This window comes from Dipodomys merriami, unplaced genomic scaffold, assembly GCF_024711535.1.
Source record: "Dipodomys merriami isolate MVZ:Mamm:240054 unplaced genomic scaffold, mDipMer1.0.p SCAF_12, whole genome shotgun sequence".
NCBI lineage: Eukaryota > Metazoa > Chordata > Mammalia > Rodentia > Heteromyidae > Dipodomys > Dipodomys merriami.
The window spans coordinates 14020331-14162321 of NW_027202493.1; the positions used below are offsets into that span (position 1 = coordinate 14020331).

The 141991-nt window shown below is 41.3% G+C and overlaps 1 protein-coding gene and 1 pseudogene across 4 annotated transcripts; both read left to right on the forward strand.

The window, feature by feature from the left end:
- Positions 1-15739: 15739 nt before the first annotated feature.
- On the forward strand, positions 15740-103543 carry Mfhas1 (multifunctional ROCO family signaling regulator 1). 4 transcript variants are annotated; one of them, XR_011370758.1, is made up of 4 exons: positions 15746-19372; positions 90565-90691; positions 97698-97807; positions 101879-103543. XR_011370758.1 is itself a non-coding variant. In XM_070016268.1 (3 exons), the coding sequence occupies exons 1-3, from the start codon at positions 16369-16371 to the stop codon at positions 97723-97725; spliced, it is 3159 nt and encodes a 1052-aa protein (XP_069872369.1). In that variant the 5' UTR covers positions 15740-16368; the 3' UTR covers positions 97726-97808. The 4 variants fall into 4 exon arrangements, 3 of the variants coding, with proteins under 3 accessions (XP_069872369.1, XP_069872370.1, XP_069872368.1); XM_070016268.1 differs by lacking the exon at positions 101879-103543 and having other exon boundaries at positions 15740-19372; positions 97698-97808; XM_070016267.1 differs by lacking the exon at positions 97698-97807.
- Positions 103544-105221: 1678 nt separating this feature from the next.
- Positions 105222-113501, forward strand: LOC138823113 (ubiquinol-cytochrome c reductase complex assembly factor 6 pseudogene; annotated as a pseudogene).
- The last annotated feature ends 28490 nt before the right edge of the window (positions 113502-141991 follow it).

A 141991-nucleotide genomic window follows, 5' to 3' on the forward strand; every position in this document is an offset into this window, starting at 1 on the left:
TTAGCTCCTCAGGAGGCTGAGATGTGGAGGATCAAGTCTGAGAAATTCCATTTCCAAAATGATCATTAACAAGCCAGGTTGAAAGCATAGTCCAAATGGTAAAGTTCCAACCCTAGTACCACAGCTCAAACCCTAGTACCACAGAAAAAAAAAAAAGAGGAACTCTTTTTCCTGTGTTTATAATTTTCTATAAATCTACAACAGTTGTATAATAAGCTTTCGTTTTTGAAAGACTGACATATGAAATGGACCCGGTACATTGTAAGTAACCAGCACTGGTATGATGGTCCAAAGTGGCTGTAATTATGGCACATATCCCCAATACAGCGAACAAATGGCTTCTTGCTTGGGAGTTCTACATAGCAGCCTAACATTATTGAAAAGATCCCAAATTCTTGTGCTACGAGTTCCACTTTAAAAGAAGGAAAACAGAATATTTGTAGAAAGAAAACAAAACAGAATTGTGAGAGAAGTCTAGAGCAAGGTGATACATACAGACTTGCACATCAGAGAGTTGGGAGGGATACCTATTGCACAGAGCCCAAGTTGAAGCTGACTCACTTCACGCCAAGTAACATAGATGCAGCAAACTGATGTATTAGTCACACACGCCTGCTCTGATGGCGATTACAAAGCCACACTGTTTTTTGTTTCATTTTGTTTTTTTGTTTTTATTTTATGGGCAACACCCAGTGGCCAGACTAAACAAGAGGAATTAAAGGAGTATATAAGCCAGGGTGCTGAGCGATGACACCAGTCTGACTGCCTCTGAGTACTACATCAGATTCAAACATCTAGGCCTGGAGCAAAGCTAGGGGAGAAAGGCTCTATAATAGAGCTTAAGTAATCAAGTGACAAGAATGGAGGCCTATTGCCAATGAAGGGAGGGGAGGATTTGGAAACACCTAGAAGGATAAAAGTGCTGAGTGGTAGTTTTTCTAATTTTAACTCTTGCAGAGCTGAATTTATGTGCTTTTTTTTTTTTTCTTGCTTGCTGATAAAACAACAACTCCCCATTTCTGTTTCAGCAATTCTTTCTTCATTTGCATCTAATTTTCGGTTACCTTTGTGATTAAGCAAGCAAACCAAATACACACCAGGTGTGAGAACTTAATAGCAAACAAACTCCTATATGGTATGGTTCTGCATATAAAGAGGTGTGTACCATCAGAAGACCCAGGGTGTTTCAATGATGCTCTGAGGAAGAACTTTTATTTTACATTTGTTTTTTATTATCTGCAAATAGTGATCATTGTGATGCATTCCATCATTCTCTTCCTGTCTATCCCAACCCAATCTATCCCCTCAAGTTTCCTAGTTATTTTTTCATGTATGTACATTGAGTATTATAATTGCATTTGCCCACCATTCCTTTCTCCATTCTCTGCCCCTCCTCCTTGAGTACAACACTCCTCAGACAAGGTTATATTTTAGATATGGTTAAGCTTTAAGTTTATTGCTCAAAAGAGTTACACCATTAGAAATTTAGTCAGTTTGATCATGTGTATAGGCGTGTGGTCTTGTATATGTTTTCATGTATGGTTTATATTTTTAGATCTACCCTTCTGTAAAACTTGAAGGCATGAAAAATTATTTGTTTTCAAGCAAGAGTGGTTGATGATGAAATCACACCTCTGAAATATATGTAGACACCTTTTGTGTTTATTGCATTCAACATTATATCTGAGGTAGCTTGTATTATACATATAACCACATTTGTCCTGTGTGGCCCATGAGTCATGCCAAAGTTTCAATCAATAATAACCACATTTCACATTTTCATAGTAATATATATTTATAGCTTTATAGATATGCATCTATAGAGATATTGGTGTATGTGTGTGTGTGTGTGTGTGTGTGTGTGTGTGTGTGTGCCCACGCACTGATTTTAGAGCTTGAACTCAGGGCCTGGCACTGTCCCTGAGCTTTTTTGCTCAAGGCTAGTGCTGTGTTCTACCACTTGAGTCACAACTCTAGTTGCAGCTTTCTATGGTTAAGTGGAGATAAGAGCCTCATGGACATTTCTTGTTCCAGCTGGCTTTGAACCATGATCCTGAGTAGCTAGGATCACAGGCATGAGCCACCAGTGCCTGGCTTAGCATGTTTTATGTTAAGGACTAGATCACACACTTTATCTTGGCGTTTGTCACCTTGATAACCTTTCCAATTTAACCCAATTTAACTTTAATCTCAGTTTCTGAAGTGAAACCCTTCTGAGAAATCACCTTGGGGGTGAGAAGTTAGTATATGACATTGCTAATGACAGCTTTGAAATAATTCAAAGTAGACAGAACCACACAGAAATCCAGACACTATTCTATATTCATGGTACTGTAGATTTACCTCCTCTGGTGACTCCTCCAGTGTCAGGTCTTAGGATGGGACACCCATGAACTAAGCCTTTGTATGAGAACCTCTGATTTGGTAACAAAAATAAATAAATAAACAACCAACTAACCAAAAAAAAAACAAAAACAAAAAAAACTTCAAAGCTTCCCTGCTTCCCTCATCACAAAAGGGAATCAGTAATTGTAAAGTTTCCAGAGAACAGCAAAATACAGTTGAAGTTGAGAATTACTGTTGCTGTTAAAAAATAATTCCTGCCCAGCACCAGTGGTTCAAACCCATAATTCTGGCTATTTAGGAGGCTGAGATCTAAGGATCATGTTTCAAAACCAGCCTGGTCAGGAAAGTTTGTGACACTCTTATCACCAATTAACCGTCCAAAAGCTGGAAGTGGAGCTGTTACTCAAGTGGTAGAGTGCTAATCTTGAGCAAAACAGCCCCCAGGACAGCATATAGGCCTTGAGTTCAAGCCCTAGGATATTCTCCCTCCCTCCCTCCCTCCCTCTCTTTCTCTCTCTCTCACACACACACATTCTCGCTCTCACACACACACACATTCTCTCTCTCTCTCTCTCTCTCTCTCTCTCTCTCTCTCTCTCTCTCTCTCTCTCTCTCTCTCTCTCACACACACACACACACACACACACACACTCACACACACTATAATTCCTGAAAACTGGGACTATATGATACATTGAATTTGGTAAGGTAAATTACTTGCATTTCATATATTTCTGCTGAGACAGCAGCTTTCTTTGCAACCTACCTGACACAGACTGAGGAATGCAATCTTGAAACAGAATCTACAGTAACTGAGTCACCTGCTGTTATAAGGAAACATTGCTCACCTGCAAGACGTGTTTCAATGTAGAACTAATAAACATGTGCAAATGTATTTTTATAAGCACAAGATATAGCTAAACAAGTTTCTGTAGATACCTTCATGTTCTTGCTTATCTTTTTCGCTCAAGGCGTGTGCGCTTCCACTTAAGCCACATTTTCAGTTCCAGCTTTTTGCAGGGTAACTGGAGATGAGAGGCTCCCCAATTTGTCTTCCCAGGCTGGCTCCAAATTGCAATTCTCAGATCTCAGCCTCCTGAATAACTAGGATTATAGGTGTCAGCTATTGGCACTGGGCAAGACTAAATATTCTTACTTTCTCCTTTTCACTATTTACTTAATCATTCATGGCCAATATTAATTTTTCTCTGGTTTTTCCTCACCAGGTTATCCTGAAGCACATGACAGTTACCATTGTATCCACAAATATTTCATTGTGTACTACTAGAAATCTAAACCACTAGTAAATACTTCCTTTATGTTATTGTATATCCAGACTGTGTTCAAAATTCCTTCATTGCCTCATATTTCTTCCCATCTGGCACGTCTAGGCACCTTATATAACTGGAATCATATATTTGTTCTTCTGTGATGATTTCATTTCGCATAAGGTTTTCAAGGCCCACCCTTGTGCATTTATCATGGTGTCAATACAATTTTATATGTCCACTAACGTTAATTAAGTAAAAGACATTGATATCATTGAACCCCTTCCTTTTGTGCTGGATGGCACTGACAGGTATGATTGCAGTAGGGTTTGATCACAGACAGCCTCAGAGGGAGGTAGGGAAAAGAGTTCCATCCAGTTGTACAGTGATGCCGACAATCACTTGGTTATGAAACTTCCAGAGAGAGTTCCTCTAACTTACGTGGCTTGGTGTAAGAGGCCCATATGTTCCTCACCAGCCTGTCTCTGGTGCACATGTGGATTCTTCTGCTAACACATTGTCTTTAACTCAGACAATCTTCAGCAATGCCTTCCATTTGAGGGTCATACCAGAAATATGATCTGGATCACTGCCTAGAACCTTTCTCTCATGCTAATTCTTTCAGGTTCTTGGTCTTCTTACCCACTAAAAGCCTTGATGCACAGGTATTTGCTTCTAAACTCAAGGTGTGGTTCTGAAGAACAAGGGAGAAGTTTCTACAAAGGGGATGGGACAAAATGGCAGGCTTAAAGTTAGGAAAAGTAATATTTGATTTTCTTTCATCCTTCCTTTCTTCCTTCTTTCTCTCTTCCTCCTCCTTCTCCTTCCCTTTTACTTCCTTTCCTTCTCAGCTAGAAGCAGAGTTCTGAGATGTTTTGTATTGTAATACTAAGCAACCAGATTCCTGACATTGTTGAAATGTATTTAAAAACTCCCCAATTTTACGAGTCTCATGCAATTAAGTTGGAGAAACTGCACATGTTGGATAAGGGTTGTGCTAAGGCCAAGGAGGAAGTTTAGATTCCAGGAAAGAGGGGGGATTTCCTTATGTGATCTGTTCTCAAACAATCACAGATTGAAACAGAAATACAGCACTAAAAGTAACAAGGGCCTTTTATATCTGCTTAAAAATATTTATTTTACAGGCATTTCTTATGAGATATAATTTATTCAGATGATAAAGATAAATACTTCAGTAATTTAAGAGGACACAAAAGGAAGAAAATAAAATTCCTGTAATTCCAACCAACAGAAATCATAACTGCTGTCAATTTGAAACATATTTTCTGTTTTGTTCTATAAATGTACACATAATTATGTATATACCCACTTTGCATCTAAGGGCCATGTTTTATTTGAAAAACTGTATGTGGATTTTCCCCTGAGACAGTATTTTGCAATGTGTACTCAGCTTGGCCTTGAACTTGTTAGACAGCACAAACTGGTCTCAAACTCAGGATCCTTCTGCCTGAGCCTCCTAAGTGCTGGCATTATAGAGTTCTTTTTATGTTTGGCTTATATTATGATATTGTCAACAAGGAATAGTACAGCATAGATATTTTTAAGCTATTAAATTTTCTTGGAAATTATTTTCTTATTTAACATACTGCTGGATATAGAACTCTAGGCCTTGTGTAACTACAACTGAGCACATGCTCTTCCATTGATATACAGCCCCAGCTTGAGGAAAGCAGTTTGCAATACCTATCCAGTGGATTATACCATCCTTCTAACCTTTGTCTACCCATTACTCTAATATCAGAATTGCAGAGTATTATTACTTTCCCACCAAATGTCCTTATACATGCATCCTTCCTATATCTTCCAAATAATTTCCAGGAAAAGAGCTTTTTGTTTTTTCTAAAGGCTTTTCCTGTGTATTATTGTTTTGTATAGGCTGTATTAGTATGACGTACAAATAACCCAGAATATACAAAAGCACTGTTTCATCCTATTTTATTAATATTAGATGGTTATGGACCTATGGCAATTTGATAGACTAAATAAGGCATCTGCTCTGGTTTGGGTATGGTATGAGCATGCCCCCAAAGGGCTCATGTGTTGTGAGCTTGGGTCTAAGTGCAACCAGATTAAAAGGTTGTAGACCTTTAAGAGTTGGGCCTAGCGAAAGGTCATTAATTCTTTCTGAGGGCACTACATTTGAAAGAGATTAAGGTAGTTTTTATGGCATCCTGAATTCATTTTCAGGAGAGCTTTGTCAAGAAAGACCACCATGGCATTCCTCTGTAGATGTAGCTTTCTGTCTCCCTGTGTGTTTCCTCGGTCTCATATGTGTTCCCATCAGTGATGCTATCTACCATGTGGTCCTCACCAGAGATAAGTCAATGCCATTCAGAACTATGAGCTAAACAAATTTCTTTTCTTAGAAAATTCTCAGCTGATGTCTTACTACAGTAACAAGAATTGCTTTGATTAATTTTGAGATTAAACTCTTTTTTCATATAAATTAGCTATTTGCATGTCTTCCAATGTAAAGTGTTGCCTACTTCCCTATCACAGTAATTACCTTTTACAAAATGAGTTGTATGACCTCCTTATATATTCTGAATATAAACTGCCATACTTATGGAAAAATATTTTCTTTATCATATTTTTTAGCTCATGATAGTGCTTTTTCCTCTTCTATGTCATGAGCCACATAATCTGAATTGCTTTACAAAGGAACTAGCCTCTAACATGGATAAGATTATACAGTTTTCTCAGTAATGCATCCAATTTTAGTTTCAAAAAATGGTACAACACAGCATCTGGTTGCTGATAAGAGACATGATTGGTGTCCTGCTAAATGATCTGAGACTGACTTACAGCAATCTTAGATGTCTGGCTGAGATCAGAATGGCTTCTTGCACACAATTTGTGTTTTTATTCTATGTTCCCATCTATTTTTTGGTTTAATCCTTCTTCATCCCTCCCTCCCTCCCTCCTTCCTTCCTTTCCTCCTTGCTTCCTCCCTCCCCTCTCTTTCTTTTTAGTTATTTATTAAATAGGGTATTGAGTTTATGCCTGGGCCAGCCTGGACTTCTTTGATCTTCCTATATTTATGTTTCTCACATAGTTAGTGAGAGATGTGTACCATTGTATTCAGCCTTATTGATCAAGATGAAGTCTTGCTAAGTCTTTGCCTGGGTGTCAGAATTACAGACATGAACCACTGCACCTGGCCCCATCTCCTTTTGATAAGGCAATCTGGCTTGGAATCTCTCTTCTTACTCTTACTGTACGTCTTGAAAAGCTGTAAGAACTGAGCATGTTCCCACATGCTGTTCTTGGTTGGCGGACTCCACTCTCATGCCATCTGCTTTGGCATAACCATTTTCTCTGATGAACTGGAACTTGAAAACTCATTTCTGGATAAAATTTCCAATGATATAATAATGCTTTTAGCTTCACAGGAGGAAATAAAATAAGGGCAATCTAGCAAAGATAGAATATTGATTATAGTTCTCCAGGGCACAGAATATAGCTAAGATGCAAGAATACTAGTCAAGAAATCAAAATGTTGTTGGAAATGCAAGAAAGACCCTCAGTCTTATTCTATGTGTTGCCATTTCATATCTGCTATGGCTCCAGATTTACCATCCAGACTCACAGAAAGCCAGACTTTCCTTCTCTCCCAATCTCAAGTTCAACTGTTTAGGAGAAAGACTTTGGATGAGTTTCAATTAAGTGCTGACCTGAGGCCAAATGAACTGACCTCAGGCCTGTGAAGCCACATGGAATAATGGCTGCTGGGCAGACTGGAGACAATTGGAAGAACATTGTAAATTTATAGGTACTATAGTGTGGCGTCATGCCAATTGTCCCTATAAATATGTCCTAAAATCTCAGATATAATGTTGTGTACAATGAGATTCAAAAAAGGGAAGATAACTACCATATGCTACCATATGCAAGGGAGTGATCACTGAATTTTGAGAGCAAACCTGGCAGTTTGGTTGCAGGCAAATGCAGTTGTTCTATAGAAACAGGGTCTCAGCTATGACAAAGGCCAGCAGCAGGACATGTCACATATGGCCAGTTCAGGGAACCTTAAATGCCAGGGTAAGCCTCCTGTAATCTCTCCAGTTAGTCTGGAAGCATATTTTAATTTAATCTGAACATCATATTAGACTTTCTAAAAAGCTTAAGATAACCCCCACTAAAGAAAAATAGTAATAAATTCAATATTTCATCCTAGATCACAAGTCCCCAAAGCATCAATTTCATGTTCAAATTGTAGTTTTGAGAATGTTAAGTTAAACATTAGTATAATTGCATTTGAGAATTATCCAGACAATGGAAGGACAGTCCCTCCCAGAGGAAGGGCCAGGCTTCCTCAAATTGTTCCTTTAATACCTGAGCAGCCACTGTAGATGGGAACAAAAGAACCAAATCATCTGCTAGCTATTTTAGCAGGTCTGCTGCGAATTCTGGAATATGTAGTCTCTCCTCAACATAAATTACAGAGGACTGCGGCTTTTGGAAGACTGTCTTAATAACAGCAAATGAGTTGTTAAACCTCTGTGAAGGGAACAAAGACCAAAAGTCTTCTCAAGTTATCTTTCACTCAGCCACCTTACATGTGATCTTACCTACAGATTTGCTGGGCAAATGAAAAATATGGCAAACCATGTGGCTGCTGTGATGACATACCATCATTTATATTCACGTGGTAACTTTGGCTTCTTTGCCATTTAATAAATACATGGCTTTCACTATGGCTTAGATCAGGGATGTATCCCAAGGTCCTCAGGTAAAAGATTCAGTCCTCAATTTGGTGCTTCTGGGAGGTGGTGGAAGCTTTTAGAGGTAGAGCCTTGTGGGAGGTCTTAGGTCATTGGGGGGGGGTGTCCTTTAAGGAGACATTGAGACCCCAGGCTCTTGCTCTTGCTCTGTTTTCTTTCCTGGTCATGAAATAGTTTGTTCTACCATGTGCTGCCACCATGATGTTCCACCACAGGTCCAAAGGAACAGGGAGGATGGACTATAGACCGAGAACCCAAATAAACATTTCTTCTTTATGAGCTGATTATCTCAGCTATGTCTTACAGTAGCAGAAACAGGAATAGCTGTGGTCGACACAGTTTCATGATGGTGATGATACTATACTACTACTACTACTACTATTATTACTACTACTACTACTACCAACAATAATAATAACCCCAAATTACAGGTCTTTAGAAAGACTACATCTTTGATGTTATGCTTTACAATGTGTTATATTATGCCCTTGTAAATACATAAAAAATTTAGAATGACAGGGTTCAAAAAGGAAAGCCAAGCTGGAGGCATAGCTTAGTGGTAGAGTGCCTGCCTAGCTAATTCGAGCCCCTGAATTCAAATTTTAGTACCACCAAAAGAAAAAAAAAAAAGGAGGGCCCAATATCCCTGTGTTATATATTTAAGAGATAGGTGTTAAGTCCATTTATTTTTTAAAATGGGAAAATGTTTTCAAACTTGTACAGATAGAAGCAAGGAGTTGAACCATTTGTCTCGTCACCAAATCCATAAAAAATTTAAACTAGTCACTGTAACTGTGTTACAGGAATTCAGGTCTCATATATGGCACACAGGAGCCTGGGAGGGTACTGGTAGAAGCTGAAACCCATGGGCTTTGACCTCCACCCCGTGGAAGGCAGTAAGCTCTTGAGAGCCAGGCTTGAACTAGCCCTGAGGCACCTTCACAAAGCTTCGGTATGGAGTGGCTCCAGTCCACAGACGACCTGCAGCATTTGACATGAAGTAGAGGACATCCTTCATGCCACCCATCCCCTTTTCCCTCTTCTAGAATGTGCTTCCCAATGTGCTATGGTTAGCTTCCTTTGTCATAACTACTTTATGATGAATGTTTCCATTTATCATTCATTGGACTAATATTCGATCTTTTTTTTTCCTCCGAAAGAGTATACTTATCTAGGATTGGAACTGAGAATGGTAAGTGGTGGAATGGGAAAGTTCTAGAATATTAGGTGATATTGCAGCAACTCCTTTGGCCTTCGGTGAAAGAAACTGGCTCCTGTAGCATATCTTCAGCTGAAAGCACTTTCAATAAAGGCTAAAGATACTTTGCAGTTTATTTTGCTCAGTGGGGAACCTCTGTGTTCCCACTTGACCTGAAAACAGAGAGATCCAATGTGAAATTTAATACTGCCTACTCCAAGATAAATTTGCTTTCTGTAGGCCAAGGGAAAGAGAAAACAACAGACACATTGGTACAATCTGCCTTTGCTCTTTGCAGGAGTCAGTATCTTGAGCACACTTTTTATGTTCCCTGCTGATAGGTAACAGACTCACAGGTTTCTGACCTGTGCTGATAGGATCCTGGCTAGCATTCAAGTCAGAAGTGAAATTTGGAGGGGAAAGGGTTGAAACAGGTCTACTGTTTCAATTCTTAAAAAAATCAAACAAAAGATAAATCAGTCTTTCATCTATCTATCTATCTATCTATCTATCTATCTATCTATCTATCTATCTATCTATCTATCTATCTATCTATCTATCTATCTATCTATCTATCTGGTGCTCATACTGGACCTTGAACTCAGGGCCTAGCATTCCTTCTTGCTTAGCTTTTTCTGCTCAGTTCTACCACTTGAGACACACCTTCACTTCTGCCTTTTTGTTGTTTAATTGTATCTATAATCTCTCATATTTGTCTACCTGGTCTTGTTTTAAACTGAGATCTCAGATCTTAGTTTTGTGCTTTTTAATGTTCTTATCAAAATAGAGTCTGAAATGCCTTCTAATTGATGTACAGATTTTATACATACTGGTATTAAATCCTTTTGTCTAAAACAAATTAAAGAACAATTAGGACATAGATGTTGTTGGTGTCTTACAGTAATACTTAATAGAAGAGTGTAAACTCTGATCTGTGGTTTGGGAATACTTTTTGTTTAGAGCTTTGGAATACCCAACATTCTTTGGTTTTGTAATAGTGAAGTTCAATTCCCCCAACAGTCAGTGCCAGCTCTCTTTTCTGTCTGATATCACAGCTTGATTCCAGTCTGCTCTAGAATAATCTCATAGGATTGGTTCCTTATACCTTCTCAAACCCTCAACAAACAGCACAAGTACCAACTTCATGAGCTTTGCAATGAGCTGTGTTTTGAAGCTGGATTTTCCTACACATTATCTCTGCCTTCATTTTCTTCATCAGTAAATTGAGGATAATAATTGAGCCTACTATTTAAAGAGGGTTTGACATAAAATTATGCATAAAAAGTCTCCATTTGACACAATACCTGGGTGCACAGAGAACCCAGACAGTGTTAATCTTAGGTATCATGGTCAGTGACACCCAGTATTGGGAGTGTAGATGACAGAAACTGCAACATCCATTTGGGTAACCTCTTCTATGTCAAATTTTAAAACAATTTTATTATCCTTTATTACTACCTATTAGTTGTAAGTATTAGCAGTTTTCATTAGTATTTTAACACATGCACACTGTGCACTGATGGAGACCAGCCTTCCTTCTCCACTTCCTCCTCCTCCTCCATCTACCAATCACTAGTCTACATTCAAGTGGCTGTCTTTGTAACTCTCATATATGAGGGAGAACATCCAGTACATACCTTTCTTTCTGTGTCTGGCTTCTTTAACTTAATGCGGTATCCTCCATTTTCATCCATTTCCTGTTATCACCAATAGGATTTGATTCTTTATGGCTGAAAATCTCCCATTGTATACATGTACCATATTTTTTTTATCCATTCATCCTTTAATGGGCACCTATATTTATTCTATATCTTAGCTATTGTGAATAGTGCCATGTTGATGTCATAATTTTTTTAAGTACTGGGTTTGAACTCAGGGCCTTGTGCTTGCCAGGCTGCTATGATACCACTTGAGCCATGACCTCAGCCCTTTTTGTTTTAATTATTTTGGGGACTGAGTCTCCAGTTTATGCTGGTACCAGCCTAGACCACAATTCTTCTATTTTTGCTTCCCACATAGGTGGGATGATAAGCATGAACCATGATGTTCATGTACTATTTGAGATGGTATCTCTTGATTTTTTGACAGGGATGGCCTTGAACTATAATTCTCCACCTCCCAAGTAGCTGGAATTACAGTTGTGAGCTACTGCATGGGCCCAATGTTACCTTTTAAGACTTATTTCTAACCCTATTTTTTTGGAACAAAGAAAATCTTTTAGAGGGATGTCTACAAATCCTATAGAAGGATATCCCATCCTTCCCTTTTTTCTGTTTTTTTCCCTGAATCCCACCACTTTATATAGCTAAACCAAGGAGGGCATGGCCTAATCAAAATCACAGAGGTGAGAGTTTCTTAGTTGTCTTTAGCTGGATAGGAAGAAGCACAATTATTTTTGCTCATTCAAAGCAAATTATTGGCAGGATATAAAATTACAAGAGAGGAGAAATGTGGGCAACTTCACTCCACATGATGCTAAAAACAAAACATCTCCAAACTTGAGGGAGAGTTCAAGTTTATTTTCTCATGAAGCACTGTAACTCAACCCTTTGTGCTTGCAGGGTTAAGGGACTGCCAAATTTTCTTTCATGACCAGACAGGTAGTTTCCATATTACAAAATTGTTTAGAACCTCCAGCCCACAAATGTCTTCTCTAAGCAGCTAAATAAAGGAAGTCAGAGATAGAAAGTTTAAAGCTATTCAATCAAGTGAAAGTGTATTTCATGAAGATGAAAGAAGAACAAGGTAAAGGTCTCTGAAAAGACCCAGTAAGTGAACTAACTGTACTCATCTTCTAGTTTTTATTTTGTTTTGTTTTGCTTTTTGCCAGTTGTGGGGCCTGAATTCTGGGCCTGGGTGCTGTCTCTCAGCTCTTCAGCTCAAGGCTAGAGCTCTACCACTTCAGGCTTTATCTGCTTATGTGGTGCTGAGGAATCGAACCCAAGGATTCATTCATGCAAGGCAAGCACTCTACCACTAAGCCACCTTCCCAGCCCTCATTTTCTAGTTTTAAGGAAACCTGATTTTAAGCACACAGTGTCTTCCATCCTGGGAAATACCTGAGTCTTTTGCAAATGGGGATATTGGGTTGCCTGTGATTGACAAAATTAAAACTAAGTGGAAAAGAGTGCTTATATGATCTTCAGAATTATATATCTTTAATATAATAATAATGTAAGTAGAAACATGTAGTAGCTCAATGCTGTCATAAGAAGCTGTCCATATCTAGGCAAGCCATGGCCTATTTGCTTGTGTAGTTACAGGTGATCATTTGGTAGTATTTATTCTAGTTACAAACCTGATGCCTAAAATAATTAGCCTTTACAAGACTTTTTTTTTAAACCTACACATTAAAGCAACATTTAATGGAAGTGGTGCTATGGTTCAAGTGGTAGAGCATTAGCCTTGAGCAAAAGAAGCTCAGGGACAATGCCCAGTACCTGCACAAGAGAGAGAGAGAGAGAGAGAGAGAGAGAGAGAGAGAGAGAGAGAGAGAGAGAGAGAGAGAGAGAGAGAGAGAGAGAGAGAGAGAGAGAGAGAGAGAGCTCCTTAACATGTCACAGACCAAGAAAGGTAAACATTTCCAAAGGAAGACAACTTTTCCATAGAACATCCACTGTTGCTAATGATGGGAGGTTCCTGAGGAGAAAGGGGCTGACCTGAGAGAGCCAGGATGATGTCATGAAGGGTATGGAGGTATGGAAGCCAGACTCCTGGGTCTCAGGAAGGAACCAGAGAGAGGAGTCTGGCACATCTAGAGCACCTTTGTAAGCTATTTTACAAGGAAAGGAAATGAGACAATGTGGCCAAAGCCAGGATATTAACAGGAGAAATCTTTCAGGATGGAGGAAAGGTGAGTATGTTGAAGCCAGAGCAAAAGAAAATAGCAATGAAAGCTCAAATGGAGCTTGTTGCTAGTCTTAGCAAGAGATAAGATCAAAATACTCCTGCATACTTTCCTCCTGTTTCAGATTGATTTGAAGATGTGTAAATGGAGGACCCTCATCTACAATGTCCAGGATTTTCCTCTCTTAATCTCTTTCCAAGATGCTTAATTCCTGGCTCAAGGCACTGTCTCTTCATATACATTCTTCCTGACTCCTAAAGGAATGTGTGTACTGCAGAGGGCTGGACTGAAGGATGAAGCCACTATGTATGAGACATTATTACAGCAGCTTAAATGATAACAGTGTAAGAAGAACAAGATAAATTTAAAGGCTGGCCAGGTTTTGAAAAGTTTATAGATTAGGTTTTTGACATTGAGTCAATGTCTAAGTCAAGACATTTAATGACCAGAGTCCCTGTTCTCAAAACTGAGATGATTGCTTTGTTGTTGTTGCTGTGGCTATTGTTGTTTTAGGAAGAGCTTACCATTTTTTAGGGCCTGGGCAAGAGTACCAGTGGCGTCATGTGGACATCCAGCTACAGTCAAGCCCAGTGCATAATCCTCAGGCTTATGAGTAATTCCCTTTGAATTACTTTGAAATGTGGCCTCTTCTGCCTTGTGTTAGTCAGATTTCTGTACTGTAATGGAAAGTTGTTACTACTAATCTATAAAGAGAAAAAAGGTTTATTTTGGCTTATAGCCCATGACTTATTGGCAGTGTTGCTTTTGGGTCTTTGTTAAGTAGCATATTATGGTGGGGAATCTGTGTTAGAGCAAGTTGCTCACCTATGGCAGCCAGGAAAAGAGGGAGAGGAAGAGAAAGCCTCCCATTGTCATCTTGGAGGACACCAGTAACCTAATTTCCTCCCTAAAGTCCTACTTTTTAATGTTTCCACCAGCACCATGCTAGGCACTAAGCCTTTAACACATGGGCTGCTGGGGACAGCCCAGATTATAACACTCTCCAATCAAGCTTGAGGCTACTGCACCATCCCACCAAAAGAGCCAGCATACCTCTCTCCACCCTTATTTCCCCCACAGATTGCAAAGTCATTTACTGTCTTTGGACCCCTTTCTACCTCTGTGAAGAAAACAATGTCAGCCTTTGTATCTTAGAATTTTTCTTGTAAATAAATTCCGGACCGTGTCTGAGAGGATAGCAGGGAATCCTTATACAATTTAATTTCCCAAGAAGTTCTTTGGAGTAACTATAGATCAGCTGTGGCTGTGGAATTACTTACCTATGTTTCTCCTGAGGTGTCAAGTTGAAATCTGACCAGGGGAGCATCCTCCAGTTACAGGATGCAGGCCAAGGCTGATAACCATCACTAAGTTACTCTCTTTGAAGAGACAGACTATGCTACTCAAATAACTGTGCTGCAAATAGTCCTCAAATGACCACAGTGTGGGGTAGAGCTGCAATGTGTAAAGTGGTGTATATAACCAATTAAGTGTAGTTCTGCCTCCATGGGGGTGGGGGGCAGGAGGGAGGGAGAGGATGCCATTCATGAGGAACCACCAGGGAAGCAATGATGGGATGGAGATGAAAAAAGTCACAGGCTTTGGCAAATTCTGAAGAAATCAAAGAAAGGTAAACCTCCGAAGGGAGTAGCGTTTGCATGAAACCAGCTGTCATTTTCTTGAGCCTACAGAACAACAGGTACTACACTAAGAGGGCAGTGGTATTTGTTTCACACTGTGGCTGTGAAGATAAAGGGATACCCCAAGATCAAACACCTTGCATTGCCCCCCACCTCTGCCATCCACATTAGGCCAGGGAAGTGCCTCCTCAGAGCTTACGCTGGGGGTCGGGGACATAATAGGTGGGCAATAAACATTTACCAAACCAATGAATGGTGGTAGCCTGCTTCCCCCTCCCCCCCCCCGTCTTTGTTTAATCATCCTACCATCCTAAGCGTCTAGCAAGGAACCCAGTCCCCGAATCTTGCCTGTTCCATTACGGTGTGGATGAATGTAAGGTGTTTGGAAGGGAAAGCAGGTATAGAATAAGGGAAGCCAGTGAATCCCCTATGTTGGGGTGGGGATCCTTGGAGACAGGAGCGCCAACAAAGAGCCAGACGCCGGCGAACCCACCCGGGAGAGCCCTGGAAACCCCAGACCAGCCTCCGGGACGCCTCCCCCTCCCCGCGAGGGGCACGGCGCACTCCACCCGAGCGTCCCGGGTCTGGCGCCCCCAGCCCGGCACCCAGGCGCTCGCTCCGGGCTCCCGCCCTCCCCCTCCCGGGGCGGTGCCGGGAACACGCGGCGCCTCCGCCGGTCACGTGGCGGCGCTGCCGCTTCCCGATCGCGCCCTCTCCGCGCCGGGGACGCGGCGGTCGCGCTCCCGCCCGAGCTCCGGGGAGACGGAGACCGGGAGGTTCCGCCGCGGCGCCCCGGCCCTGCGCCCGCAGCATGCCCGCCGCGGAGCCCAGCGCCGCCCTCCTCCCGGAGCTCGCGGAGGTGACGACGCTGCCGGCCGCGGGGCCGCGGCTGCGAGGATAGCGGGGCCGGAGTGAGGCGAGCGAGGCGCCGCGCGAGGCGGGCGGAGCCGGAGGCGCAGCAGGCGGAGGAGCAGGCATCCTCCGCGGCGCGGCGGCGGGCGGCGGCCCCGCGGGCCCCCGGAGCGCCGCGCCCATGGCCCGGGAGGACGGAGCATGCGAGCCGCACCCCGCGCCGGCCGAAGCCCCCCTCCACGCCGCGTGCTGGGCGCCCCCCAGAGCTGCTCGCGACGCCGCCGCCCCCCAGCTGCGGGCGCCTGGCCGCTGGCTGCGCTAGGACCCACAGCTCCCCGCCGCCCAGGGGTGGGGGGCCCGGGAGCCGCGGGAACGAGAGGGCCGGGGAGAGACGGGCGCCGGCCGGTTCACAGCCCGGCATGCAGCTGCGGGCCCTCGCGCCCGCGTGAGGGTGTCGGGCCCGGGTCCCGCCATGGCCGGGAAGGACTGTGGCAACCTGAAGACGGCGAGGCTGTGGCGGGACGCCGCCCTGCGCGCCAGGAAGCTGCGGAGCAACCTGCGCCAGCTCACCCTCACCGTGGCCGGGGGCTGCCCGGGAGCCGGAGCCGCAGCCGATCAGCTCGACTCGCCCGACGCTCCCCAGCTCGTGCTGCCGGCCAACATCGGGGACATTGAGGTGCTGAACCTGGGGAACAACGGGCTGGAGGAGGTGCCTGACGGGTTGGGGTTGGCTCTGGGTAGCTTGCGCGTTCTGGTCCTGCGCCGGAACCGTTTCGTCCGGCTGCCCCCGGCGGTGGCCGAGCTGGGCCACCACCTCACCGAGCTGGACGTGAGCCACAACCGGCTGACCACCCTGGGCGCCGAGGTGGTGAGCGCCCTGAGGGAGCTGCGCAAGCTCAACCTGAGCCACAATCAGCTGCCCGCCCTGCCTGCCCCGCTGGGCGCCCTCGTCCACCTGGAGGAGCTAGATGTCAGCTTCAACCGGCTGGCGCACCTGCCGGACTCCTTCTCCTGCCTCTACCGCCTGCGCACCCTCGACGTGGACCACAATCAGCTCACTGCCTTCCCCCCGCAGCTGCTGCAGCTGGCCGCCCTGGAGGAGCTGGACGTGTCCAGCAACCGACTGCGAGGCCTACCTGAGGATATCAGTAACCTGCATGGCCTCAAGATCCTCTGGCTGAGCGGAGCCGAGCTTGGCACCTTGCCCAACGGCTTTTGCGAGCTGGCCAGTTTGGAAAGCCTCATGTTAGACAACAACGGGCTGCAGGCTCTGCCAGCCCAGTTCAGCCGCCTGCAAAGACTCAAAATGCTCAACCTCTCGTCCAACCTCTTTGAAGAGTTCCCTGCCGCGCTGCTGCCCCTGGCTGGTCTGGAGGAGCTCTACCTTAGTCGCAACCAGCTCACCTCAGTGCCATCCCTGATCTCCGGGCTGAGCCGGCTTCTCACCTTGTGGCTGGATAATAACCGCATCCGTTACCTGCCGGACTCCATTGTGGAGCTGACCGGCTTGGAGGAGCTGGTGTTGCAAGGGAACCAGATCGCTGTGCTGCCTGATAACTTTGGCCAGCTCTCTCGAGTGGGCTTGTGGAAGATTAAGGACAATCCACTGATCCAGCCCCCCTACGAGGTCTGCATGAAGGGGATCCCCTACATTGCAGCCTACCAGAAGGAGCTGGCTCATTCCCAGCCAGCCGTGCAGCCTCGCCTCAAGCTGCTCCTGATGGGCCAGAAGGCCGCAGGAAAGACCTTGCTCCGACACTGTCTCACAGAGGAGAGAATGGAGGGCAGCCAAGGAGGAGGGGACAAGGAGAAGAGCTACCCACCTTCTCCTCCCCCTGGGAACAAGGGCATCGAGGTGACCAGCTGGACAGCAGATGCCTCCCGCGGCCTGCGGTTCATCGTGTATGACCTAGCTGGGGATGAAAGCTATGAGGTGATCCAGCCCTTCTTCCTTTCCCCAGGGGCCCTGAATGTGCTGGTGGTCAATTTGGCCACGTACGAGCCACGCTGCTTTCCCACCACCGTGGGCTCCTTCTTGCATCGGGTAGGGGCCAGGGTGCCTCATGCGGTGGTGTGCATAGTGGGCACACACGCTGACCTGTGCGGAGAGCGGGAGCTGGAGGAGAAGTGCTTGGATATTCACCGTCAGATTGCCCTGCAGGAGAAGCATAATGCCGAAGGCCTCAGTCGGCTGGCCCAAGTGGTGGATGAGGCCCTGGCGCGGGACTTCGAGCTGCGCTCTGCCAGCCCCCATGCTGCCTATTATGGGGTTTCGGACAAGAACCTGAGGCGGCGTAAGGCTCACTTCCAATACTTGCTCAACCACCGGCTGCAGATCCTCTCTCCAGTGTTGCCTGTGAGCTGTAGGGATCCCCGTCAATTGCAACGTCTTCGGGACAAGCTGCTGTCCGTGGCTGAGCACCGAGAAATCTTCCCGAACTTACATAGGGTCCTGCCTCGATCCTGGCAGGTGCTGGAAGAGTTGCATTTCCAGCCCCCTCAGGCACAGCGCCTGTGGCTGAGCTGGTGGGACTCAGCGCGCCTGGGACTGCAGGCAGGGCTGACCGAGGATCGACTGCAGAGTGCCCTTTCCTACCTGCATGAGAGCGGCAAGCTGCTCTACTTTGAAGATAGCCCTGCCCTCAAAGAGCACGTCTTCCACAACCTCACCCGCCTCATCGACATCCTCAATGTCTTCTTTCAGAGGGATGCTTCCTTGTTGCTGCATAAACTGCTCCTGGGGACCAGTGGAGAAGGTGAAGGTGATGGAGAAAGCTCCCCTGTGATGACTCTACCCACTGTGAGCCAGGATCTGCTCCGGGCCACTCAACTCCATCATTATGTGGAAGGCTTTCTGTTGCATGGGCTCCTACCAGCCCATGTCATTCGATTGCTGCTTAAGCCTCATGTCCAGGCCCAACAGGACTTGCAGCTGCTACTGGGTCTGCTGGAGAAGATGGGACTCTGTTATTGCCTCAACAAGCCGAAGGGCAAGCCTTTGAATGGATCCACAGCTTGGTACAAGTTCCCGTGCTATGTGCAGAATGAAGTACCTCACGCAGAGGCCTGGATTAATGGGACCAACCTAGCTGGGCAGTCTTTTGTGGCTGAGCAATTGCAGATTGAATATAGTTTTCCCTTTACCTTTCCACCTGGGTTGTTTGCACGCTACAGTGTCCAGATCAACAGCCATGTGGTACACAGATCCGATGGGAAGTTTCAGATCTTTGCATACAGAGGGAAAGTTCCGGTGGTGGTGAGTTACAGACCTGCCAAGGGGGTCCTGCAACCAGACACCCTCTCCATTGCCAGCCATGCATCATTACCAAATATATGGACCGCCTGGCAAGCCATCACCCCTTTGGTAGAGGAACTGAATGTTCTACTTCAGGAATGGCCTGGACTGCACTACACCGTGCACATTCTCTGTTCTAAGTGCCTTAAGAGAGGGTCGCCCAATCCACATGCTTTTCCAGGTAAGTGCAGAGAATTGCTTGGTTCTGCTGTGGTGTGTTTCAAGTTGCTTTTTTTTTTCTTTTCTTTGAGACATTTATTCCTCATTTGGCAAAAAATGTTTATTTCACAGCTTCCCCAGGAAATCTTTTCAAGGTAAATGTAGGGAGGTTTGGAGGCAAGCCAATCACAAACAGTACCTAAGAAATATGAAATACATTCTACTCATGTGTCATCTTCTCATAAGAAGACTTAGACTTACAAAATCTGAACATTTTCAGTCTTTTCTCTCCAATTCTGCCATATTTTTGTGCAAGAAAATTTCAGGTGGTTGAACAGAAGCTGGGACATGTGTGACATTAGTCACTTGCTGAGCCTTGATTTTTGTTCGTATTAGTTTTATTTTGTCCATGGAAAGGAGTCTGACTTGTAAGTGTCTTTGGTTATATTCTTTTGTTTAAAGTTAGATTGTAATCATCAAGTGGGTTGTGGCTTTGTTTTCCTAAGAAATTCCAGAGAAGAATGTTGTGTAATTGAGGATGAGTGATAGATGAATAAAGACAGACATTTCAGACTAATGCATAACTAAATCCTGAGATTGCTGTTTGAGCCAGCATACTCCAGGGCACTGGAGAGAGACATCACTGAAGTCTCAGAGGGGAGTCTCTTGGGGTATTTCCTGGCAATTTTAAGCTTTAGCTTAAGATTTATTTCTTGGGAAATGTTAAGAGATGAGGCTTTCTGGCAGTGGTTTATAAGAGTCTGACTCGTCAGACACTGACAAGAATCTCCTAGTGAAAGTTTTCCAACAGATTTTTTTCTTCCTCTTTCAGCAGGTGGGAGAATTCCAGGACTAGTTGTCTGAGACATTTTTGAAGACTTTTTTTTTTCTTTTTAGAGCAATTTTAAGTTTGCAGCAAAACTAAACACAAAGTATGGAGATTTTTTCCATATGTTCTCTTGCTTGCTTACATTCACAATCTGTCTCATTATCAGCACCTTGCACCGGTGAGGTTCATTTGTTCCAAAGCATTATCATGTTACCGCTCAGAGTTTGTTGTTCACCTTAGTTCACTCTGTGTTGTGTGTTCTGTTTGGAAAATGAATAATGTTAAGTGTCTATCATTGTAGTGTCATATATGGGATGACACTAATTTTCTGTCCTAATTCTCTATACCCTACCAGTTTATTCCCCTTTTTCCTACCCTAGCAACTACTGTTCTTTTTTATTATGTATATATATTATTGTAAAGATACTGTACAGAGGGGTTACAGTTACATGAGTAAGGTAATGAGTACATTTCCTATGGAGCATTGTTAACCCCCTCCTTTGTTTATCCCCTACCCTCCCTTCCCTCCTCACCTCCCCAACTCCTCCTTTCCCCCTGCCATACCTGAAGTTGTAAAGTTCATTTTCAACATAATGTCTTGTACATCTCATTGTTACAATGGGTCAACCTGTATCCCTAGTTAAGCTTTTTGTTTTTTCCCTTCCCCTCCCCAAATTAGAAAAATGTATATACAAGATGCAGGGCACCAGAATCAAATATAGTGAAAACAGGGGGTATACCATGGGGGAGGAACATACCAAAGAAACAAAAAATACATTATAAAAATGTTAAAAACAATAGCAAGAAAGAAAAAAACCACTTGTGTCTCTATCTTGGGGTTCATTTTGCTTAACATCATCTTATATGGTCATATGTACATAGCTTTTGACCTTTTCTGCTTGTCCTAGACATATACTCTACTCTTCTTTTTAATGTCTCATTTTTTTTTTTCTGGGATTTTGAGGGACTTGGTTCATGAGTCTCAAACAGGTCTCAAACATCTGTGTACTTGCTTTTTACATATCCTTTGTAATTCTTTAAATACCTGATATTTTAATACTATTGCAATTATTACAAAAATCCTATGTACACACCCTACAGCAATAGTTTTTCACTTCAGTCTCCCATCCCCAGAGAAGTAAGTGGTGATGAAATGGAAGACCGATTGCCATTCTGATCTTTGTCCTGGCCTGAGTGCCAACAAGAATGCACCTCCTTGTAGTATCAGAAAGGTCTAGATAGCAATATTTCCGAAGGTAGTCTCTTTCCGCTGCCCTAGATCTTCAGCTTGAAAAGAAGATACCATATTCAGTTACCAGTCAACTGAGCCATCCTTTCTGTGTGATCACCTGGTATCTTGTCACAGTTGGTGACTTGCTAGACTCTAGTTTATCTTATATTGACTATTGTATTTTCTTCATGGAAGGAAGTAAAATACTTTTTTGTGTTACTGTATAAAGTATTTTCATAAAGGGTAGTTATTGAGGGAGCTCCCTAAAACCAGAGAAGGTGCAATCATAAAGTAATGTTAATAACAAAGAAAAGTGCACAGGTTGTTGAACAAGTGAAGATTTGTGCATAGGAATTACAAAAACTTTGAGAAGTAAACAATGAGGCTGTTTGGGTGCCAGTGGCTCATGCCTGTAATCCTAGCTACTCGGGAGGCTGAGATCTGAGGATCGCAGATTGAAGCCAGCAGGGGCAGGAAAGTCCATGAAACTCAATTACATCAGAAAACCAGAAGTGGCCCTGTGGCTCAAGTGTTAAAGCATTCACCTTGAGCTGAAGAGCTCAGGGATAGCGCCCAGACTCAGAGTTCAAGCCTCATGACCAACAAAACAAACAAAAAACAATGGGGTTGGAATTTTTTCCTAACCTCATTCGTTTATTTTTGATTTCTAGCAGTCATTAATTCCGCAAATAAACGATGTGAGATGCAGAAACAAGCCCATCCTCTTGTTATTGTTTTGCTTATTTGTCTTTTATTTTTAATTAATTAATTATTTTGGTGCCATTTACTAGGGCTTGAACTCAGGTCCTGGGCCTTGTCCCTTAGCTTTTTCACTCCACGCTGGTGTTCTACCCCTTGATACAGAGCTTCACTTTTAGCCTCTTGATGGCTAATTTGAATGTAAGTGTCTCATAGAATGTCCTTTGTGAGCTGGCTTTCAACAGTGATCTTCAGATCTCAGCTTCCTGAGTAGCTAAGATCACAGATGTGAATCACCAGCCCACTGGTCCTATTTCCCTTTTAAATGAGGAATGTGCAAAACAAAAAAAGAGGTTGAAAAATTGTGAACACTTCTATGTTGAATAGAAATGAATCATCAACTAAAAAAAATACAGACTGTAAATATATATTACCTTTTTTATTTGTTTAAGATTGTGGGGTTTTTTTCCCCTAGAAGTTACAAAGGACTCAGAATTGTTCATGTTTCCAAACATTATGAAGACAAGGGAAAACATAGTGTATGATACTGTCATTTGATAGTAATTGTTACAGTTCTGAGAGGTTAAGAACTAAAATGATAGAAGCTTGAAGATAGTATAGGAACAGTGATCACACTGAATGTTCAGTTCCTTAGACATACATTACAATATATTCACCAAATTCCTAGATAATTAAAAGCAAAAACTTTTGAATCCATGGATACCTTTGGTATTTTTATGAAGTATTTTTGCATTTAGAAAACTAGCTACTTAGTTTTTCCAACTTAAAACTTCATGTTCTGTAAGCTGTCACAGTTTTATATAGAATGGTGAAAAAACTGGACTTGGAGTTTTGTCAATCTTGAAACATGAACAATCACTATCTGACTTAAACCTAAAGTGAGTTAGTGTTTTTGAAAATTTTGTTTGGCTCTGATCTGCATTTATGTAGTGGATGAAGGGCATGTAATGCTGGCTTTCTCTTATTTTAATTTTGGAAATATAATGTCCTGGGAAATATAATGTCCTTATCCAGTGTTCATTAGCAAATATTGGCAAAGAGAAGACCAGATTGTCTTATTTAAGACAGCTGGATTGATTGATAGGGGATTAAGAAACTGAAAGGAAATCTGCAGTAATACTTAAAATATTATTTATATGTTATTATGAAAGTCTCTTAACTGCTTTTTAGTACTGAATTCTGCCTATATAACCCATGATGTTCTTCCTTTCTTGCTTTTTTTTGCTAGTCCTGGGGCTTGAACTCTGGGCCTGAGTGTTGACCTTGATCTTTTTTTTGCTCAAGGTTAGCACTCTACCACTTGAGTCACAGCCCACTTCCAGATTTTTTGAGTAGTTTATTAGAGATAAGAGTCTCAAAAACTTTCCTTTCCAGGCTGAGGTCTGGTTTTGAACCTTGATCCTCAGATCTCAGCCTCCTGAGTAGCTAGGATTACAGGGGTGAGCCACTGGCACCTGGTACCTGGCACTGAGACTTTGAACCATACCTCCAACTCCTTTCTGCTGGTTATTTTGGAAATAGAGTCTACCTAGCTTTTTCATCCCTGCTGGCTTGGACCCTCCATCCTCCAGATCTCAGACTCCTGAGTAATTAGGATAATATGCATGAGTCAGTAGTGCCCAGCCCTTCCTGCTTGCTTTCTGGTTTTTGCTTGGCATGGAGTTCTTACTCCAACAGCACATTTCTTCCTGTGTAATATCATTTGTGTTCTTATTCTGTCTTCCCAATATGACATTTAAACCAAAAACAGTCAAGTCCAACTCCTGAGTTTGGAGGGGGACTTGGTGGCTTTGAGATTCCATTTCAACAACTGAAGGACAGTCGTGTGTTTTTAAGTTGGAGGAGTCTGCCTTCCTGAGTCCAACTTGAAAAGGACATTTTGAAGCATCATGAGAAAGCAACTCAAATGAGCAAATCACATTAATTGTAAGGTTTTTTTCTTTCATTCACTCCATAATACAAATGCCTTCCCATATCTTCCACCAAGTGCCTTTTGCCTCTTCGGTGTCTTGCAACTCTTGTGGATCTGTCTGAGAACAATCCAAGTATTTTGTTGTAGGTCACAATATCTCTTTGAATAGATTCTAAACTTCCTCTAGGCAGGCAGACATGCCTGAGGCTTTGTAGTCTCTGGGAGTCTCTAAGATGTTTTCTGTATGATTGTTGGGACTTCAGGAGGAGTATCGTTTCCACATTGTTATTCTCATACTGTGTCAGAAGTTCAGGTAGTTCTGTGAGGATAATATTGTCTGGCTTTGTTCCTCTCCTGTGCTTGCCTTGCTTGCCTCTTGTTCTTCAATGGGGCCTTCATTCTGACCATTGGAGCAGAGCATAATCTTTGCCTTATTATATCCACATTTTAGAATTACTGGAAGTTGAGCTTGACCTACTTGTTTGGATTGAATCAGTCATTGTTTTTAATTTCCCAAAGGTTATTCAATATCTTTTCAGTTTAGCTTTATTAATATTGATGCCCCTTGGCTTTTATTTCTATAAACAGGTCTCTTTGAACTCCTTTGGAGTTTGTTTTATATAAAAATAAAAACGTTCATCATGAAATGGAGGAAACAAATCCTGCATGGAATAGAATTTAAAGACTGGGAAGGTCCTGTTAGTATTCATATTATCTTAAGTACTTAAGGTGACTTCTCTTTAGACTCTGAATGTTCTAGAATATAGACTCAAGTTCATCCCTGCATGGTTTTGAGTTTCCTAAGAAATTTATTTTTTTAATTTATTGACTTTTTTTTTTTGTCATAGTTTGTCTGTTCCCTTCACTTCCCAGTGGGAACTCTTACCTATTTTAACTCATTCATTTACTTCATTTGTATACAAAGACATTTATAGGGTGCACTTGACTTGGTTTTTTGGTGCCCTGGTAAGAGAAAGACTTGGGAAACCATTATTTCTCACTGTATTTGGGAAGAAGTGAGGGGCTTTAGCCCCTTACTTGGAGAAAGGCTGGTAGGAAAGTGGAGATTTTTTCCTAGCTTCCTGGGCCTGACTGTCCATATATTAGAGTGCTTTGAGTTTTACTTTTTGCAAGTACTAGGCAAGTGGTAGCCTTGTCTTTGCCTTCTTTGTCTCCTACAGCCTAGTGTTCCTGTGCCCTGGGGCAGAGAGCTGCTTTGTGTTGGCATTCTCTGGAAATATACCAGGCAGGGTCACCTGGAACAAGCCCTGCTAGGTCTCACATCTCCTTGGCTCAGTTGTGTGATTGCAAAACTGGTTTCTGGGTGGTATGACTTTACTTTCCTCCAGGGCTGCCAACCTTTACTCCAGGCAAAGAGAATGAGTACATTTTGGCCTGTTTCTCAGGGGCTGCTCTAGCACTTATGAAGCTGAAGCCCTCCGACCCTCCTGTGATTCACAAGCATGTTAGACAGCCAGAGAATCCACAAATCCTTGTATGTAAGGTATGATGGTTGTTCCTGACAGCCGTCCACTCTGCTCTGCGTTCTGATGCTCTATGGGCTGGCAGAGTACTGTGGGTAGCACCTGGCACAGGACAGTGGAGACTCAGTGCACAATGGATATTTTGAAAGCACTCAAGAAATTCTAGTGTTTCTTAGTTCCTGGAAAGTAGTGCCAGGGCCTCAAATTTGATAGGCAAAAGCATTACTACCTGAGCCACATCCTCAGCATTTTTCTGCCTTCAGGGTCTAGTGCTAGCTTTGAATCTTCATGCTTCCTTCCCCTGAATAGGTAGGACTATAGGCATATACCATCACCCCCAGCTGGTATACTTTAGTGAAACAAAATGTGATTTTTCTTTCCACATGATTTTTCTGTTATGTACAGTCCTTCTACCTTTACCTCCTGATTCTTATAAACAGGAGAGGGGATGGACAAAGGACAGGTTTAGTAGGATGTCAGGTGAATTGGGTGTAAAAGCTGGTTGCTGCAAGTCTTTTGCCTCCTGACATAGCATTCACTCCCCTAAGGAATTGATCACCGTTCCTTCCAAAGCCACCTGTTGTAGAGTTCTTTTTTTCTGGCCAGGTCCCATTAACACTGACATCTCTGAAAGGGAAAGAATGGATGAGGAGGAGCATGAAGATGTGGCTGGTGAAGGTCGCATGTGGGTGAGAAGGAAAATATTATTGGTGGATTGTACCAGTGGTGGTGCCTTCTTCTAGGTGATGTAGCTTTCCAGAAGCTAGATCTTGGATGAGCTCACAGAACACCACAAAATGTTATGCCAAAGGATTTCATGGAGAAAGGTTTGCTGGCTGCAGACACAAGCACAATTCCATGTTCACTTATGCCTTGGTGGCAGCGTGGCTAACAATTCCCAGATATTACTGCCAGCAGGGCTGACTTATTTGTGGAGATGAAAAAAGAACATTTTTTTGAGTTATTTTATTTTTGGCATTAAATGCTTGAAAACATTTTCTTCTCATTTTTCCTTCCTCAGTGTAATCTCTCAGCTGAAAATCCTGGGGCTTGGTTTCTTAAAGAGTAAATTAGTGAAAAGCATCTCCCACATTTCTTCTTTCCTTTGCAGTACATTTGAAGAATGCAAAGAATGCATAAAGTGTGGGCTATGGGGTAGGGATTTGGGGGGAGACTAGATGAGGTAGGTTAGAGTACCCTGTGTGGGTGATGGATTTGCAGGACACTGTGAGCCTGAAGGTTGTTTCCCAGGGGCCTGGAATGTTTTCCTCCTCTTGATCCATACTCCTGAGTACTCAGGAAGTTCCAGATACTTCCTTCCTGTGTGCAGATCTATGCATAAGGGCACTTGGGAGAAAGGCTAGGAGGCTGTGATTCAGAAGATGCCATTTTGCTTTTGTGGGGCTGGGGGTGGTGGGTCTGCTTCATGTATCTAGTGCTTAATGCTTCTGCGCTTCATCTTGTTCTAGTTTTGTACTGGGACTAGAACACAGACTGGGCACTATTCTTTGTTTTTTGTTTTTTTTTTGTTTTACTTAGGGCTACCCCTTAGCTTTTTTCATTCATGGCCGGCACTCTACCACTTGAGCCATACCTCCACTTCTGGCTTTTTCCTGGTTAACTGGAGATAAGAGTCTTATGGACTTTCCTGCTCAGGCTGGCTTTGAACCTCAATCTTCAGATTGCAGCCTCCTCATTAGTTAGGATTTAAGGCATGAGCCACTGGCACCCAGCTGCTTCCTTTTTGTTTTTGGTTTTGTTTTTGTTTTTTTGGTGGCGGTACTGTAACTTAAATTCAGGGCCTTACTGTAACTTAAATTCTTGTTCATGGCTGATTCTCTACCACTTGAGCCATTCCTTTAGTCAGTACTTTGATGGTTATTTTGGAGATGGAATCTCTTACTTTGCTGCCTAGGCTGGCTTCAAAACTCCATCCTTCATATTTTAGCCTTCTTGAGTAGTTAGGACTGTAGGAACAAGCCATGAATGCCCAGTTCGTGAATTATTCTTCTTAAAGGAATTAAAAACTTCTTGTTTTGGAATCTTGACCTTGCTCAGATATTTATGGATTTGTTACCATTTTGGAAGTGGTAAAGTCATCAGTCATTTCCAAATACCAAAAGCTGTGTAAACATTGACTTCAAATTGGATGCTGTCATAGTATAAATATATGTCTGATACTTATAGATTTCTTTGTTGAATGATGCTTTGTTGAGATGCTTTCCTGTTATTAGGCTATAAATGCTGAGAGAATAAAAGAGTTGAATTTCTTAGATCCTCCCTACTCCCAGAATGAAGCCTGTGCTATTAATATTCTTTTAGATTAGTAGAGGTGGTAGCAATAGCCTTCACTCCCTTCTCACTTTCTTACCCTTCCTTCTCTTACAGTACTGAGAATTGAACTCAGAACTCTGAGCTTACGAGGCAAGCACTCTCCCACCTGAATGCATCCCTAGTCCTTTTGCTTGTTGATTTGTTTTTAGATGAAGTCTCATACTTTTGCCCAAATAGACCTGGGACCCCAATTTTCCTACCTCTACCTTTGAGTAGCTGGGATTACAAGTGTGTACCAATATAGTTGGCCTCATCTTTCCTTCTTTTTCTCTCTCCCTCCTTTTTTCTTTCTCTCCTTCTTCCTTCCCTTCCTCCATCCCTCCCTCTCTTTCTCCTCTCCTTTCCTTCCTTCCTCCTCTTTTTGAAAATAGGGCATTAAAAAAAAAGATGATGGAAAAGAAAAGTATAAATCACTTGGTGCTGTTGTTGAACTTATCAGCTTTATTATTGCTTTAAAAAGATCCTTAGTTTTCATTACGTAGAAGTTATTTATTGCATTTGTCATTTGTCATCCTACCAAACTTTCTAAGGGTATATATAGGTTGTGAACACAATGAGACTGGGTGACACTGTTTTCATCATGGTCCAGAGAGTGTGAAGTGAGCTTATCAGGTCCCTGCAGCAACTCTGTAGAATAGGTGTTAACTGCTTTCATTTTCATTTTCAGATGGAGAAGTTGGGGTTTGGGAGGTAATTGAGAGCACGCTGGCATTTTTTTCTTGGCTTTTTTTTGTTTTTCTGCCCACTGCCATGTCTTTTATCTCAAGTTAGGTTGGACATAGCTTTGTGACCTGTGCGAACAGATCTCCAGTCCTGTCCCCTTCCCCATCATACTGCTAGAGGTGAGGTCTACAGGGAGGTGGAGGTCTGTGGAGGTCAGGGCCAGCTGGGGGTCAGAGGTGAGGAGTGTGTTACCAGGGGTCTTGGAGGGGATCTTGCAAGACCATACTGAAGCTGAGTGCTAGACATTTCCATGTGACCACACACAGGAACAAGCAGTTAGAAGGGTTTTTCAGCAGGCGAGGAGGATACCAAGAGCTTAGTGGGCCTGGGCATGTATATTGCCCAAAGCATTTAGGAATTATAGTGAGATAGAAACTCATGGGCTTCTATGCTTTGGCTATGACCTCACTGGTCCTGAGCTGGAGATTTGGGAGCACTACCCTAGCAGGGCCTTGGCTATTGGGCAAGGCTCTGCAGAGACCTTGGAAGAAAGGTAGCTGATGACGATTTCCAGGGTCAAAATCAAGACACTGTGGGCTGACAGGATGGACAGTTGCTCTGTAGATTTGAACCTAAGTGTGCCAGTGGCTACCTTCTCCATGTCTGGGGACAGGAGGAAAGTGGAACGGTGGTTCTTCTTCTTTTTTTTTTTTTTTCTTTGCCCATCATGGGGCTTGAACTTGGGGTCTGGGTGCTGTCCTGGAGTCCTTCGCTCCTTTGAATCACAGCACCTCTTCCAATTTTCTGGTGGTCAGTTGGAGATAAGAGTTTCAGGGACTTTTCTGACCAGGCTGGCTTTGAACTGTGATCCTCAGATCTCAGCCTCCTGAGTAGCTAGGATTATAGGCATGAACCACCAAAGCCTGATAAAAACAATGTTTATTATAATAGTCTGATGGATCCATAATTTCTAGGACCTGCATGGGATTGTCCTTGCTCTAGATCTTACTGGGTGAATTTGGATCTAACACAATTAGCATATTCCTGCAGGTTGTTTATTCCTCTACCTTTTAGCTTTCTTTCATGATATTGTAAGACTAACTGAAAATACCATTTTTATTTATTCTACACTACTCAAACACCCTATTTTCTGCATTTTATTTGTTTGAACACAACATACTACTCTAAGGTGCTGGTTTCTTGGATATTTCATCCTTTGAACATTTAAGTTTGTCTCTCCTTGCCTCCGCTTACTGAAATATACTCACTTGCATTTCAATTGAAATGTTATTAATTAGAGGATGGCTTTAAATTAACATTGGATAGTGTCTTTTTTTGTATTTTGACTTAAAAAGGAGGTGTGTGTGTGTGTGTGTGTGTGTGTGTGTGTGTGTGTGTGTGTGTGTGTGTGTGTGTGTGTGTGTGTGTGTGTGTGTGTGTGTGTGTGTGTGTGTGTACTGGGGTTTGAACTCAGGGCTTGGGTGTTGTTGCTTAGCTTTTTTGTTCAAAGCTAGTACTTACCACTTGAGCTATAGGTCCACTTCTGGCTTTTTTCTTTAACCAGAGATAAGAGTCTCATGGATTTTTCTGTCCCTGCTGATTTTGGACTATAATCCTCATATCTCAGCCTCCCGAGTAGCTGGGATTACAGTTGTGAGCCACCAGTGTCTAGCCTTGCATAGCAGTTTGAAGTGTGAAGCATTATGATATAGTGATTAGTTGAATGGGGCCTGGAGATGGACTTCTGGAAAGCCCAGCAGTGGACACTGGTCTGTATGATTCGGGAAGTTGTAACATTTCCTGTTGCATGGCCTGGAGATGGAGTTGGTATAGGCAAAATACTTTTACAGTAATGCTAGACACATTCAAAAGCTTAGTAACTACTCAGCTTAGCTGCTGTTTTTTGATCATTTCTTCAGGAGGCCCCAAAATCTGGAACGTGTACAAGGAAATTTGATGCACTTGTGACAAAACTCTTCTTTTTATCATAGCAGAGATGAGGTACAGTGTAAATACCTTCTGCACTTTTAAAAATGCATTTCCTCCCTTTATCAGAACATACACAAATTTGAAGGGAAGAGGAAAGAACTAATCATAGCTGGTTGTAATATAATCATTATTATACATGTTTTGCTCTATTTTTTCAAGCCTCTCTTCCTTCAGCTTAGCTTTTTAAAATACATACTCATGGTATGAATAATTTAAATATTGATTTTTCTAAAACCTAGGCTATTATGAATATAGTTTGAGGGCATTAGTGCCTACACAATGATTATAAATGCTTGCATAATAGTACATCTCAGTGATTTTATCTTTGTTTAACCTTACATTGTCTTGACTTAACTGTTTGGACACTTCAGTTTTTTTTGTTTTTGTTGTAATTCTGTGATGACTGTAATTTCTTTATAAAAGCTCTTTTCTTAATTAGGTAGTTATCGCCAAAGTGAATGGTTGAGTAGTAGGAAAAGTATGCCAGTGAGTCCCAATGCCTCCTGCGGGGTGGCACTTTGAGGATGGCTCATGGCACAGTCCACCTACTCCAGATGCTGAATGGTGCTCACTGCACCTTTTCCTTACAAATACACAACAGCTAATAGAGAACAATCTCTCCATTAATGGAGTCAAGTACTCATTAGTGAAGGCGAATGTTCTCTCACGTGTGTAATGCCTAATTGGGCACTTCTCTGAGTTCTCTGATGACTTCTGGCATCAACTTGGTAGTTTGTAATTTGTAAAAAAAAAAACAACAAAGTTTCTATCACTATGTTCGTTCCGTTTTTATTAACGCTTTATAAGTGAGAGATAATCTTTTGTCTATTGTATTCAAGGCATTTTTCTAGCTTGTGTGCCTGTTTGGTTGCTGAAAGAGTTCAAAGTTTTTGAGTTTTAAATTGCATTCAGTACTGTGATCGCACCTTTTGTGATTCTTCTGGAGCTGAAACCAATCCATACCTTTATTATTTTTCTAGAGAGAAGTAAAGGGAATCCCCAGTGATCCTCCCTTTGTATAACTTTATGATATTCAAAATATGATATCTGCATACAGATAATAAATTTAATAGCACCTCCTGATTACCATTCTTCTGAGCCCTTTTTCTCCTCTGTGAATTTTTTTGGTAGTTTCTTCTGGGGAAATAAAGTATGTATTTGCACATATTTTATTTTATTATTATTTAATTGTTATTGTAAAGGTGATTGATATACAGAGGGGTTATAGTTACCTAAGTCAGGCAATGAGTACATTTCTTTTTGAACAGTGTCACCTCTTTGTTTTTTTCCAGTTTTTCTCTCCCAACCTTCCCCCACAAGTTGTATAGTTCATTTTCAACATTGTGTCTAGTGAGTATCACTGCTGCATTTGTTTACCTTTTGTTCTCCCACAATTTCTGTGCTCCCTTACCCTCCCCCAAACAGATAAACTTACATATAAGACAAAAAGTACAGGGGCTGGGAAGGTGGCTCAGTGGTAGAGCGCTTGCCTTGCATGCATGAGGCCCTGGGTTCGATTCCTCAGCACCATATAAGCAAAAAGAAGAAAGCTGGAAGTGGCACTGTGGCTTAAGTGGTAGAGCGCCAGCCTTGAGCTGAGGACTGAGGGACAGCGCCCAGGCCCAGAGTTCAGGCCCCACAACTGGACCCCCCCCCCCAAAAAAAAGACAAAAGGTACTGAAAACAAAAACAGCAACCAAGGAGAAAAAGAAACAAACAAACAAAAAAAAAAAACTTCTTGGAAACTCATTTTGTATGAGCATATGCACGTAACTGTTGAGCCTTTGTGATCCTCTCCTAAGGATACTCTCCAGTGGTCTCACTGTTGCACATGTGCTTCTATCGGAATACTTGTAAACCTATCACATATTTATATAAAATATATACATATTACATATATAATGCATAGCTCATAATATTCTAACAGTGGCTATCACTGTTTAGTCATACCTGTACTGATAAACCTTTGATCTAGATTGTTTTATAGGTTTTCAGTTACTAAAATTTTCTACTTTTCAAAGCATTTAGAAATACTCTCCTCCTCCTCGTTGTCGTTGTCGTCGTCGTCGTCGTCGTCGTCGTCTTCTTCTTCTTCTTCTTCTTCTTCTTCTTCTTCTTCTTCTTCTTCTTCTTCTTCTTCTTCTTCTTCTTCCTTATTTTTCCTCTCTTCTTCCTCTTCCTCCTCCTCCTTCTTCTTCGATTAGGAATCTCTGTCCTCAGCACCCTCCTGGTGCAATTGAGCAAAAGACAGACCTCTGAGTCAGGATGATGGGATATATAAACAGCTTGGGAACAGATGAATGTTATTGTTTTATTATTTTATTTTATTATTTAAAACAAAGGTGATGTTTTCAGTTGCTTTTTGTGATACATATTGGTATATCATAATTTCTGATGTAATTATGCATTTTCTAGCTTAATGTGATACAGTGTTTAGACAGAACAATACTTATGCATCCTACATGTTTACAAATAAATAAATCCTTGATCAAAGTAATACTGTGATAACAGCTAATGGCATACAGTGTCATATAAGAAATCAATGCAAATAATTAGACCTCATCTTGCTGACTCAAAACATTGTTCCTGTCTTTCCACCCAAGTGCTGTCTACATGGGAATCGTGTGTGCTGATGCTTAGTTTTTTTCTCATGATTGACTTCTGCAGTTCTGCACTATTGTGTTTTCCAATCTAAGCCCAGGACTCAGGCCCTGAGTGTTTGCTTGTCATAATGAATGGTAGTTGTAAAAACAAAAACAGAGATTATCCATACAGTTTGCTTTTCTTGGTACATAATGAATAAAAAATGAGTCTAATCTGGGAAAATAGTACACACAAGATCCTGGCATATTCTATTTGAAGCTAACCAATCAGCTTATCCAACCGTTAAGAGTCAGAGATTCTTGCAGGGTTCATTCGCTATGTGGCTTTTAACATCCTTCACCTCACCTGAGGAACCCAATGTGGACTGTGTGGCTAAAGGGCAAATCCCTGAGTATTTAAAACTATATTCCTGGGGATTCTCTTAACTCATGGTATGGTCAAGGTGCCTTTGAATCAGGAGGGTTGTTGGCTTAGGAACTGCATGGGAAACACTAAAAATAGATATGTGAATTTTCGAAAAGAACATTGTGATGCCAAAAACAGCTCACTCATCCCCTGAGAGTCTGGCTTCTTATGCCCAGAAACAACAGCATCACCACCACCAACAAAACAACAAGGATGATGGCAGTGACAATGACAATGATGAGATGCAAAGCCCCTGTGGGATGCATCTGTTCCCATCCCCTACATTGTCCCCCCCCCCCCACGGCCCCCAGATGGCTTATGAGTACCAGCACTGCCTGGTCCTTCCCCTTCATCCTTCGAAGATGTCTTGCTGCCTTTCTTGGCTGGAGCAGGTGTTCCTTTCAATTTATTTCTTTTATTAAGCCTATGCAGCTATGTACGCATTTCCCTTCCCTGCAAAAAGACACAATGTGTGTACAGCTCTCTGCTTCTCCCTGGTTTACTACATTGTTTTCATCTCTTTTCTTTTCTTGGTGTAGGGAAAATTAAAGTCTATTGGTTTTTCTATTAGGGTATTGCAGGAATGTGGTTTGGGGCTGTTGGATCTGGCTTTACTGCAGCCAGGCAGCTTATCTGCAGCCTGTCGGGCTCCCCAGCACCTGCTTCTGGAACCCCATTGATGCATGGGAGCCTCGACTGTGTAACATGCTCCAGCATCCATAGCTCATGCAAATGGCAGGGTTGATTGCAGCTTGATGAGTACCAGGGCTGTTAAAATCTTCTTGCTCAGCCAAAAAAACCAGGTGACTGATCTCCAGGTGTTCCGCATGCAAGAAGCTATAGGGTGGAAATACGCAGGCCACACCCCCTTCTTCTTTTACAGTCCATAAACCCTCTGATTTATGGTTCCATTTGTGATTCAAAACACGTTCATTCCCTGGGGATCTCCACTGAGATCATCATAACCCACTGGCAACCAGGAGGCAGAACCGGGAATTAGAATGGTGTTCATTGTTGTTTGTTAGAAAAGAAATCTCCATTCTTTGGTTGTAGACAAATATTTGCTTTTGAAGAATCTGGTCGTGTGTCAGTGTCTTTGTTCGTGTCCATGCACTAACACATGTTCCCCTGCCTTAGGATGCAGAAGCATGTGTCTTTCAGATCCTTTTATAATGTTTGCAGTCTGCGTGTGTGTTACTCCAAGGAGAGATGACTTTATGTTTCATCTTCCTCTTCCCACCATCTCCCTCCTCTGATGTAGCTTATTTCTGTAAAGGTAGAAACATGTGTCTGACTCTAGCTACAGCCAGAGATGAGAACTGCCATGTAGTTTTCTTGCTTTGTGGAAATCTCGCATCAGCGAGTGAGAACTTGAATCCTTTGTCTTTGGATTAAATCAAAGACAGTGGGTTAGGGAGCAAGGAGGCTGCTATGCACAGAAAGCCACTTATCCTCTCGGATCCTCAGTTTCTTCATCTGTAAATGGAGAGAAATAATCCTAGCAGTTCCTAAGCATCTGTTTACTCTCCCCTTAGGGGTGATAAGGGTTACATAAAATAATGAACATCAAGACACCAGGGTTGTTTTTCCCAAGTAGTAAGTGCTCAATAAATGACAGTTCTTACGATCACAATCCCATTTCATAGATGAGGAACACTGAGGCACAAAGAGCCAATTAAAGTGGGCATGCATTTGAATCTGAGTGTAGGGTGTCTCCAGGAACCTACTGTCTTTGTTACCACCTCATACTGCTCCTCAGGAAAATAATAGTTGACACTTGTCTTAAGTGGATGGTGATTTGAATTAAGCATTGAATAACATGTACAGAAGGGTATCTGGGAATCTGCAGTGACTGGGTATGGAGCAGACCAAGGAGCAGCAGAGTAGAGATGCTTAAGGCCCTGGTCCCAAGAAGCTACGCTCAAGGAGGTGTAGCTAAGCAGCAAACCCACAGCCAAAGTGCTGGTAATAAATTCCAAGGGCCAGGCTCCCAAGGCCTGAGGGGGGACTTCCATCCAGAGCCAGGTTGGGGGGGGGGAGGGAGTGGGGGAGGGGGGAATAGGATGGATGGGAGGAATCCAGAGGAAATCTTGAGGACTTTTCCATAAGGCACCAGGGCTACTGAGAAAGGTCGCTTGGCAGGAATTGAGGATGGTTTAAATTACTGGGAGCCCGGCTCTTCACATATCAGTGCAGCTCATATGTAATTAGTATTTAGCCTATCTGATCAGCTAAGCTTTTGTTTTTTCCACCAAAGAAAATTCTTGATGGCTCCATATCAGCTAAAGTGGAACCCAATTCTTCCCCCCACCCCTACCCCCGCCACTGTCCTTAAGGATGAGAAGGAAGTATCAAAGACTTGAATGGGGAACTATTGAGTTTATATTTTACTGGCTATCTTATGGCAGCAATGTGAAAGATGGATTTGAAAGGGATTGAGGGAACCATGAGGTCACTTTAATAAGTGATAAAGGCCCTGGCCAGGTCCTTGGAGAACAAGGAAATAGTACAAGACACTAATGAGGTAGAGACCTAGGTCTCTCCCACTAGGACCTTCTGTGGGCTTGCTTCAGCTCCCTTGTCTGGCATGCAGACATTGGGCCTCTGGTTGAATGGAGTGTCTTGTTGAGGAAAATTTTTTACCACTATGGAGATAGATAATGCTCATACATTTTAAAACAAAGCAGAAGTGATTTGGTGAGAGTTACCTCAAGAGGACTAATCTGGGCTGGGATGTAGCTCAGTGGCAAAGCACTTGCCTAGCAAGTGCAAAGTCCTGGGTTCGATCCCCAGTACCAAAAAACAAAACAAAACAAAAAAAAAGAGGACTAATCTATGTTGCCTACTGACTTAATTGGTTTATTGAGGTTATTTAGTGTCCCCCCCCCCCCTCACCTGGCTACCAGGTGAATTCCTGAAGATTTGTAGTCTTCTGTGTGTAAACAATGGCACTGGTGGAAGAATACAGTTCACCATTTCTTAAATTTGAAAGAATTGTGTAGAAATAAAAGACTTACAAATTTTAATGTGATAACCTTTCTCTACTTTGTAATATCGAGAGGATGGATGAGGCTGATGCCTTCGTGCTTTGCATCATGAATTATGGATGCCAGCAGCCCTGGAGTTCTTTATGGCTGTGCAGAACGAATTACCTTTTGTTCTAGCTTAGATTCAGTGGTAGGGCTTGTAAAAGAGGAGGTCAGAGTGAGTGCATTAAAGAGAGCTGTTCCGTGCAGGAGGATTGGGTCTGCTGTGTTATGCTCTGTTGCTTTTGGGTGCTTTGTTTTTTCATTAGCAGGCTGGGAGGCTGGGAGCAGAGGCAGAGTGCCGCTTGCTCACAGCAATTGGCTGGGCTGATGAAAAGCATAGAGCAGCCACACTTCTCGGCCCATGGCGTATGGACCCATGGGCATGGGTGCCCATAGCACCCTCTTCTCAATAGATATCTTCACAAAATCAGGTTAGGTGTGAACTATCTTCTGACCTAGTAACAGTACAGTAAAACAAATTGGAATAAATGGTTAGGCACACCCATGATCCTTTTTCCCCCCAGTATAATTTCTCTAGACTAGAGGAAAGGAGAGGATTGAGTAGTATAAAACGTAATAGTGACCCATTTGGTATCTCCTCTCACCTCCCCCCCCCCCGTCCCCTCCACACATACCATACACTTCTTTCCTTCCTCCCCTAACAGAGTCATCAGAAGGAGATGTCAAAGGTACTGTTTACATTGCACACATGAACCAATGAGGGCTGTAAATGGAAGGCAGTTGTAACGTTCCTTTTAGTCATCTGTAACTTTTTTCTGTAGTGGATGCTACTACATACTTTAATGAGGTGGTAGTTTTAACATGGTGTTCTGCCAGACTCCACCAGAATTAATTAGAAGGGATTCTACCTGTACGATGTTGGTGCCTGGCCTTACATAAGATGATTGGAAGCAGAGATACCAAGGACTGCTTTTACTGTATTTGTCAGAGGACCCAATGTAATTATTTTATTTTAGGAATGTTTATTATTGCTCTCTTAGGAACAGTTAAAAGTATGCTTTCAAGAGTGTGAGATTGTATTTTAAACTTGTACTCTAAAATATACTGGAGGGCTGGAAAGGTGACTCAGTGGTAGTGTTTGCCTTGCAACACTCTACCTTGCCCTGGGTTTGATTCCTCAGCACCACATAAACAGAAAAAGCCGGAAATGGTGCTGTGGCTCAAGTGGTAAAACGCTAGTCTTGAGCTGAAATTCTGAGGGACAGTGCCCAGGCCCAGAGGCCCCAAGACCTACATATATATATATACACACACACACACACACACACACACACACACACACACACACACACACACACACACATATATACACATATACATATATACATACATATATACATATATATGTGTATATATACTGGAAAGTTTAGAGAATTGAATGGGTTTGTATGCACTAATAACTGTTGTGGTTTAATACAACTATAGTTTTATTTAATTGCATTCTCTGCTAGCCTAGATATACTTTAATATCTTGTTTCCTTCCATCTGAAGACCTGATTTGTTTTTCCTACTGGATTATAATAGTGTGTTATAGGAATATGGGAAGTATTTTTAATATATTATATGTATCTGAACTGTGTGCTAAAAATAGACACATCAAGTCATCCCTGTCTGTTTTCCTATTGTCACCTTCTAAATCTATAGTTCATTATTTGCAAATGATAGGATTATACCTTAAAAATATCTTCTACCAAATGTATATCTCCTCCTAACCTAAAGAAGGCTAATTATATAGGAAATATGTACTGTCTTGATTCATTTATTCATATCATAATTTCATTTTAGAATTTCCCAAGATAATGCTGATTAGGGGAGCTTATAAGATGGAAGTGATTCAAGTAGTAACATGAATATTGTTACTTCTGCTCCTGCAATTGCAGTAAATGAGGCTATCACCATTTTAAGAAGATTCAGGAGATGAGGAGAGAGAAGGGACTCGGGGGCCCATTTAGCCTCCCTGACCCTTACCAGGTCTAAGACATCCTATCAGGTGCCATGATTCCTCTTTCAGGTCTGCAATTGGATGCCTGAGTTTCATCTTCTGAAATAGGAGTAGCCGTTGGAGGGAGATCATGGGGCAGGTGGTGATCATTGTATAGCTGCCACTCTAGGGCACCTGGACCTGTGGTGAAGCTAGCATGCCTACCTTCCCTCTGTTCCTGATTTCTTCCTGCTTCGAGAAAGAAAGTAATGAAACCTCTTTGGTCAGGAGCAAAGCTTTCCAAAAATGTATGGGTCAGGAGCCAGAATTTAATCCTCTTCATTTAAACCCTCTTCTAAGGTGGCTATGACCTGGTGCTTTTCCCTTGCCTCCTCTGTCTAGAAAGCTGAGAGGACATCCCCAGCAAGGCAGAGAGGTGTGCAGCTTTCTCAGCTTTGACTTTGCTGTCTTCTTGAGTCAAATAGCTCCAAAGGTTTTATATGAGCCAGTCACCCCACTTATCTGGTCTATGAAAATTTAAATTCTTTTAAGGTACTACCTATTAATTTGGGGAACAAAATTTTGATTTCTATACCCTTTGTCTTGTATATAAGTTAATCTGATTTGGGGGTAGAGAAAGGGAATCACAGAAATGGTGGGACAAAGGGTGAACCAATTCAACTGTGATACTCACTAGCCACTCACTATGTTGGAAATGAACTTTACAACTTCGGGGGTAGGAGGGTCACTTGGGGAAAATGTGGGAGAAAATGAGGAAAGGGGTAACACTGTTCAAAAAGAAATGTACTTTACATCAAAAAGAAATGTACCTGACTTACATAACTGTAACCCCTCTGGACATCACTTTACAATAAAACTTAATTAAAAAAATAGTAGGATTAAATGGTTGAATGGCTTAACAGTGGTAACTGTGTTAATAATTACTAGAAATTTCAGAGACCTTAATAGCAGTACACTTTGAATAGTGAAGGATTTGACAATTGAGTAATTAAAATTGTTCTTAACTTTCATCCTCTAAAACCAAGAGAAGTTTTTCAAGGAAGAAGTTAATGTCACATGTCATCTGCTTCATTTCCTAGCAGTAGCTTTGGTTGGGGTCTATTCCAGTGTCTATGGTTAGAGTCATGACATCTGGCCTCCTACTTCTTCATCGTGTGCACTTGTGGTTCTCTACCTACTTTAAATGATCATATCAAAGTTTTTAGTTTTTATTGTTAAACAGTAGAACTAGGTCTTTATGGGGAAAATTTCTCAGTCTCTCATCTTGAAGGTGAAACCTTTTTTTCCCCTTAATTGATTCCTAATTAATCTGTTTAGAAACCTTTTAGGTAACCTTTTTAGAAGATAATATATGATTCAAACATAAAACCAAAGAAACCTCAAACAATCTTGAATAAGAAAAATTTAGCACTTTTTTTGTTTGTTCACATTATATATCATTTTTAATATATATTTTTATTTTAAAGATACTGTACAGAGGGGTTACAGTTACATGAGTAAGATAATGAGTACATTTCCTATGGAGCACTGTTACCTTCTCCTTTTTTTTTCTCCCTGCCATCCCTTCCAGACCCACCTCCCCAACTCCTCCCTCACACTCCCCCCCCCCAATGCCTGAAGTTGTAAAGTTCGTATTCAACATAGTATCTTATACATCTCATTGTTACAATGAATCAACCTGTATCCCTATTTAAGCATTTTGTTTTTTCCTTTCCCTACCCCAAATTAGAAAAATGTATATACCAGATGCAGGGCACCAGAATCAAATACAGTGAAAACAGAGGTTATACCATGGGGGAGGAACATACCAAAGGAAAAAAAATCACATTGTACCTTATAAATACATTAAAAACAATAGCAAGCAAGAAAAAAAAAAACACTGTGTCCCTATCTTGGGGTTCATTTTACTTAACATCATCTTATATGGTCATATGTACATAGCTTTTGACCTTTTCTGCTTGTCCTAGACATATATTAGTTACTGTAAATAAGGGAAACCATGGGATCAATGTTTCTTTGGGCCTGACTTACATCACTTAATATAATTTTTTCCAAGTCTTTCCCTTTCCTAAAAATGGGGCAAAGTCATTCTTTCTGATGTATATATATACACACACACATATATATATATATGCATATATATATATATATATATATATATATATATATATATATATATCAGTTTCTTGATCCACTCATCTACTGAGGGGAATCAGGGTTGGTTCCATATCTTAGCTGTGGTAAATAATGCCGCGATAAATATAGTTGTGCTGGTAGCTTTAGTATGGTAGCACTTTTTAATGTAACTGTATGATACCATCTTGTTTGATCCCCTTTCTCTCCCTCCCCACCCCCCCAAAAAAAGTGGGCTTAGAATAAAGTGACTATCATGTGACTCCCAAGTCTAGGGGTTTCAATAGTGGGATATAACTATCATATAATAAAATTCAAAACTATCTTGTAGGCAGGTAGTAGTAGTTTAGAAAGGGAGTGGAGTAGGTAGTTTTATGCCCATTATAGTCCTATAAACATGTTTGAGTACTTCAGAAGATAGATATTTACAAAGCAATCTTATTAAACCACTGATTTATAATTTCGTGTACTTTGATTTACCTGAAACACATTAGAATCAACAGAAGAAGCTTGATATGAATTTGGTTAAAAAATTAAAAACAGGCTTCCTTGCTAAGCTTAGATTTGAAGACATTATGTGGACTGATGTGTGATGTGGGGAGGGGAGGTAAAGAGGAAGAGAAGGAGGAGGAAGAAAAAGGAGGAGAGGACAAGGCCATCTTGTGGCTTGGAGAGCTCTACTGGCCATTAGCAGTTTGCTTGGGGTTGTTTGTTTGCTTTGGCTTTGTTTGTTCACTTCTTCTGTAGTTCTGACTGGCTGAGGTAAGACTCAGACTCTAAGTGAACCAGGCCACAGTCTGGCTTAAGGACCAGTCTGCCAGAGAAGTGATTCTCTGAAGTAGGCCAGAGATGGAGGCAACAGAAGACAAAATGGAAATTAGAAAGCTTTTGATGAAGTATGTGGTCTGGAAGAATCTTAAGACAGGAGACCAATCATCCAGTGGATCATGGCTGGAAAAATGAGAAAAAAGAATTTGTGATAACAGCATTATTGTCAACTGTGCAGGAATTCTTTATGTCTCATCTAAGCAAAAAATAGATGAAGGCCTTTGAAATCCCACTGGAATGTATGGAAAGAGCTTCTGTTCATATGAAAAGGAAAAAAAAGGGGCTGAAACAATGGCATCATTGGGAGGTCTTACATTGTTTACATCCACTAAGATTGGGTGGTCCCTTGAGAATCAATCAATATGCAACCATTAAATTATTTAAAAATAGGGATTCTAAGTTGAAGCCTCTCACTACCTGATTCAAATACTTAATTTGAAGTGTGGGAACCCAGAGAGAGAGAGAGAGAGAGAGAGAGAGAGAGAGAGAGAGAGAGAGAGAGAGAGAGAGAGAGAGAGAGAGTATTGGTCTAAGTTAGACAAATACCCACACATACAGTCTACTGATACTTGACAACACATATAAATGCAATTCTATGAGTAAAGGGTAGTATTTTCAACCAATATGGTAAACAAAGCTAATTGTACACTTAAAAGTGGACCTTGTCCCTAACTTCATATCATATGCACAAGTGATTATAGATCTCAATGTAAGATTGCCAACTATAAAAATCTGACTAAGAAAGCCCAGGAGAATCTTTTTTTTGACCATAGAGTAGGAAAACATTTATTATTATTTTTTAGTAGACTTTAGTGTTTAGAACTGTTTTAGGTTCACAGCAAAGTGGAAGCTGGAGTGATCCTTCCCCATGCCCTCTACTATTATCACCCTTCACCAAAATGGTACTTTGTTACAACTGAATAACTTATACTGACAACCATGATCAGCCTATTTATATTGGGTTTTATATTGGGACCCACTCTTGGTGTTATACATCTGCGAGTTTGGATAATGTATAGTGTCATGTATCTGTCATTATGGTATCATATAGAATAATTTCACTGAAAATTCTCTGTGCTGTCTATATATCCTTCCTCCCTGAAACAGAACAGTTTTTTTTTGTAGCATAAAAACTATGTAAGAAATTGTACTTAATCCAAATTAAAAACTTTGGTTTTCAAAAGATCTGCTGAGAAAATGAAGAGGCAATCTGTAGTTCAGGAGAAAATATTTGTGAACTATATACCTGACCAAAACAACAACAACAACAACAAAAAACCAACAGCTATCCAACTCAATGACAAGACAGCACAGTTAAAAAATGGACCAAAGAGCTAGTGTGGTTTATCACACCTGTATAATCCAGCTAGTTGGGTGGTTGGAGATATTAGGATAACTGTTGAATCGAGCCTTGGCAAAAGTTTGCAAGATCCTATTCCAAGAGAAACACACTTGAGTGTGGTGGCACATGCTATTCATCCTAGTACACAGAAAGTAGCTAGGTTGACACAGGCCAAAAATGAGATCCTATTCAAACAATATCAAAAGCAAAAATGACTAGGGATATACCTCAAGTGGTACCTGCCTGGCAAGTATAAGGTCCCAAGTTCAAACCATACTACTTCCATAAAAAAAAAGGCAAATTCTGTACTTAAAATGATTGAATATTATTCCATGTGAATTCTCTCTCACTAAAATTATGCTTAGAAGAAATTTTGGTTAAGATAATTTTTCATGTTAGCTTGGTTTATGTCTTCCTCCTAACAGCTTGTGTGGCCGGTCCTGATCTGTCAGGCCAAAGCACATGAATTTGCTGATATCCAATCATTTCAGATCCACAAAAGCTGCACTGTCATATGATCTAACAGAAGAACTTTCGTTTGTTTTTTAATTCATTAGTGCATGACTTGACAGTGGTGCTATCACAAGACTGTAATAATGGTTAGGTCTCAAGAGTTAGATTTCAAGACAAAAAGCCTGAGTTGTTTTGTATTGAATTGTACATTTCATTTTGCCTTATTTTGCTGTAATTCAGTTGAAGAAATGGATTACAAATCTCCACCACTTTCAGAGTATTTTCTTTGGAATTACAGTGGAATTTTTTTTATTTTTATTTTTGTTATGGGGCTTGAACTCAGGGCCTAAGCACTGTCCTTGAGCTTTTTTGCTCAAGGATAGTGCACTACCACTTTGAACCATAGCACCACTTCTGGTTTTCTAGTGGTTAATTGGAGATAAGAGTCCCATGGATTTTCCTGTATGGGCTGGCTTCAAACCACAATCCTCAGATTTCAGCCTCCTGAGTAGGTAGGATTAGGTGTGAACCATTGCATCCAGCTCACAGTGGATTTTTGTGAAGATGAATTTGATGTTGCTCCTAGCCTGAAACAATTCAGGTGATGAAATTGAAAGGCAGATCCATTTTTTGGGTCATGCTTGTTAATAAGATAGTTTATAATACAAATCTCAGGGTTTGTATGTTTGCTTTGTTTTTTTGTGTCAGTACTGGGGACTTGAACTTGCCTTCAACTCTCACTTGTTTTTTTCACTCAAAGTTGGTGCTCTATTACTTGAGCCACCCCTCTATTTCCAGCTTTTTGCTAGTTAATTGGAAATAAGAGTCTCACAGATTTTTTTTTTTCCTGGGATGGCTTTGAATCAAGATCCTCAGAGCTTAGCCTCCTGGGTAGTTAAGATCACAGGCATGATCTTCTAGTGCCCATCAGATGTGTTTGTTGTAGTGATTAAAAGATGGTGTTTGGGTTTTCATACTGAAGAAATAAGTAATTGTGGATTTGTACACATACTTATACATAAACATGTATGCATATGAGCCTGAAGGAAACAGAAAGAAGTGCTGGGACTCAGTGTGCATGCAAATGAGAGCAGTCTGCTGCCAGCAATCTTTGGTCTTAACCATTTCCAAAGGTATCCCGGTAGCTGGCCACTAACTGGCCTGATGAGCTCTTGCTGATATTTCCTTTTCTTATTGGTTGTATGCCTTGAACATTGGTTCTGACAGATGGCTGGTGTGATTTTATCCTGAGTGACAGAAGCAGCTCTGAGCTTCAGTGAAGAGCCCTAGGAAAGAGAAAGCCTAAAGATACCCTCTAGAGAAATTAGTCCAACCATGTGTCTTGGCTACTCAGCTTGATGCCACATTTTCCTAGACCTCCAATGGAGACCTAGCCAGCATGATGGAGAATGGCTAAATGCATGCCTTAAACTATCTGGACATATTTTCTCCTGCTCTTCTAATTATTAAGTACGGAGGACTGAGAAGGCAGATTGTGATTATTGCTTCTGTGTGAAGTTGGCCTAACTTCACCATATCACAGATAATGTTGTTGACGCATAGCATCTGATCTGTTGTCTTTGGCACACTGCCACAGAAAGTGTCCTCAAAGAATGATGTCACATAAGTAGATGGGATTCCCTGCTTTATCTTCTCCTCTCTGTGGAATCTCAGGCTTACCCGCTGATCCCTCAGACAAGACCTTGAACTTAATGAAGCTAGAGACGTTGTAAACTGTGTTAACTACTAGGGAAGTTTGAGGGGTTTTTATGAGGCAGTGCAGGAAAAATAGAGGCAGTGAAGCCAGTGAAATGTGGTTTCAGATCCTAGACCTTTCACCTAAGGCAAATTATTTAATCTTTTGAGATACCACTTCTTAGTTAAAAAATAGGTTTACTTTAATAGGATTAACAGATTCTAGACTGAGAATGTAGTTCAGTGGTAGGTACCTGCTTGGCATATGCAAAGCCTTGGGTTTAATTCCCAGTGTCACAAAACAAAACAACACAGTTCAAGGCCTAGAGGTGTTGCTCATAAATAGTCCATTTATACCAACCCAAATCAAACCAGAGGGCACTTAAAATTATTGAAAAAATACCAAAAAACAAAAATAGACACTAAGTAAGTGTAAAATGTTACTGTAAAAGTTATATAGTACGGTTGATATTTTTGGTGTAAAGTTCTGAATTTCAACACATGGTGTAGGTTTATGTAAATACATCATTAGTGTATATAATAGTTTATCACTCTAGAAAAACCCCGTCCTTCCATCTCATTACATTTACTCTGCCCCTCTTTATTGAAGACTTGATAAGAAGGCTCTTGGGTACATTTTATTTCATACCACTCAAAGCATAGGAAAATCTTGGGCTTACAAAAGAAATTATTATATGTTCAGAATCCCATTCTATGCGTTGCAGTGGGATGGACAATGCAAGTTTTTCTTTCTTTTTTCCTCGTGCTTTTCTCAGAAAAATCCAGCATGTTCCTTGTCACTAAGTCTGATTACAAAACCACTTCTCCTTCATTGACAATGAAATCAGACATCGACATGAATTTACCCAAATCATGTTTTGAATTATGTTTAACACTAGCCTCAAGCAGAGTTGTAATTGATACAGCTTGAAACATGGAGAGATTTTATATAGTCTTCTTTAAAACTTGCTATCTGAGTTGGGCAGATTGGCTCACGCCTGTCCTCATCACTCCTTGGGAGGCAGAGACAGGAGGCTCATGACTCTGAGGCCAACCTGGGCAAAGCTACTGAGACCCTATTTCAAAAACAAAATAAAAACAAAGCAGGATTGTTGTTCAATTGATAGAGCCTATCAGGTGAGTTGGGGATGAATCCCAAGTACAGAAAAAAAAATGGTATTAGCCTTTGGGTTACTTGTAGTCTTAACTGCAAAGACAGAACTGTCTTTGTAGGGCTGGAAAGTTGGCTCAGTGGTTGAGTGCTTGCCTTGCATGTATGAGGTCCTGGGTTCGATTCCTCAGCACCATGTAAGCAGAAAAAAGGCAGAAGTGGTGCTGTGGCTCAAGTGGTAGAGCACTAGCCTTGAGCTGAAGAGCTGAGGGACAGCGCCCAGGCCCAGAGTTCAGCCCCATGAATGAAAAAAAACAAAACAAAAACAAAAACTATCTTTGTATTAGTCTATTTTGAGTTGGGTTGTATCCCCTCCAGAAAAAGACACGTGGGAATTCTCAAGCCCAGTACCTCAGAATGTGAATTTATATGAGGACAGGGTGATCACAGAGGAAAGTAAATTAAAATGAGGTCAACAGCATGGGCTCTGAGCCAGTGAGACTGGAGTACTTACAAAAGGATAAACAGGGACACAGCTACCCATAAAGGGAGAACATCATGTGACAATAGAGCAGAGATTAGATGTTTTGTCAGAAAGTCAGTGAACCCCAAAGATGGAGTTTGGTGGAGAGGACAGGGGCAGAATTTTCCTTCTGGCTCCCAGAAAGAACCAACCCTGCTTGCCACTTAATTTTGGACTTGAGCATCGTCTAGGGTTGCAGGACAGTATGCTTCTGTTAAGTTCAGTTTGTGGTGCTTTGTGATGGCAACCATGGGAAACTAAAACACTGTGCTCAATAAATATGGTTGCTTTTTTCCCCCCCTTCCTCTCTTCCTTCTCCCTCTTTGTTTCTAGTAAAATTAATCCCTTTGTTAGCTTCCAAAATTCAGTAGATCATTTGCTAGTATTTTCTTATATATGATAGAATTTTCAAAGGGTAATAAAGAGACCTACAGAAAAATAATAACTTGATATATTTAGGTTTATATAACAAGGAGACATCTTACTGCATTTCATTGGTTTAAGAAAAGCAAAATCAAATTCATAGAGCATTTGTAAGGATTAAATGAATCGGGTATGCACAAGTATATACCACAATGCTTGGCATATAATACACATTTAACCAAACAGTTTCCTTCCTTCCTGGTTCCTTGAATATTGCCTACCCCCTCATCCCTATCCCAGTTTGTATTCAAACATTAGGTAGTTATTGCTTCTAAAGTTTGCCAGGCCTGGGGCAGGAGAATGCCCCACACCCTTAGCCACCAGTTATTCTGCTTGAACTTTTGTTCTCAGATAGTCCAGTCACCTTGGCTTTTGGCACTATGGTTGGCCAGAAGTTGGAGTGTTAGTTACTGATAGCAAGTGTCAATGTTATCCAGTATCGCAGATGGAGTTTGTCCAACTCAAGAGGAAAACTTGCTCTAAGCATTATATGTTTTCAAAAATTAAGCATAAAAGCTACTTTTTGTTAGGATAATGGTAGTTTAAAAAGTGATGTATTATCAATTGAACTTACATGATAAAAGATTTTTAAGCTTTTTTCCCCCCTTGGTTTTTTTGGTGCTGGTTTGGGGGTTTGAATTCAGGGCCTAGGCCCTATCTCTTAGCTTTTCTTTGCACTGCACTGTACCACTTGAGCCACAGCTCCATTTCTTATTTTTCTTTGTGGTTAATGGAGATATGCATGTCATGGGCTTTATTTGTCCCGGACTGGTTCTGAACCTGGATCCTCATTGCAGCATCCCAAGTAGCTAGAATTACAGGCATGGTGCCCAGCTAAGCTTATTTGCAATTAAAAAAAAAAACACCTTAAATTTATCTCATTTGGCATATCCTTTTAAAACGTTTATAAATGCACTACCAAAATTTAACATAAAGATATGTGTATGCACATAGGTACATATGTATTATATGGATATGCTTTTATTTACAATGTATATAGTTATATACTGTTACATATAGTTGAAGGGACTACATCATTGATGGATGAATAAGAGGAAAATAGAAAGTTCCCAAGCCCAGAAAACTCAGACTATTTCAAAACAGAAAAACTTGGTTTATTCTGGCTGGAAGATGTCTACTTTTGGAGGCTTAGATCTGAGAGAGTTATTAAATTAGAAGCAAACTTGTTCTGTGTTGCTTAGCCAATGAAAGTGGGATTAACTTTTTTAGTAAACAATAGAGCCACATGTGGAATTTATTTGTTGATCTTTTATGAAATTTCTATTTAAACTTTTCCCTTAAATTGATACCATTTTCCCCTTACTTTGTTTCATGAGCTGAATTTGTGTTTGACATTTACAGATTCTTTTTAGATTCTGTCAGTGTTTTGTAAGATGTTTGCTTTTGTACTGCCTCCAAAACAAAATTATAACAGGCTGATGTGTGTGTGTGTGTGTGTGTGTGTGTGTGTGTGTGTGTGTGTAAAAATTTTAAACTTTTCTCATATAAAAGTGTTGCAGGGGAAATAGAATGTGGGAATTTGAAAGATGAGAACTCAAGTAGACTTCTTATCACCTAGAGAATGGTGTTGGCTGTCTGGGCGGTGGGTAAACAACTACATGGATGCTAAGCTTTCCATGTGCAATAATAAACTCAGGAGGGCTGGTGATAAGGAGTCTGGCTCATGGGGTTGAAACTTGGACAGACCTCATTCATTAACTCGTTAATTTATTCAGATACTATGGGGGTGGGGGTCTGCTAAGTGTCACTATGATACTGGAAATTGGCTTTTGTTGTTGTTGTTTTTAACTCAGGATCTTATACTAGCTTTATTTGGCTCATTTGGTTCTTAAGCTGTACTTAAGCCATACTACTACTTAAGCCATACTTCTAACCCAGCTTTTTGCTGATTAAATAGAGAGGAAGTCTTGTGAACTTTCCTGCTGGCTTTGAACCTTGATCCTCTGGATGTCAGCCACCTGAGTAGTTAAGATTACAGATGTGAGCCACTGGTACCCAGCTCCAAGTTAATTTTTTTTAATGTTAGTATCTTAAATATTCAAATGTGAGGTCTTAGAAGTAAAATAATACAAAGTAATTAACTAATTTAAAGAGTTCCAACTATTGCCCGGTGCTAGTGGTTCATGCCTATAATCCTACCTACTTAGGAGGCTGAGACCTGAGGATCATGATTGAAAGCTAGCCTAGGCAGAAAAGGCCCTTTGGAGACTTGGAGACTGTTATCTCCAATTAACCACTCAAAAACCAGAAGTGAGCTGTAGCTCAAGTGATAGAGCACTAGCTTTGAAAAAGAAGAGCTCAGGGACAGTGCCCAGGCCCTGAGCTCAAGCCCCATGACGGACAAAAAAAAAAAAAAAAATTCTATTGTCTTTGATATAAGACATAGTCTGTGTTTCTACCAAATGGATGCCACAGCCTTACTTGACCTGACCCACATGGGGATGGTACTGCCGGTTTTCTTTGCTCTCGAAGAATGACACTCACTACCTCTTACCTTCCTTTCTTCACCCTTGTTTGAGAAAAACTGGCCTCAAACTACAGGAGGGGTGAAGTAGCTCTTCAGAGGAAGGTTCAGGTTACCTTCCAGGCTAGAAAGTAGTGTTTCTGTGCCAGGCTGTCCATGTCACACCTGTCTTGGCACCATGACAAGGGACTAAGCCTTTGGCTGCAGCACTACCTTGACTTGACCTCACTTGACCAGTCTTCTCTTGTGGCTTGTGGAGCTCCTGTGACTGCTGAGGCAAGAATAGCTGGAGACATTTGCAAATATGGTCTCCAGACCTTCCTTTCAGAGCTCTGCATGCAAGGAGCATGTGTAGAGCCCTAGCTTTGGCAGCCATGGTATTGATGGGCTTCTTAATTGTGATTCTGAATCAGGTAGCCTTCTGGCTGTATGTAGGAGCAAAGTGTAACATGAGATCCTAGGCCCAAACTTCTGGCTTCCATAATTGAGGTCTGGCCACTTGCTCCAACCTGAGAGACTGGTGAGGGCAGAGAAAGCCAAGTGGACAGGAGTGGTAGGAAGAGGAAATGTTGCATTACAATCCATCTTTATCCTCTTTCCGGAACAGATTTGCTTTAGCTTTAACGAGGAAGGGTTAGGTGTAGGGGAAGGGTATGTATTATTCAGTATGTATTATTCAGTAGTATTATTCAGTACCATGTGGTCATATGGTTGTAGCAGCAGTCATGGTGGTCAGGTGGCTCGTTGTCTCATGATTGGTCAGGTGGGGCCTTGTTACATTCATACCGACAGGTGGTCCAGTTTTTCCTGGATTCCAAGATAGTTCAAAGTGATTGTAGGGGGGGAATGGCTCAGGGCTAAGGTTAGAGATGCAAAGTAGAAGCTAAGATGTCCAGATCTTACCTGCTTTGCATTCATTCTTGGGCCCAACTAAGAGCTTCTCAGCAAAAGCAGCTTTTAAGCACCTATTACAAAGTCAGGAAAGTGATGAGGATTATGAGCAAGTTGGCCTACATTTCTTGTCTCTCCCCCCCTCCTCCCTTGACAGTACTAGGAATTGAACTCAGGGTCTGGTGCTTGCTAGATGCCTATGATCCTCCTAGCTCTGGCTCCAGAGTAGCTGGGAACAAAGGCCTGAACTACCATGTCCAGCTTCCTTTTTTTTTTGGAGGGGGGAAGGAAGGCAGTTTTAGGGCTTTAACTCAAGGTCTGGGCACTGTCCCTGATCATTTTGGTTCAAGGCTAGCACTCTACCCCCTGAGCAACACTTCACTTCTAGTTTTTTTGTTGGTTACTTGAAGATAAGAGTCTCATACACTCTCCTGTTTGGGCCAGTTTTGAACCATGATCCTCAGATCTCAGCCTCCTGAGTGGCTAGGATTGTAGGGGTAAGCCGCAGCATCTTGCTCCTTCATCTGTCTTTTTTATTTGGTGGTGAGTATTCTGCAACTCTCTTCTAATACAAATACAGGCAGAAGGCCTCCTTCTTATCCAGTCATAGTTCTCGGTGGCCCAAGTTTGAAGCTTATACATAAAGTTAATAAGCCTCTACTTTCTTGCAGTCTATTTGATGTCTGTTTTTATGAGGGTTCTCCGGGGAATTACCTAGAATTTTTTTGAAACTGCTCACTCAGGGCATGCTTCTCACCCTGTGGATTTTACTCTTGATGGGTGAATGAAGGGTGGAATTACAAAGGAGTTGTCACTATCCCTCACCAGCAGTGTAGGGGAGAGACCATGTCACCTGCCACAGCTAAACTATTTTCACAAGAGAATATGCAGCTAGGAGTCCAGTTAATGGGTTTGCTCAGGTTTCTTGCTTTCTGCATGCCAGACACTTCTAATGCAAGGTTTTTGTTGTTAATAATGAGCAGGCATCTTGGGCAATTGTATATATTACCTAGTCTACCATTGTCTACAATTCTACAACCGTGGTTTGAGTCTGGTTCTGCTCCCCTTCTGCTTTTGTTGTTATTGCTGAGGTTCTCAGTACTGTGCTGGAGTATTTTACCCTTTCTTTCTGAGAGGGGGGTGATGGCAAGAAGGACAGGAGTTTGTCACCTGTGGAGCTAGAGGGCCATCGCCTGGGGGCATGCTGACAACATGGAGTATTAAAAACCTTCGTTTTCTTGGAACAGGTGAATGTGGCTGTGGGGTGCAGGGAATCAGGCAAGTATCAATGGGTAGTGATACAGGAGGAGGTAGGGCTAGTGGCAGAAAGTAGGGACTTGAGAGGAAGGACAGGGCTGAATCAGGCAGTGGCTGCAGCTAAAAATGGTCAGGGACTCCTGTATGTTTTCTTTTTTCTTTTTCCAGTCCAACTTAATACCCACAAAAGATGATTGAAATATATCTGGGCATAAAAAAAATGTTGTGCAAATATAAACTGTCTTGACTTCCATTATTTGGGGAACCAGATACTTCACCCAGCCTATAAATTTGCCTCATGAGGGTTCAAAACAAGGAGAACTTAACCTAAGAAACCAATCTTGGACTTTGCTCTGATGTGAGCCACATTAGAGCTTTGCGGCCTGTTCCCTATTATGGAAAACAAAAATAGAAAGCTGGTTCTCCGGACTTTGGAACCTAATAAGTGCCTGGTCATTAAAAGCATCAGTGGCAGATGGCATTTGGAAGTTAGAATCTCAGCCTTAATGAGGGCCATGGTGGCCAAAGGACCCATTATTTGCCCAGAAAAAATAAATGCTCTTATTGGTTAGGAAGCCACTCTGAGCAGCTGGCTCTGGGGATGGAGGCGTTCTCCTGTGTGGTCAGTCCTTATGCCCTGGCTGTTTATACTGCACCAGATGCTCCTGAAACTTTGCCTCCCCAGAGGGTGGCAGATCTGGTATGAACCCACCTTTCCCAGTAGACTCTGACTTGTCACCCCTGTGTCTCCCAAACCAAGATAGGTGTCCCAGCTGCTAAGGGAACCCTTCCTAATCTCTTTAGTAACCTGGAGTTTTCCATCTAAGCTTTAGCTTTGTCCATAGAAAATAATTGGTTGATCACCTTTGAAGTCTCACATGCCAGAAACTTTGTTTTATTGGAAGCCTCAAATCTTTTTTGTTTGTTTACTTTAGCTTAATATTACTGTAAGTGTTGTAGTTGGATTAACTTTCTGTATTTGGGTTTATTCTTTAGTTGTTTGCTGGTGACTCATGACTATAATCATAGTTACTCAGGCGGCTAAGACCTAAGGATCCTGATTTGAGGCCAGCCTTAGAAGAAAAGTCAGAGAGACTCTCTCTTTTTTATTTTTCAGAGAGACTCTTAACTCCAATTAACTAGCAAAAAGCCACAAGTAGAATTGTAGTTAAAGTGGTAGAGTACCAGCTCTCAGTGGAAATGCTAGGCCTGAATTAAGCCCCTATGTGTTCTGTGGTTTAAGTATTAGTGAATAATACAAAGCAGGCAAGAAAGAGGAAAAAGTATACCATTAGAGGAGAGAGTGTTGATTTATGTTGCTGAGAACCATAATCTCTCTATCTCCAACATATGCAAATTCATTATGATCTGATGAATTTGTTTAAAGTGCCAGATAAATTAGTGTTCGTGTTTGAATAGAGAATTAGAGGAGTCTGTTTGCTTGTGTCCACACTTCAATTTGGGGTGTGTTCTCCTGAAACATAGCCAGGAATAGATGATTGTTAGCTATTCGTTATGTGTTTGTGGAAAGCTCAGTGTGCTGCTCACTTAAACGACCTAACTCCACACATGGCCAGTACCAAAGGAATGTTAAATATCAGTATTCAGGATCAGACCACAAAATCTACTTTTGTTCATAAGACACTAAACTGTTTAGTGTCTAATTAAGGCCATAAACTACTCCATAGCATAAATGAGTAGTTTATATTCTCTTGGTATAATTGACTAGTCTACAAACAATCACAATTTAATAAAGAGGGGCCAACTTTGTGGAGTGTATGTGTGTGTGCATGCGCCGGATACTGAAACCTGGGCTTTGAGCATATTAAAACACATCATCTACCATACTGATCTATACTAAATTTCCAAACTTTTTTTTGTCTTTATGCCAGTACCAGGGTTTAAACTCAAGGCTTACCTTTTAGCTATATCACCAGCCCAGCATTTTGTTTATTATTTTGGAGATAGAGTCTCATAGACTCTTCTGCCTAGGCTGGCTTTACCTTGATCCTTTGGAATTCAGCCTCCTGAGTATATAAGATCATAGACATGAGGCACTGGTCCCTAGCAAACCTCGTCTTTTTAACTTTTTGTAATTCATATAGCCCTGAAATTTATTCTCATCCCTAAGGGGATGAGAATACATACATATTCTTAGGTACAGTTTTTGGATTATGAAGTTGAGATTTGCTCTGAAGAAAACATGGTAGCCATTAGAGGGTAAAACAGTTAGTAGACTTATCAGGCTAAACATGAAACCCCTAGCAAGTGAGTGGCCAGTTGGAAATGGGGGAGAAGAGCTCTGTGGATATGACCTGAGCACTGAGGATTAGGCAGGTTGGTAGGCAGTGGTCTTGGCCTGGGAGGTGTGTGTATTCTGAATCTATTTGGGCTCTGTGAATTTTGAGTTTTTAAAGCTTTATTCTTGCCTCCTTCTCTTTAAAATGAAAAGTTTTTCATTTATGATATTAATGATATTAAATGATCCCTCAAACCTCTTCCAACTTAAAATTATTCTAACATAGGAATTTAATTTTAGGAAAATATTAGCACTATAGTCTGCCTGTCTGTTGTAGTTTTGTGTCACTGTGACAAAATGTCTGAGAAAAACAACTTAAAATGAAGAAAAGTTTATTTTTGGCTGATAGATTTAGGGGGTTCAGTCCATGGTCAGTTGGCCTGTTGCTTTGAGAGCAGAACCTCTTGGTGGTTGAGTGTGTGGTGGAGTGAAACTGCTCACCTCAGAGTGACAAGAAGCAGAGAGAATGAGAGGCAGGAGCCAGTGTCCCATTATTTCCTTCAAGACCATGCCCCTGTTACCTGCTTCCTCCAGTGAGGCTTTATCCTCACATACTTCTCCAATAAGCTTCATTGCCTAAAGATCCCCACCATCTCGGGACCAGTTTTCAACAAACCATATTGCCTTAAACATTTTATAAAAATCAGAAAGTAATTAGTATAAATTGTCACACTTCTGTTGATCTATTTGCAGTTAATGAAAGAGAACTTTAAATAACTGTGAACGTTTACCAAAGGTTGTTGCTGAGAGTTCATAGTTCATAAATGCTATCTAATTTAATAGCTGGTAGTTGCCATCAGAGTTGAAGGTCTACACTCTGATTTTGTGCTTTGGTAGCTTCAAACTTTGTCAAGAAGTTTGGGAATGTGGCTTAGTGGTAGAGAGCTTGCCTAGCATACATGAAGCCCTGGGTTCAATTCCTCAATATCACATACACAGAAAAAGCCAGAAGTGGTGCTGTGACCCAAGTGGTAGAGTGCTAGCCTTGAGCTGAAGCCCTGGGTTCAATTCTGCAATATCACATAAACAGAAAAAGCCGGAAGTAGTGCTGTGGCTCAAGTGGTAGAGTGCTAGCCTTGAGTAAAAAGAAGCTCAAGGACAATGCCCAGGGGCTGAGTTCAAGCCCCAGGACTGACAAACACAAAAAACAACCTTCTTTAGAAAACGTGTGGCATTAGCTATCAGTATTACTTAAGGTAAAAATATCAAAACTCTGAGAACCATGAGTAATTTTTTTACTTTCCTGGAAGTTTTCTCCTATCCTAGGAATGTCTAAAAGCATCTATAAAAACCTGATGCTTGTATAAAGGAAAAGACATTTTCTCAAAATGGAATTTTCCCTGGCAAGCATTGAGGGTTTTGAGCCATGAACTGCCTCCCAGGATCTGGTTCCCTTTGGGCAAAAGGGAAAGGAGATAACTTTTGCCCTTGCTAGAGAGTCAGGCTTATCTCTGCTTTTGTTCAAAGCTTAGAGGGAGAATAGTTTATTTAGACAGAAGCATAGTGAAGCAGCCACAGAAAGTTCTCTTGTGGGCCTCGGATACCTGGAATGTATTGTTAGCCCCACTTGGGCTGAACAGCAAGGGAACTATAAGTGCACGAATGAGAGGCTGGGCAAATACAAATATCTTTATCATAGTTCCATATTCTTAGAGGCATAAGAATGCACATGCACACAATCACACATAATTCTACATATCTGGACTGGTGAAGGAATGAAACTAGTGATCTGTGAACTTGCAGAGTTAATTCCTGCCTAATAGTGTTCTTTCAGCTCTGTGCTTTTCCTATGATGTGAGAGGAAGTGGCCAGTTCACTTACGGAGCCATTTAGGAGTAAAGTTAAGTTCCATAGTGATTTGAATTCTGAAATAAAGCCTTCTGAAGTAAATCTCTTACCTTCTGGAACAAAACAAGACCCATTACCTTTCCCCATAATGATCATTTGATTTAACTCCTCCCACCGTCCCCAATCAGTTTTACTTTGGGAAGCCCTGAGGCTGCCTGATAGCAGTCGACATTAATTCCTGTGTGGCCAGCAGCCTGTGGCCTAGTGGCTTGATTATGGAATGTTGTTTTCACTGAAGGCTTTGTCCCTTTCTCTGATGAATGATTTACTCACTGTTTGAAAGTAACTACCAGTTCCTTCATTAGTCAGTGGGCTGTCCTCATCTCATAAAGCCTTTTAATATTTCCCTTTCAGGATAAACAGTGAGCTGTTTATTGAGGTCCCCATGGGCCTCCTTGGCTGCTAGGCCTATGTCTCTTTATATTAATGATTTCACTGTTCCCCCTCTCCTTCAGTCTTAAATCTCTCTGATTCATTATTCAAGGTATAGTCTCTCCCTCAAAATGGCCAGGGTGGGTTCCACCTTCTGTAAATTGGGGTCATGATCCTGTCTTGAAGACCAGGAGGAGTGCTCTTATGGTAAATGTTGTAGAAATGATTAAAGATGAGAGCATGGTGGGGCACATGCTGAGTTTCAAACCCTTCTGTGTGGGTGGGACATCTCCTGGGTGAGCTCAAAGGGACAGAAGGTCAGCGTAGACCTGGCTGACAGGAGGGGAAACAGGATCCTCCCTGCCCCCACCGCCATATTTACCCAGCAGCCCAGTTATCCTGTGGCTATGCTTTGTCTTTCTTGATCTGCAGGATGAGGAGCCATAACCACAAAGAGAGAGGGGCATTTGTGCACTCTGTTTTCCCTTACATTTATGTCAAATATATATATTAAATATTATGACTGTATTATTTTATAGTCCCATTATTAGTGTATGGGAATCTATGTGACTTCTTCCCATTCTTACTACCATATTCTTAAAAATCATTCGTGCTAAGCTCGTTTCAGTAAAGCATTGCTCTGAGAAATCTCTAAATATCTCTTGAGTGTGGTTGGAGGTTCGTTTGTTCATTCACTGATTCATCCATCCATCTACCCCTTCAACAAATAGTTACTGTCTCAGCAGAGAGTTGCTGAATCTGAAATCCATTTGTACCTGCATTTGAGTGTCCATAGTGCACCAGAGGCCACTGTGGATGCTAAAGACAGTAGCTGCTTTCATGCCTTTTGTTGCTAACAGGAAGAAACAGGCAGAGTGATGAAGGAAATGCACCCTGAGATTGAAGTCGTGTTCTTGGTTTGAGGACAGTAAGAAGGCTGAAAGCATGTGGCAGATGACAGCTGAGATGAGGGTGGTCCTAGGGGGTTCTTTGAGGGTTGGGAAGCCATCAGCGATTTGGAGCTGAGGTTTTATGTAGTGTGTTGCTGTTTGACACAAGGTCTTCCAGGTAGCCCAGGATAGACTTGGCTGTCCTCAAGTTTCAACTTCCCAAGGGCTGAGATCACAGGTAGGCACCACCGCCATCACCTTGAGAATATTTAAAATTAATTTTTTTTAAACCTTCCTGGGCTGGGAGTTGGTGGCTCACGCCTATAATTCTAGCTACTCAGGAGGCTGAGATCTGAGGATTGTGGTTCAAAGCCAGCCTGGGAAGGAAAGTCCATGAGACTCTTATCTCCAATAAACCACCAGAAAACCGGAAGTTGTACTGTGGCTCAAGTAGTAGAGTACTAGCCTTGAGTTGAAGAGCTGAGGAACAGCACCCAGGCCCAGAGTTCAAACCGTACGACCACAAAAAAATAAATACATAAAAATAAAAATAAACCTTCCTGGAGGATGTGTGCTGAGTAGGTGAGAGAGAGTGAACAGGAGTTGGAGTAGGACACTTGGCAGTAGTCCAGCCAAAGAAGCCATGGTACCTTTGGGTAGGGTGATAGCAATGGAGCTGGCAAAAAGTAGGCTTATTCTAGATCCGTTTGGAAGAGCTTGTTGTTGTATTTGTTCTGGGTTAGGAGAGGCAAAAAATCCTAAAGAACTATACAGGTTTTGTGCCTGAGCAACCAGAATGATAGAGGAGATTTGAAGAGAACATTCAAAACTGAGTGTAGTACCTGGCTGGAAATTAGGAAAAGCTGATGTGTCCTTCATTCTTCAACATGTTTCCATAGAGATGTGTGTGCTTTTGCTAGTATGTCTCAGGGAAACACTAAACATAAGATACGGCATTTCTAAGTTAAGGAAAGAAAAATTCAGAACAGAAGAGGCTGGTTGGGAAGCAATTCCCCAGAAGCATGTCATTTGCCTGGCAGAAGGATCTTATCAAAGGCAATGGAATGAAGCTGTGGATGTCTAATCAGGAGTCTCTTGCCAGGCACTCTCATTGATGTCATTTATAACCTTTTGTTACTAAGTTCAGCGGTAATAGAATATGCATCAGGAGTGGCTTGATGTGTCTGTGATGGCGATGATTTTACTAAAAAGGATTTTTAAGTAATAATTTTGAATTTTCTTCTTCTCTCTCCCTCTCCCCCCGCTTCATAGGTAGATCAGTTGTGATCTTAGCAATAGTGGTTACTCACTGTAAAAGTAGCTGTTTTAAAAAGGTTTCCTTCTCTTTTTTAAACTCTAGAAATTAAGCCCAGGGCCTTACATATACTAAATATACATTCAATCCCTTAGCTACATCTTAGCCTCTAAGTTTTTAATTTTTTGATGGGACTGTTTCAGACTCTTATACAAATTAACCTGGAAAACTTATTAGGTAAGTTGATTAAATCTGATAAAGAAGCCAGGCACTGGTGGTTCATACCTGTAAGTAGGAGGCTGAGATCTGGGGATCAAGGTTTGAAGTCAGCCCAGACAAAAAAAATCTGTGAGACTTATCTCTAATTAGCCACCAAAAAGCTGGAAGTGGAGCTGTGGCTCAAGTGGTAGAGCACTAGCCTTGAGCACAGAAGCTCAGGGACAGTACTTTGGCCCAGAGTTCAAGACCTGGGACCAAGATAAAAACAAACAAACCAGCTGATAGAATGATAGTTAAGGCAATTTAAAAAATTACCTGATTTTACTTTCTTTGCATATAAATGGGAGAAGGCCTTTAAAGTTCTATCTCTAGCTTTGAGGTGGAAAGAAGATAATTACATTCAAGATATAGAGGGAAGTTACAGCATAGTCCATTTTATATGGCTTATAGTTCCCCCCCTCATGTTCTAACTAAAATGATACTTTTTCTTCTTCATTGTTTCTTGATATTGTTCAGAACATTGCTTACAAATTTGTTAGACTGATGGTATTTTGGGCCTTCTTTTTTGGGGGGGGGGTCTGGTTGTGGGGCCTGAACTCTGGGCCTGGGCGCTGTCCCTCAGCTCTTCAGCTCAAGGCTAGCGCTTTACCACTTGAGCCACAGCGCCACTTCCAGTTTTTTTCTTTTTGCTTATGTGGTGCTGAGGAATCGAACCCAGGGTCTCATGCATGCAAGGCAAGCGCTCTATTACAGAGCCACCTTCCCAGCCCATTTTGGGCCTTCTTTAAAAAAAAAAATTCAACAAGCCTTTATGTCCAGAATCAATAAATAATCATGAGACCAATCTGAAAGTATTATACTCTTTTTGTGCCTGTGCTAGGGCTTACACTCAGGGCCTCTGCCCTCTCACTTGTCTTTTCTTGCTCAAGGCTAGTGCTCTACCATTTGAGCCATAGCTCTGGCTTTTTGCTGGCTGATTAGAGATAAGACTCTTCTTGATTAGAGATAAGACTCTTCTTGATATTTCTGGCCCAGCTGGCTTTGAACCATGAACCTCATGGTTTGTGATTCTGAGAGATAACATTTTCTTCATTGCTGATATTGGATGAATTTGAGAAGAAACATATTTTTCATTCTCAGTTTTTGAATCAAAACATATGATCCTTATTTCTTTTTATTCTCTCTTTTCTCTGGCTTAGTTTTCTTGAGAGGAAAACAATGCAATGCCCATTAACTTCCTGAATACATAGTTCCTACAGGAAATGTGTTGGTTGGTCTCATAAAATCCAGTGCTTTAGTTTGTTGATATTATTCCTATTTCTAATCACATTTGTCTTTTTAAGTAATTTATAATTGAATTATTATAATTCTCTTATGATATTTTTTTCTTAGTTTGTATTGTGTTAGCTTATAGAAAATGAAAATGACTGATACACAGGCAGTTTCCTTCCTGAGAAAATTGATATTAAAGGCAATTTTGTGTGCGGTGTTAAGGCTGGAAGTGGGAATATTAACAGAGGAACTGACAGGTTTCCCACTTTCTTTTCTGATTTGAAATCTCAGGGCTAATTTAGTTTTGTTGATATGTAATTTACTTAAAATGGTATGCACCATTTTAAATGCACTATAGGGTGAATTGTGACAAATTTATACCTATGTCTAACCATCACCTCAATCAGGATTGTAGATGAGGATTTCTGAGAATTCCTTTTTATTTGTTTGTGGGTTACGGGGCTTGAACTCAGGGCCTGAGTGCTGTCCTTCAAGGCTAGCTTTTGCTCTACCACTTTGAGCCACAGCACTATTTCCAGTTTTAAGGCGTAATTGGAGAGTAGAGTCTCATGGACCTGCTTAGGCTGGCTTCAAACTGTAGTCTTCAAATCTCAGCCTCCTGATGAGCTAGGATTACAGGCATGAGCCACCAATACCTGGCTGATTTCTGGGAATTCATAATCTGCCCCTTCTATACCTCCACATCTGTTAGGATAAGCTAGATTTACCTGTTTTTAGATATCCATCCAAAAGGAACTCTAAATATCAGCTGTAAGAGGGACTTCCACTTACTGTCAGGGCAAAACAATATGATTCTTAGGAAGCTGAGCATCTTTTAATACATATGTTGATTATTTTTATATGTCTTTTGTCTATTTATGTTGCATATTTTATTGTGTTTTTATTATCACATTATATTCTGGATGCAAGTGCTCTCCTATTTGTTTATTATTTATTTTTTATTATAATAAAGTACATATAACTAAATTTGTCATGTTAACCATTTTAAATGTACTGCTCATGATATTAAGTATTCACTTGTTAAAAACTACTACCACCATGATCTTCAGAACTCTTCCCCTTCCAAGACTAAAACAAACAATAGCTCCCCTTCCCTTCTTTTGGTTCCTGGCAACCAACCATCATTCTATCTTCAGTGTTTATGAATTTGACTAAGTACCAAACATAAGTGCAATTATATAGTAATTAGTTGTCTTGTTTGGAGACTAGCTTATTTCACATAACATAATGTCTGTTTTGCAATCCATTTTGGAGATAGTCTTGAAGACTTCTGCCTGGCCTAACCTTGAACCTGGATCCTCTAATTCTTAGCCTCCCAAGTAGCTAGGATTATTATAAGCATGAACCACTAGTGCCCAGCTCCTGTTTAAAATCTTTTGACTTGAAAGTCTAACAGGATATATATTTTGTTTTTCTGCTCCAGGAATACATGAAGAGCTTGCTCAATTTAGAATATTTGTATTTCCATTTAAGAACTAGTTATACAAACTAGTTACTAATTGCAGATATATAATAGCTCATATTTCAAAATTCTAAATGAGTATTTGTAGATACCAAGTTTAGTTATGTTTTACAAAGTCACAAGTTCCCCTAGTGCTCTCCCTAACCCAGTTTAACTTATATAAAGGTTCTTACATTTTTTTGTATGGATCTATGTTTTTGTTACTACATGAAACAGGCAGAATAAGACCTGTATATGTGTAAAGAAAGAGAGCTCTTTTAAAATAGTGAGGTGACAGGGAAGTTAAAAAAAAAAAAAGAAGAAAAAAGTTGATTAACTGAGCAAAACAGTGAAATTCAGATGGGAATAGGAACAAGACTTTTCAAGACCATTGTGTTTAGTCATTTTCTGATGTTCTAACAAGATACCTGAGTTAGTCAGCATAAAAGAGGAAAGATTAGTTTGGGCTCAGAGATTTGGAGGTTCTAGTTCATATTGGCTTATTACTGTAGGGCTGTGGTGGGACAGTACATCATGGTAGAAGCATGTGGCAGAGAAAACTGTTCACCTCATTGCAGCCAGGAAACAAAGATAGAGAGAGGAGGCTGTGGTCCCAGTACACCTGTCAAATGCAACTCCTAGAACCTTTCTCCAATGACACCCCTCCTTGTATAGGTTCCACCACCTCTCAACAGTGCCAAAGGCTGGCAACCAATCCTTCAACATGTGCCTTTGGAAGACAAGTACCCAAACCATGGGAATCCAATGAAGAGAAGGGGAACATAAAGCCATCTTCACTTCATCTCTTCTAACCTTGAGTTTATGTGTGGGTGGGCTGGACCACACAGGAAGTGTTTAAAAAGGAAAGATGGATTGCTGTATATGTGATTTAAAGAAGCTTAGGGCAATTGATAATTATAATTCACAGAAGGTTTTCCAAGTGAGACACAATCCAGACACTAGGCACTTGAAGCTACAGAGTTGCCTGAAAGTTACATTTGAAACATGCAATTGTTTAGTTGTGTTGGTTTTTCTCCTATTCGTTAGTCTCTGTCTTTCCTAGTTCATTGTGTGGTTTTGAGCCATACACAATGTAGATCAGGATTCAGCAAACTACTGGGAAGGGGTGTTTGAGCAAATATTTTCAGCTTTGCAGGACTTTGTAGGTCATGGTCTCTGGCAACTGTTCAACTCTATTGTGGTAGCAAAGTTGGAAATAGAGTTGTACTGTTTTGGAAAGCAGCCATCTATAGAATGTAAATGACTAGCAATGGCAGTGTTCCAATAAAACTTTATTAACGAGAGTAGGCAGTGGCAGTATTTTGCTGACCCATCTTCTAAATAATTTCAGGGCCCCACAAAGAGTTTAATATCACATATAGTTTGAGGGAGTTATGTGTGAATGTTGACCTCCACACATAAATATTACTAGAGAGCTAAGGGATCTTTTTAAGATTTTAATGTGAAATCTTATTCAATGACTTAAATCCTCAAAGGGTGTGAGGGAGAAGGGTTCTATAAATATTTACAAATGCTGAAAATTAAATAGCTTAAATAAAATTCTTATAAAACATAATTGCTATTTTGCAATTCAGTTTCAGTTTTTATTTCTTGTGGAAACATTTTCACTGTAAAGAAAAATCAGGGAATCAATTAACAAATGTTTGTTGAATGTGATTTACAAGTCTTTGTTAGTGACTGTGGAGACTGCTAGTGGCAACTCCCACATAGCTCCTGCTTCATGTGGCATAAACCATCCTGGAAGGATACTCAGCTCAGGAGAAATGACAGTTTTTAAAATGTATGTACTTATCTTTCATGGGGGATTTATTTTCAAATGAAACTTATTGAGTTATCCTGTACATCCATTGAAGACGTATCTGTTTTAATGTGTGAATAGTTTGATGGCTTTCAATATTTATCTATCATCACATGCAAGACATATAGCATGTGTATCATTCCACAAACAAATGTCCTTAGCCCCACACAACCCCAGGAAATTGCTGATCTGCCTTCTGTCACTATAGACGCTCATCTTTCCTTCTCTGACAATTTCACATAAATGGATTCATATAATGTATGCTTTTATTGTGTCTGGCTCAGAGGTAGCCAAACTTTCTTGTTCACAATATTCCAAGAGAATCAGTCATTCTTTAAATCAAAAGAGCATCTACAAGTTCCATTTCGTCCAGTGAACTCAGTAGAAGTAGTTCACATAGTGTTTCACACTTGCAGTTTAAGATATCCTGTATCATACTTGGGAGTTCACTGTAGTAACCTGGGCTACTTGGGTTGGAGTTTGGGGAACCCAGCATCCCCAGTCCTCTAGCCCCAAGCTCTGGATTTTGTCACTTCACACAGTGAGTGCTGAGATTTGTTCATGTTGTTATATGTGTTAGTACTTTGTTCCTCTTTTATTTTGGGGCATTATATTCCATTTTAGGATATTCCACATTATATTCATTTGATGAAGAATATTTGGGTTATTTCTATTTTTATTATTTTTTTATCAAAAGTAATAAAGCCACTGTGAATATTATGTGTCAGTCTTTGGTCTTTGTGTAGGCATGCATTGTCCTATGGCACATGTTTGGCCAACTTTATAAACTTTTCTAAAGTGTTTATGCCTATCAACAATGTATAAAATGCTGTCTGTATGTAGTCTTGCCAGTTAAATTTGATTAGTTCTAAGGATTGTGTTTGAATATGACTCATGAGAATCTGTGTGTGTGTGTGTGTGTGTGTGTGTGTGTGTGTGTGTGTGTGTGTGTGTGTAGTGTCTGTTCAGAAGATCTTCTGCCCATGTTAAGTGTGGGTTACTTGAAAGAGTAACAATATGTATGTGTGTATTTATGTATTTATTAAGGGCACAAGTCTTTTGCTAACTAGTTGGTGGCTTGCATTTTCTTTTTCTTAACTGTCTTGAGGAACGAGAGTTTAAATTTTTCAGTTGATCTTTTTTCCCCCAGTTGGTCCTTCTTTGTCGTCTTTTATGTCAAGATTTTCAAATAAATTTTCTTCTAGAAGTTTTGTAAGTTTGGCTTTTACATTTAGGTATAGGATCAATTTCAAGTTATTTTGTGGATGAGGAAAAAGTTATTTTTCTCCATACTTTCCCAAAGTGGTTATACCATTAAATTCCTGTCAACAGTGTATTCAATGGTTGTAGTCATATTCTGAAAACTCCATGTTTTGTCTTTTGATTGACCTAATTGACCATTTTTGTGTTTGCATATTTCTGAGCTGGGTTCTGTCTTCTGATCTGTGTGTGTTTGAGTTATCTTGATTTTGGTAGCTTCATGATGAATCTTGAAACAGGTAGTGTTCTGGAGAGAGTGTGTTTTGAATCCAGATTTATTTTATCAAACTGTTTTCTCAAATGCATTATTCCCCTTACTTCTGAAAAACAGAGCATATTTCTTTTCAAACTTGGACTGAATTGTGTCCCTTGCCCTGCATAAGTGCGTACATTGAACCCTACCCTCCAGTGGGACTGTATTTAGTCAATCTTGTATCCGGAAGTAATTAAGATTAAATGAGATTGTAAAGTTGCACCCTGATCCCATGGGATTAGTGTCTTTATAGGAAGAGAAACTTGAGTGCCACAAGCCAGGAGAAAAAACATTCAACATTTATCATTTATCAACCATGCTACCACCCAGGTCTTGTACATCCCAGACTTGTTAGAATTTCCTAGTCTTACAGTGCCTTGATAGCTCAAGCTGACCAAGACTGACAGTGAGTAGATTTTAATGGCAAGGTGAGTATACTGAGATGGAAATCTTGCCTCAGTGCCAACTTTGATGGCCTAGGGCCTCAGTTTCCTTGCCTGTGCCTGAGAAGATTCACTTGGAGGACTCTCGACTGGTCGATACTAATGTCCCAGGTAATATAGTCATATATATTATTGCTGGATCATAAATTATTTTTGCTTTTACTAGTACAATACATTATGATTCAAATTTGAAAATAGCCAAGCAAAAATAGTTTATGAGGTCAGTGGTTGGCAATAATTTAATACTTCAGGAAAATTCTGATAGAAAAGGAGACTCTTTAGTTCATCTTAGGAGTTTTTACCATCATTCCTCCCTTTAGCCTTTCCTTGTTTTTCTGACATATATGTCTTGGGAGTGATATCTGTTCCTTAGTTATAGCATCCAAAACTAAAGACGTACAGATGTGTTCCTGATCAACTCCACGGTGGTAATGCACAGGTGTGGGGAGACAAGAGGAGGGATGGTCCATCCCATTAGTATTAGAAAGGTGACATGTGGTGGGGACACTGAAAAGTTTGAATTTTGTGTAGCAGTGGTAGGGCTAGAGATGTGAGCAGGGTCTGCTGAGGAAAGGTCCATTGTACAGTGCCTGAGGAGTAAGGCTTAGTAGAAGGGAGGTTGGAGAAAGAAAGACAGCTGCTGCTCTACAGTGGAGACTGGAAGATGGACCAGAAGGAGGCTGGCAGTTTCAACCCATCACTGATACTGTCTGAAGGAATGACCTCGAGAGACATAACAAGCAGAACCTGTGGGATTTCCTGGGCCATTGTGGGCATCACTCAGAAACTTAAAGAAGCAATACTGGCTCTTTATACTTTTACTTTCTTTCATCACCTCTTGACTAGAGGCCAAGGACTCCTATCCAGAAGGGCCCTGCCCTTCAAGGGATTTGAACATGTAGCAGGTGATGGACATTCATCTATGGCCGCCTTCCCTGTGGAAATTTTCTAGTTCCAATTCCTCTTCAGTGCCAGTGTCTAGAACAGCATGTTCTAGGCCATGTGTAAGCAGAGAGAGTGAGACCGAGGTTGGTCTCTCTCTTCTGGTAGGATGCTCCAAGACAAGGGCTCCAAGACGACTTATTTTAAGGTAGCCGGAGAGCATTTCAGATGAACAACCATTGCTCAGAACTACCAGTACAATTTCAAAAGAACACCTCAGGTTATTTCCCTGTCTATATTCAATACCTTTGACGTTACTGTTTCTTAAGTTACTATGTACTACATAGTATCTCATTACACATTTCTGATTTTTCCAGCAATTTGAAATTTCTTCTAGTCTATGGATTCATCCTGTTAAGTAATTCTCCTGGTTTTAAGCCAAACAAATAATGGATATATTCATCTGTATCGTTAACTGAAATGCCCTTGGAGATGGAGCCTAAGACAGAGAACTCTCAGGTATAGGCCACTTTATACTGAATTTTACAGAAGGGAAAAGGTGGCCTTTCCAATTATTGGGGGAAAAAAACTCTTCCACTAAGGCAGACCTGGGGCTTGAACTCAGGGCCTGGGTATTGTCCTTGAGCTTTTGTACTCAAAGCTAGTGCTCTACCACTTGATCCACAGCTCTACTTTCAAGGCCAGTAGCTGTGAAGAAAAAAGAAATCACAAAACTAATAAATAAGCAAAGCTTCTGTCCCTCTCCATTCCTTAGAGAAAAATAAATTACAGCAGGCTTAATGATTTAGACTTAATCAGAGAAATAGGAAGAACCTGAGTAAAGGTGAAATCTTTCTTGGAATAGAGACAAGACTTTTGTTGGTGGCAGGTGGACTGTGTCATAAAACGCAGAAGCAGAAAAGGAACAAAGCAAAAAAGGATGTGAAAATTGAAAGATTCTGTGTGGCCAAAAAAAAATCCATAGATGAAATCAAGTGACAATTGGAGGAATATTTGCAAAATGTATCTCAGAAGCTTGATTCCTTCAGTATAAAACAAGTCTTAGAAATAAAAACAATGAATAATGAGATAGTTGGAGTGATGTTTACTGTTAGAAATATATGTAAGACATAATAAGATTTACTATATCGTGTGTGTGTGTGTGTGTGTGTGTGTGTGTGTGTGTGTGTGTGTGTGTGTGTGTGTATTTGTATATGAGTCAGTACTGGGTCTTGAAACCAGGGCCTTGTACTCTCTTGATTGGCTTTTGTTTTTGTTTGTTTTGTCAGTCCTGGGGCTTGAACTCTGGGCCAGGGCCTGTCCCTCTGCTCTTCAGTTCAAGGCAAGCACTTTACTACTTGAGCCACAGTGCCTCTTCTGGTTTTCTGGTGGTTAATTGGAGATAAGATCTCACGGACTTTCCCACCTGGGCTGGCTTTGAACTCTGACCCTCAGATCTCAGCCTCCCAAGTAGCTTGGATTACAGGCATGAGCCACTGGTACCCAGCCTTGATTGGCTTTTTGCTTAAGCTAATGCTCTACTGCTTGAGTTACATTTCTGCTTGTGACTTCTTGCTGGTTAATTGTAGGTAGGTGTTTCCCAGATTTTTCTGACTGAGCTGGCTTTGAACCATAACTCTCAGATCTGAGCCTCCCAAGTAGCTAGGATTACAGGCATGGGCCACTGACATCCTGCTAAGCTTTATGGACTTAAAAAAAATGAGGAGCTGGACACCAACAGCTCATGCCTGTAATCCTAGCTATTCAGGAGGCTGAGATCTGAGGATCACGGTTCAAAGCCAGCCCCATTAAGAAAGTCCATGTAATTCTCATCTCCAGTTAACCACCAGAAAACCAGAAGTGGCACTGTGGCTCAAGTGGTAGAGCACTTTGCTTGAGCTGAAGAGCTCAGGATCATGCCCAGGCCCAAAGTTCAAGCCCCACAACTGACAAAACAAAATCAGGACCAGGGGCATGAATCAAGTGTTAGACCACTTGCTTAGCAAGTGGTCTTCAATCCCCAATACACACAAAAAAGAGATTCTAATAAAAATAAAATAAAAACTCAAATAAAGCCAATAATGATACCATTTATTTTACATGTGAGCTTGACCATGATGAAATATTATTCAGTGTGAGGAAACAGACACAAACAGAAATAGGATTTCTACAATATTCTGTTAGAATCTCAGAAGTACATACCAATAGACTCAGTAATGCCATTTCTGACCATATCAGTGGTTTCTAGCAAATATACAGGTTGCTGCACAGATAGGTGTTGTAACAGTATTTCTAATAATAAAAGCAAAAAATAGAATAATGGAAAAATATTAGCAAGAAATAGAAGCAGCCTGTATACCCACAAAATACTTGGTAGTATTACAAAAGCACAATTATTTGTAGACTACCTGGGAATGATTAAAAATATCAAATGGAAAAGTAAAGCAGCATAACAGGCTGATATGCATTGAAGAAATTTTTAAAGATATGAGGTATATCAGCAAGGAAAATAGGAGCTATAGGAAGGAAACCTGGAGGGAATACTTACTTGTGATGTCAGCAGGGCAGAGTTGGTTTAGAGTTTCACCTGTGTACCCCCTGACTTGGGTGCTATCTTTCTACCCAGTGTTACAAATTATGTGAGTCTTTGTCCTCATGGCTACAAGGTGGTGGCACTGGATGATGCTTCACGAATGTACTTCCAGGCAGTGAAATGATGTAAGAACAAAAGGAAGAGGATAGATATCCTTTGTGTTGTAAATGCCAAAATGTTTTCAGAAATCCCTAATCACATTGGCTCTGGTTTCATTGGCTAGAAATATCCCCTGGCTTTGCAGATATTCACAGGAATTTATGAAAGCAAACATTTCAATTAAGTGTGTACTCCTTATTAATATGCAAAGCCCAAAGTCCTGTGGCTGTGAAAGAAGCAAAGAGGAGACATTGGGAGGCAGCAAGCAGTATGAGGGTCATGCACATACACACATGTGCATGCATACACATGTGTAGACATGCATGTATATTGGTGTTTGCGTGTGGTATTTCTGTTTTTTTTGTGTGTGGTATTTCTGTACATCAACAATTTCCTCTGTAGAATGGTTGGCAGTGTGAAGGAAGATGGATATGTACTTTTCACTTTATATTGTTCATTCCTACAGATATTTTTTTTAAATGATGCATATGTATTAACTTTTGAAGGCAGGAAGTTGCTAGGAAATTGGTATCGATGCATTATTGGGTACAGCTGTCCAACTATTTATCAGAGCCTAGTCCCCAAGATCCTGAAGTCTCAGCCAGGCAGTAAGTAATATCATTAAATGTTATCTTGGCTCTGTTGAGCTCCAAATTCCTCTGGCTAATTGGCCAGTGCCTAGGAACTAGAGAGGAGGAGAGTTAGTTGTTTCAGAAAGAGTAAGAATGTAACATTTGAAGAAGTTTTTGTTCAGTCTTTATTAGGGGCTGAATTGTGTTACCTTATCGTGAGGTTACTAGGACTTTAATGCAATAAGGTTGGTCTTCAAAGAGCAGGAGATGCACAGGACATGCACGGAATGACTGCACACAGGGCGACACTGGTAGAAGATAACAGCTTCACTCTGAGAAGAGACTCAGGAAACACCCTGCTGACACCTTCATCCTGGATTTCTGATCTCCAGGACTGCTGCTGGCTTTAAGTCAGGACTGTCTGCTTTCCATCCCAAGTCTGCGGGTCTGCATCTCTCTCTTACATGTTAGAGATGATGGCTCTAGGTATTGCAAAACCTTTAGGACAGCATGGCATGGTATTATACCTGGCTGCCACCTCTGTACCTGTCCCTGGTGAATACTGGTCCCTGTGGAATCTGTCCTGCAAACTTATTAGCAAAAATGAACCTGGGCATGCCATGGAGAAGGCCTGGTTCTTTTGTTTGGCTTAGCTTCAGGGTGGCTGGGGCCATCCCGAGCTCTTGGCGCCTTGACTGCCTTCTTACTGTGAAGTTAACCTTGCCATACACAAATTTTGTCTTAGAGACCTTGTGTCCCTTCACAGAAGGGTCCTCTACTGTAGGAGTTAAATTGAAAAATAAAGAGAGTGAGAGAGAATGCCATGGCCTTCAAGTATTTGTTCTAGCAGCAATCTTGTCTGAGGGCTGGAGGCCTTGACTTTACAGCAGGTCTTTAGGTTAAAGGAGGAAAAGCTCCCCTTGGGTCAGATCCTTCTCTTGGCCCTGTTGAGTGATAAAGATTGAGGGACTTGTGGACCAGAAGGGATACTAGCATGTGTGCCCAGCATGTGTTTTGGTGACTACAGATACTAGAGGTTGGCCTCTGGGCATTCTGTCCCATCCTGAATCGCTGAGGGGGCAGCCCCGTGTATGGACTCCCCTGCCTGCTAAGTGGCATCATAGGAAGGTAGGCACAGTACCTCCTTGTCAGGTATCAGAACTCAGAGCTGCCCAGATATCTGGCACCAAAGGCATGCTGCTGTGAGCACCTACAAAAGACATTGTTTTGCTAAGTGAGAAATGCGAAGCACTTTTATTTATGTGGAAAATAAAAATCCAGCTCTTTTCCTGTGGTTTACTATTGTCTCTTTTGCTCTGGGGAAATTTGCCAAGATAGAGAATAGAGTAAGAAGCCTTTCATGTGAATACGGGGCTCATCCATTATGCACGACATGGCTGAACCCTCCAAGCCCAAGAGACAGGCTCATCTCCTCTACACTGGGATAGGCTGTGATGGAGAGATTATTCTTGCTTTTAGCCCTGAGCATTCTCTGTGGTAACTCTGAAACTGAGCACTGCCACTGGGGTGATATGTTGAAATGTCACAGAATGCTGGGTGTATTCAGTGCCCAATGGCCTTTGCCTATTTGAGAACCAGGGAAGTGGCAGGAAGGTATCCGGGAGATCCAAGGACATCAGTGTGCCCTATTTAGGAACTCGTTCTATTTCATGCTAAATTTGCAAGGAGTTTAACTCAAGAAGCCTAGAAAATGAAGCAGAAAATACATTTGCACAGTGTTTTAGGCTACCACTGACTATTTAAAGCCGGAAGGGCCCTAGAGGTAAACCAGTTCAGTTGCTTCATTTTAGAGCAGATTGATGACTGACGCCCTGAGGATCCTGGGTCAGTGCACAGCAAAGTTTGAGACTTGGGGCTCTAGGCCCAGTTTGTTGCTCTTCCTACCCTGGCAAGAAAGGTCACCTGGTTCAGCTCTTTGCGACAAGATGCTCTGGGTAGGAAAAACGCGTTCATCTTAAAGCCAAAGTTCCAGGAGTTGTTTTTGAAATAATTTATTAGAGCCACATAATACCATGCAAATAATAGCCTTGAGTTAATGAAAGAAAAATGTACGCCCAGGAAAGACAGCTTTTAATGACTGTCATCTACTCAGAACTTGTGAGCTCATGTCAGGGCTATGGTTAAGGGGGGAGTGTGACCTCCCAGAACCCCAGCAAGAAACAGTACAGGGTTTCCTTGTGTGACTGGACCTTTGGAGCTGGCCTGTGTCCCTGTGCCTCTGCCCTAGCTTCTGTTCCTTTGATGCTGTCCCAGATCCAGTTCTGGGCCCACTGCTCCCAGGAGATGGGTACATCCTGTCCTGTCATTTTAGTAATCAGTGCCCCATCTCCATCTTGACACTCTATCTTTGTCTTGCTCCCCCTTTCTCATCTTGATGTTCCTATACTTATGTTGGTCCTCAGTCCCCATCTGAGTCCCTGTACCCCTATTTGAGTCCCTCAACTCTGACTCAGCCCCTTGACTCATACTGGATTTCTGTCCTGCCTTTAGTAGCCTAGACTCATCTCTAGCTTCTGTCTCTATTTCTGTCTCCTTCTCATCCAAGTCTCTGATCTGTATCTCTGTTCTGAGACTTGCCCCTGTTGCTTGCTCAATCCTAGTCCTGATAATCAGCCCTTACCACGTCCCTCCAGCTGCCCCTGTGCTCTGCACGGTTTCCTCCCCTCCCTTTTCCTCTCCCTCCCCCTGAGGACTTGCTCCATTTCTTCCTCCCCAGAGCGGCTTCCTTTGCAATCTGTGGAGGATCCTCTCGCCTTCTCCTGCCTCTGTTTCATCAGTCACCAATCATAAATAAATTCTGCTTCTCACCCCAGTTTTACACTCCTCAGGGGGCAGTGTAACCTGCCTGCCAGGATGCATGTTATGACTACACTGAGAAATCAGCAGCCACTGGTGGCCAGGTGGCCAGTCACAGGATAGTTCTGGGTCCTGTTATAACCCTTCCTCAAGACCACCCCATGAAATGTGCAATGGGGAGAAGGGAAGTCCCACTGTCAGTACGTGGTGGAGCTGGGAGCAGCTACTGAAGGTAGCCCTGTACCATTTCCTGCAAATGCTGGATTATCTAAAGTGCAGCAAGGTCCTGATCCGTCGTCATCTCCCCCTAACTGCAGAGATGCCTCCGAGACTCCCTCTGTGGATGACTGAATCTTGGGGTGATGCCAGTCCCTAGATGCACTGTACCTTTTCCTGCATACCCTGCAACATGACCACCAAGAGCTACAGTTCACCTGTCCTTGCATATTCTTTGCTCAGGTGCCTTCTTTCCTCTTGGGCTTTGAGGCCACTCTACATAAATTAAGTCCGCTTATCTGAATAGCAGCATTGTGATGCTGTAACAATCAGTGGTACTTGTGACCAGTAGGCAAGTAGCATGTTCGCCATGTCTTCCCTGGATGGCTCACACTCCAGATGGGACAGAGCCAGATGGTGAGAGATTTCATTCTGCTTCTCAGAACAGTACATGACTTCACTTATGAACTGCTTATTTCTAGAATTTTCCATGTGATGTTTTTAGACTTCCATAGACCATCAGCAACTGAGACTGAAAGGTACAAACCTTTCAAAGGGAGGGTTGAGTCCAAACACCCTGGTGCTGAGTAACACAGCTGTCCTGTGCTTGTGTTTTAAAAGTCCCTACTTTGGCCCCTGAACTATGTGGCTGGGCTTGATGTTCATTTTTATGACAGCCTCAGTTGAGAACCTGCAGAGTATCCACTGACATCAGGCGCAGGCTCAGCTGTGAAGGAAGGCTGCTTTGACATAGGTCATGTTCTTGTAGGAACAGCAAAGGAAGGGTTAAGTACTGCTGGCTGACGGATGGGATGTTTGATAGCCCCTTAGGAAAAAAAAAGCAAAGCCAGTAGAGCTCAGGCATAATTGATCAGGGATGATTGACTTGTATTTATATGCTCTCTGGCATCAGTAAAGATCTTTTCCTAATGTAAGAACTGTGAGCCTATCTAGGAAGAAGGGATCATTTCTGTATCAGGTTCCTTAGCAGTCTGAGCTAAGTCCTTGTGCTCCACAAAGCAGCAATGATGAAATATAAGACCCCAAAAAATGCAAAGTAGAAATAGGCTTAGTAGAAGCAACCTTCCAATTCCACTCTCTCCTCATTAGGATTCCTGGAGCTCCTGCCACTGGGGCCTTGGAAGCCCAGTCAGCTTTGCACAGAAGCTGCTAATCCCCCAGCAGTTTATTCTCTCTTGATCTGGCAGCTGCTCACCTTCCATGCAGAGTCAGGCAGGGAGGGAGTGGCCATTGGGCCTGTAAGCCCCAGGCAGGTGGAGTGTGTGTGTGTGTGTGTGTGTGTGTGTGTCCAGGCAGGTGGAGTGTGTGTGTGTGTGTGTGTGTGTGTGTGTGTGTGTGTGTGTGTGTGTGCCTGTCATTGAGGTCCAGCCTCCTTCCCTGCCTGCCTTGCTTGTTCCCTCATCTCAGTTAGCTGTAAGAGAAGGGAGATTCCTTCTGTTTTTCCTTCTATTGTGGCTTAATCTAATGTGAGATTTGGGATTGTTTAACGTGCCTATCCAGAGCCTCCTCTCATTAGATCATCTGATTCCATGAGGTAAGTAGCACCATATCCTGGGCCTGGTGTGGTCTCATCCATGGTCCTGGAATGTCCTCCAAGCAGGGGCTGTCCTCAAAGAGGAAACCTTGAGTGGAATACCGACATGTGCACTTGCATCTGGGGATAGGGTTAGGTGAATAAATTAGGGACTCCATTCAAACAATTAATGTGTGACCTGAGTCCCTTATGTACAATTGTTTTTGCAAGCAGAGTAGGTGGGGAAAGAAGGGAGAGGAAGACATAGAGCTAAGGGGAAGGAAGAAATCAGTCTGAGCAAGGTTTCACAAGGCTATAATCCTAGCTATTCAGGAGGTAGAGATTGTGAAGATAACAGTTCAAAGCCAGCCTAGGTAGAAAGTTACAACTCTGTTCCAACCAAGCTATAGCATCTTAGCACACACCTGCTGCTAGAGGCATAGGCAGGGGGACCTCTGTCCAGGGTTCAGTGAGGATTAAGGTGTGAGCTACTGGCACCCAGGAAGTTCTATTTATTATAGGTCATCTGTGTGAATGGTCCAAACTGAGCAGGGACTCAGTAGGGAAATGGCTCAGCTTCTGTCTACCCTGGAATTTCCAGGTTCTTGGCAAACATATTTACATACACAGACATCTACAGTACCCCCACCTCAAAATGGTAGCATATATACTTTTTTGTGTCCTACTTTAAAGTTAAATGAATGTGTAGGACATACTGGTATAGAGAGAGCTGACCACTAAAAGAGTGGCTGCCCAGTGAGCTGGTTTTATTTAACCAGTCTTCCACTGCTAAACACCTACGCTATGTTTAGTCTTTTGCTTTAGACCCAAGTCTACAATGACTGCTGCAGACTATATCTGCAACTCATATAAGTGTACCTAGAGAATAAATATTCTAAGGTGAAATGGTCATGTTTGTCCTTCCTTCAGGAACAAGCTAAGAGCAAATCTTCTTCATAAATCAAGTGCTGCTGTGGGGATGGCCTACAAGATCAGTGGTGGTTTTGGAATTGGAAGTTGGGAACTTACTTTGCAATAGCTCTTTTTACACACAGCTGTTTATCCAGAAGTTAGTTTTGTTCAGACTTTAGTTTCATATTAACAAGAGCCTAAGGAAAGATAAAAACATTTAATGAGCTGCTGTTGTTATATGCTAGGCCTAGGATTCAGTCAGTTGAAATTACTGTAGCAACTTATAAGGTATGTATTTGGCCCTTGGCACCCCAGTTCTTAAGTGAGAATAATGAGGCTTAGAAGAGCTAGTTAACCTCTCCAAGGTCGCACAAAGTGACAAAGTCTGGTCTTAGACTTTGTCAGGATATGTACTTTTTTATTGTGATTAAGTGATTACATAAATTTCACAGTATTATGAGATAGTGATATTTAGTTAAAGTCACAGACACATTCTAACCTTCATGGGGCAAATTGTCTTTATTGTGATCTATAAAGTTTGTGAATTCTATGAGTTTCAACAATACAGTTATTTCTTCCACATCAGGTGATATGTACATTTCTTTCCTTTTGCTTAATGTCAGCTGTTCCCTCTTCCCCTCTCATTCCCTCCCTCCCATCGCTGCTATTGAGTTGCTTAGTTCATTTTCATCAATGTCCAGTGCAGCTGATGGGTCCCACTGTTGTATGTTTTCCCCTGTTTCCCTCCATTTCTGTATCTTCCTCCTAGTTTCCCTCAGATATGCACATATATATCATATGTAGTCAGCATCATGGGGTCATTTAGTAATGATACAACAAGATGAGTGGAGGTCCTTTGTTTCTCAAGTCTTGTTTACTTTGTTGTATCTTCTTACATTTTTGATTTAACATCCACATATCAGGGAGATCATGTGCTGTTTGTCTCTTTGCTCTTGGCTTACCTCGCTCAACATGATTTTTTCTAGTTCTATCCATTTCCCTGCAAATATCATTATTTTGTCCTTTCTAATGGCTGCATACTATTCCATTGTATATAGATACCACAATTTTTGGGTCCATTCAACTGTAGTAGGACATCTGGGTTGTTCTCATATCTTGGCTATTGTAAACAGTGCTGCAATGAACATGGAGGTGCATGTGTCTGTGTATCCTGGTTCCTATTGCTCAGGATAGATGCCTAGGAGTGGTATGTCTGGGTCATAGGGGAGGTCTATATTTAGCTTTCTGAGGACCCTTCAGACTGTTTTCCAAAGTGGTTGGGAATACATGTACTTTTAAAATAGTATAGAAAACTAGAAAATGCTGTAGACTTTGCATTTTAGAAAATCTGAATATTCTTTGAGCAATGAATTCAGTATCTGGTCAGTTTTGCCTAAGATTGAATGATTTATGACATGTGACTTTACTTATCCCCAGTTGCTTTTGATACCTTTGTGTGATATCAATACAGTATGCTGCTGGAGTATAGGGGTTGCATGTAACCACAACGAGCCATGTTCCAGCATGTCTCCTTACTCTAGCACCTCTGAAGGAAAAGCAGCAACACCAGAGCAGCCATGTTGTGAATGCTGCTGATTGACAGACCCACAAGCCCAGCAGTGTTCTGGAAAGAAGCTGTCAGTTCAAAGCCCATGGCTTTGACTCTTGGTCCCAACAGAACAGGTAGATGAGAATGGGTAGGAAAGAGCTAAGGAGACACACAGCAAGGAGACACACAGAGGCTGGAATACCCAGGTGTGTGACAGGAACAGTTCTCAGATCCATGAGGATAACACTGCAGGCTGCTGAGAGACAGGTGGCAAGTCTACATACATCATGAGATATCCTACAAGGAAGAACCGTTCCAGAGCACTGCCAAGAGGAACGGTCCCTTCAATCACTTTATTAAACTCATCATCTCTGGTGAAAATGGGTTCTGCTTAAAGAGTTTGGATGGAATTTGGTATAATTTCTCAGTTCTAGAAATTAAAATTTCTTTCTTCATGAAAACAAGAGAAATTTTCCACATAGATAATAAAGACTATCATGCTACTTATTTTTCTATTCATTTTCTCAAAAAACCAAACAAAGGTGGAATTTCCTGCCCAAGTGGAGCAGATGGTGCCCTTTTGAGTTAATTTGGTAACTGTGTCACTAAATCACTTTGTGCATTGACAGTGGAAGGAGCCAGAGTCCTCTACTCCAGTTGCTGTCAGCCTTATGTTCTGGAGTTTGATGTTGAACCAACTAGCACGTATAGGTCACATTGAAGTTACTAAACTCTCAACCTTGTAATAGGTAGGCGTCTTTGCCCCAGCCCTGATAGGAGAAAAAGGCCAGGTTTGTCCTTCCAGTTGCTTAGAGGTGAATGTGTTTACCTCCTTGTACCTAACCTAAAGTGCCAGCTTTCCATGTTTGTGCTGAGTGGGAGTTACTAGGGGTGTTCTAAGAACTTCCTTAAGGTTTATACTTCAATTTTTACTAGCTCTGTTGACTTTCAGCCTTTACACTCATGGCTAGATCATGTCACCTAATATTCATTATTAAGCATTTGATAGTTGTATAGTGTTGCTAATATTAGGACTTCACAGGTGATTGGGTGCAGCTTCAAGTGGCATTTTTTTTTTACCCAACTGTTTGTGCTTTCTCCTCTTAGAAATAATCACAGTGGGGCTCGAGTAAAATAACCATAAATAGAAGCTAAAAAAGGGATTGCAGCATAAAGATACAAGCTCATGTGGCATTTCTGCTTTTCCACAGATAAGATCTGTAATAGTCTGTAACGCTCCCCACTTCCATGGTGTGAAACTCATGGGGGATGATAAATGAAACCTGTCATTCCTGGGATTTGTGAAACATTCTGTTTTCTTGGGGACAGTGTTTCTATGCTCTGAGTATTGTTTCCCTTCCCAATTTATATACGTTGCCTAATACCTCCTGTGGTAATATAGTGACATGGGGTCATTGAGAAATGATGAAGTCACTGGGAGGTCTTGGACAGGATTATTGTCCTAGTGAGAGGAGCTCCAGGGAGCCTCCTTGCCTGCTCCTACCTAGTGTAGACCCAGCACCATGTTCTATCCAGAACCCCTAAGCATTCTCCCTAGACTGAGCCCCCTCCAAGAGGGACTTCTCTATGCACCTTCTACCCTCTCTTTAATAAAGCCACCTTCTCCCCTCCACCCATGACCCTGCACTTTGTTCCTGAATATGTGTTTCATTTGTCCATCTGTGTTTAGGCTGCAGTCTGGCACCTACTGCGTCTGTTGGTTAGTTAAGTTATAACTGAAAGATGAAGAATGTACCTTGAGCCAGGTGTAGTGGTGCATGCCTATGATGCTGAGGCAAGACCATCACAAATTCAAGGCCGTTGGGATACCCGGTGTGTTGAGGTCAACGTAGGGTATTCAGCAAAGCACACGAACAAAAAGAATTCGTTCTTATTCACAAGTAACAGCTTTGCTGGATTTCAGTTGCTCTGGAATTTAGTGCCTTTGAGGTCCTGGTGGGTGCTGTGTTATAAACGGTCTCAAGTCTGGTGGGAGCTTCCTCAAATGGGCCTGCACATGTAAGGCAGGGGCTACTGTTCCTGTGTAAAACGAGGAAGTTGAACAGCTGTGGCACATCCTTTCTGGCCTTCAGGCTCCACGCAGCAGATTCCAACCTTTGTGTTTCCAACTTTCAGCCCACTTCAGAGGACTCCCTGCTCTCCCAACCCCAGCATCCACTCCTCTTCCCTCCCTTCCTGGGGAAAAGTGAACTGGCAGAAAGTCTTGTCCTCTTTTCCCTTGTTAGGAGATAAGTAGCAAATGTATGGATTCTGCTCATCCCTGAGAACCTCACATGACCCTTCCCAGCCTCCTGCAAAACCAGGCTGATTTCAATAAGGCCTTTGGGCCAGAGTTCCAAACTTCAGATCGTAAAACTTCCCCTGATTTTTCCATTGCAAACTAACATTGGAGGGACGTGTTTTAGTCTGAATGCCTCTATACCGTCTGTAAAGTTCTCAGAGCTGGGACCATTTCCCAGTAAGAAGTAGGTGACAGGCTATCCAAATAAAAAGTCTCCTCTGGAAAGCACTTCAGTGCAGAAGAGTGGGGTTTATGATCCTGACTTGCGTTGGAGAGAGGACGGCCAAGTGGGGTTTGGGCTCTGCTCTTCCCCTTCCTCGGCCCAGCAATACACTTTGATCTGGAAGGCTTGTCTAATCCTCAGCCAAGTCGGCTGGAACTTTATCCAGAGCAGGAAAAAGGGAAATACTTTTCCTTTCTTGGGTGGATTTGTATTTATATAAACCCTTAGCTATGAAAATGGAGCCAAGTGACTGTTGCATGTGTCTGTGGGGAGGCTCATGGGAATGAGTGGTGAGTGGCAGTAAGGAGCTAGGCAGGCTGGGCTGCTTCTCTGTCTCCATGCACTTGAACTTGGGTCAGACTGTGTCACACCTATTGAGGGTCAGCGAGGAAGACAGGGTGGTGTAAGTCCTCAGGTACATCCCTGTGTGTTAGTGCAGTACTATAGAAAATGGTAGTGTCAGTGAGATCACTGTTGTTACAAAGAGAATTTTATTCTAGAAGCTATACCTGTCCACCATGTGTGAAATTCTAGTCTCCTAAGCTTCAGTTTTGCAGTGTGTCTAGTGTTCATTTACTTCCGTGAATTTGTTGAAATCTTTTGGGCTAACTGTTGCCACTTCTTTCAGGGAGTAAGTTTATTTGTATTTACTCCCCGTATGAATGTTTTCTTTTCAAGCTCTTCCTTTAAGCGTAAGTGATATCCTGTGGTTCTGTCTTTCTGGAGCATGGAGAAATCTCATACAGAATCTTAAGAAATGGCTGGGTATGGTGAAACATTCCTTATTTCCAGCTACTCAGGAGGTAGCTGTTTTGAAGTCCTATGGGCAAAAGTTTGAGACCCTATCTGACAAACTCAAAAGGACTAGGAATGTGGCTCAAGAGGCCCTGAGTTCAAACCTTGGTATGGAAATGAGTCCCAATTCATCAATCAGTTAATCAATCAATAAATGCAGAAAGGAGAAAGAGGGGGAGAGACAGAGAGACAGAGAGACTGACTACTAATCTCGGTTTTGTAGAGTATCCAGTATTTCAATTTGTGCATTATCTGGGTTAATCTGGGACTGGTGAAGATGCTGAGGGCAGCAAGTTTGATATAAAACAATCTTTCTGCTATTGTTTTCTCTTTTTGAACCAAAAGCCAGACCCTTCCCTCATAGGTGACTCAGCTTCCGACAGCCTCCCTGGAGTCATTTCTCCTGAATGTGAAGAAAGGAGCCTGGCCCACCTGCTGTCACCAGATGTTGATTCTGGCCCTCAGGAATGTTTATTTTGTGTCTTTTATACTTCAAAGTGGAATCTTCCTGAAGTTTCTACTTGAGTCTCATCCATGGAGACTTTGGGGGCTACTGACACTTGAAGGTTCATAGAAGATGAGCTTCTAGAACAAAAGGAATAGGAAGGGGAGGGGAGAACAACAAGAGAAAGAGGATGGAAAAGAAGAGAAAGAGGAGGCAGGAGAAGGGGAAGAGGAGGTGTTCTCATTCTGCTGCAGTGATAGGAACCAGCCTTGGCAGAAAGGAATGTCACCAGCCAAGTGTGAGATGGCCTTGGCTCCCAAGGTTTGGCCATGCGTGAAGGAAAGAGTAGAAAGAGAAAGACTCATGGAAAGGAAGGGGAAACTTGTAACATGAGTGCAGGAGCTAAGCTCAGGAGAGATGTGAAAATTTTGTGCCAAGGCGCTGATGGCTCACACAATCCTAGCCACTCAGGAGGCTGAGATCTGAGAAATGGGTTGGAAAACCTGGGCAAACAAATCCAAGAGACTCTTATCTCCAGTTAACTAGCAAAAAGTCAGAAGTGCTGGTATGAGGATTGGAAATTCAAGGCCAGCCTGGGCAGTATAGCAGTGGAACCATGCCTCAAAAACAAAGAGCCTGGAAGAGGGGCTCAAGTAGTAGAGCACTTGCCTACCATGCTGTATATATATATATATTTTATTTTATTATTATGTATTTATTTATTTGTGTACTTACATGTTTAAATATCTAAATCATTTATTTGTATATTTATATAATTTTTATTATATATATTGTATATATTATTTATTTATTTTTGTCGGTTGTTGGTATTGAACTCTGGGCTTGGGCACCATCCCTGTGCTCTTCAGCTCAAGGCGAGTGCTCTACCTCTTGAACCACAGTACCACTTCTGGTTTTCTAGTGGTCTATTGGAGACCAGAGTCTTCCAGACTGCTGCCTGGGCTGGCTTTGAACCGTGATCCTTAGATCTCAGCTTCCTGAGTAGCTAGGATTACAGGTGTGAACCACCGGCACTCAGCTTTGCATATATATTTTTACATATGTGTTTTTACATATACACTTTAAAGCTGAACAGTGTGCTTCCTGAGCCGGTACTAGCCAGGCCTGTGCCTCCCCATTTTCAGTCCCTAGCCCTTCTCCGTGTTCTCCACGTAGCTTTTTCCTGTGAGTCCTGGGTTCCTTCCACCTATACCCTCCCAAAGGGCCATGCTCAAAGTAAAAGCTCTGTGGATCGATAGATCCTTTCTGAGGTTACTCTTTGCTCATCTAGGAGAGTCCTAGGTGATTACTCACCAGTGACCCCGGGGACCAAATGCTGTTCTTTCTTTATTGCATCTAAGATATTTAGTCATTCCCTCTCCCTGCCCCTCAAACAGAAAGAAAGTTTGCAAAATCATAAGCAAACAGTGCGGTCGGGACAGTGAGGACAGCTGAGCATGTGTGCCACAGTTGGAGCCCATGCGTCAGTTGAGTTGGACGGTGTATAGCAGCATTTGAACTCGGTGCACAGGCCCCCGTGACTTCTGTTGCAGTATTCATCCTGAGAATCTGGGAAGTCTGGAAGGTGGATCATCATGTGAGTCATCGGCAATCACGACTGTGGTCTTTGTTTTCACTTCTGCCTGTGACTGCCACCACTGTCGTCATTTTCGGTACGTGGGGAGAAGTTGAAGATGAGTAGAGTTTAGTTCAGTACTTCCTGTTGACCACACTGCAGGCGAGCTGTCACCCATAGCCACAGCTCTGATAAGACTGGACAACTTGTCCCCAGTGCTTGAGGGAACACACACACACACACACACACACACACACATGCACTCACTCACAGAAAAGACACAGAAGACAGGAGAGAGAAGACACAGACAGACAGAAAGTGGACTTGAAAATTCAATAAATGACTAGAAATGACAATTTCTTCATGTTGTTAATTTGCAGAGAACTCAGTGAAATCCTGTGTTTTGGAGAATTACAGGAATATGAGGTGAAACCTCATAGAATTATTCATACAATTATGAAACCATAATTCTAGAAGAAGTTTCATAATCTTTACAGTTGTTCCAGTTATGAAGTGGCCCTATCTTTTTTTTTTTCTTTTGGGTGGATTGTGGGGCTTGAACTCTGGGCCTGGGTGCTGTCCGTGAGCTCTTCGGCTCAAGGCAGGCACTCTATGAAGTGGCCCTATCTTAGTTGAGTAAATTTTAGAGGAACTCTCTGAGTTAAAAGTCAATCCGGTGGCTAGAAAGGATGCAACCTCTCTTCAGTTTTTAGGAACCACTCTCTGAACCTCAGAACTCTGTATAAATATAGGCAACTGAGCACTGGAAAGTCTGTGGACACCCTAGCTGATTCACCAATGGTCCTGCAGGAAGGTTACTGTTAAAGCTATGGGTGGCCCAATCTATTTAGTGAGGTTAGTAGCAAGTGCCCTGGGAACCTCACAGAAGGTTTCTTTTTTAATTAGTATTATTGTTACTGTATTAGAAAGATGATCTACATAGGGGTTACAGTAACATAAGTCAAGAGTACATTTCTTTTTGTACAGTGTCACCTTGCTTTCTCTGTTTTTCCCTCCCATCCCCACCCACAAGTTGTATAGTTCATTTTCAACAAAGTGTCCAGTGAGTACCATTGCTGCGTTTGTTCACCCTTTGTCCCTCCATTTCTCTGCTTCCCCATACACTCCCAAATACATATAAATGAACCAGCAGAACACAAAGGAAAGAAAACAAAAACAGCAAAAAACAGCAAAAGAAAAAAAACCTCCTGTTTTCATTTCCTGGAGTTCATTTTGATACATATAATTTTGTATGATCGGATACACAGAGGCTTGTGCCTTTCTGTTCCTCTCCTAAGAGTATCTTCCTTTGTTCTCACTGTGTATGAATGCCTAGAATCTTGTATAACATGTCCTGATATTTTAGGTCTAGCTTATGCATATGAGGGAAAACATGTGCCATTCATCTCCCTGAGCTTGGCTTACCTCACTTAACATGATTTGTTCTAGATCCGTCCATTTAACTGCAAATGACACAATATTATTCTTTCTAATGGCTTTGTAAAATTCAGCTGTGTATAGGTACCCCTTTCTTGATCCATTCATCATAGAGCATCTGGATTGTTTCTACAGCTTGGCTGTTGTGAATAGTGTAGCAGTGAACATGAAAGTTGCAAGCATCTTTATGGTATCCTAGCTTTTGATGTTCTGGGTAGATGTCCAGAAGTGGTATGGCTGGATCATAGGGAAGATCTATGTTTGGGTTTTTTTGAGGAATCTCCAAAACGCTGACCCGAGTGGTTCTACTATTTACATTCCCACCTACATGCAATAGGGTTCCTTTATCCCCATGTCCCCACCAACATTTGTTGTTCAAATTCACAATGTTGGCCAATCTAACCATGGTGAGATGGAGTCTCAGAGTTGTTTTGATTTGTAATTTCCTTAATGGCCAGGGATGATGAGCATTTCTTCATGTGTTTCTTACCTCTTCTGAGAAGTCTCTCCATTGCTCTCTTGCCATCTACTATTGGTTTATTAGCTTTGGGAGGGGTTGGTTTCTTAAGCTCCTTGTATATTTTGAGTATTAGGCCTTTGTCTGATGTTTTGCTGGTAAAGATCTTCTTCCAGCTTGATAAGAAATGTATTCATTATCTTGCCCATGTAATTGTAACCCCTCTGTACAGTATTTTCACAATTAAAAAAAGATCTTCCAGTCTGTTGGCTGTCTTTCTAGTTTAGTAACTATATCTTTAGCTGTGCAGAAACTTTTTAGTTTGATTTAAACCCATTTGTCAAATCTTTCTCCTATCTACTGTGCCCCTGGGCCTCTTTTCAAAAGTTTCTGCCTATGCCTAGTGTTTCTCCTGCTCTCTTTTGTGGTAATTTCAAAGTTTCAGGTCTCACAGAAGATCTTGAAGATATTTCTCTAGCTGTTTCTTACTGAATTCAGCAGCATGGTGCGGTGAGCTACATCCCAGTTACTGTAGCCAATGTCCCATCCGGAGTCCCAATAAGCTCAATAGTATACTCCCCTCTCAATGTGCTTCCTGCCCTCAAAGACAGCTTCTTAGAGGTTTTGTTGGCACCAGGGGACAGTCCCCTGTCTGCAGCTTTGGTCAGCTGACTATGGATTACCTTGGCCTAGGACAACTCGGCAACCTTCTCCACTGCCCTGGATGGAAGTGTTATTCAACAAGGTCTACATCTCAGCCTTGAAAGGCTCCCCTCACCACCAAGGTGTTCTTCCTTGGATACTGAGATAGGTGATCTTGGTAGTTAATTCCTTGTGAATACGTAGTAAGTGTCTCTATGTCACCTTACTTTGTAGAAAAATTCTTTCATTCAGAGATTGAGTGTAGTCTCATCTTGCTATGGTTTAAATGCTACAGTCTCCTCAAGGTTCTATAAATTAGTTTTAATTTATATATACGTCACTTTCTAGAAAACTTTTATTGCTTTAAGGTAATATTACATCTTTATCCTAGATCAAGAAATGGTTTTTATATTTATATTGAAGTGTATTTTGAGTGTGTGTGTGTGTGTGTGTGTGTGTGTGTGTGCTGGTGCTAGGGCTTGAACTCAGGATCTGGGTACTGTCTTTTTACTTTTTTGATCAAGGTTACAACTTGAGCCACAACTGCACTTTGCTCTATAATGTGAGCCACAGCTGCATTTCCTGCTTTCTTGGTGGCTAATTGGAGAAAAGAATCTCATGGGTTTACCTGTCTAGTCTAGTTTCAAACCAGATCCTCAGATCTTAGCCTTCTGAGTAGCTAAGATTACAGGTGGAAGCCACCAGTGCCTGGTTAATTTTTACTTTTATTATTGTAGTTTGGGTTATCATTATTGATAAATGTTTAGTATTTTGCACAATGTTCCAAATATTGGAGATTTCTAATGACAAGGAAAAAAAAGAAAAGCTCATTGTCTTTATTTCTTACTAAGAAGATCCTCATAAATGTTAGAGCTATTCCCATTCACAGGCAGAAATCCTGAGCCCAAGTAGCAGAGCAGATGCTCATAGCTTTAAAGGACAGAGAAGATGGCACAGTGGCCCAAATCAGGCCATATTTGTTCAAAAATTAATAACAAAGATGTATCTCTGCACCTTTGAAAAAGCTGATTGCATTGGAATGTGCACTGGTGAAGAAAATCTCCAACAAAGAGAAGAGATCATACCTTGTCATCCTCTGTGTGTGAAGCTTTGGGCGATAGATAGACAGATTGGCAGTAGCTAGGCTTGAACTCAAGGGCCTTGTGCTCAGCTTTCTTGCTCACAGCTGGTGCTTTACTACTTGAGCCATGCCTCCAGTCTGGCTTTTTGTCAGCTACAGAGGGAATCTCAGGGACTTCTCTGCCCAGGCTGGCTTCAAATCAAGATGAGTAAACTCGCCCACCCATGTAGCTAAAATTACAGACAGAGGAGTCACTAATGTCTGGCTGGCTTCCTCCCTCCCTCCCTCCCTCCCTTCCTCCCTCCCTCCCTCCATCTCTCTTTCCTTCCTTGTCTTCCTGCCCTTCCTGCCTTCCTTCCAACTCAGACAGAAAAATAAGCAAGTGAATAACCTCAGCATCATTTAATCTTGAATAACCCATGGCACCGTAAACTCAAATTAACATGTGCTTTTAAATGTACACGAGAATGTCAGTATCATGATGAAAACTATAGAGTATTCCATCTAGGTAATATGTTGTAGTTCTTAGTCAATTCCCTGTCATGGGGTATTTTAGGGAGTTACCAAGTTTTCCCATATTATAAATATGGGCTGAGCAATCACTGTTTTTTTTTTTTTTTTGTGGGTTTTTTTTTTTTTTTTTTTGGTCATGGGGCTTGAACTCTGGGCTTGGGCGCTGTCCTTGCGCTCTTCAGCTCCAGGCAAGTGCTCTACCATTTTAGCCATAGTGCCACTTCTGGTTTTCTAGTGGTTTATTGGAGATAAGAGTTTCATGGACTTTCCTGCCTGGGCTTGCTTTGAGCCACAATCCTCAGATCTCAGCCTCTTGAGTAGCTAGGATTATAGGAGTGAGCCACTGGCACCTGACACTGGGTAATTTTTGTCCTTAAGAAAAGCCTACTTCTGGGGCTGGGAAGGTGGCTCAGTAGTAGAGCGCTTGCCTTGCATGCCTGAGGCCCTGGGTTCAATTCCTCAGCACCACATAAGCAAAAAGAAAAAAGCCGGAAGTGGCGCTGTGGCTCAAGTGGTAGAGTGCTAGCCTTGAGCTGAAGAGCTGAGGGACAGCGCCCAGGCCCAGAGTTCAGGCCCCACGACCAGACCCAAAAAAGAAAAAAAGAAAAGCCTACTTCCTTTTAGCAAGTTCTTAGGAATGGAGATGCCTGTCAGGCATGACTGAGTGCTTTGGTCATGTCTTCCCTTTACACACTGAGATCCTCTGCTCAGAGGCCAGCCCTTCCATCTGGATCTCTGCATCTTCCCCAGTCATACTGAACTCTCAGTTTGGCTATATCATTACTTAACAAAAGAACATTACTTTTCTTCTTCTTTTTGGAAGATCAAGTCAGTGTTGAATTTCAGGATGACTAACTGAATTAGGTTACTGGATAACATACACGTTTTATAAGCCACTCCTCACATTCATGTTAAGACAGGTTTAAAATGAAAGCTGCTTTTTCCCCTAGTCCTGGGGCTTGAACACAGGACCTGCATTGTCCCTGTGCTTTTTCACTTAAGACTAGTGCTCTCCCACTTGAACCACACCTCTACTTCTGGCTTTTTTGGTAGTTCATTGGTGATAAGAGTTTCATGGGCTTTTCTGTCTGGACTGTCTTCAAACCACAATCTTCAGCTCTCCCTGAATAGCTAGGATTACAGGTGTGAGCCACCATGGCCAGGCTTAAAAGCTGCTTTTCTTATGTTACTGTGGATGTTTGTTAAATCCTCAAAATATTGTTATCATACAGTAGGTTGTTGGAGGACATGGTTGTGCATGCGATTGCAAACTATTCTGTTTATTGTTTAGTATTCATTAACATCAAGTGAATTTGCCTTATTTATCAAAGTTCCCAGTGTCTTCTATGTTGTATTGTTGCTACGTGTATTCACTTTTCTGTAACAAAATACTCAAGTCAGAGTAGCTTTATAAAGAAGGGAGGTTTATGTAAGTCACAGTTTTGGGAGCTGAAAGTCCAAAGACCAGGATGCATGGGTTCCTCCCTTTTGCTAAAGTCTTGATGGCAATGACAGGAGCGTATGTGGAAAGAGAGAATGGATTGAGAAACTGGAAGCCAGAGAGAGCAGAATCCCATAGCCTCTGCCGAGGCATTCTGCACTTGACCTAAGGATTTTCCATTTTTCTCTCCCCGCCTTGTACTCCCAGCACCAACACAAGGAGGGACACAGACTCCCAACACCTGAACTCTTGGTGGACAGTGCCATGACTGGACACTTCTAGGGGTAGGGCCCAGACAAAACCACTTCCCTGTCCCTGTCCAGGGGGCCTGTAAAGCTATTGATTTAATAGAAGTGAGGAACCAAGGCTTTAGTTTTCCAGTTCTCTGACAGTAAGAGCTACAGCATCCTCAGCGCAGAAGCCAGGTGTCCCTGACTGGTGCCAGGGACAAGTGCCAGAGACAGGGCTCAGGCAGCCAGAAGCTGATAGAACCAAGGTTTGTCTGGAGTTGCAATCCACAGGGAGTGTGCAGGCCAAACCAGAGATACCTGGACTGTGTTCAGGCCTTGGAGATCTTCTTAGGACCTAATGTAGGAAATGAAAGCATCACACAAGGAGCTGAGCATGGGCAGGCCAGGACTAGGGTCTCTCAGCCTCTCTCATTGCCATGTTGGTACTGTGATAAACGTGGAGAGCTTGGTGTAAAGATACACAGCTGTTAACTAGATATCAGTGGCCTATACCTATAATCCTAGACACTCAGGATGCTGACGTCTAGAGTACTGCAGTTTAAAGCCAGCGTGAGCAGAAAAAGCTTACTAGGCTCCATCTTCAACATAACCAGCAGAAAGCTGGGCTGGAAGCATGGCTCAAGTTAAAACTCTTACCTTCTATATGACCAAGTGGTTTTGGGACTGGTTGACTTCCTTGTTTTAGCCTAACTTGCCATTCTTTGGCTTTATCTATTACCTATGCAGCATTTGACATTTATGTTTTAGTGTTCACTTTTATAATTTGGGATCTTTTCTCAGTTGGTGTTGGAGTATAGTTCAGATACCTATGTGTCCACAAGACCAGCTAATGGTACTAAAGTCACTTTTTTTTTGCAGGAGTTTGGCTAAGGAGATCAAACTTGAATTTGTCTGTATCATTCAAAGCCATATCAAAATGTTCCAACTGGGAAATTAATGCTGTTCTTTAAAAAAAGTGTTACTATACGGGTGATGTAAAGAGGGATTACGGTTAAATAAGTCAAGTATAGCATATATTTGTTTTTGGACAATGTCACTTCTTCTTTCACTCTCTCCCAGTTTTTCCCTCCAGTCCTTACCGACAAGTTGTGTGGTTCATTTTCAACATAGTGTCCAGTAAATGCCATTGCTGCATTTGTCCCTCCATTTCTGTACTTCCCTTATACTCACAAAGACATATAAATGAATAAACAGAACAAAAAGGAAAGAAAACAAAAACAGCTAAAAAGGAAAAAAAAAGCTCTTGTTTCCATTTTCTGGAGTTCATTTTGATAAATACTTTTTTGTATGATCAGCTGCACATAGGCATCTATGCCTTTCTTCTCCTAAGAGTATCCTCCTTTGGTCTCACTGTGTGTGAATTAATGTTCTTAAAAGTATACACATTCCAGCGCTTAAGTTCCTTTTCTTAAAAAAGTGGTTGTAGAGTATTTGTCTAGGTAGGACTCATTCTGGTATAGAGAAACAGCTCCAGCTACAGGAGGTTGGTTTGAAGGGTAGCAGTCTAGAGATGGGCTACTAGCTTCTTGTCCTGCAACTGTCACTCATCATCGCCTGACACTGAGCACATGAGTCTCTCAGCTTCTTCATTTGTGAAATGACAATGACTGTATATAGGGACATTATAGAACTGAATTCAGATGAACCTGAAAAGCCCTGATTTCCAGCCTGGCCCATGGTGTTCCATCACTGTGAGCTTGCTAGAAGCTGATCTGATTTGGAAATCTGGGATTGGGGTGTGGTGGGATAATTCCTTCATCCTAGCCCTGAGCTCAATCCCCCCAGTATGGACTTTGCAGTCTCCTTGTGAGTAGAAGGGATGGTTGTCCTAGAATTGCAGTTTGAATTTATATATCCTTGGTTTGGTTTATTGATGTTTTAAGTTTTGTTTTGTTCTGGGATGAAACCCAGAACATTGTATTTGCTTGACAAGCACGTTGCCACTGAACTATATTACCTGATGTGGAAGAAATAATTGTATTGTCAAAGTCATAGAATTCACAAACTTTATAGACCATGATAATGACAATTTGCCTAGTGAAGTTTAAAATATGTTTGTGACTTTAAGTATCACTATTCCATAATACTGTGAAATATGTGAAATTTATGTAATCACCTAATCTCAATTTTAAAAAACTGGGGATCAAACCCAGGACATTGCACTTGCTAGACAAGCACTTTGCCACTGAACTACATCCCAGCCCTATGTTCTAAGGTTAACTGAAGCAAGCTAGGCAGAAGCATGTGCCATTGTCAGCCAGACCTCATTGACTGAGTGCATCTGAGTGAAGAAGAGCTCCGTGCTGGCTCAGGAACACAAGGAGGGCAGGCTCCCTGAGAAGTAGACCCCTAGTGGGGAATGGAAAGGCTGGAATCATTACTGCTCTTAGGGAATTAATGATCCTTGGAGAGATTCCATTCTAGGCAGGCAGACATCTGATTTCCTTTAGGTATTGTGGTAATCCATTATATTATTAGTCATAAGGTAGTGTCCTGTTAGTGTCTTTAGGTCAGCACACAGCCCTGGTCCAGGAATTGTCTTGTTAAGAGGAGGCTGAGCTCTTCTGATTCTGTTTGCAGTGTTAACTTAATCTGCTGCTTGTCCAGATCATTTGTACAGGGCTTTATGGAGAAGTTGCCCAAACCCCATTTGCTAAAATATTATGATTATTTATTTATTTATTGTTGGTCATGGAGTCTGAACTCTGGGCCTGGGCACTGTCCCTCAGCTCTTCAGCTCAAGGCTAGTGCTCTACCACTTGAGCTACAGCACCACTTCCAGCTTTTTCTGCTTATGTAGTGCTAAGGAATGGAACCCCCAGGGCCTCATGCATGCAAGGCAAGCACTCTACCACTGAGCCACCTTCCCAGCCCTGCTAAAATATTATGAACATCTCCTGGTTTGGGAGTCCTGCCTCACTGGCTGGACTCTAGGAAGGCTGGCATATAAAGATCTTAGTACCAAGGAAAGTGAGTAGAATTGTCAAAATGTTTTGTTCCAAGATCAGGCCTTCTCACCATGATATCAGGCTCCTCCCCATCCACGGTGATGAGATTGTAGGCTGGAGCCCATTACATCCTAGCTTTTCCCTCCCTTCCCAATTCCAAGTACTGGATTTCTATTTTAAGTGGTCTCGGGTCAGGTTACATCTCCTAATGTATTTCCTCTCTCTTCCTGCAGGGGAGCTGCTGAGTCAGCCCAGGCCAGAAGGAGTGGCAGAGATCATCTGCCCCAAGAATGGCAGCGAGAGAGTGAATGTGGCCCTGGTTTACCCACCTACGCCGACTGTGATCAGCCCCTGTTCCAAGTGAGTTCACAAAAGTCTCAGCCCCTGCTTCTTACCCTGATCCTGGCTCTGTGGATATGATAGCAAAAAGTCAAGTTCAACTGCAACACACATAAACCAAGAAGGGTCCCTCAGGACAAGCAAAGTTCTACTGAGTGACTTCTTCAACACCACATGGCTTATGCAGCAACATAGGAGCTACTGTTTTTCTCCTTTTTTTGTGATTTTTTTTTTTTTTTTTTACTTTTAGAACATTTTTTCTAACAGCTTTAGGAAATCATTCACAAATCACATCCTTGTTTAAAATGCAGAGTTGGTTGCTTTTTGATATATTTACAGGTATGTGCATTGATGACAGAACATTTTCCCTCCAGTTCATTTCAGTTTTGTTGAAGGCTGCTGGGGTCTTCTAGAACCCCATCACATTGCTGAATGACATGGGCCTCATTTCATAAAGCAGTGAAGTCCATTAAATATTAAAGCGCTGCAGAAAATCCATAGCACATTGGTTTTTGCTGTGGGCCTCCGATGCTCTAGCCAGTCCCAGAAATCAAGTACTATGCAGCTTGCTACCACCGTCTCCTCAGATGGAGAGAAAACCTATAGAGAACACATATTTGTCCACTAGCTTGCATAGAATGTAAGCATTCTAGATAAAACTAGAGTGCTCACATTCTAGAGTATTCTAGGTATATTCTACAATACACCCTGTTTTCATTTTTTATTAGTGTATTTTTGTAATATCAGGAACTCAAGAGGCAACTTTTTTGTGTATATGTGCCAGTACTGGGGATTGAACTCGGGGCCTTGCATCTTTTTTTTTTTTTTTTGTCAGTTGTTGGGCTTGAACTCGGGGCTTGGGTGCTGTCCCTGTGTTCTTCAGCTCAAGGCAAGCGCTGTACTCCGTGAGCCACAGCACCACTTCTGGATTTCTAGTGGTTTATTGGGAGATAAGAAGCTTTGAACTGTGATCCTCAGATCTCTGCCTCTTGAGTAGCTAGGATTACAGGTGTGAACCATGGGTGCCTGGCTGGGGCCTTGCATCTTGACTTGGCTTTTGTGCTTAAGGCTGGTGGTCTACCACTCGGGCCACACTTCCACTTCCATCATTTTTGTGGCTAATTGGAGATAAGAGTCATATAGACTTTTCTACTTGGGCTGGCTTTGAACTGTGACTGTCAGATCACAGCCTGCTGAGTACCTCAGATTACAGATGTGGCCCACCAGCACCTAGCTTTCCAAGAGGCCATTTTCAGCCCATACTGAAATTCCTGTGTATCTTGTATCTTAGGAAGTAGCCAACCACAAATATTTTTGGATCCAGTCCTGCTATTTTGATATCAGCAATATGGCTTATTCAGCCCAGCAGGCATACTCATGCAGCAAGCTTTTAGCTTTTCTTCTTAGTTAACCATTTAGATTTTTTTTTTCTATCTATAAGCTGTTTATAGAGGACCAGCAAGTTTTCATTTGGGAATTGTGGCTTCTTATCTTACCTTGGAAAACTGATTGTTCAGTCACATTCCAGAGCTCCCTGTGGTCAGAGCAGCTCCTTCTTGTCCCTGAGGTGGCAGATCTATCTACCCCCTGCCTATGCTTTCTGCATGGGGTCGGTCTCTAGCCGCACTGAGCTCAGGCGGAGTGTGATGCCTCCTCTGCTCTAAACTGAGCAGCTCATTAGATGGAATGTCCGCCATCCATCTTGGCTGGAAACTATCCAGGAACACCCCCGGGGAATGCTTATTAATGCTGAATTTATAATGCTCTTTCATCTAGCACGTGCCTGAGATAATTCATCATGGGTTTGGCTTGAAGACACTGAGATCTTGAAGTGCCTCGTAAATATTAGAGCGAGATTACATAGGAAAATCTTTGTCAGCAGATGCCCATCCTCAGTATCTAAAAACCCAGAAATTTGACTGTCTGGGTTTTCTTTGAATTTGGCCTCCCCTCTGGTTGCAGATAAGGGGATGTTACAAAGCCAGCAAGGTGTGGATCAGAAGGAAAGAGTTACTTAATATGATTGGCAATAATGCCCATTCATCTATTGTTTCACTGTAGATACATGCCCTTTAATAGGCAAGATAGAGGTGAGAGCTATACGATCCATTTCTAGAAGCCACAGGTTTCCAGGCCTACATTACCAGTGTTTCCCCATGGGCTTCTTGCTGTTCTGAACAAAAAGGCCCCATTTACACCACCTGCAAAGAAAATTATCAGCCTCTCCTTTAAAGTTTATTGAACATAAATGAACCAACAGCTTTGACATTCTAGGTAATCAGAGGCCCCAGGCTTAGCCTTCTACTTGAGAGAGAGAGGAAGGGAACACCTTTGGGGCCTGAACTACTTTTCACCTAAAAACTGAAATCATTTTTTTTAGAGCCTCAAAATGTCTCATAAAAATGGATGACAGCTTTGTCGTAGAATAAAGGAATATTCTTGAATAGGAAAATTTCACATCTCCAATAGATAGGAGCAAGGAGAAAATTATCTCTTGTGACCAGTTATATGAAAATATGCTTCCATTCAAAGCTTAGCATTGTGTGGCCTAGTTTACTCCCTATTTTCCTTAATCATTTACTTGAACCCTGAGCATAAACTAAAAATGAACCCTCAGAGGCTCTATCAGGCCCAATGGACGGTGTAAAGCACCATGACTGACAAACATAGCAAGGGGAGGTTTGGAAGGCTGATGAGTGTAGTTATCAAATGAGGTCATTAAGTCCCATGACTTGGGACTGAGCCTAGACATGGGGTCCTAGAAGGCACCAAGTGTTGGGAGACTAAGGTTGCTACCTTGTTATGCAGCCAAAGAAGTTAACTTACGCAGCTCACTGTGAAGTGATCTTCTACCTCCCTGCCATCCACCAAGTGTAGGTACATGGACAAAATCAGGTTTTAATTACCAGGCATGGATATGGGGATTTCATGCATATGAGTTTCCAGGGGAAGTGACCAGCTATGAACCTTTCAAAAGCATGGAAGTCAGCCAGGTACTCGTGGCTCATGCCTGTCATTCTAGATACTCAAAAGGCTGAGATCAGAAGAATTATGGTTGAAAGCCAGCTCCAGCACAAAAGTCCTAGAGACTTCTTCTCCATATAACCAGCAAAAACCTGAACTGGAGGCATAGCTCAAGTGATAGAACCCTGACTTCAAACTCCAACACCAGGGGAACACACACACACACACACACACACACACACACACACACACACACACACACACACACACACACACACACACACACACACACACACTTATGTAAGAGGTGGAGATAAGAAAGTTGGTGTTCAGGGCCAGCCCAAGCCAAACAGAAAAGAAAAAGAGCCAGGCGCCAGTAGCTCACACCTGTAATCCTAGCTACTCAGGAGGCTGAGATCTGAGGAACATGGTTCAAAGCCAGACCAGGCAGGAAAGTCTGTGAGACTCTTATCTCCAATAAAACCACTAGAAAACTCGAAGTGGCGCTGCGGTTCAAGCAGTAGAGTGCTCACCTTGAGCTGAAGAGCTGAGGGACAGCGCCCAAGCCCAGAGTTCAAGCCCCATGGCCGACAAAAAAAAAAAAAAAAAGAAAAGAAAGAAAGAAAAAGAAGAAAAAAAGGAAAGGAAAAAAATGGCAAGATCCTACCAACAATCTGGGAATGGTGGTACACATCTGTAATCTGCTACACAGATGGTCATGGTTCCAGGCCAGCTCTGGCAAAAAAAAAAAAAAAAAGATGCCAAACTCTGTCAGTGCTAAAGGAATGGCTCAAGTGGTAGAGCACTTGCTTAGCAAGCACAAGGCCCAAAGTCCAAGCCCTGATACCACACCAAACCGAACAAAAAGCCACCCAGTTGATTCTAATGTGTGTCTACTAGACTTTGTGATCCCTCAGTTTCTGTCCTTGGAGGAGTTGGTTCCTAGTGAGCAGGCCTTACCTCTGCTATTGGACCTTTCTGTGGTCAGTGTCCAGTTGACAGCACAGTGCAAAGCCTGGCACATGCTGCCTTGCTGTTAGCTCTCGGTCCCTTCTCCTGCTTTGAACGTAGCACTCAGTGTTCAAGCCAGGAAAGCGTGAGCCTGACAGGAAGTCATTGTTGTTACTCTGGACTATAAGAATATCCCCCTGAGTAACCCCAGACACCCTTAGCCCTTTGATCTAGAATTCCTGTAGTTTTCAAGAGACTCCACGCCCTTCTTTGAGTTTCCTCCTGTGTATGTCAAATCAGACTTGGTATTTAATTGCCTGCCCTTGGCATAGTATAAATTATGCTACTATGTAGTTTATGAAGTACAACCCCACAAGCCAGGCATGGTGGTGCATGCCTGTAATCCCAGCTCTGTGGTAAGCACAGGTAGAAGGAGGGGGAAAGGCCCTACTTGAAAAACAACCTAAAGCAAAAAGGCTCTTTTATAGCAAGTGTGAAGCCCCAAGCTTAAAACCCAATATCAAAATGAACAAATCCACCAATGACTTATCTATATTTTGGTCCTTCCTTATGAAGCCAAACGTTTCTACTTTTTGTTTTTAAGATTTGTGGGTACTTTATTCCTTATTCCTTCCTGGGGAACAGTAGAGGTTTTCACTCTGTGTGTGTGTGTGTGTGGGGTGTGTGTGTGTGTGTGTGTGTGTGTGTGTGTGTGTGTGTGTGTGTGTGTGTGTGTGTGTGTGTGCTGGCACCAGGGTTTGTTTGAATTCAGGTACTCTTGCTCTCAGTTGGCTTGCTTGCTTACTATTGGTGCTCTGCCACTTGAACCAGCCTCTAGACTGGGCATTTTGCTGGTTAATTAGAGATAAAAGCTATCCTGCCAGGATAGCTTCCAACTTTGATCCTACTTGCATGCATTCAATGAAGATTTTTAATGTCACTCATGGTCCTGGTATTAAGCAGATTCCTGAGTTAGAAAGAAGTTGTTGTAAACACATGTTATCCCTGATACAATGTAGTATAAAGACAGTGAATTGATATGCACCCCCATACACACTGCCAGCCCCCAACTTAACGGACAATGGAGAGATAGAAGCTAGGGGAAGCTGATTGGAGGGAGATAAGGAGCCTCCTAAGAACTTACACAGTACAACTGCACCCTAGACATCCAAAGCATGCTACAACCTTGGACATGAAGCTTTGGAAGGGACAAAACTACACAGTTGTCCTTGGGTACTAGTTCTACCTGGAGACTGGCTCCAGCATCCCCCTCCTTTCCAGACATCCCAGAATCAGCTGATGCTCAAGATGTTTATAGAAAATATTGTGGCATTTGCATATAACTGTGCAAACATTTTAAGGGAATAGTACCCAATATAATGCTGTGTGATATGTAATAGATTGTTACATGAAGCATACCATGTTCTTTAGGGAATGAGCTTGGCACAGGGTCAGTACAGATCAAAATTTCCCAATCTGCGATTGGTTGAATCTGAGGATTCAGAGGACAGGGATGTAGGGAGTGAGACAGGGAAAGGGCTGAACTCAGTAGAAAAAGAAGAAGAAGAAAAATCTGTAAAATTCTTAGCTGTCAATTTCTGACTGTCCAACGGCTCTTTGAGTAGAGATGCTGCCTAATTCCAGCCCTCAGGCTGTGGGAGCTTCTTTGCACAAACACTAGCTTTGCCAGTTGGAGATATCGTGTGTGTGTGTGTGTGTGTGTGTGTGTGTGTGTGTGTGTGTGTGTGTGTGTGTGTGTGTTGTATATTGAACTCAGGTCTTTGTGATCATGTTTAGGTTCAGTGCAGCATGTTTCTCTCTCTAAAGAAATTCTGAAGTATATATTCTGTGATATGCTGGCTGAAAACCCAATATAACTTCTGATTTTCATATAAAAGACAGATTAGCAGATGAAATCTTTTAACCTGGTGGGGTACTGGATTGCAATCTATGCTCTGCCATGTATTTTCCTTTTTTTCCTTCCTTCTTTCCCTCCCTCCCTCCATCCTTCCTTCTTTCCTTGTACCAAACTGGGACTTGAAGTCAGGACCTAGGCACTGTCCCTTAGCTTTTTAGCACAAGGATGGCATTCTACCATTTGAGCCACAGCTCCACTTCTAGCTTTTTGTAAGTTAATTGGAGATACAAGCCTCATAGACTTTCCTGCTTGGGCTGGCTTCAAATTGTGATCCTCAGATCTCAGCCTTCTAAGAAACTAAGATTATACCAACACCCTGCCCAGTCACATGGAAGAGCAGGAAGGAATATGTATTGTTCTTAATTCCTGAAGTTGACCTTTCTCTTGTGGTGGAATGTCTGTGTACTACTCTCTCATCTGAGCAGTGAGAGGGGAGGGGGGATTTATGAGGAATAAAGAAGGGAGATAATTCTGATTTGAACAGGTCATGTGTTACAGAATTAACAAAACTGGACTGGCCTGAAAATTGTTGAGCTAAGCTTTCTCCTTTTCCAAAGGTTTTAATTAGAATAATGGAGGGCAAGCTGAGATATTATATTTCAAAACTTAAAACAACAACTTGGTTTATTGCTTCTATGTAGTAGAGTTCTCATTTGAGCAGGAACCCCATTAAATTCCAGTTACTTGCTTATCTGTAAGTATTCTCAAAAATTCATTGATGACTTTTCACAAGAACTTTGGTCATGATTTCATTATGACAGAAAGATATTTAAGACCAACAGAAACAACTTTTATATAAAAGGCAGGATTCAGACAGTAGCCTTTATCATACCAAATAATCTGGCAAAGTCAGTGTATATATGCTCAGGTTAGACAATATGGACTTGAAGAGTGATTTCAGAAAGAAATAGAAGGAAGATGAATTTGGTTTTTATCATAATGGAGTACTTTCGTACTGACTACAGTATTTTAAAGCGTGGTGAGGAGGGGCTAGTATTTGAGAGGATAAAGTTAGGTTTGGAGTTTGCCTAATAGTAAAGCCCATTGATTGGCATTGATTTGTTTTGTCCTGTGATAGGAGTGTCAGGCTCATGCTGTGTCTGGCTGCTTATACAGGCTGGGAGAAACTGTCTCTTTAACCTCCTAGCCTCCCATCAGCCACATTGATACTGGAATTCTCCCCTCTCTGCTTAGGTATCTTCATACTTTCTTGGAAAATTAAGTGGAAATGATAGTGCATCTTTCCCTAATGCCAACATTTTTACTGTACCCACTCTGTGACTTTAGGAGCACCAGTTTTAAGGGTAAGTCTCTGGGGGAGAACAGGTAGTTTTTTTTTTTAATAGTAAAGGCTCTGGGGGCCTGGAGAATTTAGGGGAAAAGGGGAGGGGGAGTTGGGAGTGAAGAGATTTCTGGGAACAGGGCTTCATAGGGTAACTGGTCTTTTCTTTGTCTAGAATCCATTCACATATGCAAACTATGTGATTCTTTTGTTCAATGTACTATATTAAAAGGTCCTTAACCTTTTATCCTTGTTGGGGAGATGAAGGTCATTTTAAAATTTGCTTGTATTTGTGCATGCGTGTGTGGTATGTGTGTGTATTGGTACTGAAGCTTGAACTCAGGGCCTTCAACTCTTGTATGGTCTTTTCTCTCAAGGTTGGCACCTTACAACTTGAGCCACAGTTTAACTTCTGGCTTTTTGCTGCTTAATTGGAGATAAGAATCGCATAGACTTTCCTTCCCAGACTGGCTCTGAACTGCAATTCTCAGACCTCAACCTCCTGAATAAATAGGATAGCAAGTGTATGTTACCAGCACCCAGCTAATTTGCTGTTAATAGTATACAGAATATAACATCAGGAAAAGCTTCAACTACCCTACTAGTACAAAGGAGGAGAGGTGTTAATTCCATAGATGGGTATTTTGAATAAGAGTTTACTCTCTCTATTAGCATGGAGCTTTTATTTTACTGCTTTTGAGTTTGCATGCATTTGTAATATGTAATATTTGTGTTGCATTGTGATATATCCATACATACACAGTGCATGAGCAAGGGGTCTCAGTGATCTGGAGGATCTGATTCTCACAGGGTGAGCTTGTTCCTAGAGAGAGCAAACCACTCACCTGCCAGCACCTTCTCCACAGTCAACACCAACCAGTCAACAGCCCAGACCCTAACTACCTGTCGTATTGGCTGTCATGCTCTAGGTCACTGTCCACCTGCCCTAATTCTCCCAGGGCCAGGTATAACACCACTAAGTGACAACCTTTGCACCCCAGTGGTCACTGAAATTATCTACTACCAGTCCTAAGCCTGCTGATCCTGCCCTGCCTGTTTCTCCCATGGAAATCAGAGGAAAATCTCTTATGACCAACTCTGTGTTTCCCTGTGAAGACTGCCTGGTGTCATGGGCTCCCTCTCTAAATGTGATAGCCTCTATTTCAGCCTGCATGTCTAAATACTTTGAATTGTTTGTCTTTCTGGTGTCCCAGAAGGGACAAATTGTATACCTTGGGAAAATTTGGGGTCTGAGCTCAGCTACCCTAGGCTGAGCCTTCTCCTAGCTCCACACCTCTCACCAATGTCCTATTTGGGAGCTCCCTGTAAGCTTTGGGGTGTAGAACTGATTTACCATTTGCTTCCTACGAAGTTCTTCATCCCTTTTCTTTCTCATGTAATAGAATAGCTTTGCACCTAACTGTCCAAGCCAGCAGTCCATCAACTGCAATGCTTTTCTCTCCTCCCTTTCTCATAAGTAGTCTGTCACCAAGACCTGTAGTCCCAGCTTATCAGAGTGCCTAGTCATGACTGAATTTGTTCATGAAACTTTCTCCTCGATCCCTTGCTTTTCTCTAGGCCAACCATGTCTGCCAAGATTCCTGTGAGTCTCAGTTGGCCTCCTACTACCTATTTTTCTCATCCTTTCAATCAATATTATCTTGAATTGTTAGTTCCTGTCACTTCTCTCCAATATAAAAGTCTGGAGTGGTGATTACACACTCAAGTTCAAAATCCTGAGCCTAATTCATAGGACCCATCACCATCAGACCCAAGCCACTCTGCTGACCTACGAGATGCTCCCCTTTTTGTAGGAGGGGTTAACCACAGTGTTCCCTGGCTGTTGTTCGTCTTGTCGGTGAAAGCCCATCCTTCTTTACAAAAGCATCCCTAACCCTTTGGACTCTCTAATCAGCTATATTTTCCTATATGTTTCTTTAATACTTTGTGTGCTTGGGGGGGTGTAGGGGGCTTGTGTGCATGAGCATGAGCGCCCAAGTGTGGTACTTGAGCTTTTAGCTCAATGCTAGCACTCTACCACTTGAGCCACAGCTCTACTTCTGACTTTTTTCTTTGGAGGGGGGGTGATTAATTGAAGATAAGGATCTCAGGGACTTTCCTGTCCAGCCTAATTTTGAACAGCAATCCTGAGATCTCAGCCTCCTGAGAAGTTAGGATTATAAGCATTGAGCCACCTTCACCCAGCTATCTCTTTAATACTTTACTAATACTTCATTACAGGAATGATCACATAGCTACTTTGTCAAGACAGCATGTGCACCATCTATCAGTAGGCCTCTGTTGAGTAGTGGCCTTCTGATAGCCATTGACTAGGCCTTGAGAATTCAGAAATGACCAGTCAGACACTTCTTCAAGAATCTAAAACAACAGGAATCAAAGGAACAGTCAAACTTGTATCAGATTGCAATTAAAATAAATATATTAATAAACTATACCTGCCACCTCTGTTCATAGATGTATGAACACTCTTGTGAGCAGAAATGAATCTCCCAGAAAAATCAGGAATAGTTGTAGGAAGTAGTATCAGAGGTGCTTCTTGAAGGATAAGGATGAGTTTATTGCAATAGAAAAGGCTGGAGACTTTCTGGCTCTTGATTCTTCTTGGATTTTTAAAGAATGCAAACATGAGACACAGTATGGATGTGAAACATTCTGGAAAGAATGAGTGGTGGAATTTTTTTTCCTGTGGGTCTACTGGGCTAGCTGTTCTGGGTTTCTCAGACTTTTGTTACTCAGGGGAGCAGCCAGCCTGACACAACTGTCTTCGCTTCTGAAGGCTCATCAGATTCAGTGAGGAGACTCCAACGAGGAGACTATTTATTGCCACACCCACAGCTCCCAGTGAAGCACCTGGTTGAGATGTGCATTTGTACCCTGACATCCTCTTGACAGTTGCTACTAGAATTTAACACAGTGTCAAACCTTTTCTTCCCAGGATTCATTATATTCATAGGATTTTTTAAAGTTCATGCGGTTGGAGGTGTGGCTCAGTTGGTGGAATGCTAGCCAATGAGTGAAAGTAGCAGGGACCAAGTTCAAATCCTGCTCTTGGGACATAAAAAAAACAGTTTATATAAAAGCCAACTTTTCTCTCACCCACCAAGCATGTTTCAGTACAGTCTTGTCTAGTTGACAGCCAGGCCTTGCCTGTAAGGAAGGAGATACCCTTCCTCTGGGATCTGGAAGCTCTGGTAGGGGTTGAAAAATTAATAAAATACTGGCTACATGAAATGTGCTATTCCTGTCATATAATACATAGAAAAGAGTTTTTTGGTGGTGTTGTTATTACCTAACTTGAAGGAGCCCCCAGCTAATTCTTGGATGGGCTAGAGGGCCATCTTAGGTGGATGCTGAATTATCAGTGTATCAATCAGTGTCCTTGAAATCAAGCAGCATTGAACGACATAAAACTGGGGGCAGCAGGACATAACCCCCTTTCCTTTCCTTACATTGTTTTGTAGGTTTTATTAAATGTTTGTTACAATGCTCTTAGGAAACCACACTCAGGTCACTATAGAAAAACCCAAGTAAATGATGGATGCATTTGACATGTTTTTCCTCTACTGTATTTCAGTTGTCTGTCACTTTGATTAGTGAGAATGCAGCTAATGGCTTCTCTGTGTAACGCCAAACTCAAGACCTGGGTTGACAGCCTGGCTAGGAAGACTTTTGTCCTGATGTCTGTGGATTATTCAGTGTGTGTCCACCTGGGTTGATTGGGAGGAAGCACATCTGTGTTTAGAGTTTGGGGTTGTTAATTAGAAATCTTGTTAAGCTATAAAATTACAATAGAATAACTAGTTAAAGCCAATTAGCTTCATTTCCACTTTAGGGCTGATCTGAGCTTAGTCTCACAAACAGTAATGTTTGACTAGTTTACTACTAGAAAGGCTTTTGGGGGGGTAGGGGGAGGGTGCATTTTTGGCCTGATATCTACATGTTTTTTTCTAGAAGTAGAAATGAAAATCTGTGCAGAAATGCCATTTATGGAATGACTTTCTTTTCTTAAACTTGAGACTTCCATTCTCCTTTACTGGTGGTCATTTCTGGGCTGTCTTATCCCCCGATCCAGGAAGAATGTTGGTGAAAAGCACAGAAACCAGTGACTTTCGTGGCTGTGGAATTTCCATGGAGAAAATAGAGAGTGGAACTCACATGGATCATCTTCTGTACCTGCGAGCCCTCCCCTCTCCCAGGCACTTTCTGTGACCAGGAGTGAAGCTGTGTTCCCGGGGCTTTCAGAGGATCATTGGAGAGGTGCGGAGGGGCGGGGAAGGACGGGCAAGAACATGGAGCATATGTTTCACAACCTGAACCTCAGAACTGTGATCCTCCAAGTAGAATGCTACTTGAAGAAAAGAAAAAAAAATGTCTAATGGCTTCTCAGGGATTTTGTTTTCTGTGCACATTTAAGCCATAGTGACAGTACAGGTGGCAGTATTTTGAGCACTCGGGTTTCAGTTCTGTTCAATGTGAAAAGATGGATCGATCGACTGATGTTCATTGCTGTTCCGTCACTAGTGTAAGATATGTATATGTTTATCTTTATTTTTATAATATGCAAATACATTTAAATTTATACAGTTCGAAGCTTCTAGCATTAGTTGACACTGGGTGCAATATTTTGCATGAGAACTGTGCCAAGATGAGGCTGATTTCTTATTTTAGTATAGGACATTTTTTTTTTGTTCTTTATTCTCTACTCCACCTTCTCAGACTAAAATGGAGAGGTTAAAAAAAAAGATATAGATTAGCTCTTGGGTTTTGCATTGATTCAAAGAAATTGCCAGTAATTAGCAAGATCTTGCAACAAGCATTTCATAAATGCCTGGCAGTTACCTTGCATGGTGGGGCGATTATGTCTCCTCACTTCCCACATTAGCACTGGGGCAGCCTCTTGCAGGGGGCCCAAGGAGACAAATGATCCATGGAAAACTTGAGTCTTTCAATAGCTCAAGATGATCAGGAGTCAATTCTAATCATGTGAAGAGTTCTGCTATTAAGTACCTTTTTTTTTTTCTAGAACAGGGTTCAATAATTAGCAGTATGCTTTGCCAGTCCCTCAATATCCCTGAGAACATCCTCCTCAATGGAGAACACAGTCCCAATTATTTATTCATACAGAGCCTCTTGTTGGACATCTACTGCCAAGAAGTAGTAAAAGCCTTGTTTTGGAATCTACAGGAGGTAAAACTTTAGCAAACCCAACAAATTACTCTGTCTCCTAATTGGGGCCAAACAGCATATGCTGCTGCAGTAGGAACACATTCTTTAAGGAATGTAAAGGACTCTGTTTACATCTGCCTCCTCCATGTGTGGATAGAAAATGTGTAAAACTGTTTTTCACTAGTGTCAGACAAGAAAGTGAGTCAGCTGGTATTACTCGTTCACTTCCTTTACAAAGTATTGACTGTTGGAATGCCATAGAGCACAAAGTCTCCACATATTTAAAACTTAAGAGTGAACACACAACTACATTTAAGAATTTGCAAATCAATTTGTGTAGGGACAGACAGTTAATTTCCTTGACTTTAGAACCTGATCATAAAGTCAAGTAGCCTATTTGTAGATTTTAAAAAAATTGACTATGACACTTCATGTGTAAAATTTCATTTTCCTTTAGAACATAGTCACAAGATGAATTTAGTTAACCTTTTTGTCACAGTTCTCGTGTGTGTGTGTGTGTGTGTGTGTGTGTGTGTGTGTGTGTGTGTGTGTGTGTGTGTGTGTGTGTGTACTGAATGGTAACATTTAACTGCTTTATGGACCATTGGCAGTTAGAATTTTTTAATTGGCACCAGACAGTTCTTCAGCTGTTAAATCAATCAACTTTGTCCGGTCTTTGCAAAAGACTTCCAAACATATGACTTTGGGCTCACTCCCCAGAAATTCTATCAAGTAAAAGTAATGTCATTGGGGCTGTACCCTTGCAAAATATTTGCTATCTTAATGAACCCATATGCCCATGTTCTTAAAATCTACTACTTTTTTTTTTTTTTTTGACAAGTGATGTTTTGTGCTATTATCCGAACCCTAGAGAAGCAGTGTATGAGGAAACCTAGTGTGTTGTGACCAAAGGGTTGTCATGGTAGAGGGTCATATGACCACAAGAAGCTCCAGAAAAGCATGAGAACTTGCTTCAGCATGGGGTGGGGAGAGGTTGAAGATACAGAAAACACTGCTCTACAGGAATTTTTGCCATCTATATAGGAAATTCCATTTTCTCTCTCAACACCTGGAAAGACTCAGCCACCAGCCAAGGCTGACAGACCATTCACTAAGCACAAGAGGAATTTGTTCCACCCAGTGAGTCCCTTGCCTCTCAAACAAATGCCCTCCAAGTTTGTTATGGTTTCTATTCCTGCAAAACCACTTCCTGGAATTGTAAAAGCGCTGCCAGAATAAATGTTTTCCCCCTTCTAAGAAAAAACAACTCTGCTCCTATTGACATTTGTGTATTGGACTCTTCTGTCTGAATAAAGAGGAAAAGGTTTGCTGTGATTCCGGATGAAATGTGTTCTTCATGCCACAGTCTGTGAATTGTAATTGCGATTTCTCACTGCATTGTCTTAATAGGGCAGAAATTTAAAAAAAAAAGTCAATAAAAGTACAAAGAAATGGTTTAGCAGTGCATTTCCAGTTTAATTATTTGTTTTATTCAGTGTTACTAGTTAAGGAGTAACTATGTTATATTTTTAGTTCTTAACTTTGAGCTACAGAGGGTGGGGGTGGCAGCCCTTAAGGAGAAACTCAAAGTTCCCCCACTTTAAAGCTCTCTAGGTGCTAGTGGTTCATGCCTATAATTTTAGCGACTCAGGACGTTGAAACCTAGAGAATCAAGAATCAAAATTATCCCAGGTAGAAAAAGTCTATGAGACACCATCTGCAAAATAACCAGTCAAAACTAGGCTGGAGTCATAGCTCAAGTGGCAGAGAACCAGCAGGGAACAAACAACCCAGGTGAGAGTTCAAGACCCTGAATTCAATCCCTAGACCTGGCATTTAAAATAAAAAGAAGCAAGCAAACTACAAATCTGCCTCTGCACTCTCAAGCCTCTTGGGACTGGGGATACAAGTCCTACGCATCCTCAGCCAACACCTGCCATGTGATTTAGGTCAGATTCCTTCTTCAGGGAGGTATTAGATTTCTAAATCAAACTCATGGACTTAAGACATAGTTCCCTCTCCCATGTCTTGCTTTTCAGGAGCCCTCCAGGGCTTGTAATGCCTTCTAGCATTCCTTCCACCCCCCCCCCACTCTATTCCATGCATTTTGTTTTTATTTTTGTTATTAAAAAGAGCTGATAAGATATGTAGAATCCAAGACAGTCCTCCAGACAGGTCCTGCCCAGAGGCACTAGGGTCCTGGGCCCAAGGAAGAAGGAAGCAGCTGATGAGGATGGTCTTCCTGAAAGATGCCTGGAAAGGTAGGTGGAATCATCGACTGCCCTGAGTTCAAATTTGCCTCTATCAGTGATAAAAGAAACCATCTGACAGTCAGAATTTCCAAGAGTATTGAAACCAGGTATGGTCCAGGTAATGGCTCTCCTTGCAGCTATGTCCAGGTAATGTCAAATACTGACACTCAGTGCCATGGCCACCTTATCCTGATGAAGACAGCATAGTTTCACCATCTATCATCAACTTGGGTCTTTTTTTTTTTTTAATAAATTAAGAAATCTGCTGAGCAGGTGACAATGAAAAGCAGATTTCAGTGTGACAATTACAAGTGCATTATTTATCACATGTATGGCTGCTTCCCACAGCTACTTCCCCCATCTCATTGTGGGCTTGTTAAGTAGATTTTACATTCTCGGAACTTTGAATCCAGCATCTCCAACACAGGGAGGCAGATAGGGAGAGAGAGCAGGGCCAGTGGAGACACTGAGACAGTGCTCTTTATTACCCTAGAATAGACCTGTGCAGAGGCAGGTGTCCCTCCCCTTGGGGTGATGTGGGCAATGACCCAACAGATGCCAGAACAGCTGAGATTCACCCAAAGAGATATAAAAGGGAAACCTCACAAATGCTACAACAGACTCCCGATTTCCAGATCCCATTTCTCATTCTCTTGCCTCAAGAAATCTGTACTGCCCTCCTACTCCTCCTCTTCCACATCTTCTTCTTTCTTCTCTTCCTAGGGCGTAAGGTAGCTCTCCCAGCCAGGAGTCTTAATTGGGGAGGGGGTGGGTTATGCCAACCCACCAGAAGCCAAGAGGCCATCCTCACCTTCCTTGGTTCCTTACTCTCACTTTCAAGTAAACTTTGCCTCTGCTCCCATTTTCCTACATCGTAATTCTTTGTTTGGTGGAGGAAAGAAAGGACCCTAGATGGTAGCAGCAGTGCCTAGGGTAGCATTGCCTGTGACTGTTGATTTCCCCCTCCCCCCCCATTGTCCCCAACCCTAACAAACAATGAAGGTTATTACCTGAGGGATCTGCTATTGTACTGTATTGGGAAGGACTGTAGGGGGCCTGGAAGAAGGCTTTAAAAAGCAAGGACCAATAGGTTTGAGGAACATGGCGTTAATTAAAGCCAGAGGGTCCTTGCTGTGGAGTTTTGAGAACATTGAAAATGCTCATATAAATTGAGTCTCCATAAGAAGGGAGAATGTGCAGGGTTTGGAAGGAAGTTTTGTTTTGTTTTGTTTTTTTCTGAGAGTAGTCTATGGCTGTCCCCAAGGGTTTCCAAACTCTGGAAAAATGTTTCACCAGCCCATGTTGTCCGTTATTGTCACTTCTCATGGTGTATGGGAAATATGCCCCTAAAAATGAACCCCTGTCTGTTGGAATCTTGATTCTACCATTTGTTTATCATGTGTCTCACTTTCCTTGTATGTAAAACAGAGGAAAGAGCTTATCCAGTTATCGTGGATATTAAATTAGCTACTCTCTGTGAAGAGCTTCAGACAGTAAATTCTTACCACATACAGCAAATGTTTCTCTACTTCTTTGTTGATATAGAAAATAGGCCACAAACTCAGAGCATTTCACAATATCTAGCCACAATTTGTGTCTTGTTTCCATTGTATTTGCTAATTGGCTATTTGTACTAGTGATAAAATATTTGTGTTAAAAATAAATGCATCTAGTCTGGGAATGTGGCTTAGTGGCAGAGTGCTTGCTTAGAATACATGAAGTCCTGGGTTTGATTCCTCAGCACCATATAAACAGAAAAGGCTGCAAGTGGAACTGTGGCTCAAGTGGTAGAGCACTAGCCTTAGCAAAAGAAGCTCAGGAACAGTGCCCAGGCCCTGAGTTTAAGCCCCAGGACTGACCAAAAAAAGTGTCTAAAAAGGACCCAGCAATCCCACTTTTGGGCATATACCCAGATGTTTACAAACAAGACCACACTAAAGCTACCAGCACAACTATGTTTATTGCAGCATTATTTACCATAGCTAAGATATGGAACCAACCCAGATGCCCCTCAGTAGATGAATGGATCAAGAAAATGTGGTATATATACACAATGGAATTCTATGCCTCCATCAGAAAGAATGACATTGCCCCATTTGTTAAGAAATGGAAAAACTTGGAAAAAATTATATTAAGTGAAGTAAGCCAGGCCCAAAGAAACATAGGTCCCATGGTTTCCCTTATTTGTAATATCTAGTATATGTATGAGTCAAGAGGAAAAGGTCAGATAATGTGATGTCAGGAAAATGAACCCTTAGATGTGTATTTTAATGTTTTTTTCTTTCATGCATGTGTTTCTAACGCATTTATAAGATTATCTCTTTGTTGCTTTGTATGTCCCTCCCCCACAGTATAACCCCTGCTTTCACTATATTTGATGTCAGTATAACTAGTGGAGGAGATGGGGAAAAACCAGTTCTATAAGGATACAGGTGGACCTGTTGCAACAATGAGAAGCACAAGTTGTCATGTCCAAAACGAGCTTTACAACGTCGGGGCGGTGGGGGGGGGGAGGGGGGGAAGGAATAGGATTGGGATGGGGGGGAGGGGGGAGGCTGGGAAGGGATGGGAAGGGTAAGCAAAGGAGGAGGCTGCAATGCTTGGTAAGAAATGTACGCATTATCCTGCCCATGTAATTGTAACTCCTCTGTACAGTATGTTCACAAATTAAATTAAATTAAATTAAAAATAAAAAAAAGACTAAAATCTGTCTAAAACGTTATATGGTCTAAGAAATAATAATACTTAAACCATAAAAAAAAAAAGTGTCTAAAAAGAAATACTGACACCTCTGGTTGATCCTAGGGTCTGGCATGTACTAAGCAAGGGTCTACCACTGAGCTGTACCCCAGCCCTACAAAAAGAAATAATGGGGCTGGGAAGGTGGCTCAGTGGTAGAGCGCTTGCCTTGCATCCCTGAGGCCCTGGGTTCAATTCCTCAGCACCACATAAGCAAAAAGAAAAAAGCCAGAAGTGGTGCTGTGGCTCAAGTGGTAGAGCGCTAGCCTTGAGCTGAAGAACTGAGGGACAGAGCCCAGGCCTAGGCCCTATGACTGGACCCAAAAAAAAAAAAAAAAAAAAAAAAGAAAGAATGTAGTATGTTTTAGGGGGAAAAAAGGGTAATACACAAATAACAGGAAAAAAAACTTTATGGAAGTAGAATAAAAATGATGATACTGATATGAAGGCAAAAGTATTTTTTTGTTTGTGGTCAATTGTGAGACTTGAACTCAGGGCCTGGGCAATGTCCCTGTCTTTTTTGCTCAAGGCTAGCACTCTACCTCCTTGAGTTATAGTGCCACTTCCAGGTTTTTTTGAGTGGTTAATGGAGACAAGGGACTCATGGGACTTTTCTGCCTGGGCTGGCTTTGAACCACAATCCTCAGATCTCAGCCTCCTGAATACCTAGGACTACAGATGTGAGCCACCAGGCCCAGCTGAAAATATTTTTTTTAAATCGAGTGCACTGAAGATAGCTCTTATTTATGCCATTACCCCCTAAACAATTTCATAACTATTCACATAGCAGGTACATGGTATTAGGTGAAGGGTCTAGAGACAATGTAAAGTATATTGGAAGATGGATGTAGGTTATTGCAACACTAAACTGTTTTATGTAAGTTTTATATGCATTAGCATCCTTGAGCCTTTATGATATGCAAGACTGACCATGGCATGAATCCCTAGTGGACACTGAGGTAGTACCTGTACACATACAATTGTTAACAGCAGTCAATCTGGCTGTGATATCCTTTACCAGGTTTCTTGTTTGCTTTGGTTTCTGGAAGCTCTACCTAAGCCTTTCATTCTAGACAAATATAGCCAAGTACAAGGCAATTCCTTCTGCCTCACCCCCGCCCCCCACCCCTTGGGCTGCCATTTCCTTGGAAGGTCCATCTATTCTTGCTGGAATTTCTTTCTCCCTAACCCCTTCTTGGGGAAGCATTTCACCAGGCAGGAGTGGCTGGGGAGATTGTGGCCACCTCCCAGTGACAGTGCTGCCAAGAGCATGAGCCTCATTGCTGACTCTCATTGCCCCTGCTGGCTCTCACACAGGGTGGAGAATCCGTACCCTTCTAGGAAAAGCACCCTTACACACACACACACACACACACACACACACACACACACACACACACACACACACACACACACACACACACACACACACACACACACACACACACACACACACACACACACACACACACACACACACACACACACACACACACACACCCCTCTACAGAGCCCATGTGTACAGCAGGAGTGTCATTATTCTGGGCCTCAATGCATAGTACAGGTCTTTGTCAGAGGAAATGCAAGCCCAAAGGGACAAAATCAAGCTCTAGCATCATGCTTGAGAGGCTTGGAGAACCTGTACCTAAGGGTAAGGTGGAAGGCAGAGGGGTGGAAGGCAGAGGCAATGACTGCTAGATACAGAAGGAGTCTGGGAGCTGCAGTAAAACAGCAGAGCCATGGGAAGTTAATAGAACCAGGTGAGGATGCCAGCAGAGCAGTCCTGAGACCACCATCAACTCCAGAGGTCAAGAAGATCATGAGCATGAGCTAGGCTGCACCTACCAAGGGCCAAGTGGAGAAGGATTTGTGACATCCCCAACAGCATCCTTCAAGCCATACATGGACCAGTCTGCACAAGGCAGAAGCCCTGTAGTACTCAGAGCTAAAACAGCTGGGCAAACTGAAAAACTAGGACCTCCAAAACCAGAGGTGAATTTTAGGAAAGCAGGCTTAAACCTATGACATCACACTCAGTTCTGGCAGACTGGATGTTTGTGTGTATGTGTCCAGGGCCAAACTGTCTCTAAAGGGATCAGAAAGGGAACTTTATGCTCCTGTCTGTCTGAACGCAAAGCCAAAAACAAAAAAAGAAAAGAAAAAGAAGAAAGTCTACATTTCCTGGAGAGTGGTCACTGAAGAGTAACTCTGAGCTATACATATACATACTGGGAAAAACCTAAATGACAAAGGGACTCAAGCACAATTTTTGCATAAGTGACTTATGCAAACCCAGAAGAATCCTGTGGTAGCTAGGCCAGAAGTTAAAAATGACATTTGGGGTGGGGAGGTACAGGGGAGAGATCTTACTTGAGACATTGCTGAGCCCCAGAAAAGGATATTGTATAGGCAGGGATAAAACTGCACAGTTTTTCACTTTTTTATTGATCTGAAAAGTAATCACACAGGATTCCCTTGCTGATCCTATAACACAGACAATTGTAATATATAGTCATGAGCCAGGTTCAATCAGTGGTAGATATCATATGCAACTGTGGTCCCATCAATTTCACAGTTCTCTTAGTTTATGCCTGTCTGTTCTGTGATGATCACATAACAATGTGATCACCAAAGGAGGCATTTCTCTGAACATAGCCTGGTCACTAAGCTGGACAACCCAAACACGAAGACAGGAGGGAAAGCTATACTGAAGTAAGGAAATGTACCTATAGAGGCATACTATTTGTACATCTTTATGGAGTTCTTTATGGTAATTCAATTCAGGAATGCAATGTGTAATTATCAAAACAGTGTAATTTTCCATCTTCAAGCAATAATCTTTTTCTCTAAAGTACTGGAAATTGAGCCCAATCATTCTTATGTATTAAGTCTCATGGGTTTCCTGCTCATGCTGGTTTTGAACCTCAGTTCTCAAATCTCAACCTCCTGAGGAGCTAGGATTACAGGTATGAGCCACTGCCCCTGCACCAATACTTCTTTAACAACTATGTTCTGATTTGGATCTGAAATATTCCCCCAAACCTCAGCGTGTTTGAAGGTGGGACTTGAGAGTTGATTGGATCATATGGGGGTTGACCACATCAGTAGGTTAATCCACTGATAGTTCATAGCTGAATGGGCTTTGGGGGGTGGGTTCTAGTTAGCAGAAGTAGGTCACTGGGGGTAGGAAGGAGTGTGGAGGGGAAGCATGTCCTTAAAGAGACCAGGGTTCCTTTCTCTCTTTCTCTGCTTCCTAGCTACTATGAGGTGAGCAATGTGGCACTACTTGGCTCTCTGCCATCCTGAGCTCTCATACCAACACTCCCAGAAATGATGAAGCCACATGATCATGGACTGAAAACTCGAGCCAGAAAGAATCCTTCCTTCTTTAAAGTTGATTTTTTCCCCCTCGGGTATTTTGTCAGAATGACAGAAGACTGACTAATACAGCCATATTCTAAAGTACAACGAAATAATGCTGTGCAATTATCCTGTTTCTCCTACAATCCTAATTCCTTCTAGTGCAGGACACACTAGTTATTCTTCAGCCTTGGCAAGTGGTCAGCGGTCATGGCCAGGAAGAAAGCATAATGAAACACTTCCAAGTGCTTTGAACTGGCAAATGTGTGTTTATATAATGACACAAAAACAAGCTAATGCAATGGCATGGCTGGGGGTTAATGGTGTTGGGGTCAGGAAATTACAGCTCTCTGGCTACATATATCATTGCATCGGGAAAGATTCTTGCTCTGGAGTTAGATTCATGCACAGAGGCTAAAAAGGTAGAGGGCTGAAAGAAACATAGGTACCATGGTTTCCCTTATTTGTAATAACTAGAATATGTCTGGGACAAGCAGAAAAGGTCAAAAGCTATGTACATATGACCAGATAAGATGATGTTAAGCAAAATGAACCCCAAGAGGGACACAAGTAGTTTTTTCTTTCTTGCTATTGTTTCTAATGTATTTATAATATACCATGTGATTTTTTTTTTGTTTCTTTGTATGTTCCTCCCCCTGTTTTCACTGTATTTGATGTCAGTGCCCTGCATCTTGTATATACATTTTTATAATTTGGGAAGGGGAAGGGAAAAAACAAAATGCTTAAATAGGGATACAGGTTGACCCACTGCAACAATGAGATGTACAAGATACTATGTTGAAAAACGAACTTTACAGTTCAGGCTGGGGGGCGGGCAGTGTAGTTGTGGAGGTGGGAGGGAAGGGAGGGTAGGGGAAAAACAAAGGAGGAGGCAACAATGCTTGATAGGAAATGTACTCATTACCTTGCTCATGTAATTGTAACTCCTCTGTACAGTACTTTTACAATAAAAATATTAAAAAGGTAGAGAGCTAGGGAAATGAATTCTTTTTTTTATATCTGAATTTTTTTATTTTTTATTTTATTTGTGAACATACTGTGGGAAATGAATTCTTAAGTGAATTTTATTCCCTTCTGAGAGATGAATGTGCAAAGAAGTGGAGTTGGCATCTGAATTGCACCAGAAAATTCTACCAGGTGCATGTGGCAATGGCAGAGGATAGTAGAGGTTGTCTCCTCATGGCTTTTAACCACTTCTTCCAAACTTCATAGACATGGGCTTTAGAGGCAGGCAGATAATGCAGATAATTCTTTCTAGTGAAAGAACACTGAACTTGCAATCAGGAGACCTGGTTAAGATCCACAGAGCATCTGGTCATACAAAATAGTATTTATTGAAATGAACTCCAGGGAATGACAACAAGAGCTTTTCTTTTCCTTTTTTGCTGTTTTTGTTTTCTTCCCTTTTTGTACCGTATGTTTGTTTATCTGTCTTTGGGAGTGTAAGGGAAGACCTAGAAATGGAGGGACAAGGAATGAACAAATATGCCAAGGCTACTCACTGGACACTATGTTGAAATTGAACTATATAATTTGTGAGTGGAGACAGGAGGGAAAAACAGGGGTCGAGCAAGGAATGTACTCTTTACCTGACTTGTGTAACTGCAATCCCTCTGTATATCATCTTTATAATAATAATAATAATAATAATAAATTGAAAAATAAGGTTGGGTCTGGCGCCCCACGGGGCTGGGGAAGGGGGAGGGGTGTTGTCTCCTCGCCTCTCTTCCTGCAACGTGGGGTAGGGATGGGCACGCAGAGAGCCCTTCACTGATTGATCAAGGCCTGAAGGTGCACCTTGGCCCTGGGCCTAGCATCATCCTCTTGGTGACCTGTCAGAACCGACAAGACAGACCCGTGCGTGGTGGGCAGGAGAGTACCGCGAACCCCAGTAACTGTGCGGCTGGTAGTGAGCTTAGAACCTTCTAATGCTGCCCCTTTTCCCTCGCCGCCAGCCCTCCGACCATACCCGCAGGTGTGTCCTGGCCCAGCTACCTGGAAATGTTGGCAGCCATGTGCACGGGTGCCCAAGTGGTGCACAGGTACTACCAGCCTGACCTGACAATATCTGAAATTCCACCAAAGCCTGGAGAACTCAAAACAGAGCTTTGGGGACTGAAAGAGAGACAACACAAACCTCAGGTTGTAGAGCAATAAAAATTTCAGAACTCAACGATGCTAAGCATTCTGTAAATGAGAAGTCTTAAATAGGTATTAAACATAGCTTACTGTGTCAAACTACTTGTGGCTAAGCACCTAATGCTATGCTGATAGCAGAATTGGTGCTTTGTCTATATTCACTGATGAGGTGAACTTGTCATTACGGTTTGACCAAAATGCCAAACTACCTATTCTCAAGCCTCTTGCATGTGGACTGGAAGACAGTTGTCTTGTATATCATATAAGATTGAGTATTTGCCATGTTTCCTGCCATTTTAGTTCTGGCTTTTCTCTGAATTAGCCTGAGTATAATGGCCGATGGGAATTATAAACTTAAACATAGTGAAATTGATATTGACACTGAATGTGTATGAGATCCAAGTTAATATTTCTGTAAATAATAAAAATACTTGTATCGAAAAATAAAAAAAAAAAAGATTTGCAGAGCTAGTAAGTATCCCTGAGAATTTGGGCATGTCCCTGGACTGCTCTGGGCCTTAAGTTGCTCTTCTCTGAACTTGATAGTCGCTTAGGGTCCATTTCACAGTAAGAAGCTGACTCGATGCCAGTTCATTAGGCTGTTGTCCCACATCCACCAAATTACTGGCGCTGACCCACCAAGATTAGGGTCATTTTCTAATTATGCATCCATCTTGTGACCTGCTTCTCCTTATGACTCACCCTGCATCTGTCGCACAGAGCCTGAGGTAATGGGGTTTGGCTGAGGCCTTTGCAGTTTTCCTTACCCATGCATGGTATGAGGGGGTGCAGCTTCTAGAATGCCTGGTTCCTTGGCAGCCTTCTCTAACAGTTAACGAACCAACTCATGGGATCTACAAAGGTTTTTATATCTGAGGATTATTTTTAAACCCAAGTATAAAGAGCAGAAAGTTCAAGTTCTTAAGGGGAGAAGTTGGATGGATGATACGTTTTCTATGGAGGAATGGTCACTTGTGAAAAGGAGCGTGATCTTGAACAAGGCTGGCAGAACACAGTAAATCCTGCCTCTCCAGGAGTGTTTACAGTCTGGGAGCCTCAGGAATGCTGTTCTTGGAACCCATGGTTTTGAAACAGATGGATAAGACTATAAAGTGATGAATGTCTGAAGCCACAGGCTGAAAGTTGAGTCCCTAGCAGACTTGTATCCATTATTAGAATTGTAAAATAAGGATGTGAGGAAGTAACTCCCCCTTGTTAGACATCTCATACAATCTAGTGCTCTGCATGTTCCCAAACATGGTCCTTTTGAAGTTTGTATCTTTAGCTCTGACAGGATACAGCCCTCCCACCCCAAGCCCCACCCCCACCCCCACCAAGGGGAGGTTAAGTTGCACTACTCTGGAATGCAACTAGGAAGACAGCTATCAAAATTGTCAGTGTGTCCAAGTCCTTTACTTAGTCATAAAAATCTATTCCAGCACCAGAGAAAGAAATAAGTTTATAAATAAGGATATTTCCCACAAAAATTTAAATAGCTAGGTACTAGTGCCTCACACCTGTAATCCTAGCTACTAAGGAGGCTGAGATCTGAGGATTGAGGTTCAAAACCAGTCTACCCAAGGAAATCCAGGAGACTCTTATCTCTAGTTAACCACCAAAAGCCCAGTAGAGTTGTGAATCAAGTGGTAGAGTACTAGCCTTGAGCAAAAAACCTCAGGGACAGTGCCAGTCCCTAACTTCAAGCCTTAGGACCAGTACTAAAAAAATAAATAAGTAAAGAAAACAACCATGGGAGAGATGAGTCAGAATGTTTTAAGAATTTCATGGAACTCATACCTGTAATCAGAGCTACATAGGAAGCTGAGATCTGAGTATCTCGGTTCAAAGCCAGCCTGAGCAGGAAAATCATGAGACTCTTCAATTAACCTCCAATAAGCTGCAAATGGAGCTGTGGCTCAAATGGTAAAGTCCCAGCCTTGAGAAAAGCTAAGAGAAGTCCTAGGCCTGAATTCAAATCCCATTACTGGCACAAAAATAAACAGGATGGAAAAATTGATGGAAAAAAATGATGCTTCATAAAAATGTTTATAATTGCATACAAACCCAAAGAAAAACGACAAGTTTGATATGTAACTATTTAAAGTGAAAACGCCTAAACAATATACAAGATATCATGCTGAAAGATTACTATAGGTTAGGGAGGATGGCTGAGACAAAAATCTAACAAGTATTTAAATAATTAGTAGCCACCCAAAAGAGAACAGAGGAACGAACCATTTAGTTGTGAACACTTGGCTTGAGGTTAAAGTTAAAACTATAAACAATTACTGTAGCCAGTTGTCTTGTGTCTTGAAATGGTATATCTTACCAGTTCTGAAACTATTACATAATAGTGAACAAATAATAGACTTTCACCATGAGAAGATGGGCTATAAATACACAAGTGGACAGGGCTGGGCAGCACCCTGTGCTGCTACTCTGAAATCAGAGATGTCAGCGCCATCACATGGCTTTACAGCTAGAGATGCAGAGATCATGATAAATCTCAGGAAGCAGACATACATTGTTGGCTTGGTACACTGAGAGGATCTAAAAGCAATGGCACCCTAGTAATGAGTATATTTAGCATCTAATGCTTGTGTGTAAATACCTTACACTATTACAAGGAGCAGGAAGTCCTTAGAGATCGGGCTGCAGGTTGGAACGCTTTGCTGTGCAGGTCAGGAAGTGCTTAAAATGGACCAGGAAATATGAAAATGACATAGAAGAAGATTAAAGAGCCTGATGGCTCAGAGGTAACTAGAGCGTCAACATAGCCAAAGGGGTGGGTGGGGTTACACACATGTGTAGACCCAATTACTATGCAGGAGAAGCCTGGAAGACTGAAGGTTTGAAGCCAGCCTGGGCAAAAAGTTGGCAAAGTCCTATTTCCAGACTAACACCAGGCATGCTGGTTCTCAGTTACCTGGAAGATGAAGATAGGGGAATCCAGTTTTGAGGCCAGCCTGAGGAAAGTTAGCAAGAGACCTCATTTGAAAATCAAGCTTTATATGTGTGTGTGTGTGTGTGTGTGTGTGTGTGTGTGTGTGTGTGTGTGTGTGTGTGTGAATTCTATGCCTCCATAAGAAAGAATGGCATCACCCCTTTTGTTAGGAAATGGAAAGACTTGGAAAAAATTATATTAAGTGAAATAAGCCAGGCCCAAAGAAACATAGGTCCCATGGTTTCCCTTATTTGCAATAACTAATGTATGTCTGGGACAAGTAGAAAAGGTCAAAAACTATATACATATGACCAGATAAGATGAAGTTAAGTGAAATGAACCCCCAGATAGGGACACAAGTGGTTTTTTTTTTTCTTTCTTGCTGTTGTTTCTCATGTATTAAGGTACCATGTGATTTTTTTGTTGCTTTGTATGTTCCTCCCCAACAGTATAACCCTTGTTTTCAGTGTATTTGATGTTAGTATAATTTGGGGAGGGGAAAGGAAAAAACAAAATGTTTAAATAGGGATACAGTTTGACCCATTGCAACAATGAGATGTACAAGACACTATGTTGAAAAATGAACTTTACAATTTAGGAGGGGCTGGGGAGAGTGGGGGTGGGAAGGTGGGGAGTGAGGGAGTGCGGAGTGGGGGGTAGGGGCAGTGTAGTTTTGGAGGTGGGAGGGAAGGGATGGTAGGGGAAACACAAAGGAGGAGGCAACAATGCTTGATAAGAAATGTACTCATCACCTTGCTCATGTAACTGTAACCCCTCTGTACAGTATTTCCACAATAAAAACTTTAAAAAAAAAAGAAAAAGAAAAAGAAAATCAAACTAAATGCAAAAAACTGGGGGCATGGCTCAAGTGGTAGAACATTTGCTTAGTAAGGGCAAAGTTCAAAGTTCAATCTCCATCAGAGAAACTACAAAATACAAACTTATACACACACAGAGATGTGACTAATTTTTTTTAAAGGTTTCCATATGTATGGGGGAATTCTATATGAATTATAACATTCCACTTGAAATTAATCCTTTTTATTCCTTTGTATTTTATCTACTTAGCCACAAGCATGCATGTCTTTTTTTCTTTTTCTTTTATTTTTTTGTTTACCAGTCCTGGGGCTTGAACTCAGGGCCTGGGCATTGTCCTTGAGCTTCCTTTGCTCAAGGCTAGCACTCTACCACTTGAGCCACAACACCACTTCCAGTTTTTCCTGTTTATGTGGTACTGAGGAATCGAACCTATGGCTTCATGCATGTTAGGCAAGTCCTTTGCCACTAAGCCACATTCCTGGCCCTGCATTTCTTTTTATAATATACATTTACTTAATTTTTAAAAGGACCTTTGGTAGGCCTGTCACAAGGAGCCTTTTTTGGTATCACTTGTCTGTCACTGTGTCTGTCAGACACAGATACACCCATCTGGGCTCCACCAGCAGCTGTGGTGGTGCCACAGCAATTCTGAATGAATGGGATGGTGACAGTGGGACAGCTGAAGTGTCAAATGACTTAAGCGTGTCACATGCCTGTCCCCTGAGGGCCTGAGTATACTCTGTGCCAGAAGGAATTCTAAAAACGGTCATGTGCACATTCCATTGTAGAAGCGCTCTGCCACTTTGTAGCTTGAGAGTTCCAGAGCCAGGAGCTTGGAGTTGGAGCATTGTGGAAGTGCCATTGGGTATTTTCAAAAGAAAAACTATTTATCACACATAGATAGGACATACCCGCTGAATCTTTGGGTGCTTTAGAAAACTATTTTTTTCTTTTTAGTAATAGTTTGCTTGAGGGGTTTTGTTTAGTTTGGGACAGAGCCTCACTTTGTAGTCCAGGCTGACTACAATCAAATTCACAATCTTCCTACCTCTGCCTCCCTAGTGCTAAGATTATAGGTTTGCACCACCACGCCCAGCTTTGGCTATACTTTTTTAAATGAATTTCAAACCACACCTTTCACAGTGTTGGTAAGGGATAATAGAGAACCTATAAATACAGTAGTAATCTGCTGAGCTTATTGAACTAAATGAATTAAAGAGATGGGAGTTGCTGGCAGGACTAGAAAATTCTGAAATTGGACTTTAAAGTTTGGATTATGCAATGGTCTCATCCGTGAGCAACTGTTCCAAAGTCTGCCAGCTGGAGTGACATTAGTGTGTCACGCAGGAGTTTGTACCCTAGATCAGGGTCACATACATAGGCTAGGCTCTCCTCCATCTTTCTCTATAACTTCCAGAAGGCCAAGTCACAAGTTTCCAATGGACATTATGCTGTTCATTATCAATCCACATTCATACCTGATTCATGAAATTCTTTATCTCATGAAGTTGCTTTTTGTTTTGGTTTTTGGTTTTGTTTTCCAATACTGGGGCTTGAACTCCAGGCCTGGGCTCTGTCTTGGAGCTCTTTTGCTCAAGGCTTGCACACTAACACTCTACCACTTGAGCCACATCATTACTTCAGGCTTTTTGTGGTTAATTGGAGATAAGAACCTCTCAGACTTTTCCTGCCTGGGCTGGTTTTGAAGTGTGTTCTTCAGATCTCAGTCCCCTGAGCAGCTAGGATTGCAGTCATGAGCCACTGGCACCTGGCTCAAAGTTTTATTTCTTAGTGGTTCCAAAAAGAGTCACAGGTCTGATTGTTCTAGATCATTCTACTTTCCCTCTGTTACCATGAGAGATATTTCTCCAGACTGCCTCTATTCAAATGCAGAGGCATATTCCTGATTTCTTCTTTGAGCAAAGAGCCACTGAATATGTATTAACCCAATTTCAGAGCTATCCCTCTGTTGAACCAGACAATTAAAAACCTGCAGTTTGTGTTAAATAATGTGTTTTGGTAGGGAAACTCAACTGGTTTTTCTGACATTTATGAACTGTTTAAGGAAATAGGATAAAAGCTTTCAGAATTAGACTCTGGAACTTTTTAAATTTTAATTTCTAAATATTAGACTAGGAATATATGATAGTCAAACTTTATTATTCTGTCAAGTTAGAATAGTAAGTCTAACATTACGTTTAGACATTTTTTCCAGAAAATAAGTTTAAATCATGATGTAAAATTAAATACGAAACTATGACAAGATAGGCAAATGATCTTAGAATTCAGGGTGTCTCTCTTGTTTATATAATTATAACCTACTGGTACTAATAATTCCTTTTCCTTTTAATATTAATAATAATAGATAGCATACAGAGCTACTTAAGGCAACAGACATATTCACTGAATCATTAAAATAACTGAATGAAGTAGGTCCTAACCACTGTGTCCACTGTCCAACGTGTGCAGCTAATAAACAGCCAAAGACAGATTCAAATCCTGAGCATCACCACAGAGTCCAAGATTCCAGTTCCTGCATTTTTTTTGGTGTCTTGAACTGTGAGCAGAGTCAAACTACAAGGCCCAAATTTCCCCTCTGCCACCCAGCAGAATCTATTGGGCAGTCTACCTATTCCTCACCCAGGGATGTTCGGTCAATGTTTTACAATCAACCAGCCTGATGAAGATTTAATTTGTAACATTTGCCCACTGCTATGGTATAGTTTTCCTCTCATAGTCAATTTCAGGTTCCCAACTTGAAATGTGGAATGAAGAAGAGATGTTCAGTTGCACTCCATTATATGCTATTTGTGTCAGACAAACACAAGCACTGTGCATAGCCTCAAGAGCACAGATAAAAATACATAAATAAAAGACTTGTGAAATGATCATTCTTGAGAACTGATTACCTTTTCCCTGGATATAATTCAGTCATCTAGTCTATAAATGCTTATATTTGCTACTATTAGTGACCTATTATATACACATATCATTTAATTCTAATTAATGTTTTAAGACTTGAAAATTTAGCATCCTATCAGATAATTTATTTTCTAGAAGTGTGAAATTAGAGCAAGAGGGAAATTAGGTCTTAGCTTACAGACTCAATTGTTTGATTCTGGTCCTCCTCCCAACAAATTTCTGGGCTTACTTGAGTCTGCACAGAAGAGCCAGGGTGTGGGTTTGCCCAGTACTGCTGAGGTATTTGTTCGGCTCTGCCTCCTGGTGGTGACAACTTCTTTATTTCCTGTTGCTGTCTTGCATTTATGCTTTAGAGCTCTTCTCACTCAAATGCCAAGCACACTTTGCACACTACCATTTCAAGTTACTGGCTGGCTTCCATCAGACTCTTAATTTGTTGTCTCCTATAGTAAACCTTTAAAGTAAACTCCTGAACATCAGGCCAAAGTGCAGTTGATCAATCAATTAACAGGTTCTTATCTCCCGCTGAGATCATTCAGCCATAGGGAGCATCTTTGAAATGCCAACCAGAGATGCCAGTATTCTGACAAATAACCCAAGTCCTTCTCATCTCTAGTTTCTCTGAGGCTTACTGGCCCTCAGCAGGTAAGTCCTCAAGTACTTTATCTTGTGTTTCTGAACAGTGATGGCATAAGCCCATCTGCTACCCCACATTCCTGCATTTCCACCATGGATATCTTTTAAGAAAGCAAAAGCAAGCTGGGCACCCATGGCTCATATCTGTAAATCCTAGCTCCTCCTGAGATCTGAAGACTGTGGTTCAAAGCCAGCCCAGGAAGGAAAGTCTGTGAGACTCTTATCTCCACTAAAAAAAACTACCAAAAAGCCAGAAATGGAGGTGTAGCTCAAGTGGTAGGGCACTAGCCTTGAGCAAAAGAAGCTCAGAGACAGGGCCCAGACCCTGAGTTTAAACCCTTGACTGGTATGGGAAAAAAAGAACAATAACAAAATCATACGTCTGAAGAATCAATTAAAAAATTGAGAGATTGCCTCTGCTTGTGCTACCCACAGCCCTGATCTCCTCTTGGTGTATATCATTGAACATCAATCTTGCGTTAGAGGGAATCCCCAACCATTCTTCCCCATCTCCTTTATTTTTGTATCTCCCATTCAGTATTCATCCATCCATCCATCCATCCATCCCTCCATTCATTCATAACAACTATCTCTTGAACATAATGATATGCAAGAGATGTGGGCACAAAGATGAAGAGTAGAGGTCCAGGCCCTACATCAAAAGAACTCAATGTGGTATGGTAGAGGCTGAGAATTCATTTGAAACATCAGACACGCAGGACTCAGTGGGTGCTTTTGATGAGAGTAATTCATTCTCAGCATTGCTGACAAGGATTCGTGTAGGAGCACTGAAGCTTATCTGAAAGTACATGAAGAGTTTAGACAAAGAGGGTTAGTACAAAAAGATGAATAAAGGATTGAGATCATAGAAGTTGTAGCAGAAGCAATAAAGCAGTTGGCTGGATAGTTCATGAGGCAGATGTAGAGAGAGATGACCGTAGAAGCTAGGATACCAGTGGAGCTCAGGATTGGTTATCTTAGCAAGAAATGTGGACTTTGTCCACATAGAAATAAAGGTTGGCCTTTCATATAGTCGGTTGTGGGGCTTGAACTCTGAGCCTGGGCGCTGTCCCAGAGCTCTTCAGATCAAGGCAAGCACTCTACCACTTGAGCCACAACACCACTTCTGGTTTTACAGTGGTTCATTGGAGATAAGAGTCTCATGGGGAATTTTCTGCCCAGGCTGGCTTTGAACCACGATCCTCAGATCTCAGCCTTCTGTGTAGCTAGGATTATAGGTGTGAGCCACCAGCAACTGGCTGCCTTTCAATATTTTAAAGCAAAGACTCAAAGGATTATGTAAAGAATTTGTCTGTGTCAGCTTTGTTAGGCACCTAGGACAAATTTGGGCTTATTTCTGTGTAGGGACAAAGGTTCCTTAAATAAGAATATGAACACTTTATTCCTTTGTACTCAGAATGGAACTCAAGGCTTTCCACATGCTAAACAATCGCTCTATCTCATCGGCTACACTGACAGCCCTTTTATTTTTATTTTGTTTTGAGATAGGCTTTGCTAACTTTGCAGAAGCTGACCTCAAACTCATGACCCTTCTGCTTCCACTACCTAAATAGCTAGGATCACAGGAGTACATCCTGCCTGATTGGATGTAGACATTTTTAACAAGCAGTAAAGAATGTTGCTGGCTCCCCTAGCCATTTCTGAAAAGCTCTCTCCCATGAAATCAACATCTGTTTACTCATTAAAAAGGAAGGGAAAATGCCAAGAAAAATGGGGAAGTAAAAAATATTAGAGGAAAAATCAGCCCAACTGAGGAACGGGAGAAGAGTTGCTCTGAGGAACTGCAGAGCAGGACCTGTGGACAGGAAGTAGTGTCCCCACTACCTGTGGACAGGAAGGCCTGATGACAGCTCAAGCAAGAGATGCCATACCATCAGCAGATGAACAGGAAGAAATGAAAGACATTTGTGGAAGACATTTGGTGGGTTTTCTTAGTGTGGAGTTTGGGGATTGGATAATTAAAAATAATCCAGAAAATATTTCTAAAACATTATTTGGTCAAACATTACCAAAGGCTTGAATGTTCCTACCCATCAATCTAGTAACTGTATGTCTAAAAGTTCATTCTGAATCTAATACTGGCTGAGAATAAATTTGCATATAATATGTGCATTACAATGTTGTATAATAGAAACAACACATTTGGGCTATATATAAAAAGAGGGATAAATTAAAAGTCAAGCTTATTCTGAATATTTTATCCTTTTTATAGCTTTAATCATGTTTAAACACAATGATCCTGTGTATAATATGATTCTAATTTTGTAAAGAAATCCCTGATGCATAGCAAATGAAGAAATGAATGTTATAAAATATTAACCAGCTGTCTTCAAATGGTAAAGTTCTACATTTGTTCTTCTTTATTCTTTATCAAGCACTCTGAACACTTTATGTAATCTATAGTATTCTAATAAACAAAAAAGGCACTAAATGTAAAAAAATGAATAAAAGAAATGACAAGTTTCTGGCCTTACAGAAAATCTTGCAAAAAGTTTAGATTTAAAATAGGTTATTATTAATATACAAGCCAGGGAAATTTTAATAAAGTGAAAAAATCAAGATCAATGGAAATAAATACACACTTTTAATTATGAGGTTCAACATAATTGCTATGACTCAATTAGCTTATGAGCTTCAGGCAGAGCAAATATGGAAAATTGGATCAGCTCAGTTTTAATTACACTATACAACCAAGTCTCACAGTTGATCTACAAAAGAAATAATGTGTTGCTAAGCACTGCCCTCTAAAATAAAATATTTACTAAGTTTATGATGGAAGAGACTTGAGTGATATAAATATCAATATGCAATATGCCATATATTTGTGTGTGTGTAATCTGGCCTTGAACTCAGGACCAATAATTGCTCACAGCTGGTGCTCTACCACTTGAACTATGCCTCTAGTCTTGTATTTTGTGGGTCAATTGGGGATGGAATCTCACAGACTTTCTCCTTTCTTTCTGTTTTTACAGATTAAATTGAAGTGAGTCACACCACTGCCATGTGACAAGTTTATTTCTAAATGTTCCATTAAACAATTAAAGCTAATATTTGATATGCTCCATTGGAAACTTGTTTTTCAAACTCTATTGCACTTCCCAAATGTAATAAGAACTAATTAACTGCTATTAAAAATCCCTCTAAAATGGTCAAGCTAATTAAAGTTTAATTTTGGAAATCTTATTAATGATAAATAGGAGATAATATCAAGATACAATCAAGATAATTTTGACCATTTCTAGTTGTTTGTGAGTAAATGATTTTACTCACTTGTTATTTCCTTTATTCAGTTTTTTACATTTATTGCTTTTTTGTTTATTAGAATACTATAGATTACATAAAGTGTTTGGAGTACTTGATAAAGAATAAAGAAGAACAAATGTAGAACTTTACCATTTGTTAAAAAGCAAGACTTCTGTTGAGAGAAAGAGAGAGAGAGGGAGAGAGAGGGAGAGTGATAGAGAAAGAGAGAGACATATTCTTCTAGCAATGACAAAGTCTGGAAAACTTCACTTTTTCATGTTGAGATATCTTCGAGAAATAATCATTTTGACTTTCAGTGATTTCCCACTGGTGCCCTGAGTAGTCCATGTTACCTCACAGTTCCACTAGATGGCAGCATCTGGAAAACCCTTGAGAGATGTCAGGGAATTGAGCTGTTATTGTTCATGGATAGTTTCAGTGTAGTCTCCTATATTTCATCAATGGTGTTTTAAAGATCTTTAGGGCTGCGAAGGTGGCTCGTGGTAGAGTGCCTGCCTAACATGAATCCCTAGGTTTGATTCCTCAGTACCACATAAACAAAAAAGCCAGAAGTGGCACTGTGGCTCATGTGGCTCAAGAGTTCTAGCCTTGAGCAAAAGAAGCTCAGGGATAGTGTCCAGGCCCTGAGTTCAAGCCCCAGGACTGGCAAATTTTTAAAAAATGAATAAAGATATTTCATTTTACTCCTTTTCCTCCAAAATGTTAAAGCATGTTATATATCTATGCAATGTTTGGTTTTCAAATTTGCAATGCTACATTCGAAATTTCATTCTGAACCAGTGGTTCCCAGGCAATGTTGGTGAGCGTAGTGGTCAAATCTATTCTTAATATGCTCATTTGCATTTGAGAAACTTGAAAAGTGATGTAGCGATTGTTAGGTAGCTTATTTGAGAGGAGAAACCTGGAGTTCTTCTGCTGGAGAAGAGCAGTGTGTTAAGTTGCCTTGATTTATGCTAACATTACAAGTTTTTTTGTCTTTCATTTTCTGGAGTTCATTTCAATAAATATTTTATATGAGCAGATGCACGTAGGCATTGGGCCTTTATGCTTTTCTCCTAAGAGTATCCTCCTTTGTATATATATATATAGCTTGAAGCCTGGGCTCTTTAGCTCAAGGCTAGTGCACTACCACTTGAGTCTCAGCCTCCTGAGTAGCTAGGATTACAGGTGTGAACCACTGGTGCCCAGCTGTAAAAGTGTTTTTGGGGAAAAAAAAGTTTCCTTGATATTAAATGAAGAGAAATGTGTAGGTCCAAATCCTTAGTTGTTTTATTTTTTCTTTAGATGGAATGAGTGTACTCTTCCCCTTTTACTCTCATGAAAGTAGAGCTCTTTTATAAACTTTTCTACTTGGGCTGGCTTCTAATCTTGACCTTCAGGTCTCAGTCTCCTGAATGTCCTAGCTCAGCAGTTCAGCACTCTGGCCTGTGTTGGTGTTGGTGGTTGCCGTGTGTTTGTGTGGCTGATGGGAGCTAAGGCTCACTGCCCTGCCCAGTTTCAAGAATGCTCTTGATGTGCATATTGAAAAAAGATCAAGGTGCAAAGTATTGTTTCTAGCCAAGCATGGATGACTCATGCCTATAATCCTAACGACTCAGGAGGCTGAAATCTTTGTATCTCAGTACAAAGCCAACCTGGGAAGACAACTCTGAGAGATTATTAGCTCCATTTAACCAGGAAAATGCTAGAAATGGAGGCATGGCTTAAATTAGAGCCTAATCCATGAGTGAACCAATTGAGAACATGTGGTCCTGAGTTCAAGCTCCAGTACTGCCTTAAAAAAATTAACAAATGAAAAAAAAAAACAGTTTTGCTTTCATATCAGAAAAATTGTAAGTTGAAGTATGTAAATCAGGAGTTTCTGTAGATCTATTTTGAAATGTTAATATTTATAAAGGCATCAGAAATTACATCTTTCAACCACGTAAATGTGATTTTAAAAGATGAATAGATGTCAACTTAGCCACGGATGAGGGAGTATGAGGTTTTACAAAATTTCACCATATGACTTAAAAAGTTTGAAGGTCACTCTCCAAAGACCAGTGAAGTTCTAGAAATTCTACAATGCATTAGGGGACCTGACTGAAATCTTCATTTATTTAATGAGATTTTACTGCTTTCATATGGCACAGAACATACCACATAAATAGGAAAACATTTTAATAACTGCTTATATTCTTTTTATTTCTACTTGCAAAGAGGAGAAAAATCATCAAATAGCTATATCCCAAGAATACCATTAATAATTTCACTGTGGATGTATGTGGACTTCAGGATGATTCAGTTTTGAAAGAAAAGGTGCCATGGGATTTTTCTCTTGAGGCTTTTCTGTTTTAAACTCCAACGAATGAACATATGCTTGATTGAGTTCCAACTTTTTCACTGTAAGAGGACAGATAAAATTTCCAGTTGGAGTATTTCTCAGATAACCAAAATCCAGTATTTTGTCTCCTAGAATTACCTCAGGAAGGAAGTAGAGGTGTAGCTCAAGTGGCAAAGTGCCATTCTTGAGCAAAAATGCAAAGGGCAGCACCCTGTCCCTGAGTTCAAACCCAGCACTGACACACGCGCGCGCACACACACACACACACAAATGTAAAAGAAAATACTTGTTTAGCCAGGCTCTAAATGGCTCACTTCTGTAATCCTAGATACTCAGGAGGCTGAGATCTGAGGATTGTGGTTGGAAGCCAGCTCAGACAGTCATATCCAAGAGAGTCTTATCTTCATTTAACCACCAAAACACTGGAAAAGGAGCTGTGGCTCAAGTGGTAGAGCACCAGCTGTGAATGAAAAAGCTGAGGGCACTCAATCCCTAAATTCAAACTTCAGTATTTTCTCTCTCTCCTGTTCCCCCACCCACCTCTCTCTCTCTCTCTCTCTCTCTCTCTCTCTCTCTCTCTCTCTCACACACACACACACACACACACACACACACACACACACACACACACTCACACACATTAACACATTTCCTGCAGGAGTGCCTGATTCCATGTTCAAAGATGAAGGAATTTGATGCCCATGGAGGATGGCAGTGGTGAAACACTGTCTCTCAGCTCTTCAGCTCAAGGCTAGCGCTCTACCACTTGAGTCACAGCGCCACTTCCACCTTTTTCTGCTTATGTGGTGCTGAGGAATTGAACCCAGGGCCTCATGCATGCTAGGCAAGCACTTTACCACTAAGCCATCTTCCCCAGCCTCCCCTCACCCCCTGCTCTTTTACTTGAAAGCCAATTGGATGATGCCTCCCACATTCAGGATGGGCTTTCACCACTCAATTTGATGATCCACATGCCAATCATCTCTGGAAATACCCTCACAGACACCTAGAAGTGTGTTTTATTAATTTCCCAGGTATCTTTCCTGGAGGATAACCATCACATTCATTGTTCAGTTAATATTTCTACTCTGAGCCTTTTAAATTTTAGTCATGATATAGAAGCAAAAAGTAAGTAAAACGGGTATGTTAGTGACAAGTACTCAAACACTTGTCAGTAGGAATTGTCAACAATGTTTATTTTTAATTGGTGATGAAACTCAAGTTTGTTTCAGAAAAAGACTGACACAATATTAAGCACTGGAAAGTAAAAGTACCTGGTATATACTGGAATTCGGTTTGAAGTGATTCCTAAAGTGGTATATGATGTATCTAAACTAATGAATTTAAACTTGCACACATTAAATTAAATAGAAAGCAAGACAAAACTGGGCATTGGTGGCTAATGCCTGCAATCCTAGTTACACAGGATGCTGAGATCTGAGGATCACAATTTGAAACCAGCCTGTGCAGGAAAGTTTGTGAGACACTTATCTCCATTTTAAACAGCAAAAATCCAGAAATAGAGCTGTGATCAAGTGGCACAGTGTTAGCTTTGAGCATAAAAACTCAAGAACAGTGCCCAGGCCCTGATTTCAAGCCCTAGGACCAACACACACACACACACACACACACACACACACACACACACACACACACACACACACACACCACATCATACCACAAACACACAGAGTAAGGAAAATTACTCATTGAAACATATACAAATTGCAATAAAAGTGAAGACTTGCATCATCATAGAGTGCATTTTATGGTTTGGGGGAAAAGTTACTTCTGAGGGAGAAAGAGCAGAATTACAGGAGAGTTGTGTTAGATGACAACACTCACTACACCACTACCTGTACCATGGTTTGGTTTAAGTGGCTGACAGTTCCAGAAACAAATTGGTATGAATGAATGAATGATTGAACAAATGTACAGTGGACGTCTCCTCTAACAGATAAATGTTTCCAGATTCTCATGTGACCATCTAATAGGACTATTCTATTTTTTTCTTCCTGAGCATTTAGCACATGGTTACATGGCTGTAGATTTTTGAGAATTAGATATTGGTACCCTAAGGGAAAATTCATACAGGAAAACATCATAATGAAGTAATGTATTTGATCCTATGTGCAGGCAAGTTGTTTGAGTTACTCAGCCATGAGGTTGAGTTTTCTATGCACTTGAGTAAGTCAAGCATGTGTCCTATACAGTATGGTAGACTCTGAAGCAGGTTTGCGATTCCACCCAGCATTTACTATTTAGGAATTTTATCATGTTTTGGACAAGCTATTTTATTTTTCAGAACTTCTGTTTTTTTTAAGGCAGTGAGACTAATTATCACAATAATTATTAACAATAAGTATTAACACAGCAGTCTTGTAAAGAATAGATGAAATAATGCCTAGCTAAGATGCCTGAACCTCAGGCAGCATTTCTTGTGATTCTCATTGTTGTGATTGCCACATGGAGCTATAGTGTCTTCGGTAGGTAGCTCAGGAGTAGAGAGAAGAGGAGGCTACATTAATGTGTTGCACAGGCTGGGAGGAGCAGGTAGGGCTTCACATTCAGGTTCATCCCATAGCCTGCCTGAAAAGAGGCGTACCTGGAGTGAATTCATCAGTCCATTACTCTTTCTGGTGATGGAAATTTTTCTGGAATTCTCTTTGTTCTTGTAGAGGCCAGAGGTTCACTCTGGTTCTCATGGTACAAACCACCTACAATATTTATAGAGATTCCTTGCTGTGAATAGGGGGAAAAATGGCCTTAAGGGCAAAATGTTATGACCAAACTGTGTCTGTAGATGGCAGCACGAACACAGGCATGAGAAAACCAGTCCACAAAGCTGGTCAAATGTAACATCCTGGGTGCTCTGCTTGACCTTTTGTGGTTTATAAGGAAAAAACCAAGAAGCTTTAAGCTGCCATCATTTACTTAGATTCAGCAGGACATTAAAACCATCATTTTTCACTAAACTATGTTTGTGTTGAAAGAAATCAGAATGTCAGCAATGCTTTTAGGCTAAGCTAGCGAGAGCAAGCACACAGTTAGGGCCAGCCATCACTGGTACTATTTGCACTGTAACTGATTCTCCCCTTTGGATTAGGTTGATAAAGAGATAGTGCAGTCTTCCTGGTGATAACTGAGTTTTTACTTTCACATTTTATTTAATATTGTTTGCTTTGTATGGTCTTGATTTATCTTTACCTATATCTTAAATGTCAAACTTTCTATGAAAACTTTTATGTGTCTCTTGTAGATCAGAAAGTTAGTTATTTTCTTAGCCCAAACTAATAGCCCTTATCTTCTGATATTGGAATTCAGCCCATTTGTGCTTCTGGCTGTTGTCAGACTACACATCTTCCTTTTTTAAAATTGTTTATTATGTCTGTTTATTATATATTTATTGTATCTATGATCTCTGTCTCTGTTCTTCTACTTTTTAGTATTTCTTCTACATTAAGCACGACATTAATTTTTAAAATTCTTTTCTTCTGAAATAACACAAATTACAAGACATGTACCTTCTAGATTTTACCTCATGCTTATGAGTGAAGAGCCTGTGTGAATCGATCAAAACTCAGCAGCCATTCTGGCACTAGCCTAAGGGTTCACATCCCTCCTATTCTACCAGTTGACATGTTTAGAATGCTTATGTTTTCTTATTCACTCTCCCATTTTAAACTTCTGTATTTTGTTAATGAAATTAAGTATTTGTAGTTATGGGTAGTTTTAAAAATAATTTATAATTAGAGAAACAAAATGAGTACAAAGGATATCCATAATACCCTTTGCTCAGATTTACTTTTTTTTTTTTTTTTTTTTGCCAGTCCTGGGCTTGAATTCAGGGCCTGGGCTCTGTCCCTGAGCTTCTTTTGCTCAAGGCTAGCACTCTACCACTTGAGCCATGGCATCATTTCTGGAGTTTTCTGTTTGTGTGGTACTGAGGAGTCGAACCCAGGGTTTCATGAATGCTAGGTAAGCACTCTAAGCCACATTCCTACCTGAGATTTAACATTTTATTTCATTTATTCTATTCATTTCCTTCTCCTTATTTACACACACACACACACACACACACACACACACACACACACACACACACACACACACACACACACGATTATTTCCTGAATGCTTCAGGGTGAAAAATGCATATCATAACTCTTATACCTGCATTTCTGCAAGTACTTCCTAAGAAGATTGTTATAGTAAGCCTGCCTTATTTACAGATTGAGTGCTTTTGATCAAGTCTGACAAAAATGTTTTGAAAAATCAAATTATATCTCAAAAGCAAATATTTCAGTTTGCTACATGTCCATTCATGCAGCCGAGTGGATGTGGATGTGGAGAAGCTCTCGGCCAGCCCTGAGTTATCCCTGGTTTGTGTGTAACCTGCTGAGGGTTTCCTGTCCTAAATGTTGTGAAAAATTTGCCTCCTCAAAACCAAATGACGTTCCCAAAGCTAGTAAATATTAATGTGCTTTGCTGAATAGATCAAGCGAACATTTGAGATTTGTTGGAGGGCAACTGTCTTTAGCGGAAGTGGCATGTCATTGTGGGAAGAATGAATCAGGAGTTCACAGCCCAGCACTGAGTGCCAGGCAGCCTGAGCTTGTGCAGGGTTTTCTCGGCAGTGGTCTCCTTGGAAGCATAGACGTGCTCTACATAAGATAAAGATCAATTTCAGGAATCTGTACAGATATAATTTACAACCCAACTTTACAGCAGTGGCCACTTCTTGCCAGAGCTGGATTCAGGGCTGGATGAAGCATCAGTGTATTTTTCTTTCTTTAATGTGGAGATAAACAAATTAAAATTGAGTATAATTTATGTTAGCCCAATGAGCTCCCTTCCCAAGGATTAGCACTCTCCTTCCCCCAGCTTAGCATGCTCCTTCCCCATTCCACAGCCTAGCATGCTCCTTTCCTAGGCAACACTAGGCCCATGTAGTAAAGGCAGTGAATAATCAGCCTCCAACTCCCTCTAGCTTGGGATGGCACTTCTCTGGGGCAGCTACCACCATATAAGGCAGAAAGAGCCCCTTAGAGTGATCTTCAGGTCTGGGCAGCTGCAGGGCCCCTTATCTACTACTTGGGCAGCAGCCATAAATCCTAGTCTACCATGGCAGAGCCCCTGGCCCTCCGGTCCACACCAGGGGCTCCACCTCCTAGCCCCTTTTAGCCCCTCCAAAACCTTCTAGGTTATATAGGTCACCTTAGACAATAGCTGGCCTCACTTCTCCTTTGTGAGAAGGGGTCTTGCCAGCCCCTTTCCCAGCAATAAACCTTTCGATGTTCCTTGTACCTGGATGCCTGTTGTACCTGGATGCCTGCATGGTTTTCTGGCAAAGTCTAAAATAACAATTTATGTACTGTTTTTCTGATTATTCCATTGTAATTAGATTCATATTATGCACCCTCAGCACATTCTTAACCAAAGCTGCTGTGTTTCTCCACTAGATTTTTCCCTTCATTAGAAATAGGGCTTTTAATCACCTACTTGGATTTTAGCTAATTTCTTTACTCTAAGAGCACAATTTAATTTTCGTCTCTTGCAATAAATAGGCAGCCTGTGGTGATCTACTTATACCATATAATTATCCTCTGTATTATATGATTTCCAGATACCTATTACAAGATTTGCAATTCATTCCAGTGTGGTCAGAGAATAAACTTCCTATGACTTAAATCTTTTTGGATTTATTGTGATTTATTTCCCAGTGGAAGTTAGGGTTTATCTTGGTAAATGTTCTGTATGCATCTTCTGTATTAGTATCCTGCTGCTGCTCACTGGAATATCCTGGAAATGTCAACTAGAATAAGTGGTTTATAATGAAGATCAAGTTTTTGGTTTATTAATTATCTGTCTACTATTTTTGTTAATTATTGAGAGAGACAGGTATGGAGATCAAATAACTGTGGATATTTCTGTTTTGCACTGCAGTTCTAGTTCTTTCTGCTTCATATTTAGAAGCTTTGTTGTTAGGTGCACACATACCTAGACATTATGACATTAAAAATAAAACGACAGAACAAAGATCTATTAAAGCTGGAATGGCTTTATTTAGATCAGATAAGGTAGATGTCAAAAGAATGAAAACAATAGGGATAAAGAGAACTACTAACAACACAATCATGTTTGTAGTGGATTTATTATAGGCAGCATGCAATTAGATTTTCTTTGGCTTTTTTTTTTTGCCACTCCTGGGGCTTGAACTCAGAGCCTGGGCACTGTCCCTGAGCCCCTCTGTGCTCAAGGCTAGCACTCTACCACTTGAGCCATAGTGCCACTTCTGGCTTTTTCTGTTTATTTGGTACTGAGGAATTGAACCCAGGGCTTCAAGCATGCTAGGCAAGCCACATTCCCAGCTGATCTTTGTCTTATTAATGTGCTTAGGTCATAATAGTTTATTAGAGCTTCTATAATAAAAAGCAATGATATATTTATTCATATATACATATATATATATACATATTGTTACATGCACATACAAATATATACATACATATAACACACACACACACACACACATACACACATATATCAAAAATTTCTCTTACAGCTTTGGAAGTCTGGAAGTGCCAAGAGATTTGGTGTATGGAGACGACTGGCTCAGTCTCACATGGTTGAAGAGTCAAGGTAGCTCCCCAACATCCTTTACAAGGGCACTATCCCATTCATGAGGCACCACCCTTATCACCCAGCACCTCCCAGTGACCCTCTCCTAATGCGATTACATTGATAATTAGGGTCAGCATAAAATTTTGGAGGTGACACTGACAGACTAAAACAAATCACTACAATGTAATGCATGAATTTGCAGGGCTGAATTTAGGTTGCTCATTTTATCACTTTCTGTTTGTCTCCTCTAGTGGAGAAAAAGAGAAAAACAATATAAGCTCAAGCAGGGGTTCAGATGAATAATTTTGGAAGCACTACACATTCACTGGAATTGAACATTTGTGTAAATGTCTGGCAGATGGTAGGGGCCAGGTTTCTGTATGTTGAAAAAGAGGTTATAGACAAGGCAGGGTAAAATGCTAAAATAATCCATATGGTAATGGATTAGAGGCATGACACTGGTACAAACTAACTTTAGTTTCCATAGTTACAGATGGTGATAGGTGGGAATATATATAGATAGGTATGTGCATGTGTGTGTATTCGTATATACATATATATTTTCTTGCTCTATCAGCTGCAAGGGCCTAGAACCAGTAATCCTGAGCAGTAATAATCATACTTCACCATCAGATCTTGATTCCCAATGCTATTATCAGTAGGAATTGGGGCTGCTTGCGGAAAGGACTTGTTCCAGGACTGGAGTTAGGAATATACAACGTGAGCCCGGAGCATCATATAATGCCAGACACACATATGACTGTTCCCACACTCCCTCTTTTCATCTATTTGATTTGGAGCCACTCAATGACTTCATCTGAATCTATGAAGATCCAATTGCCAAATAAAATCAGACTCCAAGGTACCAGAAGTTAGGGTTTCAACATGCCATTTTTGAGGGGGGACACAAAAATGTTGACAAGATCTATCTAAGCAAAGAAAAAATGGATGAAGTGGCATGCACCTCTCATCCCAGCTATGACGGGAAATATAAATCATAAGACTGAGGTCCAGGCCAGCTTGAGCACAAAGGGAGATGCTATCTCAAAAATAACTAAAGTAGAAACAGCTGGTTAACATCTTAGAGCTTCTGCCTAGGAAGCAAAAAGTCCTGAGTTAAAACTGTAGCATCTCCCCTTCCAACGCCTCCTACCCCGACCCAAGGAATATCTACCATTGCCTGAAAAGGTAATGCTTTTCCTGTGGCCAACCACCTATCTGATAGAAGTCTCTTCATATATGGAAATCATCAAAACAACACATTATAACAGATGGAACTTAAAAGGACATATGAGGATACAGCTGTCTTCCACTAATATCAGTAAATTGATTTTTGGAAATATACAATAATGCTACTGTTCTCACTTTTTATTTTGGAACATATGATTGTTTTTATAAAACACATCATTTACAATAACACATAATGGGTTACTGTTATTTTAACTAAACTTTAAAAATTCATAGTTTTAAGTTATGGAAAATATTGACAGATATATTGATAAATGTGATTTCTTCAAGAGGATGATTTTTAATTTTTTTTTTTAATGTATTGGTCTTGGGGCTTAAACTCAAGGCCTGGGTGCTGACCTTGAGTTGTTTTACTCAAAGCTAGTGCTCTACCACTTGAGCCACAGCTCCATGTCTAGCTTTTTTGGTGGTTAATGGGAGATAAGATTCTGACACAGTTTCCTATCCAGCCTGGCTTCAAACTGTGATCCTCAGATCTCAACCACCTGAGTAGCTAGGATTACAGGCATGAACCACTGGCACCCAGCTTGAAGCAATATTTCTCTTTAAATATCATAACATTCCTATTCTCTAAATCATCATTGGTTGTTTTAGAGTTTAACTATAAGTTTTCATCAGTTTTGAAATTCCAGATTAAATAAATGAATGTGCTGGTATTCCCTTCACTTATTCTCCATGAAATCTGTCCACGACATGGAAGGTGACATTCTGTTGAAGTACCACCTATCTGCCATCTCCTTAATATCTGCCATCTCCTTAAAACCCTCCCAGAGAATTGAGTTTGCTGAGAGAATTCTGTCCGTATTCTCCAATATCACAGCCACTAGGCACACCTAGATGCTGGGCACACGTGGCCTTGAGCACCTGGAATGGCTTCTTAGATCACTGAGCAAAAGCCAATGTCTGGCAAGGCCTCAGGTGATCAGCTTCTTTCTTGCATCTGACCTGTCCTCCAGATTCCCCTCACTCACTCTCCCTTAGCTTCTGGGATTTCTCTACTTCTGGAGTACCAAGGTCGACTCCCACGCTGGAGTCTTTGTACTTGTTTCCTCTGCTTGCAATGTTCTTTCTTTAAATATCTTTGTGGTTCAGTCTCTTACTTCCTTTAACTGCAGTGTTCAGAACATTTACATTTCATGAGCTTATTGATGTAAATCTATGTGTTGAGACTTACCATCTTACTGTTTGTTTTGCATTTTTCCCATCTGTTCTTTGCTTCAGTTCCCACCCCCTTTTCTCTGATTGCTTTTGGATTTATTAAGCATTTTTGATAACATTTTATCTCCACAATTGGCTTATTAGCTTACAGGCTCATGGACCTCCTTGTTTTGTATTTTCAATGGTTGCTTTAGGGTTTACAATAATCACATTGAATTTATCACCCTGTAGTTACTATGCCACTTTACATACAACAGTATACATACTGCCATTTACAACAACCATCTAAGGTCATCTCTCCTTTGAGTTACACTCCTTATATATTTTACTTCTGTGTATATTATGAATCCTAAAATTCACCACCATTATATTTGCTTTAAACAGTTGATTATATTTTAAAGAAAATTTAGGGGGCTGCGAATGTAGGTTAGTAGTAGACTGCTTGCGTAGCATACATGAATCCCTGGATTTGATTCCTCAGTGGCTCAAGTGATCAAGTGCTAGCGTTGAGCACAGAGATGCTCAGGGACAGTGCCCAGGCTTTGAGTTCAAGTGTCAGGCTTGGCATAAAAAAGAAAAGAAAAGAAAAGAAAATTTAAATGAGAATTAAGATCGTGTGTCTACCTCAATATTTCTGGAGCTCTTTGTTTCTTATGTAGAATCTACTTTTATCTGATATTATTTTTCTTTTATTGGGGGGGGGGGTCCGGTCGTGGGGCTTGAACTCTGGGCCTGGGCTCTGTCCCTCAGCTCTTCAGTTCAAGGCTGAAAAGTGCTTTACCACTTGAACCACAGAGCCACTTCCAGCTTTTTTCTTTTTGCTTATGTGGTGCTGAGGAATCGAACCCAGGGCCTCAGGCATGCAAGGCAAGCGCTCTACCACTGAGCCACCTTCCCAGCGCTGATATTATTTTTCAACAGAAGCAATTTCCTTTAACACTTCTTATAGTGCAGATCTGGCATGACACTTTCTCTCAGTTTTGTTTATCTGTTAAATTTATCACTTTACGTTCACTTCATTTTGCCTATTTACTTTTTTCAAATATGGAACAGGAGGCTGACATTTGTTCCTTAGTGAGTTTATTTTTCTTTGAGCACTTTAAAGATGTTACTTCATAGTTTTCTGGCTGGCATAGTTTCTCATGAGAATTCTGTTGTTACTTTTACCATTGTTCTCTTACTGCACGAGCATCTCTTCATGGCTTTTAGTATGTTTGCCTTATCATTGATTTTCAGTTGCTTATGGAAAATGTTCATGTGGTACTTTTATATTTATCCTATTTGAGTTATTGAGTTTCTTGGATACTTGGGTTTATGATTTTTTTCAATCAAATTTTCAAAGCTTTGTTATTTCTTCAAATATTTGCTGACTGCCTTCTTTTGTCTACGACTTTAACTGTACATGTTGTACAACTTGATATTACATTGCAATTAGTGGACTATTCTTATTTTTAACTTTTGTTTCCAAGTGCTTTATTCTGATATGTTCTATTGGTACTTTTTCAAGTTTCCTGCTTTTTATGTCTCAGTGTCTAATAAGTTATGATTCTACTCTAGTGAAGTTTTCCATCTCCAAAAGTTCCATTTGGATCTTTTAAATAATATTATTTTCTTTACTCATCATATTAATATTTTCTTATATATCTTTGAGCATATGAAACAAGCTTACATCAGCTATTTTAGACTTCTAATTTTATCATCTGCATCATTCCCTTTGGACTACTTTCTCTTTTATTATGTTGTCTTCGGCCTTTTCTTTATGTCCACTAATTTTTATGGGATAAAGTGAATTTTATATTGTTGAGTTCCCCAGTGGGTTATGCTTTTTTAAAAAGAGTACTTGACATTTTATGACCAGTTAAATTTAATCACTCATAGATTGTTTTCATCCTTGTAGAACTGTTAAGTTCTTTTAAGGAAGCTGTAGCATATTATTTATTCTGGGACAATTTTTGACTCTTGTTTAAGCCATACATCCCTTGAACATCTACCAAATATTTTTATGTTTATTAAAGTCATTTATACTTTTGTCAGGGGAGATAGGATACAAATGACTACGAGTACTGTATGAAATTTGAGAATGGTTTACTTCACAATTTCCCAATAACTTTTCTTTCTCCTCTTCTTCTTCATGGAATCTTACCCTATGCAAAAGGGATTCTTTTTGCAGCTTTCTGAAACTTTCCTTCTATAGATTCTTTCTCTTTGAAACTCTGTCCTACAAATTTGAGCCTTTTCAGCCTTCCTAAATTCTTATGTCCATTTCCTGAATTGCCAGATCTGCTTGAGATCACTCTCTCTTAGACCCAATAGGAAATTGCCCACAGGCAGAAAGCCTGGACAAAGCAGAACATTTGCTTCTCTTTCTCTGAACAACCACTGCTCTCTTCTCTCAGGTCTGAACGACATTAATTTTTTTTTTTGGGGGGGGTCCGGTCGTGGGGCCTGAACTCTGGGACTGGGCGCTGTCCCTCAGCTCTTCAGCTCAAGGCTAGCACTCTACCACTTGAGCCACTTCTGGCTTTTTTCTTTTTGCTTATGTGGTGCTGAGGAATCGAACCCAGGGTCTCTCATGCATGCAAGGCAAGCGCTCCACCACTGAACCACCTTCCCAGCCTGCATTAATTATTTTCTATACTTTATCAATTTTCTTGTGGCTTATGCAGATGCATATTCTGAAACTCTGTAGACCCTCACTTCTGGAGTAAGAGAAGTAGATAGCTGAGTGCTAAGTAGAGCACTTTCCCATCCTCATTTGCTCTATCACACTATCAATGTTTTATCACATTTTCTCTGGTCTCCTTTAAATATCTATGTAGTGTGGTGTCTCACAGCCAGTATTCTAAAATAGCACCTGCCCTTCCTTCACCAACACTCCATATTCATTTTGGACAATTTATTTCTTCTTAAGAGTTATCATGGTATAACGAGCTATAAAATATACACAATCATTTTGTTTATTATGTGTCTTTCCCAGTTTAATCTGTAGCAACGTGTATTAAAGTGAAAGCTCTCTGATGGCAATTGTTCTTATTTTCTTTAAAAAAAATTATTGTAAAGGTGACGTACAGAGGGGTTACAGTTAAGTAAGTCAGGTAATGAGTACATTGTATGTGACCCTCTTCCTTGTTCTGTTTTTCCCTTCCTGTCACCACTCCCTACCTCCAGTTGTATAGCTCATTTCTAATATAGTGTTTAGTGAGTATCACTGTTGAATTGCTTCACCCTTTTGTCCCATTGTTTCTGTGCTCAACCCTCCCCCAAACAGATAAACTTACATACAAGACAAAAGATACAGAAATCAAATACAGTGACAAAAGGGAATAAACCAAAGAAAAGCAGTTGTTTTTATGTTTTGCTCATTGGTGCAGCCTCAGGGTCTAGAATGATGCTCAGAGCATTAACCAATAATGCGATCAATAGCATTCAATAAATTTAGGGAGGTTTGTTTTGTTTTCTAGGTGGTGGTATTTGGACGGAAGGCCTTGTATTTGCCAGGAGGTTCTCTACTATTTGAGCCACACCTCTAATCCTTTTTTATTTTTTTGCTTTAGCTTTTTTTTTTTTAAAAAAAAAAAACATAGGGTCTTGTAGTTTTATCAAGTCCTTCCTTGGACTGTTATCCTCCTATCTATGCCTGCAACAGACTTGGATTATAAACATATAACACTAAACCTAGCTTGTTTGTTGAAATGGGGGTCTTTTTGCCTGGGCTGACCTGAAACCACAATTCTTCCAATCTCTACCTCCTGAGTAACTTTCACCTGGCTCAAGGGACATTTTAACTATGGGATCTGAATGAAACACTGAGAACGAGAATATAAGAAATGTAAAAAATATAATAGTAAGAAGCACAAATCAACATAGGTTTTGATTCAAGAAACTTCAGGGAAGAAATCAACAGATTGATTTAAAGATTCAAGTCGAAGTCTAGTTAAATGCTGAGATGTGTAAGTCAAGGCATTACTTATTGAGGAGGGGATTTGGAGGAGACTTGATGAGCAGGTCTTGAGACAGATCTTGAAAGGGTTGTGTGATTTTGTTTATTGTGAACATTTTGAGCCAGCTCTTCTATCTTTAGTTCCCCTAAACATAAGTACTTCCCGGTCCCTGGGCTGATGACAATCACAGAGAATTCTTTGTTTTTGCTAGTTAGGAAAGAACAAGAAACACAGCCATTGTACTTTGTTACCGCAGTAACAAATTTATATAAACTTACTCACGTAAGGCAACATGAATTTATTATCCTACAATTCTGGAAATAGAAAACTGGAATAGGTGTTGTGATAACAAAAGTGTTGGCAAGTCCTCTTAGGGACTCTAGGAGAGAATACATTTCTTTGTTTTTTGCTGCTTCTAGAACTTTCTTACATTCTTTGCCTCAACACCCCATGCTGTCAAGTACATCACTCCATCCTCCATCTCTATGTGTCTATGCTTTCTCAGTGGTATGGGCTGTTATAAACAGCCAATATTATCATAAATAGCAATAATAAAGCTGTTGTTTAGCTATGTGTATGTATAGATCTATACATATCTATATGACTATTATTGTATATATGGTGTGTGTATAGATAGATAGATAGATAGATAGATAGATAGATAGATAGATAGATAGATAGATAGATAGATATGACTATGTTTTTGTCCCCCCAAAATATGTTGCAGTGATAACTCCTGATGTTAAATAGGGATTTTGTAAGGTAATTAGTCATGAGGGTGGAGACCTCATCATTGGATTTGTGTCCTCCTAAGGAGGCCTGAGCTAGACCTGGCTTCCTTTCTGCTGTCTGCCATGTTAAGGGCACAGTAAGAAGAAAGCCATCTGCAAATCAAGAGAAGATCCTCACAAGATATTGAATCTTTCAGCACTTCCCAACCTTTAGCTTTTAGGACTGTGGTTAAGTCTCTATGTCCGTGGCTATTTGTTAGGGGCAGCCCAAACTAAGATATTTTGTAGTATCATTTAGCTGAGATTTGAACCAAAGGTATGGGACTCCAGTCTGAGGCATTTGCACCACTGGCTTTAATGTCTTCCTGCAAGAGATAGTCTATATTTCTGTGACCCCCTTTCCACCTCCCTGAAGGTCTTGCCAATGAGCTGCAGTAGCCAAAACTGAAGTCCATCATGGACTCGCTTTATATCCTTCTGCTCCTCTTTGCTGTTTCCCCTCCACATCTCCACCACCAAGCACGGGATTCCACCCCTGTTCTTTCCAATATGGGGAGCCTGACACTCCTTGTTTTGCCAGTGCTGGTTGAGCTGGGCAGTGTCCAAGGGACCACATCTGGCTCCACAGGATGCTGGGTCAGTCCTTGTTCCCGGCTGTTGCAGGATGCTGCAGGGGTGGGAAGCAGAGATCTGGGGTCACTCTTTCCAGAATGTGACCCAGTGCTGCAGCTGTTGGTTTCAGGGAATGTGAGAGGGTCTCCTGGTAGGACCACCTGATTAAGCATCTAAAATAATCTGGCCCCAAAGCCTCAACATTTCAACAAGAAATCAATATAGCAACTTCAAGAGATATTTCTGTTGTTAAAACCAGACGATCTTTTTAATTGGCTTCTGCAATCAGAGCATACAACAAATGTAAAGAAAACTTCAGAGCATATGGCATTCTGGAGTCAAGTGTAGTTTGATGAAACCACAGTGAATGTGAAGAGGAGGTATGATTTTAAAGAAAGCTGTTGGACTCTAGTGTTACAGATAGAATCTAAGAAGGCACTTTGCAATTCATTTTTTTTCTATTTCTTCTTGGTGTTTTATTGCTTTCATGCCCAAAACCTATAAATGTTCCTTGTCACTTTAGCATAATCAATTCTAACTCCATCATGTTTTTTTCCAAGAAACTGACAAGAATCTCTCACAGCATGGCTGAGGGGACAGGATGGGCTGGCTGGGTGCCCGAGAACCTATCCCAGGCTCTTTTCTCAACTGTTCTGTCTGAAGAAGATGACTATTAAGCTAATCCAGCCTGAGACCCTGTGGGGAAAATGGTTGATGCTGGTTGAGCCTCATTAAACTCTACCTGGCAGTCTTGGTCATATTGTTAACTAAGGCTCTCATTTCTGTCAACCACCCAGATTGAAAGGGGCAATGCTCATCTCCCAGGCCTTCATCCTATTACTCTTGGTTGCTTGTGGATGACTCTGGATCTGTCATCACAGACTCCAGATCCTAAGTCTGCCTAGGCACTGCTTGGAAGACAGGAAGGTGGTAGAAGAATTCTGGAAGAGAACAGCATCAGCGGCCTGCAGCCACAGTAAAACCCAGGGAGTTTGGTAGGGGTAAATGAGCCTGGCTAAAAGAAAGCCCCCAAATCCCAAAATGTGCTGAAGGTAGGATGTCAGGCCCTGCTCTAGACCTGTGAAAGTGGAATCCTTATTAAGATTTCCCAGGTGGAAGCTGAGATGTGACTATGGCGTTCTTGATCAGCCAGGGTGGGAAACTCCATTAGACGCTTAGCTCCCATTGGAGCTGAGGCTTGGGGTGATAGCTTGCCAACTTGGAGGAAAAAAAAGTCCTCAGGGACAGAGCCCAGGCCCTGAGTT

What these genes read in the sequence shown, in the direction of transcription:
- Mfhas1 (XM_070016267.1), top strand. Translation starts at nt 16,369, where the DNA reads ATGGCCGGGAAGGACTGTGGCAACCTGAAGACGGCGAGGCTGTGGCGG. An exon ending in CAATCCACATGCTTTTCCAG is followed by an intron (nt 19,373 to 90,564) that starts GTAAGTGCAGAG and finishes CTCTTCCTGCAG; the next exon opens with GGGAGCTGCTGAGTCAGCCC. An exon ending in GTGATCAGCCCCTGTTCCAA is followed by an intron (nt 90,692 to 101,878) that starts GTGAGTTCACAA and finishes CCCCCGATCCAG; the next exon opens with GAAGAATGTTGGTGAAAAGC.